Here is a 144,179-nt window from a genome sequence, read left to right on the forward strand (position 1 = left end):
CCACCAGGTAGTTTAATTTCTGTATGTTATGAGGTGGATCATCCTACAGTACATCACTTCCATGGGTAAATGATGATCTTAGAATAGGATTAATCAGACCAGTTGGTCTACTTTCATTGCTCTGATGTCCAGTTTTAAGTCCTTGGGGTGTAGTTTTTGGAGAGGCTGAGTGTAGAGTTTGGAAGGGTGGTGTGTAGAGTAAATGAATTTGGATTGAGTGTTTGGAGGGGTTGGATGTTAACTGGAAGAATGTGGATGTAATGTTTGGAGGGGTTGTGTGTGGAGTAAATGAATTTGGATTGAGTGTTTGGAGGGGTTGGGTGTAAAGTTTTAATACAGAGCAAATGAATATGTTAATATAACAATATCAATTCAATTTTAGCACTTAATCTTGCATTCTGGATAAAGTTCTTTTGTATGTTAAACTAACTTAACGCATATTAAAAGTAAAGCTTATCTAGCAGTTGAAGGCTAACAATAATTTACTCGTTTAGTGAGGTTAAGGTGCTAACCCTGTTACTTTACTCTCCTGCCATGAGTTTTCTGAATTTTATTTTCCCTAAAATAAAAATAAATGCGAAGTTGGCGAAGATAAACGGACTCGGTCACAGAAAACAACTGAATCACTCACCTACTTCAGAATCAGACAAATCAATTCTTTAGAATCGATTCAACTCTCATTGCTTTGATTTAGAGAATCGACTCTTGAGCCGAAGGTGGTCAATTTAACGTTGTGCAGTATAATGGGCTTTAACTGAAGTCATTTAATTGAATACTTTAATGGATAAGGAATTATTAATGAGGGGCGAAGTGGAAAAATAATACATAATACATGAAAAATACATAATTTTCCTATAGTTTTTATCATTCTCCAGTCCAGTTAGAGGCGCTGATGAACCAACCAGGTTACTGAGCGCTAAACCTGCAGCAGATGATGATGTCGACGGGGAGCTCATGGTGTGGAGATCAAATAAATCTCATTTTACAGTAGCCGCTGGATCTGATCAATGAACTTCCACTAAAATATGGTTCTTGTGGTTGGGTTTGAGCTGTTAAACTCCATTCTGCTTTAAACACACAAAGTAAGTTAGTCTGGAACTGCTAGCTGAACTGCTGCTAACTGTTAGCATCACTAAAAATGTGTAAAAGTTTTTGGTGTAGTAGTTTTATATAGCATGTTTAGTAGATTACCAGCAGTTATTTTAGTAGTTTTATTTTTTCGTCCCAGTAGCCATGGTTTGCCAGAGTACACCTGATGTTACCTGTACCTTTTATGAGGGCCTATAGGAATGCTCTTTGTTTGATCTGTCTCCTCAGATCTGTTCCCCCAGGGTGGTCCTGCCAGGAGAACTAAGTTCCAGGTGAGGTACACCAGTTCCTTCACCATGACAAGGTCTTGGTCTTTAAAGGTGCCTACTTGACGTCTCCATTTGTTATTGGTTTAATTAATTGATAACATTTTGGAATGTTTTTGTGATCAAAAGACAGATTGTTGTTAAGTGAAGATTTTAAAAGTGTGCATTTCTATATTTTTAGTTGCTTTAAGCAAGCAGTCATGGAGCTGAACAGCAGTGATTCTGGAAGTGACCCACACAATATTCTAAAGGTTATCTGCATTAAAGAGGAAGAACCTGAAGATGATGATTACCTCTGTAAGAAAATGTGGTGTCTTGACATTTTTTATGCATTTTACAAACTGCTAAAACACTGGACAGGATTTGAAGTCATCTTGTATTTTAATTAGCCCATTATTTTATTTTTTGTTTTGTTATTCACCTCCAGACTGTGAGGAGTGCAAATCCACTTTCTTCAACAAGTGTGAGGTTCATGGTCCACCTCGCTTCATTCCTGATACTCCTGTTCCCATTGGGGTTGTCAACCGAGCAAGACTGACGCTTCCGGATAGTCTAGAGGTTCGGCAGTCCGGTATTCCTAATGCAGGCTTGGGGGTGTTTAATAAGGGGGACTCTGTTCCTCTGGGTGTGTACTTTGGACCCTATCAGGGAGAAATGGTAGACCAAGAGGAAGCCATAAACAGTGGATACTCATGGGTGGTAAGTAACTTTCTGAAGAGTATAAATACAGTTTCTTTAAAATGTTAAAATTATAGCAGGTTAAGTGCTAAACAGGTAACGTGCCTAATTAGAAGTACAGATGTAATGTAGTGTTTTCAGGACCAGTGTTGGCTGGAACCAGAAAATTTGAGTTCTTTTAGGTTCTGTCTGAGGAATCCAATCTATCAGTTTTTGTCAGTAGTCAGTGTCCTTCATTCCACCATCACTGTGTCCTGTTTTATTTTGAACACTGAGTCTGGTAATGCCCCTTGCATTACACCTGGGCAGTCAAACAACTGACTCCAAGAATGTATGTGGATGTACTATGTACATACACCAAATGACCTCACAATGGTCCACATTAATCGTATGATTGAAGTACATTGTTAGTATCTTGTAGCTTGATGCCTGGAGTGATGGCTATGTATTTTTTTTGCTGCTGGGCTGTTTAACATCCAAACTTAATACATGCTGTGCAAATATAAACACCTGCTTTTTCTTTTGTTTTTTGCCCATGTGATTATTAACAACTTTCAGTCGTGCTTTAAGGTGCTGAATATGGAGCAGGATTTTTATTTTATTGCTTCAGCTTTTAAGCTTATGTAATGTAAAGCTTGCTTGATTGAGGAATGTGTCACCCATGTTCCAGCAGCTTCTAACTGTTCTAGCAGCTTCTCGAATTATATCTGACCGTCTAGACAAAGTTCCATACCACCACCATCTACACCACCAAATTGATCATTTTTGTTGATGTCTGTATATTTTAGACCCAGGTGATTTTTGGAAAACCCAAATAAACCTAAACACTGAAAATTTATGAACGTGTTCCAATTATTTAGTCTCAAAATAGAACAGTTGTGCAAGATCTCAGTTTTGTCTCTGATGACAGTAACGTGATTCTTTATGAAATCTGAAAACAGAACCATTACTCTTAAGATTTAAAAGAAAATATTTTAAAATACAGAAGAAATGTAACTCATGTTTTGCAGATCTGCACCAGTGGACAGTGTGAGGTTTACATAGATGCCAAGAAAGAGACTCATGCTAACTGGATGAGGTGAGGAACACACCACCGACTTCTCTTTGCTCCTTGAATAGCATCTGATTTGGTTCCTCCCTATTTAATAAAAAACAACCTGCATTTTCCTTCTCGGTTCTGGATCATTTCTGATTATCTGTCTGCTCCTGACCCCTGTGCTTCATTTTCAGGTATGTGAACTGTGCTCGTAATGATGATGAGAACAATCTAGTGGCATTTCAGTACCAAGGTGAGATCCTCTACCGTTGCTGTCGACCCATCAAACCAGGACAGGAGCTCTTGGTCTGGTTTGACGAGGCATACTCTAAAGATCTCGGCATCACGTTTGACTACCTTTGGAACAAAAAGTGCTCAGCAAACGGTAAAGTCTAAACATTTTTATCCTCATTTGTTTCTTTATTTATTTAAAACTGATCATTTATTATTATTATTATTATTAAGTGGTAACAACACATTATTATCCATATTCAGTAAATTCAAGCATCCAAGAGTATTGACTGTAGAGAATGTGTGTGTGAAAAGACTGGAGTTTTTGTTCGACAAAAAGTAAATACTTAGTAAAAATACAGCTCCTTCACAAAGGCTTTAGTGCTACTGGTTTCTTTAGGTATTTCAACAACCCTTTCTTGCAGAACAAGTCTTCTCTAGGTTTTGCTACATGTGATATGCACCTATCAGGCTTTAGATTCAATGTATCATCCATACATGTGGTCTTTCCCATTTAGTGTGATCTAGCAGGAAATAAAATCTTGTTTCCTTTTTTTTTTGCTTTTATTTAGGAGGTCAGTGGGGTAGTTTTTCCTCCTCTTATGGTCAGGACTGAAATGGCAGGGTTTCTCAAACCTTTTATAGACAAAGACACTGTGCATGCTAGGCATTACACAAAGCCAGTTGTTAAGAGAGTAGCTTTCACCTTTTCTAATGTTTCCTTTCTTTTTTTTCCAGAAAGTACCCCATTAACCCAGCAAGTCTTCTCCTGCTCCCAGTGCACACTTTCCTTTACATCTGAAATTTACCTTCACAAACACATTGCGAGACGCCACCACGAGGAATATATGAGGCTGCTAACCCTAGGAGTGATCAAAAGCTCCACTAGCAGACCAATAGAAGATGAAATTCACCAGTGCCCTGAGTGTGGCAAAAGTTTTAGTCAAAGGAGTGCTCTCAAAACACACCAGCGCATTCACACAGGAAACAAGCCCTACAAGTGCACACAGTGTGGGGTTTGCTATGCCAAACCAAGTCATCTGGAACGACACCTCCGTAGCCATACAGGAGAAAAACCCTATCAGTGTTCAGAATGTGGCAAGTGCTTTACACAACAAAGTAATCTGCAACGACACCAGCGCGTTCATACAGGAGAGAAACCCTATCACTGCTCAGAATGTGGGAAGACCTTTTCACGACACAGTCACCTCCAAACTCACCAGCGCATTCACACTGGAGAAAAGCCGTACCAGTGCTCACAATGTGAGAAAAGCTTTTCTCACCAGATTACTCTTCAGCTGCATGAGCGCATTCACTCAGGAGAGAAACCCCATCAGTGTTTGTACTGTGAGAAGAGTTTTACTCACCACAGCAATCTCCAATCTCACATCCGCGTTCATACTGGAGAGAAGCCGTACCAGTGTTCACAGTGTGGAAGGTGTTTTTCACAACAAAGTAATCTCAAAATGCACCAGCGCACTCATACAGGAGGGTGGCCTACAGATGACACGTGGCTCCAAGCTACTCCTTATAACGATGCTGGTTTCTGAGCTTCCTTCAAGTCAGAGGGATCCATTCTTATCCACAGAAGGCCATTGTGGCTGTAGATTTTCATACCAGCCAGGCAGCTGTTAAGGCATTTAAAAAACAAGGTCAAATCATTACACATTTGTAGTTTGCTTGGTTGGTAATAAAAAGTAAAGCCAGATTGGCCCCTTTCAAATGAGTAGCGATGGTAGAAACAAGGCTTTTCGAAGCTCTTATTCAGATAAACCAAAACATGGACATTGCCTGGTTCTGTTTCAATACTTTCCGTTGTTGTGTAACACTTTTATAAAGAATACAATCAAAAAAGTCGACCAATCAGACCACTGATCACTCATGACCCATTTCAATCAGTGTAGTAGCATGAAACTAATGCAGTGTCACACATTTAAGATTGACCATGCATTCCAGTTTGCTTTCGGACTCAGTGTTTTCCCCCACTGACAGACCACCAAACATTCAAACGTTTTCAAACAATATGAGGTGACAAGTCCTGCTTTAAGGAAATGACTGTATTTGCCACTTTGAACTGAATCTCAAAGCTCTTTTTTGTATTTGTTGTGTTGCAAATATTTTAAAGCCTTATAAGTTACTGTATCAAGTACAAACAACACTAGTTGTAAATACCGTGTATAAAAAGCAACAGCGTTTATGGTAATGAGTTATGTTATCGTTTTAGGCTAATATTTAGTTATTAGTATAAAGTGCTTATTAACATTGAGCTTTTAGGTGTATATATTGCATATACACCAATCAGCCAAAACTTTACAACCACCTACTTAATGTGCTGTCAAAACAGTTCTGACCCACCAAGTCATCTGAAGAAGTCCTGTGGTATCTGATCTCAGGAGCTCCTTTAACAGTTTTTTCATTAGTCAGACCAGTCGACTGCTTTCTTTGCTCTGGTGTCTAGTTCCACTGGCTGCATGCACATTGTAGGTTGGTAGACAGGAGTTAGCATGGGCACCTTGACTGACTTGTGACTACACAGTCTCGTGCACAGAAGAGTTTGATGCTCATCACCAAGATTCAAACGACTTGCAATTTGGTCCGCTCTTCTGTTGGTCCATACCAAAAATCACAGCCTTCATGTTCTCTGGCATCAATGAATTTTGGCCTTCCCACAACCTTTTGGTGGTTTGTGATCTATGAGTAATTATCATGAGCCCACCATTCATTATATTCCTGACCCTCACATGCACTATTGTTACCAAATGGGCATTGACATGCACATTTTTGGGGGTTGGTCCTAAAGTTTTGACTGATCGGTGTATTAGGACTTCACCAGTTTCAGTGCTCTTAAGTATTAATCCTTTATTCTTTGGAACAGTACTAGATGTATGGAATAAGACTCTTAGAACTGACTCATTCCTCTAAAGAGACAAGTGGACCCAAATCAAGTCAGCAAAACACCCCATAACCAGCATAAGAGCCACTCAGAATCTTTACTGTATGGTTGTGGATAATATGGTAAGAAATGTCTCAGTAATGTGATCTGATCACCAGTAGGCCGAGGGTTTATGCATCATATAACTGTTCTTCTCTTGCTGTCTTGATTAAAAAATGAAGATAAAATTAACCTGCTCAGTATTTTCTACAGACCTTAGAGCATGGTAGGATGTGAACTGCATAATCATACAATGCAGGAGAAAATATTATTTTGGCTCAATTTATCCACAAAGGGCGTTTGTAGATTTTTACGAACTAAACATTAGTTTTACCTGATACTACGTATTAATCAGTTGTTTTATCCTTTTGTGGATAAAATGGTACATTTCGAAGCATGACTTCCATTCTGAATTTTCAAACTTGGATTGACAGTCATCAGAACAAAATAATTTAGTTCAAAGAACAAGCATTGAGAAAGAAATTAATATTCCACACAGTGTGGAAGAATGGAGAATCCAGAGAGTGCAAGAACTGTAAAGTAAAATAGATATAGAATCTTCGTATCTATGATTATCAGTATTTGGTTTATTTGTATTGGTGGGGGATTAAATATTCAGTTCTAGTTAAAACCTTATGTAGACTTGCAAGAGATGCCTATTTCAGTTTTTTCTGTATTTTTATTTCTAGCTGAATGAAAAAAGCGTTTTATAACTGTGTGTGCGTGCGTGCGTGCGTGTGTGTGTGCGCAAATACACAAACTGTTAATTAGGTATTGTTTAAGTCTGTGGCATGACCTCTTCGTTTCTCATTAATGATTAAGTACAGCTGGTGACTGTTTTCATAAATAGGGCTAGTTTGATTGGACCCTGTTTGACAGGCTTGGGAAGAAATTTTGTAAACGTGAGCATAAAAACAGGGCTGTTGTAAATTAGAAGCTGTTCTACAGTAACACTGTCCACAATCAAGTGAGCTTTACATCACTCATTTAATGTGGACAGTGTCACCCATGTTTCTGCAGTTTTATTTTCTTTAATAACTTTAGTAAACAGCTTTTTTGTTGGTTCCTGAATGATGTTCCTGACAGTTTTGGTTACATAATTTCTTTAAATAGTACAGTTAAACTAGTCCTATTTATATGAGCACAGGAAGGTCACCAGCTGTTTTTAAAAAAATCATAATTACAAATGTGAAATCGGGAGGATGTTAAAGGACAGAACTGTATGTATATGTTTCTTCCTTCCAGAGAATCCAGAAAGTACTGGTTACTGTTGGATCACTTTTTTTCTTTAATGAATCAAATAAAATATTAAATAATGTTTTTTGGTTACTCTGGTTTTCTTGTCTTGCATTTAAATTAGTTTTAAGATCTAAACATATTTTATGTGATTAATGAAAAATGTAAAAAAAAAAAATATCAAAGAGTGCAAATACTTTTTCATGACATTGTATCTCTTTACGGAGCGTCTCTCCTCCACTCTCCAGTCCAGTCAAATTACTGTCAGAAGCAGCAGATTAAACCATTCTGTGTTTATCTGATGGAGTTCCAATAAAAGATGATTCTTGTGATTGGATTTAATTTCATTAACTGCTTCATTTCGGTCAAGGTCATAATGGGTCCAGTTCCACCAAGAAAATTAGAACGCAGGGCAGGAATATTCTGGACAGAGTGGCAATTATTTCCAGGGCTTCAGCTAATTTCTGCTGACTTCATATTGTAGCATTAAACTTTAAGGTCCATATCTCCTACCACATATGACTTAAAGACAAAATTTTCTTTTCACAGTTACTTCTCTCATGCCCTACAAGAAGAACCTGGAGAACCATATAGCTTAGTTCCCAAGATATTTGAGGTAATTTCATAATATGTGAACTCAAATTCTGAGCGCAAACTAGTTTCTGTATTTTCACACACATCTGGTATCAAAGGAACCCTGAGAACTTTAATAATTATTTAAAAAAGGAATTTCTATACAGTGTTGTCAGATGCCAATCAAAACATGGGTGGACCAAGACTAACAAAGCACCACTGACCAATCAGATTGCAGTAAGTATTTGACAGCCAATCAACAATCAGCTGATCACCATGGATTTTGGAATGCATCTCCAACTATGAACCTCTAACCCACATCACATCAAATAGTTCGTCTCATTGGAGGGGTTTTGAAAAAGTCAGCAGCAAACTGGGTCAGAGTTCATCCATGTAAACTTTGTGCACCTTGGTAGCTGCAAAAATCTCAGTGTGCGCCCAATAAGTGGATGGCAGCAAGCTAAGCGGCACCACCAGCGCAAAAACATTTTGCCGCTTCTCATGTGAATGTGCCCTAACTTAACCAGGGTTACTGTTTTTCTGCTTTTGCTTACTGCTTGAAAAATTTTAAACTACTCCAAGAGTTTACATCCAATCATTTTAAATGTCATCTAGAACTGATAAATGGACAGTGGCCTTTTAACTTTAGTTAGTTTTACTGAAAGTAACTTGGATAACCACATCTGCCAAATACCTTCAAGTAATTAGAATCAGATATTCTACATCTAGAGGTTCTTGAACCAAGGTAAATGAATTAGAATGTAGTAATAGGTGAAGAAAGAACTTGATGTCCATGAACAGTAGTATTATATTATAGTAATATTATATTTACATACATCATTTTAATTAGCAAAAAACACCTTTATACAAATTAGTGTTTTACAAGTTGACAGTTTTTCCGATGATGTGTTAAATCTCATGTTAAAGTCTTTTTTAAGTCAGGTGTTCACACTGCACTTAGGTATTTGGCTTCTCTGCGATGTGTATCCACCGGTGTATGTGGAGATGACTGGCTTGTCTAAAACTCTTCCCGCATTCCAAGCACTGATACGGCTTCTCTCCGGTGTGAACGAGCTGGTGTCGAACTAGATGACCCTGTTGAGTAAAACTCTTGGCACACTGGGAGCACTGGTATGGTTTCTCTCCTGAGTGAATGCGCTGGTGGTGTTTTAGAGTACCCTTGTCAATGAACCTTTTCCCACACTGTGGGCACTGATATGGTTTCTCTCCGGTATGGACCTGCTGATGACGATTAAATTGATTCAGGTGAGTAAAGCTCTTCCCACATTGTGAGCAATAGTAGGGCTTTTCTCCTGTGTGAATGCGCTGGTGTTTTTTGAGATTACCCTTTTCAGTAAAACCCTTCCCACACTCTGAGCACTGATACGGCTTCTCAGTGTGAATACGCAGGTGGGATTGAAGAAGGTTTGGATGATTAAAACTCTTCCCACATTCTAAGCACTGGTGACTCTCTTTCTGCATTTGTTCATGGGAGAAGTTGCTGATGACAGTACCAGAGAGGCTTTCTTGACTACTGGACTTTATTGTGGGTGTCAGATCTTTAAACCTGATGTCTTCTGATTTTAGTTCTTGCACATATTCTTTATGGTGGCATCTTTTAATGTGTTTATGGAGATAAATTTGAGATGGATAGGAAAGTGGGCACAAGGAGCAGGTTAAGACATCTTTCAGTTCTAAAGCAGAAACAGAAAAATGAAAAATACATAAAAAAATTAAGAGATATTTGCATGATTGAAACTTTAGATAGTGTAAAGCACAATGCATACTCCTGATGAACCAGACCAAAATGCTTAACACTGAATCTCATAGGATGTAACATGGTAACTTTGACTTGTCTGACCCAAAACCCAAATCGATATAATCAGAGCAAGCCAAATGTCAAGAGTTAACCATTCAAAATTCATTACCTTTTGCAGAGCATTTTTTGTTCCAAAGGTGGTCGAAAGTGATGTCTTTAGCATACTCCTCCTCATACCACAGCAAGAGCTCCTGCTCTGGTTTGATGGGCCGACAACAACGGTAAAGTATCCCCCCTTTATACTGGAATGCTATCAAATTTTGCTCATCTTCATTACGAGCACAATTCACATACCTAATAGTGAGGAAAAAATAGGACTGTGGGTTACTAAGTAAGAGAAGATTTTTCAGTGAGCAGTACATCAAAGCACCAACATCATTCGGACATGAGTGGTGAATTCCTCACCTCATCCAGTTAGCATGAGTCTCTTGCTTGGCATCCACGTATTCTATACACTGCCCACTCTTGTAGATCTGTTTAACATAATTTAATTACACATTAGACAATTCAAGAAAATGTTTCAATTAAATATTTTAATTTAGTTTTTGGAACAATATATCAAACTAGTGGGCGACTACATGCAGACATGATTGGCTAATGTCTGCCGTGTGGGAGGGCCAGAGGAATTCTTCATTACTGCTGTTGCCTTGTCACACTGGACTTGCAGCACACTCCTATTGTGGTTGAGTGAACCACACAAAGGAAAGGTGGTACAGGAAGGTAACTTTTGGTTATGTGATGGGACTAACGGATGATTCTGGAATGATAGGGCTGTCCCAGTTACTGAATGATTGAAGGTAAAGCTCTCAAATCTGAATATGTGAGTATGGTTTAAATAGACACATGATAGACACAGCCAATGGCCTGCTTTTGAATGACCCTGGATTTAACTAAGCAGTACTACAGTATTCCCTAGTCTGAAATTACATGCACCTTATAAACTTTCATATAAATATGCCTTTACCACCCAGGCATATCCACTCTTCATGGCTTCATCTCGTTCTACCAATTCTCCCTGGTAGGGTCCAAAATGTGCCCCAACTGGTACAGTCTCCCCCTTATTAAAGACTCCAAGGCCGGCATCAGGAATACTAGACTCCCGAACCTCTAGGCCAAGAGGAAGGGTTTGTCGGGCTCTGTCAGTGATTTCAATGGGGACAGTGGTATCAGGGATGAAGAGAGCCGGTCCATGAACGTCACATTTGTTGATGTAAAAGGATTTGCACTCCTCACAATCTGGAAGTAGAAGACAATAAAATAACTTTTTTTTCAGTGCAAGAGACTTAAAATAAAAACCTGTAGTCTTGCATCTGTTGTCTTACAAAGGCAGCAGTCATCTTCAGGTTCATCCTCCTTTACAACTATTTTTAGAATGTCCTCATTCTCTTGGTCCTCAGGGCTTGATGTTTCCCCACCTAAAGTACAATGTGAAGTCGCTTAAGGGTAAAAAAATTAACAAACTGTATTGTGCTCTGATATCTTACAGGAGTAATCGTCTTCTTTTTCCTCTTTGATAGGCTTCTCTTGGATTCCCTCAATCTGTTGGCCAGCAGGGGTGATGTTTCCTCCTAAACTTGATGTTTCTCCATCTGAAGTGGTACAAGTCTCCATCTTCACATCCTTACAAAGCTAATAAAAAAACATTATTCCAGTAAAAACACAAATACCTCTGAAATACAGAGTTTGGGGGTCAGAGTTTGGAAATAAATCAACAAGAAAGCCAGTATTCTTTAAAGCACATGTAAGAACAGCATCAGTTGGAGACGTCAAAAATTCTCACACCATAAAACCCATTTTCGGAACTTTTTAGTCTGCGTGTTATTACTCACTCACTGTCTTAACCACTTATTTTATTCAATTAGGGTCACGGGGAGGGGGGGTGCTGGAGCCTATCCCAGCTTTTTAATGGGTGCAAGGCACACAGTAACAAGACAGGGCGCCAGTCCATTGCAGGGACTGACACACATACACACACACACACACCCATTCTCCTATATAATTCAGTGTCTCCAATTAACCTGACTGCACGTTTTTTTGTGGGAGGAAACCGGAGCTCCCGGAGGAAACCCACACAGACACGTTGAGAACATGCAAACTCCGCACAGAAAGGACCCAAACCGCACCGCCTGGGGATCGAACCCAGGACCTTCTTGCTGTGATGCGACAGTGCTACCCACCAAGCCACCGTGCCACCCTGAGTGTTATTATCAGTGTCCACAATCGCACTTCATCACCAACCAGTAATGAATAAAACCATATTATAATATTACACATTATCAGTATTCAGTACCTGAGTGTTCTGCTCATTTCATAATAGCACAGTTAAAGGTGAAATGCAAAAATAAAAACAAGTTAATACCAGAACTTATTAAATAAATAAATTAAAAAACTAAATAAACTATAGAAAAATAACACTGACCCCAAAAAGCACCTGTCACATAAAGCTACTGAATCTGACAACTACATAAAAATGTTAATGCAGAAATAAACTAAATAATAATTAAATAAATAAACTAAATAATAATCAAATAAATAAACTAAATAATAATCATATAAATGAACTAAATAGTAATCATGTATATAAACTAAATAATAATCATATAAATAAACTAAATAATAATCATATAAATAAACTAAATAATAATCAAATAAATAAACTAAATAATAATCATATAAATGAACTAAATAGTAATCATGTATATAAACTAAATAATAATCATATAAATAAACTAAATAATAATCATATAAATAAACTAAATAATAATCAAATAAATAAACTAAATAATAATCATATACATAAACTAAATAGTAATCATGTAAATAAACTAAATAATAATCATATAAATAAACTAAATAATAATCAAATAAAGAAACTAAATAATAATCATATAAATAAACTAAATAATAATTAAATAAATAAACTAAATAAAAATCAAATAAATAAACTAAATAATAATCATATAAATAAACTAAATAATAATCATATAAATAAACTAAATAATAATCATATAAATAAACTGAATCTAAAACACACCTACTGGAATCTTAGTGCAGTTTAATAACCAACAGAGGTGGATGAGTGATGCTAACACTTAGCAGCAGTTAACAGTTAGATCCACCTGTTCCAGTCTAACTTGCCTTGTGTACATAAACAGAATTAAAGAGTTTAAATCCAACCACAAGATTCATCTTTCATTAGAACTTCATCCATCAGATCAAACTGATGCTGTAAACACAGAGCGAGTATTTTCTCTCTTCTTCTGTTTTGTTTGTGTTCTGGACGTGGACGAACCAACATTCCGGCGCATTAGCGCCACCGACTGGGCTGGGATTGTGATTCATCTAAACCAGTGGTGTCCAAACCTTTTTCAGGCAGGGCCAGATTTGATCATGTGAAAGTGCTCGAGGGCCAACAGTCCCTGATGACATTATTTTAAACAATAAAATATGCATATAAATACGCTGTTATTTAGTCATTTTGTTTTCACACAGCGAACAACAACCGAATGTAAGCATTCAGATAAACAAATCAGAACATACAGATCAAGCTATTTGAATTACTGAACTTTAGAACTTTCAGAAAATAAAAAACGGGGCGCATTCACAAAAATAAAGCTTAACGTGGCTTTATGTACTAAAAGAGGGACACAGGAACTCTGAGTTTCTCTTAAATATTACTGGACATAAGTTCTCTCCACCACTCAAATTCTTAGCTTGTTGTTTTAGTACCACACGTCACGTTAAATTTTGTTCCCGTTAATCTTTGTTTGCACAGCCGGTGTCGCTTTTATTACGTCATGTCAGTAAGTACGTCTCATTCACTGTTTTGCCGCTTGTGAATGCGTACTTACACAGCGTTGCTGCCACTATCTGGTAAAAGGGGGAATTGTATCTTGAATTAATTTTATATTTTTTCTGTTTGTTTGTGCTGGCGGGCCACAAGTAATGCAATTTAAGACTCAAGACGCGGGCTGTATAAAATATAAAACTTTGGACATGCCTGATCTAAGGTGTATTTTAATATAGTGGTACCTTGTAACTCAACGTTTCCTAAACTCAAAATCTTTGAAACTTAACGCCCTTTGTCGAGAAATTTGTACCCTTAAACTCAACGTTTACCTTAAACTCAACGCGTGTTCAGTTTTTTTTAAATTATTCATTTAATTTCAAATTACCAATGAACAGCCTCTTTGTTCAGCGCTCGACTTGAGTGGTGCAGTAAGACGTCATCAAAGTGCGAATATGAGACGAATCTGCATTTGTGTGGAATAACCGTCAAATCCACTCTGAAAGCATCTGCATGTATCAGTGTCTAGCTGGATTTTCCTCCTGTTTCCCTTTTAAACTTGCGTTATAGCTCAAAGTTCTCAGAAACTGTGAGAATCAGATTTTCAGAGAGTCTAAACACTTATTGTTTAAAAAAAAAAAGCTTAACATGACTTAATGTATTAAAAGAACGACACAGAAACACTAAACTTCTCTTTATTATCACTGCTCATAAGTTTTCTCCACTTATAAAATTCCTCGCTTGTTGTTTTAGTACAATAAATCATGTTATGCTTTGTGCATCGCCACACTCCATAGGAAATAACAGTACAGCTGTTGTAAATGCGCCTTTACTGAACGGAATCCGGTATTCCAAGATCAAGCATCTTCATGATTAAGAAGCGTAAGAAAACAATTAAGAAGTAGAAGTAAAGAACAGGTTTTATTGTATTTTTATTGAATTTTAACTGCTTTAATTGTTTTTCAGTGTTTTTTTTATTTTATATTTGTGTTATTTTCAGTGTATATAAGTGTCAAAAACACCCTCATTATTTTACATTAGCCTAAAATTTATGCAGTTCCACGGGACCATGGAACGCATTAACAGGTTTCCCAAACATCCTTATGGGAAAAATACCTTGAAACTTAACGCCTTTTAACCTTAACGCCACTTACATTTTCAGCATTTAGCAGACGCTTTTATCCAAAGCGACTTACAGTACAGTGACAGTGTATTGTCTAAGCAATTGAGGGTTAAGGGCCTTGCTCAAGGGCCCAAGAGTGGCAGTGTTGCAGTGTTGGGGCTTGAATCAGCAACCTTTGGATTACTAGTCCAGTATCTTAACCGCTAGGCCACAACTGTCACTTCCAGGACTAATTGACGATGAGTTTCACGGTATCTCTGGATTTGGTTTAGATTCTGAGCATGTAAATGTAAATGAGCATTAATTAGCATAATTTATAGCACATTAGACAGCAGAACTCTACACTATCAACTCATAATGATCATCATCTGCTGCTACAGGCTGTAACAGAGCTCAGTAATCACAGTAAGCACCTCTTTCTGGACTAAACGTATCTATAGAGACGAAACTGCACCAACTCAAAGGAATCATTTCCACTAGTCTCTTTTAAAGTAATTTTTACTTAACCGATTTATTTCGCTTTATGTTTATAGGTTGATTCTGTAATTGGAGAAATTGAAAACAAGCATAAACATAAACCTGAAAGATATACAGTATATATACTGTATTGTAAACGCAAGCGCAGTGCAGTCCATGTTAACTTAGGCTGCATTTCCACTCAAGTCCAGCAAGAGGCGCTGATGCATTATTTAATTTCCTAAAATCCTTTGCTACCTGCAACAACAGCTAATGATGATGATAATGTAGAGGAGTTAATGATGTAAATATCAAACTGTGTTTACATTAGCACTTAAATCTGATGTATAATGTTCCAATAAAACATGGTTCTTGTGGTCGGATTTGAGCTGCTTTAATCACACAAGGTAAGTTAGACTGGAACTGCTAGCTGGACTGCTGCTAACTGTTAGCATCACTCATCCATCTGTACTCCCTCTCTCACGGTGTTCCGTACAGGCTGATCCCACAACACTTTTATTATTTGTTTATGTCAGTGTGACTTTGCAGCAGATGGACTAGTAGTCACCCGAAAAAGAGGTGACTTTTTTTGCATTTCAAGCTTTAATTGGTTTAATCCCTCATAATTTTAATGCCCTTTCTTTAATTTAAATGCTATTATCTCAAAAGTGAACAATTGGCAGATTGTTAACATGTAACAAAATATGTAGGATTGTGTAAATAAAATGCTAAAGAACCAATTTGTTGGTATTTTATCATATAAGTATTAAACGCACACAAAAATATCAGAAAATTTTCAGTCTTTTTCTTTAATGCTTGATGAGATCAGATATTTGAAAGCCACTTCTTAATGTCTTCAGGACTTCAGCTGTCTTCACAAGTTTATTACAGCTTAAGTTGTTTTATTCCTCTTCATTTACAGAAAATAAGGATGTTTGCAGGTGTGTATATTATCGCTGTTGTCCAAGTTACAGTCAATGTCCTTTTCTTCAGTTTGTTTGTGTACAGTCCGGATACATTATGAAAAACTCCATGACCTTGGATTCCATTGCTAAACTGTGTGACTGTCCTGGTTTTCTGACTGGTTCCATGAGCACACCACGCTCTTTTCTAGGGCTTGTGTTTGTTAAATTCACATTTTCTCTGATGACCAGCTGTCTGTAATCAGAATTAGAATTTGTAGCTGTTTGCTTTTTGTAACACGTCAAAATCTGCACAGTTACGGTATGTTTTTACATCATTCTGGTGCTTGGATGCCAAAAATAAATGTAAAGGTTTGTAAGATGTTTCAGTTTTTTGTTTTTTTTTAATTACCATGCTATTTTTTTCAGTTTCAGTTAGTTGCTGACATCTAGATATTCTCCAACTCCTATCTCTATTTCTGTTGGGTGTTTCTTCGGTGGACTGAGAACCAGCACTGCCCAAAAGCTTTAACTTACAGCTGTTGCATATTTTTGCCCTGGTTCAACACTGTGACCTATCTATTTGGAAAAAACTGATCGTTTATTGCTCCTCTCTTTTTTGTGCTAACCTAGAGGATCACAAAAACAACAGTGGTTTGACTCATATTTTGAAAAAAACTGACTCATAATGTGGATGGACAGCATGAGTAATGTGTTTTACATCATGCAGTTTTCTGCAGATCACAAACAGTTGCTACTGTGTTTCATAAAGTGTGGAAATTAAAAGGTATCACCAGTATCTGTTCTTGGTTATTAGCTTTGTAAGGATGTGAAGATGGAGGCCTGTGCAACAGTAAATGAAGACACATCAAACTCTCTGGAACAAAACACCAATGTAGAACAACAGAATGAAGAAATTCCGAAGACCACTGTCAAAGAGGAAGTACCTGACCTCTGTAAGACATTGGGATGTATTCTAACCTCCACACTCACGATATGATAATTCTGTCAATTTAATTAGTGATGTTTGTTTCACTAGTAACATTTTTTTCTATGTGTGGTTTGTTTTCACATTTTGGCCTAAGATAACATTATTAAATGTTAAAGGTGGAGGGACATCAAGCTGTCTGGCCAATATCAGCCCCATGGACCAACAAAATGAAGAGATTCTAAAGGTGATGGTCAAAAAGGAAGAATCTGAAGATGACAGCTTCCTTTGTAAGAAAACAGTTCAGCCTGTTCCATTAGTCTTGAAATCAAGAATGTAGAAAATGCTGATACATAATTTAAGTCTTTTTTTCCAGACTGTGAGGAGTGCAGATCCTTCTTCATCAGCGAGTGTCAGGTTCATGGTCTGCCTCTCTTTATTCCTGATAACCCTGTCCTTATGGGGGTCACAGACCGAGCCAAACAAACCATTCCCCCTGGTCTAGAGGCTCGGGAGTCCAATATTCCTGATACAGGTCTAGGAGTGTTTAATAAAGGGGAGACTGTTCCAGTTGGTGCACATTTTGGACCCTATGAGGGAGAACTGGTAGAACAAGAAGAAGCCATGAACAGTGGATACTCCTGGGTGGTGAGCAGCTTTTATTTGAATAACATAGTTTTGTCTTACAGGCTCAATCACATTATTGAAAAGTGATATTTTGATGGCGGGGTAGAACATCTGTATCTAAAGCCTGGACACAAGAGGAAGAAAGATGCATTTAAGCTTTTGAGAGCAAGTCCATTAGAAAACTGCTGAAAACCTCATGGAGTATGGTTTAGCGGTTAGGATGCTGGACTCAGACCTGCCAACATGTACACATTTTGTGTAACGGGCATGCATTTCGACCTCCTAGTATACTTGTACGATTCCATGTTCTAAAGTACGCATATCGTTTGATCTCGCATTTCGCCAGTTCCAGTCAAGTTGTCACCAGGTTGTCACTGAAGTTCATTCCGCCGCTGAGCCACAGAGATCTGCGCGTAAGCGGAGTGCTTTCGGCCAATCGGATCGCTTCATTTTCACTTGATATTGATAACAGCTATTTTTGCACATTTATTTTAATGCTTTTATTTATTTATTTATTTACAAAGAATGTCTTCAGTTTACTTTCATTTCTCAGGTGGAAGGAGTTTCCATGGGCTATACCTCTTGTACAATATTTTGTTTTCAATGCAATGTTGGGTGTGTGGTGTGATTGCAGTAACTGTCCAAAAGTAATGGTTTACAAGTATATGCTTATGGAGTAACTAAGGAAAGCAAAGCATTGGGCTACATTTCAATGTTGCTTACACACAGCCCATGTGAAGCAACAAGCACAACACCGTTGTCAAGCTGTTCTGATAATAAAACTTGCAAATTTTATGGGATTTGTACTCATAAAATTCTTTCAAGGTTGGCAGGTCTGTGGACTATAGGCAAAAAGTGTAGGCAAACAGGGTGGCACGTGGCTCGGTGGGTGACCGGGTCCCTTCTGTATAGAGTTTGTATGTTCTGTTCGTGGGAGCTCTGTTTTCTGCCCACAGTCCGAAGGCGTGCAAATGAGGTGAAATATAGATACAAAATTGACTTGAGTTCACTAGACTTGAATCTTCTGTAACCAGCAATTACCTGTCCTGTCATGAATGTAACCAAAGTGTGTAAAACATGACGTTAAAATCTTAATAAATAAATAGTAGGCAAACATAATTCTGATCCAAGCATTGGGGAGAATGGTACAGACAAGGTTTAGATGTTCTGCCTTAGATGCCACTTCTGCCTATTTGCAAACCATCTCTCCATTTATTGACCTAAACTTAGCAACATTCTGCCTGTTACAGTAATAATCTTCACGTTTTTTACAGATATATAAGAGTGGGAACTTTGAGAAATACATAGACGCCAAAAAAGAGACCCATTCTAACTGGATGAGGTGAGGAACACAAACTCATTTCAACTCATTTCAGCCAGGTGGTGTTTTGTTTAGTTCTTATTTAAATCCCTCTTATTTGACTGCCTTTCTCGTCCTTTTCTGTCATTTGTGTTACCTGATTGTATTCCTGAATCTTTTTTGATATTTTCTTTCTCACTTTGTATTTTATCCTCTCAGGTTTGTGAATTGTGCTCGTAATAATGAGGAGCAGAATCTGGTAGCATTCCAATTTCAAGGGTCTGTTTTTTACCGTTGCTGTCGACCCATTGAACCAGGACAGGAACTCTTGGTGTGGTATGAGGAGGAGTATGCCAGAGGTGTTACATTTGATTACCTGTGGAAAAAAAAGTGTTCAGCAAATGGTAATGTCCAGGCATTGTTTAAAGTTTTGCTTTCCCCATGTTTTCTACACTGTTAGGCCAGTGAGTTTTTGCCTTGAAATGACATTTTTAATTGTTTCTACTGAGTGCATGGTTCTCTGTCTTGTGTTTGTAATAATACAGATACAGACACTTTAGATTGCTCATATACAGTGGCGTTCAAAAAAATAGCAGTGATTTAAAAAAAAAAAGTAAATAAAGTGCAAAATCATTATAACTTTTATTTCCATAAATGCAAATGCACTGAAAATACTACACTTTCAATTGTAAATCAGAACATTAACAACATGTAGCCAGTTTGTGTTAATCCTTTACAGAAAGTTAAGAAAAATGAATATTAGGCTGCTCAAAAAAATAGCAGTGCCAGCATTTTTCTTTAAAAACTTGTTTAAAAAAATGTTTGAGGTTTCACTTTACTTTAAATTACTGAACTAATATTTAGTGGTATAACAATTGTTTCCGAGATCTGTGTTGCATGGATTCGACCAACTTCTGGCACCTCTGAACAGGTGTTCCAGTCCAGGATGATTAGACTACATTCCACAGTTCTTCTGCATTTTGGGGTTTTGCCTCAAAATAACATGTTTCAGATGTCAGTCCACAAGTTCTCTATGGGATTGAAGTCAGGGGATTGGGCTGGCCACTCTATTACCTCAATCTTGTTTGCCTGTAACCAAGATGTTTTGGGTCATTGTCATGTTGAAACACCCATTTCTCCTCAAGTATTCTGATATATTTAAACTGATCCATGATCCCTCGTATGTGATAACTAGGCGTAACACCATGGTATGAAAAACATCCCCATATCATCATTTTGTACCACCGTGCTTTACTGTCTTCACAGTGAACTTTGGCTTGAATTCAGTGCTCGGTAATCGTCTGACATACTGTCTACGGCCACTAGACCCAAAAAGAACAATTTTGCTTTCATCAGTCCACAAAATGTTGAGCCATTTCTCTTTGGACCAGTCAATGTGTTCTTTGGCGAATTTTACCTTATTCAGGACGTCTTTTTCTTAACAACGGGACTTTGCAAGGAGTTCTTGCTGGTAAATTGGCTTCACTTAATCATCTTCTGTACTCACTGGTAACTTCAGATGTTCCTTGATCTTTCTGGAGGTGATTATTGGCTGAGCCTTTGCCATTTTGGCTATTTTGGTGTTGTTTTCATTACTCTACTACACTTTCAAGTACATTATTTGCTCTACTAAAAACAGTGATTTATCAGGTTAATGATGTTGGACTGCTATTTTTTTAACACCACTGTACAGACACATTTGTTGGAGTCCTGCCCAGTCTTAAAAGCAGTTAGAGCAGTGACTTAATGTCCTGGGCTTTTTAAGTTCCAGTAGCTCCCAGCGAACACTGCAGATTAAATATCTGTCAGATTAAATGTAAGAAACCAAAAGCCAACATCTATCAAGGTATGGGGTGCATCAGTGTTCACGGCATAGGTGACTTGCATATGTGCGAAGGTACAGTTGACATATTCTCCTAGGAAGTCTGTAGCTATTTCAGCAAGAAGCTGCCAGGTCTCATTCTCCAAGAGTTAAAACAGTGTGGCTTAGTAGAGAGTAGAAAGTGTGTGCTTGCCTGGCCTGTCTGCAGTCCAGATCTGTCTCTTATTAAAAAATGCATGGTAATCATGAAGAGGCAAATAGGACTATGGGATTTTACTAATTGCTTATTAGAACAAAAACAAAGCCAAGCCATATTGTTTATTGGTAAATAGCATGGCTGTGCAATCAGGAAGTGCTACTGGTGGGCTATATTGTGCTAGATTAAATTGTCTGCAATCTGGACCAGTATTTTATTAAATATATGTGGTAATAAAGCATGGTAAATATTTGACTAGTATATTAACAGTTTTTCTTATTATACTGTATATTTTAGTATTAAATTAATGAATCAGGTTTTTTTCCTCCCAGAAAATACCAAGGCCTTGTTAGAAGTGTTCTCCTGCTCCTTGTGTCCACTCAGCTATACATCTCAAATTTACCTCCATAAACACATAAAGAGATGCCACAATGAGGAATATATACGGCTGCTAAACTCTGGGGAAATAAAACAAGAGAATCTGACTTCCACAAGCAGTTCAATGCATCAGAGGATTCACACTGGGGAGAAGCCTTACCACTGCTTACAATGTGGTAAGAGTTTTATTACACCAAGTACTCTCAAGATACACCAGCGAAGTCATACTGGAGAAAAGCCTTACGATTGCTCATACTGTGGAAAGAGTTTTAGTGAAAGGAGTACTCTAAATAAACACCAGCGCACTCATACAGGAGAAAAACCTTATCATTGCTCCCAGTGTGGGAAGAGCTTCATTACTCAAAATGATTTAAAATCACACCAGCGCATTCACACTGGAGAGAAACCCTATCACTGTTCACAGTGTGGGAAGAATTTTATTACTCAGAGCGATCTACAACGACATCGGCGCATTCATACAGGAGAGAAGCCGTATCAGTGCTCACAGTGTGGAAAAAAATTTACTCAACAGAGCAACCTCCAAAGACATGAGCTTATTCACACTGGAGAAAAACTGTATCAGTGTTCACACTGTGGGAAGAATTTCACACGGCAAAGTGATCTCCAATCTCACCAGCGCATTCACACGGGAGAGAAACCATACTACTGCTCACAGTGTGGAAAAAGCTTCACTCGTTTATCAACACTTAAAAAACATAAATGTTTTGTTGTCAGTCTTGAACCAGCTCTTATGGTTGAACGTTGGGAGCCAACTGTTAGTAAAGAGCCAGAGTTTCTTCAGACAGTTTAGGTAATTAGTTTCCAAAGCTTTTGGATTAGCAGTAGACAGATAAACTACATTTTAAATCAGAAAAAGTTGGGACAGTATGGAAAATGCAAACAAATGTGGGCCCTAAATTGCCCCGTCTTAACTTTGTGTTGCAGGAATGTGTTATAGGCCTGAAATGCAGGAATGGACGTATATTGTAAAGAAAAAGAAGTTGACCGGAGAAAATATTTTGGGTTAATACTGTCTGCAATAGGATAAAAGTCAGATGAAATGTAAGAAACACTGCATTTTTAAAGTTGCATTTTCCATACTGTCCCGAATTTTGTTGCAGTATGTTGCTTCCTGTGTCTGGTACTTTTTGGAAATGAGAAATAAAATATAAAGTCAGACTTTTTGATGACATCTGTAAGGGACATGTGTCCAGATGTACATTTATTCTTTGAGTAGAAATATACAGATGGAAACCTGTATGATGTATTTGAAAGTTCTATAACATTGTGTACCTTTATATGGCCTCCCAATTCTTCAATTGTGATTATGGTTTCCATTATGCTGAAAGGAAATGTGTCTAGTTTACCAGTTGTACTCCAAGTACCATCAAAAGGATTTATAAGATTGCCATAAATTAAAACCTGCTGGAACAGAGGTGACACTGTCAACACTCAAGTGTGCGTTACACACTCCTGGCTGGGTGTGCAAGAAGGAAACCTGTGCTTTTGAAGCTGAGAGTTTTTGCTTACCACATAGAGAAATGAAAAGCAGGTCATGAGGCATTACACATTTTTTAGACCATTGCAAGATAAGCTTGCCTATGTATGAACAGTGTTCCATGCTCCAGCAGCGTGTTATTAATGACTGGCTATAAGAGTAATAAAAATAATTAGTGACCTGTGCAGGCTGTATGTAATCTTGTGTCCAGTGTTTCCAGGAAGCACAAGACCCACCTTGGCATTGACCAGAATGAAGCAGTTATTTTAACACCTAATGTGAATCAGAATGATGAAAGAAACCCCACTGAGTAAAATAACCAGAACAATAAAAAATGTGTGTCTGTTTATAGAGAATAATCTTGTACATCAATAGTAACTTATTGATAACATGCCGCTTTAAAGAGAGGCCACATTTGTGTCTCTATTATTTAAGATCAACATCACAAAAGTGTTCAGTGGTGTTGTCAGGACTCTATGCAGGCCACTGAAGTTGCATTACACCAACAACTGATCAAACCAAGACTGTATGGACCTTGTTTTGTGCACTGGGTGGATGAATGGATGGATGGATGGGTGGAAGGATGGTACAGATTGTAACGTATTAACTGTAAAGTATAAATTATAAAGAGTACTACAGTGTAAAGATAAAAAAATTGGGCAGATGGATGTACAAAGAGGCTGGATGGAAAGCACTGCAGTCTCACAGCAAATAGGTCCTGCGTTAGATTCCCAGGTGGAGTGGTCCGGATCCTTTCTGTGTGCATGCTCTCCCACTGTCTGTGTGGGTTTTTTTCTGGGAGCTCTGGTTTTCTCCCACAGTGAAAGTGTGTATGTTTGCCCTGTGATGGACCCAGACTGACAACCTGTCTGGGTTTTTCTGGTGTCCTACCTTTCGCTCAGTGAACTGTACCCACCACAACCCTGAATAGGATAAAGTGGTGGTAGAACGGTCAATGTGGACAAACCTTTTAATTATTATTAGAGTCACTTATGGATTACAAATGTTTAAAATTAATTATTGAAAATTAATGCTTCCAAATTTGTGTCAACAGTTAAAGGAAAGCCCTATTTGAAATATTTTAACAATTTAAAGAAGTAGCAATTAATTTTTGCTGTTTGATATAACTCAGAACATTGCAGCACATTTGCACAGAAGCTGTAGCTGGGGTACAGGTGCTTTTAAAAGAACAATGTTTCTAGTATTTTTTGATATGTTTATGATTATATGCATTTTTCAGCTAACAAGCTTTACTATCTAAAAAATTATATTAGGTGTCCTGCTCACACATCTTGTGTCACACTTGAAGCCTCTGTGTGCTCTGGAGCTTCTGTCTGCCACGCCCCTCTCCCCGTGAGCACACTCTGTCTCCGGCCACACCTCCTCTCACCATTGGTTCCCCTGGACTAATCAGCTCCAGCTGCCCTCTATTAAAGAGGAAAGCTGGAGAATAGGTTTGGGAACGATTTGACTTTTGTTTGGCTCTGGCTGGATTCTGTTTCCTTGCTCCAGGTTAGTTTTGCCTAGTTTTGCCTAGTTTTGCCTAGTTTTGCCTAGTTTTGCCTAGTTTTGCCTAGTTATGCCATGTTTTGCCATGTTTTGCCATGATAGCCTCGTTTGCCTTGTTTCCTGTTATGCCATGTGAGCCTAGTTTTGCCATGTTTGCATACTTATGTCATGTTTACCTAGTTTGCCATGTTAGCCTAAGTTTACCATGTTAGCCTAGTTTGCCATGTTTGCCAAGTTAGCCTAGTTTATGTTTGTCTAGTTCACTAAGTTTGCCTTGTTTGCCAAGTTAGCCATGTTTGCCTAGTTTGCTATGTTTGCCTAGTTTTGCCTTAGTTAGACTGTTTAGTCATATTAGCCTTAGGTAGCTGTGTTTTAGTTTAGTTTCACCTTGTTTGTTCTGTCATGTCTTGTTAATAATAAATCTTGGTTTGGTTTATACATCTCTGCGCGTGTGTCCGCCCCCTTTGTCTTGTCCTTAGCCCCGCGTGACATAATAGTTCCCCCTACTAAAGGACACAGCGAGATGTTTTATGTTCCAGGCTTCCCTGAATTTGACTCCATGAGGTTCCCTCAGACCTTCCCTCTCAGTAGGCCAGCTCCCTATGATGGAAGTGATCCTTGGGTTGAAGGCTTCCTTCTTCAGAGCCAGCTCTACCTGCAGAACCTTCTGGACCCCCAGCCAGCTGAAACAGACAAGGTGCTGCTTATGATGTCTAGACGAACATATAATATGGACCAAAATACGAAGACACCTAAATAATACCTATTACTGCCATTAAATGACACCAATGTGTTAAACATGGCGTTAAAACTTAAATAAATAAATGATGTCTAGACTGAGGGGTGCTGCTCTTGATTGGGCTAGGCAGCTTTGGTCTGACAGGGGAGCTGAGCTGAACTCGGTAAAGGTGTTTGAGGGCCTCATGAGAGCCAAATTTTCACGCAGCAAAGCGCCCACTGCAGCTTATACCTGGCATCCGGTGCCCCCCGGGGATGTTAAACTTCCCCCAGTGCCCACTGCTGATGTGGTCCGGGTGCCAGTGCCCGCTACCAATGCTCGTGACCGCCCCATGTCCTTGTAATGACCCCAAAGGCTCCAGGGGTCTATCTGTTTGTTTGCCGGCTCCAGTTCCGGGTACTCGGGTTTGGGTCAGTCGTCTGTTTCATTGTCTCCTAGTCAGTCTGACTTTATCTGGTCAAGTATATGTCCGTCCTCTGCCAGTTCGGTTAGATTCATGGTCGCCAGTTCGAAAGCATGATGTTTCCACCCCCATGCTTCACAGTAGGTATGGTGTTCTTGGGATGCAACTCAGCATTCAACATGAGTTGAGTTTTTACCAAAAAGTTCCATTTTGGTTTCATCTGACCACATGATAGTCTCCCAATCCTCTTCTGGATCATCCATATGCTCTCTGGCACACTTCAGACGGGCCTGGACATGTACTGGCTTAAGCAGGGGGACACACCTGGCACTGCAGGATTTGAGTCCCTCTCGGCGTAGTGTGTTACTGATGGTAGCCTTTGTTACTTTGGTCCCAGCTCTCTGCAGGTCATTCATCAGGTCCCTCCGTGTAGTTCTGGGATTTTTGCTCACCGTTCTCATGATCATTTTGACCCCACGGGATGAGATCTTGCGTGGGGCCCCAGATCGAGGGGAGATTATCAATGGTCTTGTATGTCTTCCATTTTCTTACAATTGCTCCCACAGTTGATTCATTCACACCAACCTGCTTGCCTATTGTAGATTCACTCTTCCCAGCCTGGTGCAGGTCTACAATTTTCTTCCTGGTGTCCTTCGACAGCTCTTTGTTCTTGGCCATGGTTGAGTTTGGAGTCTGACTGTTTGAGGCTGTGGACAGGTGTCTTTTATACAGATAACGAGGTCAAACAGGTGCCATTAATACAGGTAACGAGTGGAGGACAGAAGAGCTTCTTAAAGAAGAAGTTACAGGTCTGTGAGAGCCAGAAATCTTGCTTGTTTGTGGGTGACCAAATACTTATTTTCCACCATAATTTACAAATAAATTCTTTAAAAATCCTCATAGTTGAAGTGTACCTATGATAAATTACAGACCTCTCATCTTTCTAAGTAGGAGAACTTGCACAATCAGTGGCTGACTAAATACTTTTTGGCCCCACTGTATAGGCACCTTGTATAGTATATTGTGTATGATTTAAGACAGCCCTACACTTTTTCATGGAGAAGTGTCATTTTTTTCCATAGAACACCTGATGCAGTGAGTTTTTGGATATTTTAACCAAATATTTACATTGTAAACAGTCCTCATTCTTAACTTTGATGTAGATTGTGTTGTTGACACACTGCTGCCCTGTTTACTCACACTGCAGCCCTGGTAAAGCTTTGTATTAAATAGTATGTATGTATATTATGCTCTCCATGCCCCCTATGGCTCTTGTTTATTTAAGTAGGATTAATGCTTTTAACTTTTTATTAATGGCAGTATGTGTTGCTTATGTTGTTGTTTGGGTTTAAAATGGCCAAGAGGTTGCCACACCCAGGATGCAACTCCTGCTGCACTGTTTACAGCTGATCAAATGGTAACTTGAATGATCTACAATATGTCGTCACCCCTAAATGTAATGCAGGTTCACCAATAAGCAGTTTCAGCTTCTTTAGCAACACTGTAAAATGTCAGGTAGAACATGATATTACTGATGAAGCTGCAGCTGTGCTTTGAAGGTTTAGCAATTTGTGTCTAACAGCAGCTGTGATAAAGTTAATCGTGTTGTGTCTTAATGATGTTTGTTTTAGTCTTGTATGTCTGTGTGCTTCACAATTTTACATTCAGCTGGCAGCCTATTATTCAAAACGCCTACCTGCTTGCCTGCCTTCAAGCCACATCCTATCACTTTACTCACTGCAGTTATTTAAAGATCAGGGAGGTTTGAGGGTGCCCAAACCAAATAAAACCAGTGTTTAGTACCCAAGCACTGGACTTGATTCCACTAGACTAGAACTGCTTGCATCAATTCATTTAAGATGAAACTTGCATAACAATAGGAGGTGGCGTTCATGCTGAACAAATTTGAAATCTCTCTAAGCAGGTTTCTCTTAATTTAATTCACTACTAGACCTTTGAGGCTTTTTAAAGCTAATAGCAGTGATTTATTCGATGCACTGGCTCAGTGTTAAATTACAAAGCTAAAGGTCAAAATTAAACACAATTTAAGGTCACCTTATCAAAACAGGACTATTAGTCCTGGGATGTAAATAGTCATAGGAAAATGAGGATGAGTAAGAGTATAAAACTTAAGTCTGGTTAAGAACTAGTCTTAGAAGGATGATAAGCTGTAATGAAGATAAATGACTGAATTTTTACTTGTTTATATTAAGGTACCCGTTGACCTACTTTAAAATGTTAGCTGTCTTATTACTTAAGATATTTGCAATATCTTTTTAAATTAACTTTTTCTAGACTTTTCTCTTTAGATTTTTCTCTGAAGTTACCAAACCTAAAAAATTGACGTATTCATTTGTGATAAATCTCAGATGTGATCATGTGCTGAAATGAATACTGGAGGAACTGTTTTTAGGAACTTTTTTAGGAATCACTTATGTAAGGTGTTAACTGCATTTCTTTTGCTTGTTTTAGTAAGTCATCAATCAATAACACATTCATCAGCAATGGAGCAACTTTTGTTCATACTCATTGTCACAGGTAAGTAAAAAAATTTATGGTTATACGCACCACTTTAGCACATTGATCTTCCTAAACTGATGGTCAATTCTGTGTGAGAAACTTTTAACTACAGAAAGTATGAGTAATGATTGTAGGATAAATAGTTACACAAATTGGCATATAAATGTTTATCAGCCTTTTTATTTTATTTTAATTACAGCTATATGGAAAATAAATCTACTTTTGTATATCATTTGCACTGACTACAATTTTCTAAAATCTTGTCTACAGGTGTTGTACAGGTTGTCCTGTCTGTCCCTCGTAAGTATTATCTTATCCAGCAGGGAAAGACATGGACAGATGCCCTGACTTACTGCAGAACCTACCACAATGATCTAGCCACCTTCGAAAGTAATGCTGACCTAGTTAAACTTCAAAGTGTAGCTCAGGAACAACAGTTCACTTCCAACGCTTGGATTGGGCTGTACGATGACATCAATAGCTGGCGCTGGTCCATGGGAAATGAGCCACTAGGGACCGAGACCATGTGGGAGCCCGGGCAGCCTGACAACGGAAATGGTGATCAAAGCTGTGTACTGACAACTTTTGCTACTTGGTATGATGCACCATGTTCACTTCCTAGAAGATTTGCATGCATTGATGGTAAGTGAAAATGTAGCATTTATTTGATGATTCAAGAACATTTGTGATAATAGTTGTAACCTGAGCATTTTTAAACAAATGCTTAAAAGGACCAAAAATTACTAAAAAGCAAATCTAATGAAATGGTAACAATGTAAACAAGCTTAACTCAAGTTTTTAGTGTGTGAAATCTACATAAAAATACTTTAGCTTTTTTATTATTAGAAATTAAAACAATTTTATAATATGTCAGAGACCCTCCAAAAACTGATATATTAAAAATAATGTATGGTATGTAAAAATGATGGAGGTCTTGTATGACCGAGGCATTTTCTAGCTTTAGCCCTTTTTGGCCAGTGAGGGTGTCATGTGTCAAGCACAGCTCACCAGAGTGCACAGAGAAACTGAGCAAATACAAACAGGGTGCCAAGAATGGAGAAAAACCATCAACTTCAAAAACTAAGTGTTTAATTTTACTTGGTTTGAGTGTGTATAATTTAGTGTTTCTGCATCTTAACCTTTTTACATTAGAAACTTTAATAAGGTGCTGTTATAGCGCCTAATGTTATCCTGTAAAAATTGTAGAGAACTTCTCATGCAGCAGGGGTGTCGTAGTGGGGTGAAAAGTGGGACTGGGTTACCAGGGCCCCAAGTCGGGGAGGGCCCTTGAGGAGTCGGGAATTTTTTTTTTTTTTCTTTTAAATATTAATATAATTTAAAGATCACAATAAATGTTGCTGACTAATGTAAATTTAATGTTTTGGGTAAATAAATCAGTTGATTGATGGATTGAATTGTGTGTCCTAGCCATGGCTGGATTACTGACCGGGCCAGTGGGGCCAGCGCCCAGGGGCCCTTGAGGTCAGGGGGCCCCGGGGGGGCCCTGGCCCAAAACATTTTGCGATGCCTATCAACATTTGATACGATATATTTTTATTTCCGAGGGCCCTCCATTTTAAGGATCCTCTGACTATTAGGGACTTTGACCCCAGGGCCTCTTGGGGCCCCTAGCCATGCTTTTGGGGGCCCTAGCCATGCTTTTGGGGGCCCTAGCCATGCTTTTGGGGGCCTTATGAAAATGGATGAGGCGTTGTGGCACTGCTCTGACTTCGACTTCTGGCTATTAGGGGGTCCTAGGAAAGAGGGGGGCATATTTTAGAGGGCCCTGGTTATGAGAGCCCCTACCAGGGGCCCTAGAGAAGAGCAGGGCATACCATTAGAGGGCCCTTGATCACAACTCTTTGCCCAGGGGTCCAGACTATCCTTAATCCGTCCTTGGTCCTAGCCTACTTATAGTGTGTGAGGACAGGTACCCTCACCCCTTGCACGAAATGGTTTAGTCCGCCTTCACCGGGCTAGGCGCATTTTAACTTGGCGTTCATTCTTCTGAAGCGGCAGTGCGCGTTGTATTCGTGCTATGGAGGCTGATGCCCAATAAATCTAAATCCGATTTTGGGGAAAAGAAAAGAGAGGCAGGAAAGAGGAAAAAAATGTGGGAAAGCAACTGCTAACGAACTTTTTTCCCAAGAAAGGTGAGCCCAAATGTGAAAGCAAATAGCCTACATTAAATGAACTCTTGTGGTTATAAAATGCTTCAATACCACCGCGATTGTCAGTGCTAAAAACTGCATAACACAAAATTAGAAATAACATGATGCCTTATCCATAATATGAGGTAAACTCTAAATAAATGTTTGTTTGCATAGCCTACCACACCATTGCAATAGTGTACTAATTCGAAAATTAATTTAATATTTATTATTGGGCCATTACATAAGGCTAATAGCCATTGAAAGTCAGTTGGCAAGAAAACTGGACTTTTAGGACCTCATCAATGATTTTGCCACCAAGAAGACCCGTCGGTGGGCACTAACTGGGGTATTAATTTCAGTGTTTAGCACTTTGTTGTCTGTTTTCTTTTTGCCCATTTTGTAATGAAAAATGACAAGTTTTGTTTATCTTTTTTTATAAATAAAGACTTTTTTATTAATGTGGAAATCTGAAGTGGCATTTTTATTTTATGTAATAAATAGGCTACTTGATAAAAAGCTGTTCTCTTCAGTTATAGCTTGTAATCATTCTGCAAATAAAACAGAATGTGAAGTCTTGTGTGATTAGGCTTTTTTAGATTAATGTGTGGTTAGATTACCAGACTGGTAGTAAGCCCTTGTTGTTGGATAGCATTGCTAACTGCTCAGCTTTGTGAACTAGTGATGGGAATTTCGGCTCCTTTTAGAGAGCCGGGTCTTTTGGCTCGGCTCACTAAAAAGAGCCGGCTCTTTCGGCTCCCAGTGGCTCCTTAGATTTTTTTGGTTGCTTAAATTAATTTATTACCAAATTACATGTAAAATGAATTACTAATGTAAAAAAAACATTATCAAATGTTTATTATTTAAATTGCTTTATTTATATACTCAACATGAAACGGAGTGCTACAACAATAAATTATAAAATACAAAAACAAAGACCCATCTCAATTAGACAAAGGTCTGATTGTGTAAATTATTTGTAAATTTGCATCTAGAGTGGGACTGCACGGTGGCTAAGTGGGTAGCACTGTCTCCTCATGGCAAGAAGGTCCTGGGTTCGATCCCCAGGTGAAGAGCCTGGGTCCTTTCTGTGTGGAGTTTGCATGTCTTTCCCGTGTCCACGTGGGTTTCCTCCGGGTGCTCCGGTTTCCTCCCACAGTCCAAAGACATGCAAGTGAGGTGACTGTTCCTGTCATGAATGTAACCAAAGTGTAAAATGTGACATTAAAATCCTAATAAACAAAATAAACAAGCATCTAGAGTGAAACCACAGAACATCAACGAAGCATCACTCAACAATGTATTAATGAAAATGTGCAAAACAAAAAGAAAAATCAGCATCCAGGTGACAGTATTTGTATTTAGTGACGATTAGCATTCAGAAAAGATCCTGTTTCTCTTTTGCTATAGAGGGACTGAGCACCTAAGCATTTCACTCACCTTTCACACCTGTGTTAATGTGACGTGACAAAGTGATTTGATTTGTGTAAAGCGCTGAGTTCTCTCTCCCTCCTGTTCGTGTGCACGCTGTCTGTGTGTCTGTAACCCTTCCCGCCCCCGCTCAGTGTAAACACACAAACGCCACCACGTATCTTCACCAATCACGTGCGGTTTTGACAGAAAAGAAAAAAAACGAATCGGCTCCCAATAAGGAGCCGGATCTTTTTTTTTTTTTTTTTTTTTAAGATTTAACTTTTGTATTTACATCTGAAGGTCTTGATCTTGTGCTTATTTTTCCACAGGCAATAAAACTGGCAATGATAGATTTGTTTCCTACACTACTTCGGTTACTTGGTTTGAAGCGCAGAGTTACTGCAGGCAGTTTCACACTGATCTGGTCACCATACGAGACTCAAACGAAGCCTCATATATAAACATATTAAGTCAAGGGTGGGGTGTTTGGATTGGCCTGTTCAGAGATACCTGGAAATGGTCAAACCAGACCAACTTTACCACTATTCCATGGGCAACTGGAGAACCTAATAACGGCATGGGACATGAAGACTGTGGTTTCATTAATAATGCTCTGGCTGGTGATGCACAATGTTCTCTTGTTCAACCTTTCTTTTGTTTTGGAGGCAAGTTCAACTCTCATTTTGTTTTTAATTTCATATTTACAAAAGATTTTATGATGTGGGTATGGTGTTCCACAGCATCATCATTCATGAGGACCTGAGTTGATGTCTGCAACAGTCTGTATATGTTCTTTACATATCCATGTGGGCATCCACAAATACTGTGTTCTTTCCATTTCCCAAAACATGCAGAATTTGGCTGCTCTTTAAATCTGGCAGAGTGAGTGTAACGGTATGATAAATTGATGTCCTGTGTCCTCCAGGATTTTAACCAGAATAAAGAACTTATGGAAAATGAATAATGGAATATTTCATGATATTGTTTTAATTTGATGCATGTGATTGTATTTCTTTGTGCAGTAATCACAGGACAGATTCAGATTATCAGGTTGAAGATTCAGTCGGATCAGAATATGAACGACCCTGCACTCCTGGCTGCAATTCTGGACAAGGTTGGTCTGATATTCAACAAGATTCCACATTACAGTTAAAGTTAAAAGTTCATGTACATTTGTAAGGGACATGCACGCTATATGTACACTATGGACAAAACTATTGGGACACCTCTTTTACACAACAATTGCTAACAGGTGCAATAAATCAAGTATATAAAGGAAATGTTATGCTTCCAACATTTCAGCAATAGGGAAGGCCCTTTCCTCTTTCAGCATGACTGTGCCCATGTGCAAGACATGAAGAAAAGCTTGGTTTGAAGTAACTCCATTAGCCTGCACAAAGCCCTGACCTCAGGCCCATTAAACAGCTTTAAAATGAACTGAAACCTAAACTAATGTTTTCTTGACCAACATTAATGTCCAGTAATACAAATGCTATTTTAACTGAATGGGCACAATTTTCCACAGACATACTTTAAAGTCCTATTAGAAGCTGTTTCAGAAAAGTTGTTGGAGCTGAAAATCACAGAGGTCACTATTTTAATAGCATTTGTTTTTTAAATGCAATGTCCAACAAGCTCACGGTCAGGTGTCCAAATACTTGTGGCCATGTAGTGTATGTGATTGAACTTTTTAAATTTTAACAACTTTATAAAACATTTGTTCCTTTTCTGTAAGTAAATAACTGGAGTACAGAGAAGTTTAATGTAAATTACCTACAAATGGAACTGTTGGGTCATTAATATACACAAAGCCTTCTAATTCTTTGTAGACAATTTTGATAGATGTACCCAAAACACTGGCAATGGTCAAAAAGAAAACCACAAACTGTCACCTTGTACAAAAATGAAATTTGTCTCATGGGTCAGGAATTGTCAGTAGGAACTACAAAAAAAGCCTCTTGCTTTTTCTGTCCATATGATTGGCAACAAAGTTCAGTTGTGCTTTAAGGTGCCAATTTTGGAGCAGAACATTCTTTTTGCCTGGCAGCCTCTAATCCTATTTATAACTATGTAAAGCTCACCTCAGTTCAGCAGCAGAAAGTTGAGTCTTTACCCAGGCATTAGTGTGAACAGCTGCTACAGTTTCTCTAGCATTTTTCCCTAATCACAACAGATGAGGTTAAATAATCTGCAGTATTTACTAATAAGTCATGTTGTTTTCTTTAGATCCAGCAGAAACTGATGGCGGGTGGAATGGCCATGAACATTACAGTGAAATTCAGAGCGCAATCTGATGTAGTATTTCACAAGCTGGGCCAAAAAAGTAATGGTACAGTTGCAAATAAGTGCAACATAACATTTTTCCCCTAAATATTTAGCTCAAGCTCTGTACTTTTATGGTGCATTAGACTGATTTAGTGTGTAGTGTGGTTACAGAGGAAAAGTAAATTATAAGTAGTGTAATAGTGACAGATTATGCAAAAATACAAAATTTGAATCGTGAGACACATTTTGCTTTTTCTGTGTTGCTGAGCAGGAGGAATCCGAGACCACTTCTTTATCTTAAACATGAATTATTAAAAAAGCATTTTTGATACTGTTGGTTTAGTTGCACGAGGTACAGCAACATGATTAGTCTTATTGTTATTCTTTAGTACAGAACTTTTACAATTTCAGACATGAGAACCTGGCTTATTTATTTATAATTTAGGTGTGTAATGTAGTATATAATACCGTCAGTGCTAATCTTTTTTCTGATGCTAAAAAATAAGAGAAAAGTGCATGCTAAACACTTTCTACAGCATTTCTATGTAGGCATTTTAACAAAGAATTCATAAGTTAGCAAAGTAGTTTGATGTCAGTTGATTAAAATAAATTATTGAATAAAGAAATAAAATGTGCAAGCACTTTCACTTTGTTTCCTTTGTTTCTCCTCTTCTGTACCTGCACAAGGCTAGTTTTCAGACTCGTATTGAATTCATTGTTTATGAACAACATTTATTTTCCTGAACACTTGCAAATGAAATTTTGTGAACCCAGCTTTAAATGAAATTTATAAAATAAAAACAGAAATTTTGTAGATTATTATTGTAAATGTTACACTTGCAGGTCTGGCAATTTCTACTGTGCATTTGTGCAGGTCATGTAGCATGAATATCAAAATATATTCTGAGTATTTTTTGAGTTTAACTCAATATATTTATGCACCACCCTTCCACTACAATAATAATACTAACTTGTTGTACTGTATCCAGATTATTATACAAATCATAATAATTATATGATTATATACAATCTAATATATAATTATAATTCTTACCTAACCTAAGATCTCAGAAGGAGAAAAACTGTAAAATATGATTTACTGTTGTGTAAAATAATAGTGAATAATATAGTAAAAATGCATATTGCACATTTGTTTAAACTTGTATTTAATAATGGGCTTACATGTAATTAAATGTTACTAATTATTGTAAATGGCAATTAAAATGTAATTAAAAGCAAGTATGCCATAAATCAGAAGCTGCTAGAATGTCTGTCTCAGTTATGCAGCAGGGCAATGATCTGAAGAACACAAGCAAGACCACCTCTAAATGGTTCAAAAAACAAAATGAGGGCTATTTAAAATAAGCAATTTGGGCTCAAAAATCCTCCAGTGTAGCTGAAAACAATTGGGACCAAAGTTCCTCCACAGCAGTATAAAGACTTAATAAAAAAGGTTAAAGCAAACATTTGATTGCAATTGTTACTGCCAAAAGTGGCACAGCCATTTATTAGGTTTAGAGGGAAATTCCATAAAGTCATTCAAAATGATCTGTCCCAAATATTTGACTTGTTTTACCAATTGCAATTTGTTATTTGAACATTCATGACCATTTTCAGGCAAAATCATCAAGACAGCCTCAGTCTCCTAACAGCCAGCTTCCATATTGGGAAGTGTGTCAACAAAATAAAAAGATATTTGCAATGCAAAGTTTACCAGATCACCTTCGATTGCCAATAAAGGACTCAAGCTTTGTTTGGCCCCTGCTAAGATTAAGATCTAGAAATGACTAGCTTATGAAACCGCTTCTTATGGCTTTACATTTTTAATAAAATTTTTATTTGGCCAGTGGCGGCTGCTGGTCTCTCAAAGAGGGGAAGCTCATTGTCGGCTCACATCATAAATTTGGCCAGTTTATTTATACATAAATTCTGCCCTCTGTTCCTCCAATCATCTTGCAGAAGCTCCACGTCCAGACCCGCCAACAGCTCCATTCACCCCCAGAGAGAGACGCTCAGTGTCCGGGGGCGAGACAAAATCGTGGCATTTATCCAATGACCGGTGAGTTTCGAAGCAATGAAAAAAACCGTTCCATGCAGTCCCGTTGAAGTGAATAGACGCTCAGCTTCTACGGGCAAATGCATTGACGCGACGGGAATGTACGAGAAGTTAACAAAATCCAGTCAGTCGATTTGTGATAAGTAGCTGATTTTGAACGAACTCGTCTTCGAGATGAACGTGTTCTAACGCATTTGTAGTCAATGAAATGTTAATAAACATATTTGACCATTTAATTTTTGACATTTTAGGGGAAGCTGAGCTTTCCTTGCAGTCTTAGAGAAATCGCCACTGTATTTGGCCCATAATTTTTTTTTTTTCAAAGGCATAAAAATGTAATCACTGATAACAAACAGGAAGGACTAATGAATCAACAGTGTTAACAGGGTAATTTGCCCTGCTTTATCCTAATTATAATATGGACTTTTCATAGAAAAGCCTAAACCCTGTATTCAGTTTGATTTTGTTCTTCTCAGGAGACCCAGGCATTATATCCCTGACAAAAAACTGGTTTTGTATATTTTTCACATTAATAGCGATCCAGTGATCAAGAAGTATTTTTATTTTTAGCTTTACTGCACTCTAAAAAAATAATATACTGGATCTACTTAAAAAAAATTATGGTAACAATTTGCATGCATTTTTCCATGTAATCTCAACTAGAATGTTTTAAGTAAATGCAACAAGCCTCGCTGTTAAACTAACTTAACTAAATTAGGTAATATCAACATGAAAATCTTTAAAACCATCACTCAAAATTAAGCTGAACCTACTTAATTTTAATTTCATTGTTTTGTTCCACAAACCCAAATAAATTAGGTTCCGCTGATATGAATATGCTGAATATTATTGTAATGTCGACACGATAGGAATCAGCTCTTTTACTGAATCATTGGACAGACACTTATTCATACACATTTACATTCATACCACAAATGCACATGCTGATCCATTTCTCAGCATATTAACAAAGTTGAATCAGTTTATCTGGACACAAGTTTGTTGTAGAGAACATCAAACTCTATGTACAACAAACTTGTGTCCAGATGAAATGACTCAACTTTGTGAATTTGTGTACCCAGATTATTGAGCATGCATCAAAGCATTTTTCAGCGTAGCCACACTGTTCCCAACGCTGGGCTGCACGGTCACGGTAGGTCTGGATACCACTGCCGCAAGTCCTTCTGGGTAAAGCTCCGCCCCTTCCCAGTATTTAAACATAATACAGTACATTCAGGCAACTCAGATATTGAAAAAGGTTAAAATTTTGAGTTTGTCTAAAATAATGTCTTTTTAAATTGCTCGAACTTAAAATTTTTAACAAATGTAACAAACGTATTTTTTTTTTTGTTGAACTGACTTGTTATATTACGTTTAATTTACTAATGTGCTGAATCATTTTTTAGAGTGTAAACATTTTGGAAAATTGTTGCAAAAAATGTGGGTTATTGTTGATACAAAAATATAATATTTTGGTTACAATTATTACATATTATTGTTAACACATCGATAACAATAATTAAAGAAAAAGACAGAAAATGAATTTGACATTTAATTTTTATTTCATATTTAGTGTAAAACAAAAATCCATATTTGTATTTTATTCTTCTGAAACAACTTGTGTGTTTTGCTTATGTATTAGAAGTATAACCCAGTGGTCATTGGGTCATTTACCGGGCTGCACAGAAAGAATAAATAATCAGAGATCGCTTGAAAAGCAGTTTGTACTGCTTCTATTTTCAAACTATTTAGGGTGTTATAGTTTCGTATCACCCCTAAATGGGAGCAGCGTCTTGTTGCAGCGAACAAAGCTCATTTTTCAATAATATGTGACTAGTATTGTTAAATCCTCCCGTCCCTGTCGGTCCATGAAATTACATCTTACAGTGGTGCTTGAAAGTTTGTGAACCCTTTAGAATTTTCTATATTTCTGCATAAATATGACCTAAAACATCAGGTTTTCACACAAGTCCTAAAAGTAGATAAAGAGAACCCAGTTAAACAAATGAGACAATATTATACTTAGTCCTTTATTTATTGTGGAAAATGATCCAATATTACATATTTGTGAATGGCAAAAGTATGTGAACCTTTGCTTTCAGTATCTGGTGTGACCCCCCTTTGCATCAATAACTGCAACTAAACGTGTCCGGTGACTGTTAATCAGTCCTGCACACCGGCTTGGAGGAATTTTAGCCCATTCCTCCATACAGAACAGCTTCAACTCTGGGATGTTGGTGGGTTTTTCCTTAAGAATTCTCTGATATAATTCAGAATTCATTATTCCATCAATGATGGCAAGCCATCCTGGCCCAGATGCAGCAAAACAGGCCCAAACCATGATACTACCACCACCATGTTTCACAGATGGGATAAGGTTCTTATGCTGGAATGCAGTGTTTTCCTTTCTCCAAACATAACGCTTTTCATTTAAACCAAAAGGTTCTATTTTGGTCTCATCCGTCCACAAAACCTTCTTCCAATAGCCTTCTGGCTTGTCCACGTGATCTCTGTAGCAAACTGAAGACGAGCAGCAATGTTCTTTTTGGAGAGCAGTGGCTTTCTCCTTGCAACCCTGCCATGCACACCATTATTGTTCAGTGTTCTCCTGATGGTGGACACATTAACATTAGACAATGTGAGAGAGGCCTTCAGTTGCTTAGAAGTTACCCTGGGGTCCTTTGTGACCTCGCCGCCTATTACACGCCTTGCTCTTTGTATATGTAATAATTAAAGATTTAAAATATGATGATGAGAATATAAAGACATTAAACATGATTAAAACAGATGAAAAAAATAAAGACAGGATTAAACATTACTAAAACAGAGATGAAATGATAATATAGAATCAAAACATGAAAGCAAGATTACTTTGTAAACTGAGCTGTAAGCCTGGTTAAAAATGTTTTAAGTCTGGATTTTAAAGTATCTAAAGTGTAATGTTCTTTGGCAGGTGGTTCCATTTAAGAGAAACATAGTACCTAAATGCTACTTCTCTGTGACTTTGCCTTAGGCTGGAATAACTGACTAGTTTCTAGGTATCTGAGATTTATATTTGGTTCATAACTTATGCATGACTAAGGTAATTTAGAGATTGCAAAAATCACCACATCCTAAAGTTTTCCATAAGAAAAACTATAGAATAATCTTGTTAAACACTACTCCGTCGGGTTGCTCTCTAAATTTTACCAAAATCATCTCAGCTACCCCAAGCTCCATCAGTTTCTGCTGGATCTAAAGAACAAAAAATACATTTTGTCACTAAAAATGCAGGATAATGATGTGTGAGTGTAAAAGTAATAGACAAACTGAATCTAGCATCAGATAATGATTACAAAACAACCTTTGTATCAAAGCTTAAGGTTCCTGCTGATGGAATGATGAGTAACTGTAAATTATAAGGGAAATGATATAAGACCAACCATGTTCAGGATTGCTGCCTTTACTGCAGGACTGTTCACATCTTGATCTGACTGAATCTTCACCTTGATGATCTGCTGCTGTCCAGTGATTACTGCACAAAGAAATATATATATATATATTAGGGCTGTCGTTAACGATTAACGCGTTAAAACTTTAAACGCGATTAAAAAAATTAATCGAGATTAAAATTTTTAATCTAACTTTTTATTTGGCTGTTTGTGCCACATACAGTGTATCACAAAAGTGAGTACACCCCTCACATTTCTGCAGATATTTAAGTATATCTTTTCATGGGACAACACTGACAAAATGACACTTTGACACAATGAAAAGTAGTCTGTGTGCAGCTTATATAACAGTGTAAATTTATTCTTCCCTCAAAATAACTCAATATACAGCCATTAATGTCTAAACCACCGGCAACAAAAGTGAGTACACCCCTAAGAGACTACACCCCTAAATGTCCAAATTGAGCACTGCTTGTCATTTTCCCTCCAAAATGTCATGTGATTTGTTAGTTACTAGGTCTCAGGTGTGCATAGGGAGCAGGTGTGTTCAATTTAGTAGTACAGCTCTCAAACTCTCTCATACTGGTCACTGAAAGTTCCAACATGGCACCTCATGGCAAAAAACTCTCTGAGGATCTTAAAAGACGAATTGTTGTGCTACATGAAGATGGCCAAGGCTACAAGAAGATTGCCAACACCCTGAAACTGAGCTGCAGCACAGTGGCCAAGATCATCCAGCATTTTAAAAGAGCAGGGTCCACTCAGAACAGACCTCGCGTTGGTCGTCCAAAGAAGCTGAGTGCACGTGCTCAGCGTCACATCCAACTGCTGTCTTTGAAAGATAGGCGCAGGAGTGCTGTCAGCATTGCTGCAGAGATTGAAAAGGTGGGGGGTCAGCCTGTCAGTGCTCAGACCATACGCCGCACACTACATCAAATTGGTCTGCATGGCTGTCACCCCAGAAGGAAGCCTCTTCTGAAGTCTCTACACAAAAAAGCCCGCAAACAGTTTGCTGAAGACATGTCAACAAAGGACATGGATTACTGGAACCATGTCCTATGGTCTGATGAGACCAAGATTAATTTATTTGGTTCAGATGGTCTCAAGCATGTGTGGCGGCAATCAGGTGAGGAGTACAAAGATAAGTGTGTCATGCCTACAGTCAAGCATGGTGGTGGGAATGCCATGGTCTGGGGCTGCATGAGTGCAGCAGGTGTTGGGGAGTTACATTTCATTGAGGGACACATGAACTCCAATATGTACTGTGAAATACTGAAGCAGAGCATGATCCCCTCCCTCCGGAAACTGGGTCGCAGGGCAGTGTTCCAGCATGATAATGACCCCAAACACACCTCTAAGACGACCACTGCTTTATTGAAGAGGCTGAGGGTAAAGGTGATGGACTGGCCAAGCATGTCTCCAGACCTAAACCCAATAGAACATCTTTGGGGCATCCTCAAGCGGAAGGTGGAGGAGCGCAAAGTCTCAAATATCCGCCAGCTCCGTGATGTCGTCATGGAGGAGTGGAAAAGCATTCCAGTGGCAACCTGTGAAGCTCTGGTAAACTCCATGCCCAGGAGAGTTAAGGCAGTTCTGGGAAATAATGGTGGCCACACAAAATATTGACACTTCAGGAACTTTCACTAAGGGGTGTACTCACTTTTGTTGCCGGTGGTTTAGACATTAATGGCTGTATATTGAGTTATTTTGAGGGAAGAATAAATTTACACTGTTATATAAGCTGCACACAGACTACTTTTCATTGTGTCAAAGTGTCATTTTGTCAGTGTTGTCCCATGAAAAGATATACTTAAATATCTGCAGAAATGTGAGGGGTGTACTCACTTTTGTGATACACTGTACATGTGTGTCTCTGTGGTAATTAACTGTATTTCAGATGAATTGGGATGTAAAGCGCATGAACTGTCCGATGAAAAACTACTTTTAGCGGTTTTCACTTTTTTTATGTGTTGATGAAAAGATCAATGAAATCACGCAAGCTTTGTAACGAGTATCTCCATTGGCTGATAGACCTGGTTATCAAAACCGCATAGCTCCGCCTCCTTCCCCTCCGGTAAGAAGTGAAACTCTGTGTGATGTTTCATCTCTACAGTTTATTCAGGTTATTCTATCACATGGCTATAAACATGATTTATATTTGTGATGTTTGTAGTTTTTTAAAAACACATTTGTATCTGAAATTTATATGGACTAAGCGTTTACATGGACTGTTTTAATTAACACTTTTTTTATAGCTACAGTCAATTACTTATAGATAATGTCTGTTAACTCGACTGTTTCAGGTATTTATAGGTGTTTAAATGGTAATTTAGAACAGTATTTCCCAGTCTTGTTTCTGCACAAACACAGTATTAAAAGGTTTTCTTAATAGATCTATGAAATAATCATGTCTGTGTTTTGATGCTTTATTGAAGCCTTATATTAGATCAAAACATTATGGTTGGTGCACCTGTTTTCAGTGTCAGGGTTATAAACAGAAAAAGATCCTCACTTTTGTCAGATAATGTGCTTTCTAAAATGAATTTAGATTTAATAATTTTATCATATCTTATGAATGTTTTATTGGTAAACACGTTATATATAACAATGTGCATAAATGTTCAAATTTTGCGATTATTAGTTTGCGATTAATTGAGATTAATTGTGATTAATTTTGTTCTTTAATCGTGATTAATCTCGATTAAAATTTTTAATCGCGTGACAGCCCTAATATATATATATATATATATATATATATATACAGTGTATCACAAAAGTGAGTACACCCCTCACATTTCTGCAAATATTTCATTATATCTTTTCATGGGACAACACTATAGACATGAAACTTGGATATAACTTAGAGTAGTCAGTGTACAGCTTGTATAGCAGTGTAGATTTACTGTCTTCTGAAAATAACTCAACACACAGCCATTAATGTCTAAATGGCTGGCAACATAAGTGAGTACACCCCACAGTGAACATGTCCAAATTGTGCCCAAATGTGTCGTTGTCCCTCCCTGGTGTCATGTGTCAAGGTCCCAGGTGTAAATGGGGAGCAGGGCTGTTAAATTTGGTGTTTTGGGTACAATTCTCTCATACTGGCCACTGGATATTCAACATGGCACCTCATGGCAAATAACTCTCTGAGGATGTGAGAAATAGAATTGTTGCTCTCCACAAAGATGGCCTAGGCTATAAGAAGATTGCTAACACCCTGAAACTGAGCTACAGCATGGTGGCCAAGGTCATACAGCGGTTTTCCAGGACAGGTTCCACTCGGAACAGGCTTCGCCAGGGTCGACCAAAGAAGTTGAGTCCACGTGTTCGACGTCATATCCAGAGGTTGGCTTTAAAAAATAGACACATGAGTGCTGCCAGCATTGCTGCAGAGGTTGAAGACGTGGGAGGTCAGCCTGTCAGTGCTCAGACCATACGCCGCACACTGCATCAACTCGGTCTGCATGGTCGTCATCCCAGAAGGAAGCTGACGCATAAGAAAGCCCGCAAACAGTTTGCTGAAGACAAGCAGTCCAAGAACATGGATTACTGGAATGCCCTGTGGTCTGACGAGACCAAGATAAACTTGTTTGGCTCAGATGGTGTCCAGCATGTGTGGCGGCGCCCTGGTGAGAAGTACCAAGACAACTGTATCTTGCCTACAGTCAAGCATGGTGGTGGTAGCATCATGGTCTTGGGCTGCATGAGTGTTGCTGGCACTGGGGAGCTGCAGTTCATTGAGGGAAACATGAATTCCAACATGTACTGTGACATTCTGAAACAGAGCATGATCCCCTCCCTTCTAAAACTGGGCCTCATGGCAGTTTTCCAACAGGATAACGACCCCAAACACAACCTCCAAGATGACAACTGCCTTGCTGAGGAAGCTGAAGGTAAAGGTGATGGACTAAACCCAATTGAGCACCTGTGGCGCATCCTCAAGTGGAAGGTGGAGGAGTTCAAGGTGTCTAACATCCACCAGCTCCGTGATGTCATCATGGAGGAGTGGAAGAGGATTCCAGTAGCAACCTGTGCAGCTCTGGTGAATTCCATGCCCAGGAGGGTTAAGGCAGTGCTGGATAATAATGGTGGTCACACAAAATATTGACACTTTGGGCACAATTTGGACATGTTCACTGTGGGGTGTACTCACTTATGTTGCTAGCCATTTAGACATTAATGGCTGTGTGTTGAGTTATTTTCAGAAGACAGTAAATCTACACTGCTATACAAGTTGTACACTGACTACTCTAAGTTATATCCAAGTTTTAGTTCTATAGTGTTGTCCCATGAAAAGATATAATAAAATATTTGCAGAAATGTGAAGGGTGTACTCACTTTTGTGATACACTGTATATATATATATATATATATATATATATACAGGGTGGGCCATTTATATGGATACACCTAAATAAAATGGGAATGGTTGGTGATATTAACTTCCTGTTTGTGGCACATTAGTATATGAAAGGGGAGAAACTTTTCAAGATGGGTGGAGACCATGGCGGCCATTTTGAAGTCGGCCATTTTGGATCCAACTTTAGTTTTTTCAATGGGAAGAGGGTCATGTGACACATCAAACTTATTGAGAATTTCACAAGAAAAACAAGGGTGTGCTTGGTTTTAACGTAACTTTATTCTTTCATGAGTTATTTACAAGCTTCTCTTTGTTTACAGCCATTGACATGTCGCAGAGGTTAACACGTGAGGAGCGGATAGAAATTGTGTTGATGTCTGGTGAACGCAGTACCCGGGTCATTGCAGCAGATTTCAATGCAAGACACCCTACGAGCCCACCCATCTCCCCTGCTACAGTTAGCAAACTGCTTGCCAAGTTTCGTGAAACTGGTTCAGTGTTGGATTTGCCAAAATGTGGACGCATGAAAACTGTCACTAATGAAGAAACATCAGTGGCTGTCCTAGCTTCATTCAGCAAGAGCCCACAGCGTAGCACTCGCCGCATGTCACTGGAGAGTGGCATCAGTCGAACATCCCTTTGGCGGATATTAGCTACCCTTACAAACTGCAGCTGCTGCAGCATCTCAACGAGGATGACCCAGATCGACTCAGTGTTTCCCTCTTTATGCACTGAAGCTGGCACGTTCCCTGAGTTTTTCCAGCAAGATGGTGCACCACCACATTATGGGTGTCAGGTCCGAGCATTCCTAGATGAACAGTTTCCTGGAAAGTGGATTGGTCGTCGTGGGCCAGTTGAATGGCCCCCAAGGTCTCCCGATCTGTCCCCCTTAGACTTTTATCTTTGGGGTCATCTGAAGGCAATTGTCTATGCTGTGAAGATACGAGATGTGCAGCACCTGAAACTACGGATACTGGAAGCCTGTGCTAGCATTTCTTCTGCGGTGTTGCTATCAGTGTGTGAAGAGTGGGAGAAGAGGGTTGCATTGACAATCCAACACAATGGGCAGCACTTTGAACACATTTTATAAGTGGTCAGAAACTTGTAAATAACTCATGAAAGAATACAGTTACGTTAAAACCAAGCACACCATTGTTTTTCTTGTGAAATTCTCAATAAGTTTGATGTGTCACATGACCCTCTTCCCATTGAAAAAACTAAAGTTGGATCCAAAATGGCCGACTTCAAAATGGCCGCCATGGTCACCACCCATCTTGAAAAGTTTCTCCCCTCCCATATACTAATGTGCCACAAACAGGAAGTTAATATCACCAACCATTCCCATTTTATTTAGGTGTATCCATATAAATGGCCCACCCTGTATATATATATATATATATATACACACACACACACACACATACACACTGTATATATATATATATATATATATTAGGGCTGTCAAACGATTAAAATTTTTAATCGCGATTAATCTCAGAATTTTATATAGTTAATCGCGATTAATCGCAAAAAAATCTGTGTAAATGTTATATAAAACAAGAATTTTTAAGTGAAATGTTACAATTAAAATGGTGAACACATTTTATGCTAAATGTACTGATGTTAAAAACTGCTGGAACAAGAGAAAACTGTAAGGGAGTTTTATTCACTCACATACTAGGCAGTAAATGTCAGATTGTAGGTTAGAATTTCTCCATCAGCAAATATTGTAGATCAGCGGTGCTTTAGGTGGGATAAAGCGTAGTTATTGTAACAGACTTTTCTGTGCTTGTATTGTGACAATGGTTTGATGGACGTTTCTACACGAAGTGAGTGTGTTTTGACCCTTTGGGTCTTCCATAGTGCATGTAATAGCATGCTCGGCTAACGCGAGGACTCTAGCTGTCAGCTATTCGGTACCGTAACAGAAGTTGTTAATAAAATGTTAAATGCTCCCGAAACTTGTGAATATAGCGTGTATTTATTTCTTTATTAAGAAAGTACATCACTACCACGCTCGGTTACATTTCAGAAACGCCGTCTTAATGAGAGATGCCGTGCACGGTCAAGCCTCAACATAAACTACGGATGACTCGCAGGGCCAAATAGGAATTTGCGTTAACGGCACTATATTTTTTAATCGCGTTAAATTGAGATCGCGTTAATGCGTTATTATCGCGTTAACTTCGACAGCCCTAATATATATATATATATATATATATATATATATATATATATATATATACACACACACAGGTGCTGGTCATAAAAGTAGAATATCATGAAAAAGTTGATTTATCTCAGTAATTCCATTCAAAAAGTGAAACTTGTATATTATATTCATTCATTACACACAGACTGATATATGTCAAATGTTTATTTCTTTTAATGTTGATGATTATAACCGACAACTAATGAAAACCCCAAATTCAGTATCTCAGAAAATTAGAATATTGTGACAAGGTACAATATTGAAGACACCTGGTGCCACACTCATCAGCTAATTAACTCAAAACACCTGCAAAGGCCTTTAAATGGTCTCTCAGTCTAATTTTGTAGGCTACACAATCATGGGGAAGACTGCTGACTTGACAGTTGTCCAAAAGACGACCATTGACACCTTGCACAAGGAGGGCAAGACACAAAAGGTCATTGCTAAAGAGGCTGGCTGTTCACAGAGCTCTGTGTCCAAGCACATTAATAGAGAGGCGAAGGGAAGGAAAAGATGTGGTAGAAAAAAGTGTACAAGCAATAGGGATAACCACACCCTGGAGAGGATTGTGAAACAAAACCCATTCAAAAATGTGGGGGAGATTCACAAAGAGTGGACTGCAACTGGAGTCAGTGCTTCAAGAACCACCACGCACAGACGTATGCAAGACATGGGTTTCAGCTGTCGCGTTCCTTGTGTCAAGCCACTCTTGAACAAGAGACAGCGTCAGAAGCATCTCGCCTGGGCTAAAGACAAAAAGGACTGGACTGCTGCTGAGTGGTCCAAAGTTATGTTCTCTGATGAAAGTAAATTTTGCATTACCTTTGGAAATCAAGGTCCCAGAGTCTGGAGGAAGAGAGAAGAGGCACAGAATCCACATTGCTTGAGGTCCAGTGAAGAGGAAGATGCGATACGCCAGATCCAACAATTCAGGAGAGCTGAAGGCCACTATCAGAGCAACCTGGGCTCTCATAACACCTGAGCAGTGCCACAGACTGATGGACTCCATGCCACGCCGCATTGCTGCAGTAATCCAGGCAAAAGGAGCCCCAACTAAGTATTGAGTGCTGTACATGCTCATACTTTTCATCTTCATACTTTTCAGTTGGCCAACATTTCTAAGAATCCTTTTTTTGTATTGGTCTAAAGTAATATTCTAATTTTCTGAGATACTGAATTTGGGGTTTTCATTAGTTGTCAGTTATAATCATCAACATTAAAAGAAACATTGGAAATATATCAGTTTGTGTGTAATGAATGAATATAATATACAAGTTTCACTTTTTGAATGGAATTACTGAAATAAATAAACTTTTTTATGATATTCTAATTTTATGACCAGCACCTGTGTGTGTGTGTATATATATATATATATATACTATATATATACAGTGCCTTGCAAAAGTATTCAGCCCCCTTAAACTTTTCAACCTTTTGCCACATTTCAGGCTTCAAACATAACGATATGAAATTGTAATTTTTTGTGAAGAATCAACAACAAGTGGGACACAATCGTGAAGTGGAACGAAATTTATTGGATATTTTAAACTTTTTTTAGAAATAAAAAACTGAAAAGTGGGGCGTGCAATATTATTCAGCCCCCTTGCGTTAATACTTTGTAGCGCCACCTTTTGCTGCGATTACAGCTGCAAGTCGCTTGGGGTATGTCTCTATCAGTTTTGCACATCGAGAGACAGACATTTTTGCCCATTCTTCCTTGCAAAACAGCTCGAGCTCAGTGAGGTTGGATGGAGAGCGTTTGTGAACAGCAGTTTTCAGCTCTTTCCACAGATTCTCGATGGGATTCAGGTCTGGACTTTGACTTGGCCATTCTAACACCTGGATACGTTTATTTGTAAACCATTCCATTGTAGATTTTGCTTTATGTTTTGGATCATTGTCTTGTTGGAAGATAAATCTCCGTCCCAGTCTCAGGTCTTTTGCAGACTGCAACAGGTTTTCTTCCAGAATGGTCCTGTATTTGGCTCCATCCATCTTCCCATCAATTTTAACCATCTTCCCTGTCCCTGCTGAAGAAAAGCAGGCCCAAACCATGATGCTGCCACCACCATGTTTGACAGTGGGGATGGTGTGTTCAGGGTGATGAGCTGTGTTGCTTTTACGCCAAACATAACGTTTTGCATTGTGGCCAAAAAGTTCGATTTTGGTTTCATCTGACCAGAGCACCTTCTTCCACATGTTTGGTGTGTCTCCCAGGTGACTTTTTATAGATATCTTTGAGAAATGGCTTTCTTCTTGCCACTCTTCCATAAAGGCCAGATTTGTGCAGTGTACGACTGATTGTGTCCTATGGACAGAGTCTCCCACCTCAGCTGTAGATCTCTGCAGTTCATTCAGAGTGATCATGGGCCTCTTGGCTGCATCTCTGATCAGTCTTCTCCTTGTTTGAGCTGAAAGTTTAGAGGGACGGCCGGGTCTTGGTAGATTTGCAGTGGTCTGATACTCCTTCCATTTCAATATGATCGCTTGCACAGTGCTCCTTGAGATGTTTAAAGCTTGGGAAATCTTTTTGTATCCAAATCCGGCTTTAAACTTCTCCACAACAGTATCTCGGACCTGCCTGGTGTGTTCCTTGGTCTTCATGATGCTCTCTGCGCTTTAAACAGAACTCTGAGACTGTCACAGAGCAGGTGCATTTATACGGAGACTTGATTACACACAGGTGGATTCTATTTATCACCATCAGTCATTTAGGTCAACATTGGATCATTCAGAGATCCTCACTGAACTTCTGGAGTGAGTTTGCTGCACTGAAAGTAAAGGGGCTGAATAATATTGCACGCCCCACTTTTTAGTTTTTTATTTCTAAAAAAAGTTTAAAATATCCAATAAATTTCGTTCCACTTCACGATTGTGTCCCACTTGTTGTTGATTCTTCACAAAAAATTACAATTTCATATCGTTATGTTTGAAGCCTGAAATGTGGCAAAAGGTTGAAAAGTTCAAGGGGGCTGAATACTTTTGCAAGGCACTGTATATATATATATATATATATATACGTATATATATATATATATATATATATATATATATATATATATACAGTGTATCACAAAAGTGAGTACACCCCTCACATTTCTGCAGATATTTAAGTATATCTTTTCATGGGACAACACTGACAAAATGACACTTTGACACAATGAAAAGTAGTCTGTGTGCAGCTTATATAACAGTGTAAATTTATTCTTCCCTCAAAATAACTCAATATACAGCCATTAATGTCTAAACCACCGGCAACAAAAGTGAGTACACCCCTAAGAGACTACACCCCTAAATGTCCAAATTGAGCACTGCTTGTCATTTTCCATCCAAAATGTCATGTGATTTGTTAGTGTTACTAGGTCTCAGGTGTGCATAGGGAGCAGGTGTGTTCAATTTAGTAGTACAGCTCTCACACTCTCTCATACTGGTCACTGAAAGTTCCAACATGGCACCTCATGGCAAAGAACTCTCTGAGGATCTTAAAAGACGAATTGTTGCGCTACATGAAGATGGCCAAGGCTACAAGAAGATTGCCAACACCCTGAAACTGAGCTGCAGCACAGTGGCCAAGATCATCCAGCGTTTTAAAAGAGCAGGGTCCACTCAGAACAGACCTCGCGTTGGTCGTCCAAAGAAGCTGAGTGCACGTGCTCAGCGTCACATCCAACTGCTGTCTTTGAAAGATAGGTGCAGGAGTGCTGTCAGCATTGCTGCAGAGATTGAAAAGGTGGGGGGTCAGCCTGTCAGTGCTCAGACCATACGCCGCACACTACATCAAATTGGTCTGCATGGCTGTCACCCCAGAAGGAAGCCTCTTCTGAAGTCTCTACACAAGAAAGCCCGCAAACAGTTTGCTGAAGACATGTCAACAAAGGACATGGATTACTGGAACCATGTCCTATGGTCTGATGAGACCAAGATTAATTTGTTTGGTTCAGATGGTCTCAAGCATGTGTGGCGGCAATCAGGTGAGGAGTACAAAGATAAGTGTGTCATGCCTACAGTCAAGCATGGTGGTGGGAATGCCATGGTCTGGGGCTGCATGAGTGCAGCAGGTGTTGGGGAGTTACATTTCATTGAGGGACACATGAACTCCAATATGTACTGTGAAATACTGAAGCAGAGCATGATCCCCTCCCTCCGGAAACTGGGTCGCAGGGCAGTGTTCCAGCATGATAATGACCCCAAACACACCTCTAAGACGACCACTGCTTTATTGAAGAGGCTGAGGGTAAAGGTGATGGACTGGCCAAGCATGTCTCCAGACCTAAACCCAATAGAACATCTTTGGGGCATCCTCAAGCGGAAGGTGGAGGAGCGCAAAGTCTCGAATATCCGCCAGCTCCGTGATGTCGTCATGGAGGAGTGGAAAAGCATTCCAGTGGCAACCTGTGAAGCTCTGGTAAACTCCATGCCCAGGAGAGTTAAGGCAGTTCTGGGAAATAATGGTGGCCACACAAAATATTGACACTTCAGGAACTTTCACTAAGGGGTGTACTCACTTTTGTTGCCGGTGGTTTAGACATTAATGGCTGTATATTGAGTTATTTTGAGGGAAGAATAAATTTACACTGTTATATAAGCTGCACACAGACTACTTTTCATTGTGTCAAAGTGTCATTTTGTCAGTGTTGTCCCATGAAAAGATATACTTAAATATCTGCAGAAATGTGAGGGGTGTACTCACTTTTGTGATACACTGTATATATACGACACTTTGACACAATGAAAAGTAGTCTGTGTGCAGCTTATATAACAGTGTAAATTTATTCTTCCCTCAAAATAACTCAATATACAGCCATTAATGTCTAAACCACCGGCAACAAAAGTGAGTACACCCCTTAGTGAAAGTTCCTGAAGTGTCAATATTTTGTGTGGCCACCATTATTTCCCAGAACTGCCTTAACTTTCCTGGGCATGGAGTTTACCAGAGCTTCACAGGTTGCCACTGGAATGCTTTTCCACTCCTCCATGACGACATCACGGAGCTGGCAGATATTCGAGACTTTGCGCTCCTCCACCTTCCGCTTGAGGATGCCCCAAAGATGTTCTATTGGGTTTAGGTCTGGAGACATGCTTGGCCAGTCCATCACCTTTACCCTCAGCCTCTTCAATAAAGCAGTGGTCGTCTTATAGGTGTGTTTGGGGTCATTATCATGCTGGAACACTGCCCTGCGACCCAGTTTCCGGAGGGAGGGGATCATGCTCTGCTTCAGTATTTCACAGTACATATTGGAGTTCATGTGTCCCTCAATGAAATGTAACTCCCCAACACCTGCTGCACTCATGCAGCCCCAGACCATGGCATTCCCACCACCATGCTTGACTGTAGGCATGACACACTTATCTTTGTACTCCTCACCTGATTGCCGCCACACATGCTTGAGACCATCTGAACCAAACAAATTAATCTTGGTCTCATCAGACCATAGGACATGGTTCCAGTAATCCATGTCCTTTGTTGACATGTCTTCAGCAAACTGTTTGCGGGCTTTTTTGTGTAGAGACTTCAGAAGAAGCTTCCTTCTGGGGTGACAGCCACGCAGACCAATTTGATGTAGTGTGCGGCGTATGGTCTGAGCACTGACAGGCTGACCCCCCACCTTTTCAATCTCTGCAGCAATGCTGACAGCACTCCTGCGCCTATCTTTCAAAGACAGCAGTTGGATGTGACGCTGAGCACGTGCACTCAGCTTCTTTGGACGACCAACGCGAGGTCTGTTCTGAGTGGACCCTGCTCTTTTAAAACGCTGGATGATCTTGGCCACTGTGCTGCAGCTCAGTTTCAGGGTGTTGGCAATCTTCTTGTAGCCTTGGCCATCTTCATGTAGTGCAACAATTCGTCTTTTAAGATCCTCAGAGAGTTCTTTGCCATGAGGTGCCATGTTGGAACTTTCAGTGACCAGTATTAGAGAGTGTGAGAGCTGTACTACTAAATTGAACACACCTGCTCCCTATGCACACCTGAGACCTAGTAACACTAACAAATCACATGACATTTTGGAGGGAAAATGACAAGCAGTGCTCAATTTGGACATTTAGGGGTGTAGTCTCTTAGGGGTGTACTCACTTTTGTTGCCGGTGGTTTAGACATTAATGGCTGTATATTGAGTTATTTTAAGGGAAGAATAAATTTACACTGTTATATAAGCTGCACACAGACTACTTTTCATTGTGTCAAAGTGTCATTTTGTCAGTGTTGTCCCATGAAAAGATATACTTAAATATCTGCAGAAATGTGAAAGGTGTACTCACTTTTGTGATACACTGTATATATATATATATATATATACAGTGTATCACGAAAGTGAGTACACCCCTCACATTTCTGCAAATATTTCATTATATCTTTTCATGGGACAACACTATAGACATGAAACTTGGATATAACTTAGAGTAGTCAGTGTACAGCTTGTATAGCAGTGTAGATTTACTGTCTTCTGAAAATAACTCAACACACAGCCATTAATGTCTAAATAGCTGGCAACATAAGTGAGTACACCCCACAGTGAACATGTCCAAATTGTGCCGAAATGTGTCGTTGTCCCTCCCTGGTGTCATGTGTCAAGGTCCCAGGTGTAAATGGGGAGCAGGGCTGTTAAATTTGGTGTTTTGGGTACAATTCTCTCATACTGGCCACTGGATATTCAACATGGCACCTCATGGCAAAGAACTCTCTGAGGATGTGAGAAATAGAATTGTTGCTCTCCACAAAGATGGCCTGGGCTATAAGAAGATTGCTAACACCCTGAAACTGAGCTACAGCATGGTGGCCAAGGTCATACAGCGGTTTTCCAGGACAGGTTCCACTCGGAACAGGCTTCGCCAGGGTCGACCAAAGAAGTTGAGTCCACGTGTTCGGCGTCATATCCAGAGGTTGGCTTTAAAAAATAGACACATGAGTGCTGCCAGCATTGCTGCAGAGGTTGAAGACGTGGGAGGTCAGCCTGTCAGTGCTCAGACCATACGCCGCACACTGCATCAACTCGGTCTGCATGGTCGTCATCCCAGAAGGAAGCTGACGCACAAGAAAGCCAGCAAACAGTTTGCTGAAGACAAGCAGTCCAAGAACATGGATTACTGGAATGCCCTGTGGTCTGACGAGACCAAGATAAACTTGTTTGGCTCAGATGGTGTCCAGCATGTGTGGCGGCGCCCTGGTGAGAAGTACCAAGACAACTGTATCTTGCCTACAGTCAAGCATGGTGGTGGTAGCATCATGGTCTTGGGCTGCATGAGTGTTGCTGGCACTGGGGAGCTGCAGTTCATTGAGGGAAACATGAATTCCAACATGTACTGTGACATTCTGAAACAGAGCATGATCCCCTCCCTTCGAAAACTGGGCCTCATGGCAGTTTTCCAACAGGATAACGACCCCAAACACAACCTCCAAGATGACAACTGCCTTGCTGAGGAAGCTGAAGGTAAAGGTGATGGACTAAACCCAATTGAGCACCTGTGGCGCATCCTCAAGTGGAAGGTGGAGGAGTTTAAGGTGTCTAACATCCACCAGCTCCGTGATGTGATCACGGAGGAGTGGAAGAGGATTCCAGTAGCAACCTGTGCAGCTCTGGTGAATTCCATGCCCAGGAGGGTTAAGGCAGTGATAATAATGGTGGTCACACAAAATATTGACACTTTAGGCACAATTTGGACATGTTCACTGTGGGGTGTACTCACTTATGTTGCCAGCTATTTAGACATTAATGGCTGTGTGTTGAGTTATTTTCAGAAGACAGTAAATCTACACTGCTATACAAGTTGTACACTGACTACTCTTAGTTATATCCAAGTTTCATGTCTATAGTGTTGTCCCATGAAAAGATATAATGAAATATTTGCAGAAATGTGAGGGGTGTACTCACTTTCGTGATACACTGTATATATACACAGTATATATATATATATACAGTGTATCACAAAAGTGAGTACACCCCTCACATTTCTGCAGATATTTAAGTATATCTTTTCATGGGACAACACTGACAAAATGACACTTTGACACAATGAAAAGTAGTCTGTGTGCAGCTTATATAACAGTGTAAATTTATTCCTCCCTCAAAATAACTCAATATACAGCCATTAATGTCTAAACCACCGGCAACAAAAGTGAGTACACCCCTTAGTGAAAGTTCCTGAAGTGTCAATATTTTGTGTGGCCACCATTATTTCCCAGAACTGCCTTAACTCTCCTGGGCATGGAGTTTACCAGAGCTTCACAGGTTGCCACTGGAATGCTTTTCCACTCCTCCATGACGACATCACGGAGCTGGCGGATATTCGAGACTTTGCGCTCCTCCACCTTCCGCTTGAGGATGCCCCAAAGATGTTCTATTGGGTTTAGGTCTGGAGACATGCTTGGCCAGTCCATCACCTTTACCCTCAGCCTCTTCAATAAAGCAGTGGTCGTCTTAGAGGTGTGTTTGGGGTCATTATCATGCTGGAACACTGCCCTGCGACCCAGTTTCCGGAGGGAGGGGATCATGCTCTGCTTCAGTATTTCACAGTACATATTGGAGTTCATGTGTCCCTCAATGAAATGTAACTCCCCAACACCTGCTGCACTCATGCAGCCCCAGACCATGGCATTCCCACCACCATGCTTGACTGTAGGCATGACACACTTATCTTTGTACTCCTCACCTGATTGCTGCCACACATGCTTGAGACCATCTGAACCAAACAAATTAATCTTGGTCTCATCAGACCATAGGACATGGTTCCAGTAATCCATGTCCTTTGTTGACATGTCTTCAGCAAACTGTTTGCGGGCTTTCTTGTGTAGAGACTTCAGAAGAGGCTTCCTTCTGGGGTGACAGCCATGCAGACCAATTTGATGTAGTGTGCAGCGTATGGTCTGAGCACTGACAGGCTGACCCCCCACCTTTTCAATCTCTGCAGCAATGCTGACAGCACTCCTGCGCCTATCTTTCAAAGACAGCAGTTGGCTGTGACGCTGAGCACGTGCACTCAGCTTCTTTGGACGACCAACGCGAGGTCTGTTCTGAGTGGACCCTGCTCTTTTAAAACGCTGGATGATCTTGGCCACTGTGCTGCAGCTCAGTTTCAGGGTGTTGGCAATCTTCTTGTAGCCTTGGCCATCTTCATGTAGCGCAACAATTCGTCTTTTAAGATCCTCAGAGAGTTCTTTGCCATGAGGTGCCATGTTGGAACTTTCAGTGACCAGTATGAGAGAGTGTGAGAGCTGTACTACTAATTTGAACACACCTGCTCCCTATGCACACCTGAGACCTAGTAACACTAACAAATCACATGACATTTTGGAGGGAAAATGACAAGCAGTGCTCAATTTGGACATTTAGGGGTGTAGTCTCTTAGGGGTGTACTCACTTTTGTTGCCGGTGGTTTAGACATTAATGGCTGTATATTAAGTTATTTTGAGGGAAGAATAAATTTACACTGTTATATAAGCTGCACACAGACTACTTTTCATTGTGTCAAAGTGTCATTTTGTCAGTGTTGTCCCATGAAAAGATATACTTAAATATCTGCAGAAATGTGAGGGGTGTACTCACTTTTGTGATACACTGTATATATATATATATATATATATATATATATATATATATATATATATATACATACAGTATATATACAGTGTATCACAAAAGTGAGTACACCCCTCACATTTCTGCAAATATTTCATTATATCTTTTCATGGGACAACACTATAGACATGAAACTTGGATATAACTTAGAGTAGTCAGTGTACAGCTTGTATAGCAGTGTAGATTTACTGTCTTCTGAAAATAACTCAACACACAGCCATTAATGTCTAAATAGCTGGGAACATAAGTGAGTACACCCCACAGTGAACATGTCCAAATTGTGCCCAAATGTGTCGTTGTCCCTCCCTGATGTCATGTGTCAAGGTCCCAGGTGTAAATGGGGAGCAGGGCTGTTAAATTTGGTGTTTTGGGTACAATTCTCTCATACTGGCCACTGGATATTCAACATGGCACCTCATGGCAAAGAACTCTCTGAGGATGTGAGAAATAGAATTGTTGCTCTCCACAAAGATGGCCTGGGCTATAAGAAGATTGCTAACACCCTGAAACTGAGCTACAGCATGGTGGCCAAGGTCATACAGCGGTTTTCCAGGACAGGTTCCACTCGGAACAGGCTTCGCCAGGGTCGACCAAAGAAGTTGAGTCCACGTGTTCGGCGTCATATCCAGAGGTTGGCTTTAAAAAATAGACACATGAGTGCTGCCAGCATCGCTGCAGAGGTTGAAGACGTGGGAGGTCAGCCTGTCAGTGCTCAGACCATACGCCGCACACTGCATCAACTCGGTCTGCATGGTCGTCATCCCAGAAGGAAGCTGACGCACAAGAAAGCCCGCAAACAGTTTGCTGAAGACAAGCAGTCCAAGAACATGGCTTACTGGAATGCCATGTGGTCTGACGAGACCAAGATAAACTTGTTTGGCTCAGATGGTGTCCAGCATGTGTGGCGGCGCCCTGGTGAGAAGTACCAAGACAACTGTATCTTGCCTACAGTCAAGCATGGTGGTGGTAGCATCATGGTCTTGGGCTGCATGAGTGTTGCTGGCACTGGGGAGCTGCAGTTCATTGAGGGAAACATGAATTCCAACATGTACTGTGACATTCTGAAACAGAGCATGATCCCCTCCCTTCGAAAACTGGGCCTCATGGCAGTTTTCCAACAGGATAACGACCCCAAACACAACCTCCAAGATGACAACTGCCTTGCTGAGGAAGCTGAAGGTAAAGGTGATGGACTAAACCCAATTGAGCACCTGTGGCGCATCCTCAAGTGGAAGGTGGAGGAGTTCAAGGTGTCTAACATCCACCAGCTCCGTGATGTCATCATGGAGGAGTGGAAGAGGATTCCAGTAGCAACCTGTGCAGCTCTGGTGAATTCCATGCCCAGGAGGGTTAAGGCAGTGATAATAATGGTGGTCACACAAAATATTGACACTTTGGGCACAATTTGGACATGTTCACTGTGGGGTGTACTCACTTATGTTGCAGCTATTTAGACATTAATGGCTGTGTGTTGAGTTATTTTCAGAAGACAGTAAATCTACACTGCTATACAAGCTGTACACTGACTACTCTAAGTTATATCCAAGTTTCATGTCTATAGTGTTGTCCCATGAAAAGATATAATGAAATATTTGCAGAAATGTGAGGGGTGTACTCACTTTTGTGATACACTGTATATATATATAATTTAAGTTTCAGTTGAATTGTTCAACTCACCACGGTAACAGAAAAAAGGCATTATGGTGGTGCACGGCCCATCAAAGACCTGGTTGTTATTTATATAACCACAATGGTCTGTGCCTCCAGCATTATCAGGTTCTCCAACCGCCCACATAAAGTTGGATTTGTTGCTGTTGTCCAACCATTTCCAGGAGTCTCTGTACAGGCCAACCGAAAGACTTCCACCGAACAGTCCCACTACTGTACTTGCTTCAGTTGAGTCTCTCACGCTTGCCAGGTCTGTGTGATACTGTCTGCAGTAACTCCGTGCTTGAGGCCATGTCAACGCAGAACTGTAGAAAACAAACCTGTTTGTGCCAGTGTTCCTATCTGTAAGAAAATAACACTGTTCGTGAATTGAAACACTAAAGTTTGTAGTGACACATAAGTAAATTGTTAATTGTGTTTAATTAAGATCATAAAGGTGTATTATATCAAAACCATATGATTTGGTTTGGCCTTAATTGTTTTTCTGTTATGTCTGGAAAACCTTATCTGTTTTTAACCTGTTGCTTGAATGCTGAATCCTGTGAAGTTGTATTTAGAAGACAAAACATGTGCCAGCATGTGTGTTGCCTGGCCTTTAAGCTACCCTGGATTGCTAAGCTACATCATTATGTCCTCTGTTTAACATCGCTAGCCTTTGAATATAGTGGCACAGTTAATGAAAATGGCACCATCATTGATGGCTGTTTCCTTAATGGTTTTGAGAAAAAGATTGTAATTGTTACAATAGTTGTTTTTTTTTGTCTTTAAAATATACAGATGTGACTGTTTTCCTTTATATATATTTCTGCTCTGTAAACTGGTGATAGAAAAGAACTGTCAGCTGTACAGAATTTAACATAAAAACAGTTAATTGTTTCTTAACAGCCCTACATTTTCAATAAGATTTCAAAAAACATTTATAGAAAAATGAACAAAATAAGTGAACAATCTAATCACTGACCATCGTAACACATGAAGGGCCTTGGGTTATCACATGGTTCATCCCACCATGACCCTTGGCTTGTTACAAGACACCCTTCAAGTGGATAATAGTTCATAGGCCAAGCAGCAGAATACCACCTTGTAAAACTTCCTAGTGGCTCATTTCCCATTGACCAGCGCCAGCTATTGATGTCATTGTACAGTCCAATCCAAGCGCTGGAACTGAACTGTTGATTTTGAGCTGCAGCTTGAATTTTGACCAGGTTATCAAAACTTTCACTGCCAGCAATGTTGATGTGTTTGGCTTTACAGTAAGCAGCGGCATCACTCCATGTTTTTCCCGGCTGGATCAGATAGTACTTAAGAGGAACTGGCAGGACAGGTAATACACCTGTGGATGAGATTTAAGTGGTATCAAGTCTGTGCAGGAATTATTTTATTTCCCTTCTTTAATTGTTACTTTCGATGTAAATTTTTATGTTTGGATACACTTATCGTTTCTCACCTGTGAAGAACAGAAGGATGGACAGATGCTGGTTCATTACTGATAAGTTTCAATTATGAATTACTAAGAATAAAAAAGAAAAATAAGATTCAATAAATCAAAGCAATATTGCATGAATAGGAAAAAACCCAAGATATAATAAATAAGTTAATAAATAAAACTTAATCTCTCACTAGTGCACTATAGCACCCACACACAGAACTGTTTTATTTGTACAGCTTATAATTGCACACATAATGACCCCCCCCCCCCCCCCTTTTATTTTTTCTCTTTTATCTCATTTTTCTTACAATTAATAATCGCGATTAAAAAAATTAATTGAGATTAAAATTTTTAATCTAAATATTTTTATTTGGCTGTTTGTGCCACATACATATGTGTCTCTGTGGTAATTAACTGTATTTCAAATGAATTAGAATGTAAAGCTCATGAACTGTCACGGAACTTTACAAACACTGCTGTTAAATGGATCATAACAGAGCGGTAGAGAGAACAGAGTGGCGACACTCCCATAGGGAACCGTTGGAAAGGGGGCGGGACATATTTTCTGTGCAGCTTCCGGGTTGTGGAGCTCTGTATAGTTCCAAACATCCCATAGAGCCCCATTCATTTCCACTACTTATCAAGCATTTTTAGCTGTTTGTTGCTTTGTTTTAAAAAAAATAATGAATTTGATGTCATTAATATACGTAATACTGTTATTATTTAGCATTTGCTCAGCACTAAATGTTACATGTTTATCTTAATTAATAGGTATAACTGAATTTAGCTTAGTCAGCTAAGCTAAATTATTGACACTAGAGTCTTTTCACCTAAAATTGATTAATTAAAAGTTGATTAATCAAGAGTCTTGTTACAGAAATGATAATAAAACATCAGAGCCATAATAAATCATTATACTTTTACTTTCATTCTTAAGTACATTTGAAGGTAAATTTAGTTTAGTACTTTAGTGGAGGTAAAGAGTATTTTTACTTTTACTACTACTTTTACTGGAGTAATATGTTACCTTGGATATCTCTACTTCAACTCAACTACATGGTTTGTGTACCTTGTCCACCACTTACATTAGACAAAATGAACTAGTGCATATTAATTATGAATTAATTCATGTATTACATGTAGGAATAAATTATTACTTACTCATGAAATAAGACATGAATTAATGCTATTTCATGTACCTGCACTATAATGTTAAAGGTATTGGTACGGTAGTGTGTTTATGAATCTGTTCATTCAGTGCAGGTAAACCTTATGAATCCAGCCACATGGCTTAGTGTTTAACCAAAATGATTATTATTATGAATCCTCAGGAAAGTGAAGGGAGATTAGTTTATGTAAAAAACAAAACATAAAAAACTGTCTAATCTCTGTACTGTATATTGTCTCTACTACTTAATGATATCGCATTATGTAATGTATGCTAATATAATGTACTGTGTGTTAACAAGAACGACCTATTAAGTCATTATAAACATCAATCTTCCACTTCATATACCAAATTGATATTAAAGCAGATGCAGTAAATGTAAACGCAGTTGAAAATACCCAGAAATTGTACAAATGTTTATTATTTACTGTTTAATATTTCACTCACTGCTGCCTGTCCCATATGAGAACATGACAGCGCCGGGTTTGTTTGGAACTATTGGAGGGTTACATGAACCACGTGACCGCGTAGCGGCGAGATCAAGGAGTGTCGCAACTCTCTCTATCTACGGCTCTGGATCATAATATATATAAAGCAGGCAGGTCCGCGATCGGGTTTTATACGGCCCGCATCTTTTGTCTTACATTATTCAAACAGAAAAAGTAATCAATTATCGTCGCTGTCCGATGAAAAAACAACTTTTAGCGTTTTTCACTTTTTTTACGTGTTGATGAAAAGATGAATGAAATCACGCAGTCTCTGTAACGAGTATCTCCATTGGCTGATAGACCTGTCCATCAAAACCGCGTAGCTCCGCCCCCTCCCTCTCCGGTAAGAAGTGAAACTCTGTGTGATGTTTCATCTCTACAGTTTATTCAGGTTATTCTATCACATGGTTATGTACATGATTTATATTTGTGATGTAGTGTTTTTTAAAAACACATTTGTATCTGATATTTATATGGACTAAGCGTTTACATGGACTGTATTAATTAACACTATTTTTTATAGCTACAGTCAATAACTTATAATGTCTGGTAACTTGACTGTTTCAGGTATTTATAGATGTTTAAATGGTAATTTAGAACAATATTTCCCAGTCTTGTTTCTGCACATTACAGTATTAAAGGTTTTCTTAATAGATCTATGAAATAATCATATCTGTGTTTGCTGCTTTATTGATGCCTATTAGAACAAAATATTTTGAAAAGCATAATTTCTGAGTTAGCCAGAAAACTTAAACAAAATGTCAAGTATTGTTTAATATGAATTTCTTTTTTTTTCTTTTGTCTTATGGTTCTGTATGCCAGGAAATGCATATTTTATTGTTTAAAATAATATCATCAGGGACTGCTGGCCCTCAGGCACTTTCACATTATCAAATCTGGCCCTCCTCGAAAAAAGTTTGGACACCAGTGGTATAAACGCTTTAACACAGTTAACGATTGGGTCTACATGATGTTATACGAGATGCACAGGGGCGTAAAGTGTCAGGGTTATGAACAGGAAAAGATCCTCACTTTTGTCAGATAATGTGCTTTCTAAAATTAATTTAGAATGAATAATTTTTATCATATTTTATGAATGTTTGTATTGGTAAACATGTTCTTGCAATAAAAATGTGCATAACTGTTCAAATTTTGCTTAATTATTAGTTTGCGATTAATTGAGATTAATCACAATTAATTTTGTTCTTTAATCGCAATTAATCTCGATTAAAATTTTTAATCACGTGACAGCCCTACTTACAATACATTACTCTCTTAATTTTTTATTCTATCCTGTACTACACTGACATGTTGTTGTGTGATGTTTGTGATTATTGTAATTGCTGCTGTAACACTGCAATTTGTCTTTGGGGATAATAAATTTAATTATTCAATCAATCAATTAATCAAAAATTATTTTAACAAACACCATTTGCCACAATTGTTGGCATTCATTATTAAAAACAAAAAAATTACTCATAATACTCCTTCCATTTATATTTTACTTTTTAAAGTTGATCACTGAGTCTAAGCCAAAAATATGAGGGTACTGCTCCTAATTATTGAATTCTGTTGTTTCAGATTCACCAAATGCTAGGTTATAAGTTTTCAACATTGTGGCAACAGTTTGGGGAAAGCAATATTCTCATCCTAGCAAGAAGGTAAGCAGAAGACAGTGCCTCTTTAATTCTATATGGGATTTGAATCTTATAATCAGTCAGCCCAAATACAGTCAATTGGCATCATTTTATGTAGAATAATATAAAATATGAATAAAACATGAATAATATCTGCTTTAGCTGAGTGACCATGATCACAAGACTCCTCCAACCACTTTAATGCTGAAATAAAGGGCCTTAAACTGGACAAGTTTGTGTTGAGCACAAGATGAACTAGACTTATTTACTATAAACAGATCAGCTTCCCAGGGTCCATTGGGTATTCTTACAAATAGCTCTTCATTCCAAGCCTTATGGGTTCTCTCTATCTGTTCTATATTAAGAGTGATAATTAGTTTGTAAATTCTTGTAACTGGGCACTTCTTAGTTCATGGGTAAGCGTGGGTGATGGAAACTCATAGCCCCGACTGCACACAAAATTTCAGATAGGTATCAATAGAAAGATTTGACTGGTAATTAAAACATGGCTGAGAGATTATTAAAAGAAGCAAAAAGCTAAAATGTGCAGGGATAAATAAGTGAGTATTGCACACAGGACCTAAACTGAATATTTGTCAAAGCCAAAATTTTTTCTATTTTGAAACCATATCTTCAGAGCAGATCTAACAATAGGGCATGATGTGTCATTTGAAATAGAAACATGCAGTTTGGCAGTTACTTTGGCTAAAAGTGAGGACAAGGTACAGATATTATCCTCTGAAGTGCACCAGTTTAACTGTGGCAACTGGTCACATAGCACTATGTTTTGGGGATTGGCTGAACAGTAATAGTACAAGAAGTTAAAAAGTGCCAGGCTTCCCTGTTTCCCCTGTTGCTGGTAAAGGATCTTATTGATTCTGAGAGTCTTTCCTCACTATACAAGTGACATTAATATGTTATCAACTGAGTGGAAGTTAAAGTTTTTGAGGTTTTTGTTAAAAAATACATTAAAAAATTGTTAGTGATGCCTAGTGATAGAGGTAAGCTTTCCCATTTCTGAAATTCATCTTCGAGGTTATCCAAAAGAGGTTTGAAATTCTTTGAATATAGTAAAAGGCAATAAAACACACGTTATGCTCCTCACACACATGTATTTCCTCTCATCTATTTTCTCTTGTGACATACAATAGTTTTTGCAGCTGTTCTTTTTCTGTGAAATTCAGGAATTGGAACACACTCTTATTAATGAATTATTTGTGTTTATTCTAATTAGTTTCTGATCAAATATGGAACCTCACATATGAAGTAAATATCTGCAGCCACCTTTAACAGAAAACACTGATTAATTATTGGTGTTAATCATAACTTTTCTAATTGGAGGTTCAGAAATAAGAACTCAAATTCACAAATCAGTTCACAAACCAATAAAAATCCCAAATAAATAAAACATCAACATTGATCAAATAACCAGAAAAAAAAGTTAATAAAGAAGAAAATATTAGTAGGTACCTGAAATCCGAAAAATGTCAATAAATTGGTGTAGGGTTCTTCATGTGTCTGTGTCTGTTACTGAATGTTATTCAACTCTTTTTGTCTTTGCAGACCGAGTGCCACTTTTGGGCAATGAAAGCAAATAAGATGGAAATGACTTCATACACAGACACACTGACAGAAAACATGCAGTTGTCATCTGGAGGAATATCCTAACATATATATAATTGCAAAGTCAATAATAATAATAATAATATAGTATTATTGCAAAATGATTGTAATAATAATTTGACTTGCTGTCAGTAGTGTACAAATACATTATGTTGCAGTAAACATGATAATCTGTCTTGCAAATTAATCAGCATACAACAAAATGTTCAAATCAAATTAGATGTCTTGATTGATTTTTAGCTTCTCTGGTTCTTTCTGGTAAATCTGATCAATGCTAGTCTATTTTGGTTCCTTTGCTTATTTGTGATGTCACCCTGGTTCTTCTGGATGCTTCTGGTTCCTCTCTGCAGGTGTCAATATGAAAATGATAAATATGCAGATCCCAGTATAGCTGAGTTTGATAGACTTGGTACAATGTCTTTTGTTACAGACACTTCTTTCATAAAGATCCTAAAGGTCACAAAGGACCTTAACCAATTACCAGAAAAATATTGTATAAGTACCTTTAGGAACACACTGGCCTGACTTAATAAGGGTGGTGGACTAATTTAAAATGTTTTAAAGATACTTTAGCAAGAGGACATCAAATTTACTGTTGAATTACTCTTGATGGCCCTAGTTTTACATGAAATCTTCCAAAATCATTTCCAAATAATTATTGTTTTTATTTGACTGTTTCTTCTTTAAACATATTTCTTGTTATTGTTGTCAAATAACTTTTCTCTGACCTCAAAACACTTTTCCAGAAGTGCTTCTCCATGTGCTCATCAGCAAACAGACTGAACAGACTTTGTACTTATGGATGGTTGCAAGATTTTTTGTGGCCACTTTAAACTGCCATGATCCTTTGAAAAATGTTTCTCAACACTGGCCCTATGCCCTTTCTTAATGGTGGTCTTGGGCCCTGAGCACAGATCTTGTGCCATAACAGTTACTCATTCTTTTTGCTTTGATCTTGTATTGAACAATGATTTTGGCTCCTTAATGAGAGAGAAGAATATATAGCTAGTTATGTAATCTGGGACACTTGTTACAATCTGATTAAACTTTTTAAAAAACGACAAAATAAAACAACATTCTAATTCAGCATCACAAAGAAATATGAGATATAATTGAGAGAGTATGAAGTTGTAAGATTTTGATATTGATACTACATGGTGTCACTCTGCCCTCACATACTGTGCACTGTTTATTAGTCCATTATAGTTATTACTTCTGGTTTTGACCTTCCTCATGTTCCTGGGTTATGTCCATGATTTGGACTGTAATTATTACTGGATATGAGTCTTGTTTTAATGCTGGTTGAAGCTCAAAAGCAAGAGAATTTAATCAGGCCCATAACCTGTTCTGACTGATTCAATGAAACTTCTCAGGACAAGTAAATTAAATTTTAACAAAAGAAAACAATAATCCTCACACACATGAAACGAGAAAATGTTTGATGCAAGTCTTGTCTTATAGTACACTTCAGAAAAGCACAAAGTGTAAAGGCAAATGATAGGCACAAATAACTAACCATCCTTGCAAACGAGGCTCAAGGGTGCTTCAAGTTCGATTAGTTGCAAATTTGTTCACTGTGTTTTTTCTTCGACAAAAGAAAGGTATACAAAACACAGCTAGCTATGTTATTTGGGACATTTCCTAGAAAGCTGTTCCATGTCAGTTGATTAAAATAAATGATTGAATAAAGAAATAAAAGAGAACTTTTGTTTCACTTCACTTCATTTAATTTGTTTTTGATAAAACTATTTGCTCTTCTGTACCTGCACAAGGCTAGCTTCCTGACTCGTGTCTTTACATGAGTTACATTTATAATGGATGGACAGATGCTGGTTCATTACTGATGTAAGTTTCAATGATGAATTACTAAGAATAAAAAAGAAAGATAAGATTCAATTAGCCAAAGCAAGATTGCATAAATGGGAAAAAACCCAAAACTTAATCTCTCACTAGTGCAAGAGGAGGACCCAGAACCTGTAGTACCCACACACAGAACTGTTTTATTTGCACAGCTTATAATTGCACACATAATGTCTGTAACTGCACCTTTTAGGTTTACCACCCCCCTTTAGTTTTTGTAGTTTTTATATCTTTTTTTAATTTCTTTTACAATACAATTACTTTCTTAATTTTTTTTATTCTATCCTGTACTACACTGATGTGTCGTTGTGTGATGTTTGTGATCATTGTAATTGCTGCTGTAACACTACAATCAATAAAGGATCAATAAAGGATCAATAAAGTTAATCAATAAATCCAAAAATATTTTTACAAAACACTATTTGACACAATCGTTGGCATTTATTATTAAAAACAAAATGTATTCATATAATTAATTCCATTTATATTTTACTTTATAAAGTTGATCATTGAGTCTAAGCCAGAAATATGAGGGTACTGCTCCTAATTATTGAAATCTGTTGTTTCAGGATCACCAAATGCTAGGCTATAAGTTTTCAACATTGTGGCAACAGTTTGGGGAAAGCAATCGTCTCATCCTAGCAAGAAGTGAAGCAAAACACAGTGCCTCTTTAATTCTATATGGAATTTGAATCTTATAACCAGTCAGCCCAAATACAGTCAATTTGCATCATTTTATGATCTAAGGAGACCGAAGAGGCTCTGAAGGACTGTTTTTCCCACACAGTTCTTCCAACAGTGTGGGAAGAACTGTGTTACTTTAATGGGGAGGACATTGACAGTCTCACTCACTGCATTACGGATTGTCAACTTCTGTGTGGAGAACACCGTTCCTACCAAGACTGTTCGGTGTTTCTCCAATAATATGCCGTGGATAAATCCTGACATAAAGGCTCTCCTAAAAAAGAAAAAGAGGGCCTTCAGATTGGGCGATAAGGATGAGCTGAAAGCTGTGCAGAGAGAACTGAGAAGGAAGATCAGGGAGGGAAAAGCTGGCTACAGGAGGAAGCTGGAAGTACTGTACAACTACAGCAGAACAATGTCAGTGGAGTTTGGAAAGGCCTTAAAACCATCTCTGGCCACAAGAAGCCCGACTCCCAGGTGGTGGGGGACCAGAAGTGGGTGAACGACCTCAATTTGTTCTTCAACAGATTTGATCACTCACCTGTCCTTCCCCCTACACAGACATCACGGCTGAATCCCCCTTCTGTGGCACCACCAACATGCTGCCCTCCCCCGTCTCTCACACTCACGCCCTTATCACAACCACCCCCCACTGGATCATCTGCTGACAACTTTAACTTCCCACTCACACACTCAAACACCCAGCCCCCATGCTCCAATCTGTCCTTCACAACAGCCCAGGTGAGGAATGAGCTGAGGAAAATCCAGATAAAGAAAGCTGCGGGTCCAAATGGCATCAGTGCCAGACTCCTCAAGTCCTGTGCAGATCAGCTGTGTGGGGTAGTCGAGCACATGTTCAACTTGAGTCTGAAGCTGGGAAGAGTACCACAGCTGTGGAAAACATCTTGTGTGGTACCTGTGCCGAAAACGCAGCACCTCAACAGCTACAGGCCGGTGGCACTGACTTCCCATTTGATGAAACCACTGGGGAGGCCGGTCCTTACCCATCTCCGCCCTCTGGTGAGCCCATCCATGGACCCTCTTCAGTTTGCCTACCAGCCTGGCTGGTATCGGGGCTCGGGGTGGATGATGCCTGTTAAAATAAGGCTTTTATGGAATATTCTCCACCAGGTGATAGATTCCTCTTGGTTTCTTTACTGAGCTTGGTTGAGCCCAGGAGAAGACAAAGGCACAAAGACACAGACACGGCTGAGCACCAAAAATCTTCTGACTTTATTTGGGGGAATAAACAAGAATAAATAGCTAAGGAAAAGGGGGTGTTGGTAGACAATAAAAGCAGGCAGCTGTTGTACAAGGTGTGAATACTTTCAGGATGTGGAAGTAACACGATGATCAAAGGGACAGTAGGAACTTCCAGGGTGCGAACACATACATATGGTTGTAATACAACTCATGGACTAAGGAAATAAATATATTCTAACAGTCCCCTCTCATATGTCTAATAAGACATATGCACAATGGATAAGGATCAGGAATATGACGATGCTATAAGTCCACAAATAAGTATCAAAAAAGAAAAAAGAAAAAAAAACCCAATAATGATTTCATTAAATAGAATCACACAAGTTGACACTATTTTTAGTTTCGGGTTCCCCTCTTGCTTCTTTCCAGAGTAGAAGGGGAGTTGAAATGCCATTGGTTACTGTTTTGGACACTTCTTGACTCGTGAAGCATGAATCCAGTGTGGTTAAGAATCCGTGAGGATGCCTGTGCGGGTGACAGCCAGGACAGTAGTCGGGGGTCCGTACGCTGCCTCGCCAACCTTCCTGAGTTTCAGAGATTTCACTAGCACTGTCTCACCAGGATCAAACGGATGAGTAGGGAGCTCTGCAGGTAATGGGAGAGACAGAGACACTTTAGATTGTATTTCAACAAGCTTATCCACAAGTTTCGCTGCATAATCAGATGTTAGCATCTCCAAATCACCAGAAGAGTGTAAGTGGTTAGTTTTGTTAGTCCTCCCCAACATAGGACACGGATACCCTATTTTGGCTTGCCAAAAATTACCTCAAATGGAGAGAGCCTTGTGGTGGCACTAGGGGACATCCTGATTTCCGCTAGTACCGCAGGTAGTAATTTAACCCAATTGTTCTTACCTGTTTCCAGCATGGCTTTGGTCAATCTGTCCTTGAGAGTTCGGTTCATCCTTTCAACAACACCTGAGGATATTATCTGGACTAGGAGAGCAGGACTGTTCTGACCAGAACTGAATGTCATCTTGTGATGCATTAGCTTGCAGAAATTTAATGTCTAAAAGATTATCAGCTAGCAATGGATGTACCATTGGTTTACTTGTCTTTTGCTCAACTAAGAAAGACAAATTTTGAGATGTGCAATACCCATTAGCTGCTGCGCGAGCGCATTGATCGGCTAAAGCATTGCCACGAGCTATGTCTGTGTCAGAGGGGCCGTGCCCTTTTACTTTTACAATAGCGAGTTTGGATGGCAGTGAGCAGGCAGAAATTAGGTCCGCCACGAGATTTGAATTTGCAATAGGCTTTCCATCGGCCGATACAAAGCCTCGATTAGACCATATTTTCCCAAAATCATGGGAAACTCCGAAAGCATACCTCGAATCAGTGTAGATGGTAACAGACTGACCAGAAAACAGATGGCATGCACGCGTAAGTGCAACAAGTTCAGCAGCTTGTGCGGATCTGTAAGGAAGAGAAGAGGCCTCAATTACAGTGTTGGTCAGCATGCAAACAGAGTAACCACACAAGAACGTGGAATCGTTTGGTTTGAAGCATGAGCCATCCACAAACACTTTATCACCTTCCCCAAGCGGTGTAGGGGACAGGTCTGCACGTATACTAGAGCTTGAATGAATTGATAACAAGCAATCATGTTCATCTTTCAAGTTAGAGGGCGCCAAGTCGCTGCTGTAAGAGGTCTTGAAGCAATCGAGCAGGAGAGTTGACAGAAGAGAGAGGTTTAATGTTGAGATTTTCAGTAGAACAAAGGATGACTTCATATCCTGATCTACGCTGTGCTGTCATGTGTTGTGTCTGTATGTTCTGAAGAATGTGAATGACCTGGTGTGGTGTGTGTAAGACGAGTGGGTGAGAAAGTACGATTTTCTGTGCATCCTGTACCATAATGGCACAAGCAGCAGTGGCGCGTAGACAGGCCGGCATGGCCTGTACTACACGATCCAAAGTCTTGGAGAGATAAGCCACAGGTCTCAGACCAGGTCCACCGTGCTCTTGCGCTAGCACAGCGGAAACGGTCGAGCCATTCTCAGAAACATACAGATGAAAGGGCAGATCATACCTTGGCAACCCGAGCGAGGGTGATTGACATAAGGCAGTCTTTAGTGCTTGAAATGCACTCACTTTTTCATTTGTCCATTTGACCTTGGCAGATAAGTCCATGTTGGAGCACCCCTCTCGAAGTAGCCGGTCATAGTAGGAAACATCGGGAATCCATTGTCGACAGTAGTTTACTAGTCCAAGAAAACTCAGCATGGCTTTGACAGTCTTTGGTTTTGGCACGTTGCTGATAACAGTCTTTCTGGCAGCAGACAGGCTTCGCTGACCCCTGGATAGGGTGAAACCTAGATACTGTACTGTCGGCTTGCAGAATTGCAACTTGGGTAGTGATAACTTGAAACCGCTAACTGCTAGATGATGTAGCAACTGCAGAGAGGCCTCCTTGCATGTGGCTTCATCCTGAGCAGCCATTAACAGGTCGTCCGCATATGTGACAAGCGTAGATCCCTCTGGTAAGATCAGGCCCTTCAAAGTATGTCTGACCACAGCTGAAAATACAGCAGGTGAATCAATGAACCCCTGTGGCAATCTCTCCCAAGTGAACTGCTGATTTTTGTAGGTAAAGGCAAAAATGGACTGGGTGTCTGGATGCACAGGGATAGAAAAGAAAGCAGAACAAATATCAACTACAGTGTACCATGGGTAGTCAGCAGGAATGGCTGTGAGAATAGTCACTACATCAGGGACTACGGGTGCAATAGGAATAATAAGCTCATTAATTTTCCTAAGATCCTGTGTGAAACGATAAGAGCCATCAGGCTTGACTACTGGATTCACTGGTGTGTTATACGGTGAAACTGTTGGCTTTATGACTCCCTGATCTAATAGAGATGAAATGACAGGTTGTATTCCCCGTTCCTTATCAGCAGACAATGGGTATTGTTTCACACTGGCTCCCTTGTCTTCAAATGAGCTTGATAAGGATTGCAAGGAATAAGGCCCACCTCGTTCTTGTGGGATGCCCACAATGAAACTGGAACTGAGGACAGGCGCTCAGGGATAGTACAGGAAAGAAAAGAGTGACAGTCAGTGATGTTGCCCACCTCATGTGAGGCTCTGTAATTATCCAGGCATGGCCGTCCAATGTGGGTTTGTAGGGGGAGGAGCTTGGGGAGGAGATTGGTTCCGCTGGTTTCTGGAACCTCTCTTCCCTTCATTCTTAAATGTGGTTTGTTTTGGACGCTTCTGTTCTTGTTCACTGTCATTGCCCTCGTCACGCTGCTTTTTGTAGCAATCACAAACCCAGTGGCCTTGCTTTCCACAGTAGCCACATTTTCCTTTTCTGGTACTGGAACGAGAATTGAAATGTTGAGCACAAGACACTGTTACAGCAGTGGAATTTGTCTTTTTTACTGGCAGAACGCCAACCGCTTCAAGTTCACGAATGCGTTTACAAAAATCATTATTATCCATATCAAAAATGCCTGTTTGCATTCACAAGATTTGTGCATCTGATTCATTTATATTATTCAAGCACGTATTGATTGCTAAACGAATGTCAGAGCTAGATTCTAGATGTAGTCCTGCTCCGCTCTCCCAGGTTGTAAAAAATCTAGAAGCGAATACGCTAAGTGTCTCGCCCTTTTCAGGTTTACAGTTTATGGCTATAGACAGGTCCGCGAATTTGCTGTTTTGAGTTTTCAAAAACCTCAAAAGTTGCTCAAAAAACCCTTTAACAAATTTTGGGTCAGCCCACGAAAAGTAAGATACATCGTATGTACGAGTAGTGGATTTGGTCTGGGGATCCCCGTCCTCTGACGGAGGCGGTTGGATTTTAACCGTCTTTGTAATTTTCTTTGGAGTATCGTTCTTGGGGTCCAGTGATGAAACCTCGTGAACTAGGTTATCCTCCGTTATGGTATTTTTCAATACTTTTAGAAGTATTGTGCGGTAATCAACGCCACATAGTTGCATGTGCGCAGTTATGGATTTTAAAGAATCCACAAACTGTAAGGGTTTCTTTGGTGAAGGAGGAAACTCAATTACAGATTTTAAATCATTAATGGAAAGTGGAACCATTTTATAACTACATTCCCCTCTAGCGTCAGTCTTTGCGTGAAACGGAGGCCGTTTAAAGTTCCAGCATCCGAGTCAGAGTCAGATTCGGACAGTGAAGGGTAAAGTTTGTCTACAGTCACAGCGGAAGATTTTACGCTTTTGGGCTTTGAACCAGTATCACAGCCAGCCTTAGACACACTCACAGAAGGAACAGGAACATACTTTCCATTATTAGAGCAAACAGAATCACTGCCTGAAGCAGTACAGGAAACCATAACAGGATTAACGTTATAGCACTTTGTTTTAAAACTGTGCTGAATCTTCCTGTTAGATTTGTTTTTATACTTAGACAGACACTTATCCCAAACTACTTTCATTTCCAACCAAAAATCCAAACCATTTTTCATAAAGTCATAATTCCAATTAGGATCACCGGCACCATCCACAATACACACAAATATATCTATTCTCAAAAGAACCAGCACTAGGATATACCGTAAAACCACGGGTTTTGGACCAATCATGCAGATTGTCCACCCACATTCCTGTATATGTGCTTAAACCTAAACTGTCTAGCCATGAAACTGGCGTGTCCCCAGGTTTGGGACATGTGTATTCGGTTTTTGAGTTTTTGGCACCCATACTGATTAATGACAATATGAAACAGACAAAATATCTAAAATAAACCAACACCAAAATGCAAGAAACCAAGAGGAGATATTCCAAATAGCCAAAAGTAAAAATAATACTTCACAATAAAATAAGATTATGGGCTTGCTTCCTGCTCAAAACAAATTAAACAAACATAAAACAGAGATAAATTGAATTAGGAATACATAAAATTCACAAACTGACTCAAAATTCTCTAAAACAACAGAGATAAATTGAATCAGGAATACATAAAATTCACAAACTGACTCAAAGTTCTCTAAAACGGAACACAGGGCAGAACATCAATCCCCTTATTCCCTAGAGTTTAGGACACAAATAATTAGAGAACAACAATTTTCCTTATTCTCAGCAGGTCCAGCCAATGCCCCAAAATTTTACAATTTTGTTAAAATACGGATCAACCTTTACAGACAAGTAAATTTATTTAAAAACTTACTCACCTGTTAAAGGATTAAGCATTCTCCACCATTTGTTAAAATAAGGCTTTTATGGAATATTCTCCACCAGTTGATAGATTCCTCTTGGTTTCTTTACTGAGCTCGGAGAAGACAAAGGCACAAAGACACAGACACGGCTGAGCACCAAAAATCTTCTGACTTTATTTGGGGGAATAAACAAGAATAAATAGCTAAGGAAAAGGGGGTGTTGGTAGACAATAAAAGCAGGCAGCTGTTGTACAAGGTGTGAATACTTTCAGGATGTGGAAGTAACACGATGATCAAAGGGACAGTAGGAACTTCCAGGGTGCGAACACATACATATGGTTGTAATACAACTCATGGACTAAGGAAATAAATATATTCTAACAATGCCATCATCAATCTGTTACACAGAGCTCTTTCTCACCTGGAGAAACCTGGGAGCACTGTGGGAATCACCTTCTTTGATTTCTCCAGTGCTTTTATCACCATACAGCCGGGGCCCCTGAAGGAGAAACTGGAACATGTTGGAGTGGACAGTCACCTGTCCAACTGGATACTGGATAACCTCACCAACCGACCACAGTATGTAAGGGCACGGGACTGTGTGTCTGATATGGTGGTAAGCAGCACAGGGGCCCCTCAGGGAACGGTCCTGGCACCGTTCCTCTTCACCCTGTACACGGCTGACTTCATGTACAGCTCACCGGACTGTCACCTCCAGAAGTTCTCTGATGACTCAGCGATTGTTGGACTTATAAATAATGACGAGGACAGCGAGTACAGAGAACTGATCCAGGACTTCGTGGACTGGTGTCTGCAGAACCACCTCCAGTTAAATGTGGGGAAGACCAAAGAACTGGTTGTGGATTTCCGCAAGTGCAGATCCACCTTGCCATCAGTGAACATCCAGGGAATGGACATTGAGAGAGTGGACTCTTATAAGTACCTGGGTGTTCATCTAAATAACAAACTGGACTGGTCAGTTAACACTACTGCAGACTCTACCTGCTTAGGTGACTGAGGTCATTTGGCATGCGGGGGGCACTCCTGAGGACTTTCTTTGACACAGTGGTGGCATCAGCTATCTTTTATGGAGTGGTATGCTGGGGCAGCAGCATCTCTACAACGGACAGGAAGAGACTAGACAAACTTATTAAGAGGGCCGGCTCTGTCCTGGGGAGCCCCTTAGACCCAGTGCAGGTGGTGGGAGACAGAAGGATGTTAGCCAAGCTGGCATCCATGCTGGAGAATGACTCCCACCCCATGCATAAGACTCTTGCAGCACTGGGTAGCTCCTTCAGTGACAGGCTGCTTCACCCCAAATGTGGGAAAGAGCGGTACCGCAGGTCCTTCCTCCCTGCTGCTGTTAGACTGTATAACCAGCACTGTTCCAGACAGATCACACACACAAAATTATTCATAACTATGTGCAACTTTTTCCCCATGTGAAATTATTACAATGTGCAATTATTTGTAATTATTTGTAAATATTTTTCAGAGTTTTTTCCTGACTTATTATTATTATACATTGTTCTTCTTATTGTCTATCTTTTTATACTGAGTGCTGTACTATCCCTTCGCTGCTGCAACGATGTGAATTTCCCCACTGTGGGACTAATAAAGGATTATCTTATCTTATCTTATTTTAAATAGAATATGAATAATATCAAATATGAATAGCTGAGTGACCATGATCACAAGGCTCCTCCAACCATTTGTAAACTTTTAAACCATTTGTAAAGTTTAGTCTTGCAATAGAGGGCCTTAAACTGGAAAAGTTTGTGTTGAGCACTAGATGAACTTATTTACTATAAAGAGATCAGCTTGCCAGGGCCCATTAGGTATTCTTACAGATAGTTCTTCATTCCAAGCTTTATGGATTCTCTTGATTAGTTTTTTATTAAGAGTAGGGCTGTCGAAGTTAACGCGATAATAACGCATTAACGCGACCTCAATTTAACGCGATTAAAAAAATTAGTGCCATTAACGCAAATTCTAGTTCATGTTGACACTTGACTGGTAGAACCAACGTTTTAATGTCGGACTTGCCACCGTTTTTCATTTGCGGTTTGTTAACATAATGTAACCGATCGTGGTAGTGATGCACTTGCATAATAAAGAAATAAATACACGCTATATTCACAAGTTGTCGGGAGCAGAACACTTTATTACACTTAATTAACTTCTTCTTCTGTACCGAATACCGGAAAGCTGAGTCGAGCACGTTAGTTCATGAACTATGGAAGCCCCAAAGGGTCAAAACACACTCACTTCGTGTAGAAACGTCCATCAAACCATCGTCACGATACAACCACAGACAAGTCTGATACAATAACTACGCCTTATCCCACCTAAAGCACCGCTGATCTACAGTGTTTGCTGATGGAGAAATTCTAACCTACAATCTGACATTTACTGCCTAGTATGTGAGTAAATAAAACTCCCTTACAGTTTTCTCTTGTCCCAGCAGTTTTTAACATCAGTACATTTAGCATAAAATGTGTTCACCATTTTAATTGTAACATTTCACTTAAAAATCCTTGTTTTCTATAACATTTACACAGATTTTTTTTAATGCGATTAATCGCGATTAACTATATGAAATTCTGAGATTAATCGTGATTAAAAATTTTAATCGTTTGACAGCCCTAATTAAGAGTGATAATTAGTTTGTAAATTCTTGAAATTGCACTTCTTAGTTCATGGGTAAGCATGGGTAATGGAAACTCATAGCCCTGACTGCACACAAAACTGCAGGTAGGTATCAATAGAAAGCAGGTAGGTATCAATGGAAAGATTTGACTGGTAATTAAAACGTGGCTAAGAGATTAATAAAAGAAGCAAAAAGCTAAAATGTGCAGGGATAAATAAGTGATTATTGCACATAGGACCTAAACTGGATATTTGTCAAAGCCAAAATGTTGTCTATTTTGAAACCATATCTTCAGAGCAGATCTAACAATAGGGCATGATGTGTCATTTGAAATAGAAACATGCAGTCTGGCAGTTACTTTGGCTAAAAGTGAGGACAAGGTACAGATATTATCCTCTGAGGTGCACCAGTTTAACTGTGGCAACTGGTCACATAGCACTATGTTTTGGGGATTGGCTGCTCAGTAATTGTACAAGAAGTTAAAAAGTGCCAGGCTTCCCTGTTTCCCCTGTTGCTGGTAAAGGATCTTATTGATTCTGAGAGTCTTTCCTCACTATACAAGTGACATTAATATGTTATCAACTGAGTGGAAGAAGGTTTTTGTTAAAAAATACATAAAAAAATAATTGTTAGTGATGCCTGTTAGTGATAGAGGTAAGCTTTCCCATTTCTGAAATTCATCTTCGAGGTTATCCAGAAGAGGTTTGAAATTCTTTGAATATGGTAAAAGGCAGTAAAACACACGTTATGCTCCTCACACACATGTATTTCCTCTCATCTATTTTCTCTTGTGACATACAATAGTTCTTGCAGCTGTTCTTTTTCTGTGACATTCAGGAATTGGAACACACTCTTATTAATGGATTATTTGTGTTTATTCTAATTTGTTTCTGATCAAATATGGAACAATCATAACTTTTGTAATTGGAGGTTCTGAAATAACTCTGAAGTTCAGATTCAAAATTCACAAATCAGTTCACAAACCAATAAAAATCCCAAATAAATAAAACATCAACATTTATCAAATAACCAGAAAAAAAGTTAATAAAGAAGAAAATATTAGTAGGTACCTGAAATCTGAAAAATGTCAATAAATTGGTGTAGGGTTCTTCATGTGTCTGTGTCTGTTACTGAATGTTATTCAGGACTTAATAAACTCCTTTTTTCTTTTCAGACCGAGTGTCACTTTTGGGCAATAAGCAAATAAGATGAAAATGTTTTCGTACACAGACAGACTGATGGAAAACATGCAGTCGTCATCTGGATGAATATCTTAACATACTGTTTATGTAATTGCCATATATATATATGCAATAATAATAATAATAATAATAATAATAATAATAATAATAATAAAAATAATAATAATAATAATAATAATAATAAAAATAATACAGTATTATTGCAGTATGATCATCTGGATGCTTCTGGTTCCTCTCTGTAGGTGTAAATATGGAAATAATAAATATGCAGATCCCAGTATCAAATCAAATCAAGGTTTATTTGTCATATACATAGTCATACACAGTACAGCTGGCAGTAAAATGCTTTTGTGACTGCTCAGCCACATTAGTTACAAAATAGACAAAATAGACAAAATTGTATGTTTATACAAAAAATAGAAATGTTTAAAAAGTGTAGTAAAATTGAAATTAAAAAATAAACTTAAAATATAATTTAAAAATATAAGCAATTTAAAGTAAACCAAGTGTGCAAAAGTGACAACAGTTGTGCAAGAACTGAACATAATACTAAATCTATATACATATACACTTTTATATAAATATAAATAAAAAATGTATACACACATATCTATATCTACATTCATCTATATCTATCTATCTATCTATCTATCTATCTATCTATCTATCTATCTATCTATCTATCTATCTATCTATCTAATATACAGTATATATGGGAAAAAGCTCCTTCTCATTCTCTCCGTTTTGGCTTTTAAGGCATGAAAACGTTTCCCAGACTGTAACAGAGAAAACAGTCCATTACTGGGATGACTGAGGTCTTTAACCATCTTCCTAGCCCTTGACCAGCACCGTTTCCTGTATATGGACTGCAGGTCAGGAAGCTCGGTCTGAATAATGCGCTCAGCTGAATGCACAACCCTCTGGAGAGCCTTCCTATCCTGCTTGGTGCTGTTTTAGAACCAGGCTTCCTGCTATGATGCTTTCAATGATGCAGGTGTAGAAGTTACGAAGCACCTTGGAGGGTAATTTAAAGTCCCTTCAGCATTTGAGGTGATATAAACGCAGACGAGCCTTCTTTGCCAACACGGTGGTGTGGCAGGACCATGACAGGTCTTGCTTCGTGATGTGGACTCCAAGGTACTTGAAACTGTCTACACTTTCCACTGCTGTTCCATTGATCAAAACAGGGTGATAGTTCCTCTCCTGCTTTATGCTGCAGTCCACTATCAGCTCCTTTGTCTTGCTGACCTTAAGGAGGAGATTGTTATCCTGGCACCAGTCCTCCAGGTGTTCAATCACCTCCAGGTAGGCCCTTATCATAGCTGAGTTTGATAGACTTAGTACAATGTCTTTTGTTACAGACACTTCTTTCATAAAGGTCCTAAAAGTCACAAGGGACCTTAACCAATTACCAGAAAAAAATTTTATAAGTCCCTATAGGAACACACTTGTCTGACGCAATAAAAACTTGTAAGATTTTGATATTGATACATGGTGTCACTCTGCCCTCACATGCTGTGCACTGTTTATTAGTCCATTATAGGTTTTGACCTTCCTCATGTTCCTGGGTTATGTCCATGATTTGGACTGTAATTATTACTGGATATGAGTCTTGTTTTAATGCTGGTTGAAGCTCAAAAGCAAGAGAATTTAATCAGGCCCATAACCTGTTCTGACTGATTCAATAAAACTTCTCAGGACAAGTAAATTACATTTTAACAAAAGAAAACAATAATCCTCACACACATGAAACAAGAAAATGTTTGATGCAAGTCTTGTCTTATAGTACACTTTAGAAAAGTGTAAAGACAAATAATCGGCACAAATAACTAACCATTCTTGCAAACGAAGTTTAATTAGTTGCAAATTTGTTCACTGTCTGTTTTTTCTTCCACGAATGAAAAGTATACAAAACACAGCTAGCTATGTTATTTGGGACATTTCCAAGAAATTCCTAAGTTGGCAAAGCTGTTCCATGTCAGTTGATTAAAATAAATTATTGAATAAAGAAATAAAAGAGAAATTTTGTTCCAATTCATTTGATTTGTTTTTGATAAAAACTATTTGCTCTTCTGTACCTGCACAAGGCTAGCTTCCTGACTCGTGTCTTTACATGAGTTACATTTATAAAAGCAGAAGTTTTGTAGATTATGATTATGATTGTGAATATATTACATTATACATTTAACAATAAGGAGGAGGTAACACTGAATGGTTTTTGACTGGTACTTGATTTTCCTGCACATAGTTTTGAAAACTCGTTTGCAGGGTATTTTTTACTGGTTTCTTTTTCTTAACATGCTAATCCCATTTGGCCTTTATTTTAGATCAAACTGTTAAGGAAGTATACATATAATTCCACCTAGGATCACCCTAACCATCTGAAAAAAAAAAACTCTAGGATGGGTTCTATTGCAATATGGTTTATGTCCCTCTGTCCAGTCCGCCAAATTATCCACCAGTGGACTAACATTTGGGCCGAACTGGTTTCTATCCATTGAGTCCCAAGACTTCTTGCTTGGTTTAAGTTTGGATATTTTATCCCCCATTACAATACCGAATGTTTACTCAGAAAACACAAACAACAAGCATGAGTTTTGGGCAGACTTATAGTGTAAAATCAAATTCTGCAACAACACAGGAACTAAAACTGATTATCATTTGAATTGGACCTTAAAGTTGAAACTGAGTACTACCAGCAACAGGCTGGACTTCAGGATAAAATGGCCAAAACACTCATCCACTGATTGGAAATTCCACTTCTGACAACAGTCTGTAAGGCATAGATAAAGGATTGCAGTGTTCTAAACACAAAGGTCAGTGTCTCGGAATATCAGGAGTCTGCCACATCAGCTTACTAAGCTCAGAGGAAAACTTTTCAAATGAAACACACACACACATTAGATGTACCATCAGAGAAGCAGATCATTTATTGGGATTAGGGCAGGTGTTTTAATAGAGAACAAAAAGCAGTAGAGAATTTTCAAAAACATCCAAGCTGATGTGTTTTAGTAAGCCTAACAATATTTCTAATCCAAGGTTGTGTGTGTGTTTGTGGACTTATAGAAATGAGATGCAAGCCAAGTCTATATAGCACCTTTTATACACTGATTATTTAAGGTGCTTTACAAATTAGAAAACACATTGTAATGATGTAATTATTAACAAATATAATAATTAAAGTTTAAAAAGATGATGATGAGTAAATAAAATTAAGACATTAAAACAATGGTTAAACAGATGAAGAGAATATAAAATAAAAACAGGATTAAACATGATTAGAACAAGATTGAGTTAAACTGAGCTGTAAGCCTGGTCCAATAGGAATGTTTTAACTCTGAGTTTAAAAGTCTTATAACATTGTCTATCACCTGGTTCAATTTAAAAGCAACATAGCTTGTAATGGCAGGACTAACTGAATAGTTTCTAGGTATCTAAGATTTCTTTTTGGCTCATAACTTATGCATGACTAAGGTAATTTAGACATTGCTAAAATCACCACATCCTGGAGTTTTTAATAAGAAAAACTATAGAATAATCTTGTTAAACACTACTCCGTCGGGTTGCTCTCTAAATTTTACTGAAATCATCTCAGCTACCCCAAGCTCCACCAGTTTCTGCTGGATCTAAAGAACAGAAAATACATTTTGTCACTAAAATGCAGGATAATGATGTATAAGTGTAAAAGTAATAGACAAACTGAATCTAGCAGCAGATAATGATTACAAAACAACCTTTGTATCAAAGCTTAAGGTTCCTGCTGATGGAATGATGAGTAACTGTAAATTATAAGGGAAATGATATAAGACCAACCATGCTCAGGATTGCTGCCTTTACTGCAGGACTGTTCACATCTTGATCTGACTGAATCTTCACCTTGATGATCTGCTGCTGTCCAGTGATTACTGCACAAAGAAATATATATATATATATATATATATATATATATATACAGGGGTTGGACAATGAAACTGAAACACCTGTCATTTTAGTGTGGGAGGTTTCATGGCTAAATTGGACCAGTCTGGTGGCCAATCTTCATTAATTGCACATTGCACCAGTAAGAGCAGAGTGTGAAGGTTCAATTAGCAGGGTAAGAGCACAGTTTTGCTCAAAATATTGCAATGCACACAACATTATGGGTGACATACCAGAGTTCAAAAGAGGACAAATTGTTGGTCCACGTCTTGCTGGCGCATCTGTGACCAAGACAGCAAGTCTTTGTGATGTATCAAGAGCCACGGTATCCAGGGTAATGTCAGCATACCACCAAGAAGGACAAACCACATCCAACAGGATTAACTGTGGACGCAAGAGGAAGCTGTCTGAAAGGGATGTTCGGGTGCTAACCCGGATTCTATCCAAAAAACATAAAACCACGGCTGCCCAAATCACGGCAGAATTAAATGTGCACCTCAACTCTCCTGTTTCCACCAGAACTGTCCGTCGGGAGCTCCACAGGGTCAATATACACGGCCGGGCTGCTATAGCCAAACCTTTGGTCACTCGTGCCAATGCCAAACGTCGGTTTCAATGGTGCAAGGAGCGCAAATCTTGGGCTGTGGACAATGTGAAACATGTATTGTTCTCTGATGAGTCCACCTTTACTGTTTTCCCCACATCCGGGAGAGTTACGGTGTGGAGAAGCCCCAAAGAAGCGTACCACCCAGACTGTTGCATGCCCAGAGTGAAGCATGGGGGTGGATCAGTGATGGTTTGGGCTGCCATATCATGGCATTCCCTTGGCCCAATACTTGTGCTAGATGGGTGCGTCACTGCCAAGGACTACCGAACCATTCTGGAGGACCATGTGCATCCAATGGTTCAAACATTGTATCCTGAAGGCGGTGCCGTGTATCAGGATGACAATGCACCAATACACACAGCAAGACTGGTGAAAGATTGGTTTGATGAACATGAAAGTGAAGTTGAACATCTCCCATGGCCTGCACAGTCACCAGATCTAAATATTATTGAGCCACTTTGGGGTGTTTTGGAGAAGCGAGTCAGGAAACGTTTTCCTCCACCAGCATCACGTAGTGACCTGGCCACTATCCTGCAAGAAGAATGGCTTAAAATCCCTCTGACCACTGTGCAGGACTTGTATATGTCATTTCCAAGACGAATTGACGCTGTATTGGCCGCAAAAGGAGGCCCTACACCATACTAATAAATTATTGTGGTCTAAAACCAGGTGTTTCAGTTTCATTGTCCAACCCCTGTATATATATATATATAATCTGTATATATAATCTGTCCAGTAAGGAAGCAGGAGCAATTGCAAATCACAGTTTCACCTACTGTGGGTGCAAACCACAGTAGTTTTGCTAGCATTGTCAGCATTCTTGCAACATCATCCAGCATAACCAGTTGGGTGGTGGGTCACTGATGATCTGTAGTTTGTACAAACTGACTACAGTTAGGTTCCTGGATGAAATACTCAGAGCCTTTGTCAGACGGGTTTCCCCTAGTGCAAAACAATGACAGTTCCTGGATGCTGAAAGCTATGATGCCATTAACTGGCTCACAAGTTCCCCATTTCAATTGAGAAATTGTAAGACATTATGTATCTGTAACTGCCTGTTAGGAGTCGGTCCGTCCCCTTGGTGGACACCAGGGGGGGCCGATCCGCGTCTCACTCAGCTGACTCCGGTGCTTGCACGGACAGAAGCCGTTTGACTCCCTCTGCGCCCACCAGGGGGAGCCAAGCGCGTGAGACTCCTCTCATTGCCACCCGAGGGCGGGTTCGTGGTAGTTCTACTAGGGGGAGCAGAACTACAAAGCCCAAGCCGCCCTCGCGCAATCAGCAGCAACGGGGAACACCTGGCTGAGCAGGTACTTAAGGGAACGCTTAGCCAGGCATCCCCGTCACACCCTCTTTTGTGCTCTCTTGCACGGTTCGTTAGGGATACTGGTAACGCGAGGCCTCATAGAGGGTTCGCGGTAGACCTACGGTCGAGGTAATCAAAGTGACTCAGGGACAGGTCAGGACCGGTGTGACTACTATGCATTTCCCTAATTAAACTTGGGAATTTGCCCTTTAAGTCTCTTCTCTTTTCCTGTGCTCGTTGTGTCGCTTTACGTTCCTCGCTGTGCTTTCTCTGCATGGTCGCTAGACAGACCAAGCTCAGTTCGTCCCGCCCATGAGCTCGGGGTTTTCCGTACTCATCGGTGGTGTTCACGAGCGTATCGCCTCTCACTCGGGTGTGGGCGTAACGCGTTAGAATTCTCTCATTAAATCCACTTTTGGTTAAGACGGGTTTATATTTTAGCCTGCTCCTTTCATAATTACCCCTTTGTTTGATATCGCCTTTAAATAGTCAGAGATAGAAAGAATTAATCTCTTTATTTACAAAAGAAGCGATCCTTTGTTTGCCCTTCATATTGCTCACCAGCGCCGTATTTGTTAGTGGCGCTGTGGCGCATCCGGTTAAGTCACCGCGGGTTAGTATAGGACGGCGTCGGTTCGAATCACACCGAGGCGCGTTTCAAATGCGCATCACGATTCGGCTTTTGGTCGTGTCTGGTGTAGCGAACCGGGCTCTTTAGCCCCCTTTCTTTTATATCTCGTACTTAGTTGGGCTCGCCACTTCAGAGTAGTGAAACTTTTGTTATCTTCTCTTTTTCAGTTGGCTTGGGCTCGCCCAGCCCCTTTCCGTTCCGCGGTTTCATTTTTTGTCTTGAAGGGGTTCTCTGAGTTCTGCTTCGGATCGACTCTGCCCCCTCAGGGCGACATACACCCCGCGATTGAGTCCACCCATCAGTAAATCGTAACAGAAGGGTGTGACCAACAATGGACTCAGCGGGTCACACAACCCTGCAGCAGGCCGTCAAGCTGCAGGAGTCGGCAATCCACCGACATGAGAACTTGATTGGCCAGCTAGCTGAACGATTCAGCACGCTAGCGGTTTCCCAGTCCTCGGTCAGCACTCCTCCGGGGGGGCATAACCCGGAACCCCCGATCGTCCCCCCCGAGCGCTTTTCGGGGGAGATCCACCGATGCAGGGGTTTCGTTCTGCAATGCTCTCTGATATTTGAGTTACAAGCCTCCCGTTTTCCCACCGAGCGGTCAAAGGTAGCTTATATGATCTCGCTGCTGTCGGACCGTGCCCTACTTTGGGCCACAGCTCTGTGGGAACAGAAGGCACCTGAGTGCGAATCGGAGAAAGAATTCTCCAAAGCACTTATGGAGACCTTTCATGTTCCTCAGGGGGGCAAGGAACCAGGGCCTCGCCTATTGGACCTGAGGCAGGGGTCCCGCTCGGCCACGGATTATATAATCGATTTTAAAACTCTAGCCGCCGAGTGTGGGTGGGATCAGGCCGCTCTAAGGGCCATTTTTCTTCGTGGTCTTAGCGAAAGACTTAAGGACGAATTGGCGACCCGCGACCTCCCATCCTCACTTAACCGACTATATGAGGTGGTAAGCTGCCTCGACCTCCGCCTCAAACAGCGTGCCCGTGAACGGGTGGAGGATAATCGGTTTACGAGCCCGAGGGACTACTGGCCCCAAGTTGCCAGGTCATCTGTGTCTCCTCCGGTGGAGGAAGAACCTATGCAAATAGGCACTTCTCGTAATTTCCATCTCGGAGCCTCGGGCCGCCGGGGAAAGCACCCACAATCGGGAAACGTGCCGGCCCGGCCCTAAAGGGGAGCTCGGGTCGAGGCCGGTTCATTTCTCCCGATCTCGGTCTTTCGCTGACAGCCATCCTGGAATGGAGAGGCGGTTCATCAGGTAAATTGGCGGTCTGGGTGGATTCGGGGGCGGCCAATAACTTCATGGACCACCAACTGGTCAGACACCTCGGCATTACTCCTCAACCCCTAACCACACCCCTCCCTATAGTGGCTATAGACGGCAATCCCCTGGGGGAAGGCTCAGTCCGATTTAGAACCCCTTCCATCACAATGCGTCTAGGGGAACATTCTGAGAATTTGTTTTTCTTTGTCACTCGCTCCCCCAAGATGCAAGTGATTCTGGGTTACCCTTGGCTTAGGCTACATAACCCGGTCATCGATTGGAACTTAAGTTCAATCTACTCATGGAGTCCAAAGTGTCAGGAGTCATGTCTTATACGGCCCCGACCACCGGGCGACCTGTTAAACAAACCATCGGCATCCCCTCCTGACCTCTCCTCCGTGCCCGCCGTGTATCATGATCTGGCGGAGGTGTTTAGCAAAGCCAAGGCTCAACAATTGCCTCCTCATCGCGCTTTCGACTGCGCGATCAACCTGCTCCCCGGTACGTCGCCTCCTAGGGGCCATCTTTTTGCACTCGCGGCCCCCGAACGGAAGGCCATGGAGGAGTACATCCAGGAGGCCTTAGCCCTGGGATTCATCCGACCGTCTAGTTCTCCAGCGGGCGCAGGGTTCTTCTTTGTGGGCAAGAAGGATGGAACCCTGCGCCCCTGCATTGACTACAGGGGTTTAAATGCTATCACGGTCAAGGACCGTTATCCTCTGCCCCTGATGCACACCGCCTTTGAGACACTGCAGAAGGCCCAGATTTTCACTAAATTGGACCTTCGCAGTGCCTACAATTTGGTTCGCGTTCGTAAGGGAGATGAGTGGAAAACCGCCTTTATCACCCCGACCGGGCACTACGAGTATAGGGTGATGCCTTTTGGCCTTACTAACGCACCAGCGGTATTCCAAAGATTCATAAATGAGGCACTTCGTGAAGCCCTGGACCGGTATGCTTTTGTCTACCTGGACGATATCCTCATTTATAGTCGCTCCCTCACGGAACATATTACCCATGTTAGAAGGATTCTCCAACTACTCTTGGAACACAACTTATTTGTGAAACTGGAGAAATCCATCTTCCATGCAACCTCCGTCTCATTCCTGGGATTTATTGTATCCCATGGTGAGCTGAGGATGGACCCCGCCAAGAACCAGGCGGTGAAAGACTGGCCAGTCCCGACTTCAGTACGCACCGTTCAGCGTTTTCTGGGATTCGCCAATTTCTTTCGGCGTTTTATCCGGAACTTTAGCTCCGTAGCCGCCCCTCTTATCGAGCTCACCAAACGCTTGATAGGTCGCTTTAAGTGGCCCCGCTTGGCCCAAGAGGCTTTTGACGCCCTTAAGGAGCTCCTGACCTCCCCTCCCATACTCCATCTTCCGGACCCAGGGCTCCCGTTCATTGTGGAGGTGGACGCGTCAGATGTGGGGGTAGGCGCGGTCCTCTCGCAACGCTCGGGGGAGGATCGGAAACTGCACCCTTGCGCCTACTACTCCCACCGCCTCACCTCAGCCGAGCGTAATTATCCCATTGGCGATAAGGAACTTCTGGCTGTCAAATTGGCTTTGGAGGAATGGCGTCACTGGCTGGAGGGCGCACCTCTTCCGTTCTTAGTATGGACGGATCACAAAAACCTGGCCTACATTCAGCAGGCCAAAAGGTTGAACTCCCGGCAGGCCCGTTGGTCTTTGTTTTTCGGGAGATTCAATTTCAACCTCTCGTACCGTCCCGGCTCTAAGAACACCAAGCCAGACGCTCTCTCCCGTCAATGGGATCCTCCCCAACCAGACTCAGAGGCCAAACCCATCATCCCAGCGGCTCTTATTGTAGCCCCTCTTATATGGGACATTGAGCGCAAGGTCCTGGCAGCTCAGCGCAGGGAACCCGATCCCGGTGGGGGCCCTGAAGGGAAGTTGTTTGTGCCGTCCAGCATGCGCCGTCAGGTTTTTTTGTGGGGTCACGCATCAAACCTCACTGGTCACCCAGGGGTTGCTCGCACCCTGGACTTTCTTAAACGTTGCTTCTGGTGGCCAGCCATGCAGAAGGAGGTCCGGGCCCTCATTTCAACCTGCGATGTGTGCTCTAAGAACAAGGAACCCAGGGCACGGCCCCAGGGGCTGCTCATGCCCCTACCCGTCCCCTCAAGGCCCTGGTCCCATATTTCGATGGACTTCGTCACGGGCCTTCCTCCCTCCAAAGGGCTGACCGCGATCCTGGTTATTGTTGACCGTTTCTCAAAGGCTTGTAAGTTTATACCTCTCTCGGGACTTCCCTCGGCCAGGCTGACCGCCCAGAACCTACTCCAACATGTTGTCAGGCCCCATGGGATCCCCATGGATATCGTTTCAGATCGAGGCCCTCAGTTTGTGAGTAGGTTCTGGCGAGCATTCTGCCAGCTAATGGGGGTCTCGGTCAGTCTGACCTCTGGGCACCATCCAGAGTCAAATGGGCAATCCGAGAGGGTCATCCAGGATCTCACTCGCTCCCTCAGATGTCTGACCTCCGGCTGCCCGCGCTCATGGCCCGACAAGCTCCCCTGGGCTGAATACGCCCACAATAACCTCCGGCACTCGGCCATAGGCATGTCGCCTTTTGAGTGCCAGTTTGGGTTCCCTCCCCCACTCTTCCCATCCCAGGAAAGAGAGGTAGGAGTCCCGGCAGCTCAGCAATTCGTTGGCCGGTGCAGGCAAGCTTGGCGCAGGGCCAAGGCCGCACTGGAATCCAGTGCGGCCACCATGAAGAGCACGGCCAACCGGAGACGTCAGGCAGCCCCCCGGTTTCGACCGGGCCAGCGAGTGCTGCTCTCCACCCGGGACTTGCCCCTTAGAGGCGAGTCTGGGAAGCTGGCCCCCCGATACGTGGGTCCATTTAAGGTCATCAGGAGAATAAATCCTGTCGCCTATCGCTTGGATCTCCCCCCAGCGATGAGGATTCATCCCACGTTCCACGTGTCCCGTCTAAAACCCTACTTATGCCGGACCATGCCGCAACCGCACCCACCGCCTCCCAGGGTGATCAACGGAGGTCCGGTCTACTCCGTCCGCCAATTGCTCGACTCGCGACGGGTCCAGGGGTCCACCCAGTACCTGGTAGACTGGGAGGGCTATGGACCCGAACATAGGTCCTGGGTTCCAGCTCGTCATATTTTAGACCCAGCATTGATACGCGAATTCCGAGAGAACAGAGCAGCAGGCATGGGAACGTCGGGAGCCGTTTCTAGACGGGGGGGTACTGTTAGGAGTCGGTCCGTCCCCTTGGTGGACACCAGGGGGGGCCGATCCGCGTCTCACTCAGCTGACTCCGGTGCTTGCACGGACAGAAGCCGTTTGACTCCCTCTGCGCCCACCAGGGGGAGCCAAGCGCGTGAGACTCCTCTCATTGCCACCCGAGGGCGGGTTCGTGGTAGTTCTACTAGGGGGAGCAGAACTACAAAGCCCAAGCCGCCCTCGCGCAATCAGCAGCAACGGGGAACACCTGGCTGAGCAGGTACTTAAGGGAACGCTTAGCCAGGCATCCCCGTCACACCCTCTTTTGTGCTCTCTTGCACGGTTCGTTAGGGATACTGGTAACGCGAGGCCTCATAGAGGGTTCGCGGTAGACCTACGGTCGAGGTAATCAAAGTGACTCAGGGACAGGTCAGGACCGGTGTGACTACTATGCATTTCCCTAATTAAACTTGGGAATTTGCCCTTTAAGTCTCTTCTCTTTTCCTGTGCTCGTTGTGTCGCTTTACGTTCCTCGCTGTGCTTTCTCTGCATGGTCGCTAGACAGACCAAGCTCAGTTCGTCCCGCCCATGAGCTCGGGGTTTTCCGTACTCATCGGTGGTGTTCACGAGCGTATCGCCTCTCACTCGGGTGTGGGCGTAACGCGTTAGAATTCTCTCATTAAATCCACTTTTGGTTAAGACGGGTTTATATTTTAGCCTGCTCCTTTCATAATTACCCCTTTGTTTGATATCGCCTTTAAATAGTCAGAGATAGAAAGAATTAATCTCTTTATTTACAAAAGAAGCGATCCTTTGTTTGCCCTTCATATTGCTCACCAGCGCCGTATTTGTTAGTGGCGCTGTGGCGCATCCGGTTAAGTCACCGCGGGTTAGTATAGGACGGCGTCGGTTCGAATCACACCGAGGCGCGTTTCAAATGCGCATCACGATTCGGCTTTTGGTCGTGTCTGGTGTAGCGAACCGGGCTCTTTAGCCCCCTTTCTTTTATATCTCGTACTTAGTTGGGCTCGCCACTTCAGAGTAGTGAAACTTTTGTTATCTTCTCTTTTTCAGTTGGCTTGGGCTCGCCCAGCCCCTTTCCGTTCCGCGGTTTCATTTTTTGTCTTGAAGGGGTTCTCTGAGTTCTGCTTCGGATCGACTCTGCCCCCTCAGGGCGACATACACCCCGCGATTGAGTCCACCCATCAGTAAATCGTAACACTGCCAAGTTGTGCTACAGACTATCCAGGATGCTCTGATCCAGGACTGGGAGGGGATCCCCCAAAAACACCATCCATTATCTCATAAGGAGCATGCCCAACTTCAGGAGTGTATATATACCGTATATATATATATATATATATATATATATATATATATATTTATATATATATATATATATATAAATGTATATATAAATGTATATGTATATATTATTATTTATTATTAAATATATTATTTAAGTTACAGTTGAATTGTTCACCACTCACCACGGTAACAGAAAAAAGGCATTATGGTGGTGCACGGTACATCAAAGACTTGATTGTTATTTATATAACCACAATGGTCTGTGCCTCCAGCATTATCAGGTTGTCCAACCGCCCACATAAAGTTGGATTTGTTGCTGTTGTCTAACCATTTCCAGGAGTCTTTGTTCAGGCCAAGCCAAATACTTCCACCAAACTTTCCCACTACTGTACTTGCTTCAGTTGAGTCTTTCACGCTTGCCAGGTCTGTGTGATACTGTCTGCAGTAACTCTGTGCTAGAGGCCATGTCAACTTAGTACTGTAGGGAACAAACTTGTTTGTGCCAGTGTTCCTATCTGTAAGAAAGAAAAGAACACTGTTAATGATTTGAAACATCAATGTTTGTGGTGACACCTGAGTATATTGTGTTGCTTGTGTTTAATCCAGATCGTTAAAGTGTATTATATCTAAACCATAAGATCTGACTTAGCCCTAATTGTTTACCTGTTATGTCTGAATAACCTTATCTGTTTTTTAACCTGTTTCTTGAATGTTAAACCCCCTGTGAAGTTGAATTTTGAAGACTTTGCCAAGACACATGGATCAACAAAACATGTGCCAGCATGTGTGTTGCCTGGCCTTTAAGCTACCCTGGATTGCTAAGGTATAGCATTATGTCCTCTGTTTAAGTCAAGTCAAGTCAACTTTATTTACAATAGACATTGTCTCAAAGCAACTTTAGAAAATCCAAGACCAACAGATACAAAAACCCCTGTTGAGCAAGCCGAGGGCGACTGTGGCAAGGAAAAACTCCCTGAAAATTACAGGAAGAAATCTTGAGAGGAACCAGACTCAGCAGGGCCCATCCTTCTTGGGTGGTCTGGTGGATACTTTAAATAAGTAGGATTTACACAAATCATACAAACACAGAATTAAATGAACTAAAAGTTATAACTGGCAATAAATAAATAAATAAATAATAATAGAGTTATTATTCAGTCTAGTCTTTAATAAAGTAGTTAGTTCTTGTCATTCTTGGTGCAATTACTCCAGACCCGTCACATCTGGCAGGAGCAGCAATATTGGCACTGCAGTCTCGACTTTAATCCTTAACCTCGGCAGGTAAACAGGTTTCCATCAGCACATCAGAACAGGTTTAACATCACTAGCCTTTACATATAGTAGCACATTTAATGAAAATGGCACCATCATTGATTCAGTTTTCTCTGGCTGTTTCCTTAATGGTTTTAAGAAAAAGATTGTAATTGTTACATTAGTCTTTTTTTGTCTTTAAAATATACATATGTGACTGTTTTCCTTTATACATATTTCTGCTCTGTAAACTGGTGATAGAAAAGAACTGTCAGCTGTACAGAATTTAACATATAAACAGTTTATTGTTTCTTGACAGCTCAAAATTTTCAGTAAGATTACTAAAAACTCTGTTTTTATAGAAAAATTAACAAAATAAGTGAACAATCTAATCACTGACCATCGTAACACATGAAGGGCCATAGGTTAGTACATGGTGCATCCCACCATGACCCTTGGCTTGTTACAAATCCCAAATAAATAAAACATCAACATTTATCAAATAACCAGAAACAAGTTAGTAAGAACAAATAATAATAATAATAATTAGTAAATCAAATAATAATAATAATAATAATAATATTAATAATATAGTATTATTGCAATATGATTGTACTAATAATTTGACTTGATGCTTCTGGTTCCTCTCTGCAGGTGTAAATATGGAAATGATAAATATGCAGATCCCAGTATAGCTGAGTCTGATAGACTTAGATAGATAACACACTTGCCTGACTTAATAAAGGTGGTGGACTAATTTAAAATGTTTTAAAGATACTTTAGCAAGAATACATCAAATTTACTGTTAAATTACTCTTGATGACCCTAGTTTCACATGAAATCTTCCAAAATCATTTCCAAATAATTTTTTCCAAGCTTAAAGTCACAGCTCATAACTTAGTGTTCTTTGTGGTTATGGCTCAAGTTGATGCCAGGGACAATTGAATGGTAGGTTGTAAAATTTCATTTCATCGTTTTATTTTTATTGACCTTATCTTGTCTAAACATGCTTCTGGTTATTGTGGACAAATAACTTAAGTTTCTCCATGTGCTCTTCAGCAGACAGACTGTACAGACTTTTGTACTTATGGATGGTTGCAAGATTTTTTGTGGCCACTTTAAACTGACGTGTGGTCCATTCTGCTGTGATCATGACTGCTACCTTATTTTTGTAGGATAAATACTTCAAGGTAACCACGGCAGCTTAGTGCTTTAAAACATCTGAAATTGGGCTTTATTGTCAAGTTCAAGCACCTTTTAGCACAAAAACAGATCCTCAATAATGGTCTTATGTCCTTTCTTAATGGTGGTCTTGGACACTGAACACAGATCCTGTGGCATAACAGTTACTCATTCTTTTTGCTTTGATCTTGTATTGAACAAGGATTTTGACTCCTTAATGAGAGAGAAGAATATATAGCTAGCTATGTAATCTGGGACACTTGTTACAATCGGATTAAACTTTTTAGAAATCGACAAAATAAAACAACATTCTAATTCAGCATCACAAAGAAATATGAGTGAGTGACATGACTGAGAGAGTATGAAGTTGTAAGTTGTAAGATTTTGATATTGATACTACATGGTGTCACTCTGTGTATAGACAAAAAATCTGCACAAATAACTAACCATCCTTGCAAACGTGGCTCAAGGGTGCTTCAAGTTCAATAAGTTGCAAATTCGTTCTTTCACGAAAGAAAGGTATACAAAACACAGCTAGCTATGTTATTTTGGACACTTGTTAAATTCTGATTAAACTCTGACACAGTTTGCCGTTTACCATTTGAAAACGTCGCCAATGATTCTCACTCTTTTACTGAACCCTGAATTATTGTATTCTCTTTTAAATTAGAACCATGTCATTGTGTGAAAAATCTGGCATGACAACTAGTAAGATATGAAATATAAATTATTAATAGCATTCCCACATTTCCTAATCCTGGAATCACTTGTTGCTTTGTAGCTCTTTAATAAGATTTAATTTGCCATTTGATTGAAACAATACATTTCTTAAGCCCACATCCTTGTTTCATCCTTTTCAATATGTATCTATCATCCAAAACTGCATGTGAACAAACCATCCATACTGTTAGTCAGCATTGTGGATTGTGTTAAAGCTTTCCACTCAGTCACAGCCCACAGAAAGCAGTTTTGCCACGTACCATGTGAAAGGGGGTAAACACTTCAGTAAATGGCAATATGCACCTAACCTTGTGTTAAACAAAGCTTATGTGAGAGCATAAAGTGCTCCTGCACTTTATAAGCTCCTTCATATCAATATATTTTAACAGCTTTCTGTTGTTTTGTGAGCAGTGTTTTTGCAGATCATCTGGCATAGCCAGCTAAATGCTATAGAAAATGTTTTTTATTAATAGGTACATACTATCATTGTAATTTTGAAAACTTATAGATAGCATCACTGACATGGGATTAAACTGCTGACATAAATAAGCAGACACTTCACATTATCAAGTAACACATAAACAACCACAGAATTGCACCTCTTGTTTTAAACCATGTTGCTGCCATTGCAATAGTGATTCCTATTATTATCATATTATTATCATTATTATATTTTTTATTTAATATGTTTTAAGCAATAACCTCTCTTTCTTATAGTGTTTAGGAAGTTTTTCTGCCACCTTGCCCTTTTAGGGCTTTTGAACCTGGTTCTACAAAGTTGCTTTCAGAAAATGTCCATAGTAAAAAGCTATGAAATAATAACTATAACATTTTGACTAAGCCACAAACTAAGCACCATTTCCCATAAAGGGGTCTAAGAAAATTTTGTTAATGCAGAAACAAAAAAATGAAAAAAACAAAAAAAACAAAGCCTAAACCTCATGTCACTGTGTCCTTGAGCTTTATTTGCAAGGCTGATGAATAATTAGCATCACTTCACTGCATGGACACATTGACCAGGTGCTGGCTGATGAATAATTAGCTTCACTTCATTGCATGGTCACCTTGAGCAGGTGTTTTCCTACAGTGTGCGTAGTTAATTAAAAAAAAAAAAAAAAAATATTCTAATTCATCATCACAAAGATATATGAGTGTGTGACATGATTGATAAGTATACAGATGTAAGTGCCTAATAATTTTGATAATGATACTACAGATGTCACTCTGCTCTCACATGCTCTGCACTGTTTATTATTCCAGTCGGTTTTTGCTCCTGGTTTTGATCCTTCCTCGTGTTCATGGTTTGGACTGTAATTATTACTGGATATGCCCTACTTTACTCAGCTAGATCAGGATTTAAAGGCCTAGAAATGGTTTTCCATCTAACAAATGCACAATGCCTTGTTTTAACCCTGGTTGAAGCTCAGCAGCGAGAGAACTGAATTAGACCCATAACCTTCTGACTGATTCAAGGAAACTTCTTCAAAAAAGCAAATTAACTATTTAACAAAGAAAAACAATAAACCTTACAAACAATTTGTTTGATGCAAATCTTGTTTTAAAGTGAATTTTAGAAAAGCACAAATGCAAAGTGTGAAGGCAAATAATCAGAGCTAATTACTAACCTTCCCTGCAAATAAGGCTCAAGGGTGCTTCAAGGTCAGTTACTTGCAAATTTGTTCTCTGTCTGACTTTTGTTTTTATTTAAAACAAAGGTATACAAAATACTGTATTGTTTTGTTCTCGTTTTTGCTTCAATTCTATTTTTTCCTACTTGACCTTGGGTCTACTCAAAGTAATAGGGGAAATCTGATTGTTTACTTCCATGCCTTGTACACTGAGTTATAAAACTTTTATAAACGTTTTAATAAAAATAAAAAAGTTGTAATAAAAATATGTAAAAATTGTACATGAACCTTGGTGAAGTGTAATTCTGAGCTAGTTTCCTCCTTGCTTACGTTCTATGAATCTCCTTTTTTGTATTTTATTATGTTTTATTATATTTTTCTTTTTATGCTGTGAAATCATAAATGCTGAAATTAGACTAGAAACAACTGCAATTATTTAAAGTGGTTTGGGGTCTTTTGTGTGATCCTGAATAACTTTTACTGAGTTGTTGTACATTTTTTTTTCTGTTTCAATATATTTCTGGTACAAAGTGGTTTGGTGGAAACTCAGACATGGGGTTTTATTTATTTGTATTTCAATCACCTTTTTTCACTTTCATATTTTTTAGATAGTGGCATAGTGCTTCTGCAGATCTCTAAAGTCTCTGACTAATTCTGATAAAGAGGTACATGATGAGTGAAGTTTAAGGTTAACTTAAACAAAAATAAAATCTGTTTAAAAATCTACAGATACCGCCATATACAGCCAGCTTTGTCTGTTTTGTTGCAGGAACATAACAGTTACAGTTTCTAAAATCTGCGTCTTAGAGCTTGACTGAGGTTTATTGATCATCACATGTACAAATAACTTGGAGTAAGGTCTGGAGTAAGATCTACAGGTAAAATGTTGAGCGTTCAGTAAGGTCAACCAACACCCGGGTGTCTGGTGGTTAAATGGAGAACTTGAGATGTCAGCAAGCCACAGTGTCCTGAACCCACATATGGAATATCGGTGAAAATCTAGGGGTGCTTTAGCAAGGCAGATTCATAAGGATGCATGAATAGAGTCATGTACATGGTTATTCTGAAATACAAATAGCTTGCTTTTGTTCCTTAACTTCAAAGATTGGTTTTCCCTGCAGGACAATACTCCATTATACACAGCCAATGACAGTCAAGGTGTGGATGAAGGACCACCAGACTTTGACCCTGTCATGACCAGCCCAACCTGAACCACATTGAAAACCTTTGGAAAGTGATAAGAGGAATCTGGATGGGCATAAGCCATAAAAAATGCCAAACTGCTTGATTTTTTTCTTTTATTGTGCCAGGATCACTGTAAAGTCAACAAACAGCAATGTGAATGACTGGTGGAAAATATGCCAAAACACAAATCAGGGTTGTTACGCCAAATATTAGTTTCTGAATTATACGTTAAAATTTTGGTATTGTGAAAATGAAGATGAAATTTCATTACTTTATGCCAGCTCTGAAAATACTGCAGCTTTTTAATTTTTATCTTCTGTAAATAAATGATCATAATGAGAATATGTTTATTGGAAATATGGAAGAAATGTTTCAGTAGTTTGAAAAATAAAATACAAAGTTCATTTTACTCAAACACAAACCTATAAACAGTAAAACCAGACGAGCTGAGAATTTTGCAGCGATCTGTTGAGATCAGAGTCTCTCCTCATGTTCTCAGGGCGCCTCCTGCTGGTAGTAATGAAATACTACAACTAATATGCAATTTCAACTGGAGGTTCATGTAAATCAGTGCTACTGAATGTGGGCCCTAGTGTAACTCCTGTTCTTATTATTTAACATTTTACCTGCATCCAATACGCGTAATCATACCTAAATACACCTTCCTTCTTATTATTGAATATATATTGTTATGTATTTTTTCTTTTGGCTTGCTTGTTAACAGTTACAGTAAGTTTACAGCAAATAAAGATGAGTTTACTTTTGTTTTAATAATTTGTTTAAGCATTAGGTTAGTTTTTTTATGTATATGTGCATATGTTATGTTCATTCTAGACATTAAAAGAGTAGTTATATTTTATTTCGTAGAACAGAGAATCTGTATTCTGCTACTACAAGGATAAAAGATAAGTCGATCTCTGTTTTATTCATTAAAGTATTAAATGATCTATTTATTCATTTGCTAATGAATACTAATAATTAATTATTATTTTAGCTAAAGTTTTTGGCCAAATACACTGTTAATAAATTAAATAAATAAGTACTGTACATGTAACTTTCATTTATTTAGTTATGTATTAATTTGTGTCTTATTGTTTCAGTGTCTTAGTGATTTTGTCTCAGTGTGAGTATTTTTTATCTCTGTCTCAATGTCTCACTGCTTTGGTGTTTCATGTGTTTATTCAATCCCTCAAAAGATACAAATTCTATTTAAAAAACTTGAAATAAAGCATACGTTCTTCATGTTTTTGTGTTGGTTTTTGGGGTTCCCCGGTTTTCTCCCTCTTCTCAAACAAAAGGTGGCTTCTTTATTGCTTCTTGGTGTAAGTAAACTTACTGTGACTTGTGTTTCTGGTGCTGGATCTGCCATGACTCTGACCAGGAAAAAGTGGTTGATGAAAATGAATGAATAACACTCTGAGTGTCTGAGAGGCTTGCAACCAGGGTCAAGGGTCATTACTCTCAACTGCATGCTCAGACATGCCATAAATGTCTGGTTGTGACTAAGAAAAACATTGCAGTTCAGTAACACAGACAGTGGGATTTAGTATTCTGCAGTTGAATATCCTACATATTTAATCTAATGTAAACCTTGCACAACCTTTCTTCAGAAGCTTCAGATTGATAGTAGAACTTGGTGGTTCTTTATTTAAATCTTACTATACAGAAAGTTGTTCTTCTCAGTATGAGGAGACCTGTTTTATGTAGTTTGTATGAACAGACAGTTTGTTTGTACAGATAATCTTGATCTTGGAACCTAAAACCTAAACAACTATGAAATGTTTAAGTGTATGTAAACTTTTGACTGTAAATGTTTTAAACTGTAAAGATTTGTATTTTCTATAGAATAAAGTGTTTTAATGCAGTGTTCCTGGTCTTTATTCTGCACATATTTCAGGCAGGTAAACCCCTCAGGCTACAAATACCCATCAATCACTACTTCCTGTGTGGAATTTCAGGTAAAAATATGCTCATGATGGTGTTTTTAAATACCCCCTCCCACTTTTAAATACCTCCTCCCACTAAAAACAGACTGCAGCAGTCTGGAATCTGATCCTGGTGTGGAGACGAGTTAAAAGCAGAGGAACTGCTACAAGTCTGGAGACGTCCTCCAAACTAACACTGTATTTATCCTGGATCAAGAAGAAAGAAAGAAAAAAGCAAGAACTACTGAAGGAGAAAACTTTCAGCCATGAAAGCTTTCAGTTGGATCAGTTCTCTGATCTTCCTGCTATATGTTTCACACTCAAAAGCTGAAAACAGGTATGAGTGTTTATTCATTATTTATTCAAATAAAAATGTTTTACCTTGTTTTTCTCATGCAGTTCATTTTAATCTTTATTTTATTTATATATTTTATATATATTTTCAAAAAGTTTCAGCCTTATTTTTTTACCTTTGCATGTAAAAGTATCATGACTTGTTTTAAAATTAGTACATTTAATAAATGAGACTGTAAGGGTGCCATCAAAGCAGCACTTTGTATGCACTAATCTATATGTTTCATAAATAAAAACACTGGAGGAATAAACTATGTTTAAAACAACTGTTGGGGGAAGATACTGTTGTGTGATGGATGATGCATCATACTAGAATCATTTAAAATTCCATACCTTTGGACATGTACTTATCTGTGCTGGTTCACTTTTAAAGAAAACAACAAAAAAGTAGGAATGATATTAACACTGTTAGCTTCCTTCTCCATAGTTTCTAGGTAAAAGCTGATTGTGAAGAAATTCTGTTTCATTTACAAGATTTTTAGCTACGTAAAATTTAGCTGTTAAAATGTTAACCAGTGTTCAGTGGATTGAAAATCTGATTACATCACTTAGTTTACTGCTGCAGCAAATTCATTTAAACATGATTAAGTACTTTCAGTTGTGTAAAAAAGTTTGTAAACCCTGTGAAATGATGTCTGCTTTAATTGCGAATAAAATTTGGGCAAAAAAACACTAAACAAACTGTATAAGCCACTACCAAAAAATTTGCACATTTCAAAAGATGTTGATCCAATCCAATTGATTCAATCTAATTATTGCAGACATGCAAACATGTAACAATAGAATGTAAATGCTTTACCGTCTCAACTTTTTTGAAATGTGTTGCAGGCCTGAAATGCAGGAATGGATGCATATTGACAAATAAAATGGAGTTGACCAGGCAAAACATGACATTTAAGGGGTTCAAACTGTCAGCAATGTAATGAAAGTGAAATAAATCTGTTTTTGTATTTGCATTTTCCATACTGTCCTAACATTTTCTGATTTAAAATTGTATACTAAACTGCTGGCCTTTACCATTCTACTATATTTTACTATACTATACAATAATGTACCATACTATACTACACTGTACTATATTGCACTACTATACTACACTGATCAGCACTATACTACATTGTTCTACATTCTTCTACACTGTACCATACAATACCACACTGCTCTGTACTATACAACACTGTACTGTACTATACTACACTGTACTGTACTATACCACACTGTACCATACAATACTACACTGCTCTGTACTATACAACACTGTACTGTACTATACTACACTGTACTGTACTATACCACACTGTACCATACAATACTACACTGCTCTGTACTATACAACACTGTACTGTACTATACTACACTGTACTGTACTATACCACACTGTACCATACAATACTACACTGCTCTGCACTATACAACACTGTACTATACTACACTGTACTGTATTATACTACACTGTACCATACAATACTACACTGCTATGCACTATACAACACTGTACTGTACTATACTACACTGTACTGTACTGTACTATACTACACTGTACCATACAATACTACACTGCTCTGCACTATACTACACTGTACTGTATTATACTACACTGTACCATACAATACTACACAACTCTGCACTATACAACACTGTACTGTACTATACTTCACTGTACTGTATTATACTACACTGTACCATACAAAACTACACTGCTATGCACTATACAACACTGTACTGTACTATACTACACTGTACTGTACTGTATTATACTACACTGTACCATACAATACTACACTGTACTGTATTATACTACACTGTACCATACAAAACTACACTGCTATGCACTATACAACACTGTACTGTACTATACTACACTGTACTGTACTGTATTATACTACACTGTACCATACAATACTACACTGTACTGTATTATACTACACTGTACCATACAATACTACACTGCTATGCACTATACAACACTGTACTGTACTATACAACACTGTACTGTACTATACTACACTGTACTGTACTGTATTATACTACACTGTACCATACAATACTACACTGTACTGTATTATACTACACTGTACCATACAATACTACACTGCTATGCACTATACAACACTGTACTGTACTATACTACACTGTACTGTACTGTATTATACTACACTGTACCATACAATACTACACTGCTCTGCACTATACTACACTGTACTGTATTATACTACACTGTACCATACAATACTACACAACTCTGCACTATACAACACTGTACTGTACTATACTTCACTGTACTGTATTATACTACACTGTACCATACAAAACTACACTGCTCTGCACTATACTACACTGTACTGTATTATACTACACTGTACCATACAATACTACACTGCTCTGCACTATACTACACAGTACTGTATTATACTACACTGTACCATACAATACTACACTGTACCATACAATACCACACTGCTCTGTACTATACAACACTGTACTGTACTATACTACACTGTACTGTACTATACCACACTGTACCATACAATACTACACTGCTCTGCTCTATACAACACTGTACTATACTACACTGTACTGTATTATACTACACTGTACCATACAATACTACACTGCTATGCATTATACAACACTGTACTGTACTATACTACACTGTACTGTATTATACTACACTGTACCATACAATACTACACTGCTCTGCACTATACTACACTGTACTGTATTATACTACACTGTACCATACAATACTACACAACTCTGCACTATACAACACTGTACTGTACTATACTTCACTGTACTGTATTATGCTACACTGTACCATACAATACTACACTGCTCTGCACTATACTACACTGTACTGTATTATACTACACTGTACCATACAATACTACACTGCTCTGCACTATACTACACTGCTATGTACTATACAACACTGTACTGTACTATACTACAATGTACTGTACTGGAATATACTACACTGTACCATACAATACTATACTACTCTGCACTATACAACACTGCTCTGCACTATACTACACTGTACTGTATTATACTACACTGTACCATACAATACTACACTGCTCTGCACTATACTACACTGCTCTGTACTATACAACACTGTACTGTACTATACTACAATGTACTGTACTGTAATATACTACACTGTACCATACAATACTACACTACTCTGCACTATACAACACTGTACTGTACTATACTACACTGTACTGTATTATACTACACTGTACCATATAATACTACACTTCTCTGCACTATACAACACTGCTCTGCACTACACTACACTGTACTATACTACACTGTACCATACAATACTACACTGCTATGCATTATACAACACGGTACTGTACTATACTACACTGTACTGTATTATACTACACTGTACCATACAATACTACACTGCTCTGCGCAATACAACACTGCACTGTATTATACTACACTGTACTGTACTATACTACACTGTACCATACAATACTACACTGCTGTGCATTATACAACACGGTACTGTACTATACTACACTGTACTGTATTATAATACACTGTACCATACAATACTACACTGCTCTGCACTATACAGCACTGTACTGTGCTACACTACACTTTACTGGGCTTTACTATTGTTAGATATTTTAAGTGTCGATATACTTATGGTGCTGAACCCTATATACTTATGGTGCTGAACTATTTGACCGTTAAGCTTAGTATACCATCTGTTCCTGCAAATAAAGCGAACTACAGAGCTCTTAAAATCTGGTTCTGTTCCTGTTTCAACACCCTTTTTATCTCACCAAACCTTAAGCCTATTCTAGAGATAGCTGTGTCTATATAAGCTCTGAGTTGTAAAACTCAGAACAAATTAAGGCATCTCAAACTCTGACCTTGTCTCTTGTCTGAGTGCTTTTCCCGTACAGGATTCACTGAGTTCTTCCTCTCCTGAGCTATGTTTATAGAAGGGACGTCTGTGTAGTGACTTTAGCCGTATCTAACAACTATACTACACTGCTCTATGCTCTTCCACACTGTACTTTCCTATGCCACATTGCTCTGCACCATATTGCACTGTGATGTACTATACTACACTGTACTGTACTAAACTACACTGTGCTGTACTATACTACACTGTCCTGTACTATACTACACTACTTTGCACTATACTATACTATACTAAACTATAGTACCTGTAGTACTTTATGTTCACAGGTGTCCATTTTGAAAGTCTCTTGTTTTGACAGTGTTGCTAAGGGTTGAAGTTTTTGGCTCAGGATGAAGTACTGCCACCAATGCCTGTAGTTTAGCTCGCTGCTTTTAGCACAGGTATTTTAAGAGCTGGGAATGTAGCTATAAATGTAGCATAACCACCTGTTAGCATCTCAGATTCACAGCATTGCACTATTTTTGTTTCCTCCCCCAACTAAAATCACGCCTGCATTCACATATCCTGTTTATAACACATCCACTTCCCTTTGTTATCCTTTCCATTATAAACTTCAAACTCTTTACATTTAACAATATAAAAAAGTTTAGATCAGATTTAGCATGTATAATACTGTAGTAAAGCATTATTATATACTTGATTCTAGCAATATTATTTCTTTTACTGAGTTATTTCTTATTTCACTCTCCTGATCACACAGGTTTTCTTTTTGTTTTCATCACGCTGTTTACCAGCTGCATTGTGATAGAAAACTTAAACAAATGTATGTTTTTTAATGTTTGTTACAGGCAAAGCAGACAAATCACACTCGGAAACCTACAAGGTATCTGTCGCTATGGTAACCGGTTGGAGTGTTGCTATGGCTGGAAGAAAAATTCTAAGGGCCAGTGTGAGGGTAAAATAAAGATTTTTCATCTCCACCTTCTTGTTTTCATTTTAAATCTAAAACCTACAGTTTATCATTGATTATTATAATAATATTATTTAATTAACAAACTCAATTTTCATAAAAGTTGGAATAGGTTGTTTAAATTGTATGTTGTATTCCGTATGCTGTAAAGGGCAATAAAAAGAAGAATATGTGATTTGTTATTGAATCTTTATTCTGGTATTTTGCAAATATAAACACATTTATGCAACACACTTGGTTGGGACAGAGGCATTTTACTCCATCACCGTTCCTATTAATAATACCTTGTAATGGTTTGGAAAAAGAGGACACAAATTGTTGCAGTTTTGCAAGTGGATTTTTTATCTATTCTTGCTTGATATGAGATTTCAGCTGCTTAACAATCTAAAGTCACTATTGTTAGATTCTCCTTTTCATGATGCACCAATCATAGATCAACATGTGTGCAGTAGCTGACTGCTTCTTTTTAACTGCACAAGGCAGGGTCATATGGAGATTCGTACCGTTTAGCTAGTAAAGGCCATAATTGCAGCAGTCATGAGGAATTCCCTCGAGATTTGAACCTACAAGTTCAAGATGTCAGCTCTAGTGTGCCATACAACACCATGCACCATATGCACATGGCAGCATGTGTCTCTCTAAAATTCCCAAAATTCACCTCTGTGTCACCGATGATCTCCTATATCAGGGGTATTCAACTAAAATGTAAAGAGGTCCAGTTAGAGAAAATTTCTTGAAGCAAAGGTCCGGAATGTTTAACTATATATATATATATATATATACAGTATATATATATAACATATATATTGATATATATTATTTATAAATAGCCTAGTAGTTGTATCTACATCTGCATGTAATCAATAACTGACTGTCAAATCAGATGTCTGTTTGTTTATTAGGATTTTAACGTCATGTTTTACACTTTGGTTACATCATGACAGGAACAGTATTTACTCATTACACAAGGTTCATCAGGTCACAAGTTTATATCGAATACAGTCATGGACAATTTAGTGTCTCCAATTCACCTCACTTGCACGTCTTTGTACTGTGGGAGGAAACCGGAGCACCTGGAGTAAACACGGGGAGAACATGCAAACTCCACACAGAGAGGACCCGGGCCGCCCCACCTTATCAAACCTTTCTCTTATCAAATTAAGAGAAAATAAAAATAAATTGTGCTCCAGTGGGAAGTAAGAACAGAAATGAGTCTCTCCATCACGGATTAAATGCTGTATTTTCGCTGTACACGTTTCTTTTTTGGAGAGCGCTATTTGTCTCCTGTCTCACTCGTCTTTTTCTTAACTTTCTCCTGCACAGTCGTCTGTATCTCTCCCTTCGTTTTTTCTACGTTCGCTATCTTTCTTTTTCTTTCCACCGTCTTTCCACATGTACCTCGCCTCTAACTCTCTCATCTGTCTGCACTGTAGAGTCGCTGTGTTTACCGGCTGGAATGCACAGACTTGATTGGCTGAGTGGTGTCACGTGATTGGTCTGTGCGTTTTCTCATCCGCTAAACCGCTACCGTAAAGACTACAAAAGCTGCGCCGGTTAAAATAGAAGCGCTCCGTCAGGTTTCAAATCATAACTTTCTGTTTTGGCTGTAGGTCCGGGTCCGTATGGGACAGCTTCTGGGTCCGGATCCGGACCGCGGTCCGCCTGTTAGTGACCTCTGTCCTATATCATGACAGATGCTGGCTTTTGCACCTTTCACTGATAACAGTCTGGAAGGTTCTTTAAGTTTTGGGCGCAGAGAAATTACTGTACATTTAAAGATTGAAACATGGACCACAGCACAGCTCAGGTCCAGAGGACATCAATAAAAAATTGATGTATTGAAAGTATGATTTTCATTTTGTGTATTAGAGTTGTATTTCTTGATGCACCCCCAGTGAAGATGGGAGACTGTAGAAACACCTACATCAACTAACCAAAAGAATGACCACAATAAAGAATCAAGTTAAGAACCTGGGCAAGTGAAAGACAGAGCAGACAAAGCTTAAGATGAGGTTTAAAGTTTAAAAGGGTTGGAGAGTGACTGACTGTTAGGTACTGTTCACAGGTAAAGCAGTTCTGGAAGAAAAAGAGAAGATAATATTGACGAAGTTTACAAATAGGATTTAAAACTGAGTTTGATCCTTTCTTTAAATGAGTGGAGTGAAGTTCAGGTGTGATGTGGTCTCAGTATCAGGTGATGGAAGCAACTGGGCTGCTGAGATCTGTACTGTTTCATGCTCATGAAGGAATCTAAAGCTAATACCAATAAGGGGAAATTTCAGGTTTCAAAAACACTAGTAACAAATTCATGGTCGAGACATTCATCATATTTTTATACATTTAAAAATAAGTGTGTTTTATTTTTCTCTAAACATTTTGGATTGGTCAGAATTAATGATTTCATTTACTGATGATTGTATTTTCAGCACAGTGTGAATTCGGATGTAAACATGGAGAATGTGTTGGCCCAAACAAATGCAAATGTTTTCCTGGATACACCGGAAGAACATGCAGCCAAGGTTTGTAACAAATATTAATTTTCTTTTAGCTGGCTAATAATCTAAGTTTTATAAAAATCTATGTCCAGATGTAATAATGTTGTTATTTAGATTAGCCAGATGGATGGATGGATGGATGGATGGATGGATGGATGGATGGATGGATGGATGGATGGATGGATGGATGGATGGATGGATAGATAGATAGATAGATAGATAGATAGATAGATAGATAGATAGATAGATAGATAGATAGATAGATAGATAGATAGATCTGTATAATCACAACAACATCAAGTATCTGTATAATCACAACTACAGTTTGTACTACTAGCTTGAATAAAAGTTAACTCACTGTGGCACTGGAAGTATCTTCTCTATATTCTGGGTGATAATAAATGTATCTAACATGATTTTTTATTGTGACTAGTTCCATGGTCTAACGTATGTCCAACAGCGAAATGTGTCCCAAATCTAGGCTAAGATTATTATACAGTACATTTATGGCTTATAATTATTATACATTTGATTTAGTTATATTTCATTAAATTAGTTCATGTTGAATATAGCTGCTACAGTGCTTTTAAAAAAATCAACCCTGTTAATGTCTTTTGTTTTTGCATGTGTGAAACTAAACAGTTTTAGGATCTCACAAAAATATAAGACGAGGAAACACAAAATAAAAAATATTTTACATTATTTAATTTATTAATTAATTTATTTATTTTTTAATTATCTATTTTTTCCCACTTTTTTCCCCCCAATTTTTTATCCCTATTCTAGTCATGTCCAATTACCCTGATTGTGTCCTCTATACTGGTTGCGCCCCCTCCAGCACGCAATCAGTACAGCCTGCATTTTTCACCTGCACGAGCTGAGTTCATACACCGAGAGACACTGCGCACACCCCCCCCTCAATGTTATTCCTCAGCCCTGTGCAGGCACCGTCAGTCAACCAGCAGGGGCCACAGTTGTACCAGTTATGAGGACCCATGCTCCGACTCTACCTCTAAGCCCCTGAACAACAGCCAAACGTTGTTCATACTGCCGCCCAACCCAGTCGGAAAGGTAGAGCTGAGTTTCGATACGATGCATCTAGAAACCCAACTCTGGTGCGCTAGCATACTTTACCGCTGTGCCACCTGAGCGGCTACATTATTTAATTATTAAGGATGTTATGCAACATTTGGATTCATCCATTTTAGAAGCATCTAAACTGCGACCCACCTTTTCATGAAGAAGTTCAGCTCCAGTTTATTTTCCATTTGGAGAGAATTGCTTACAGTCTGGTCTCCAAAGCTTTAGAAATGTCCTTTTAACCATTTTCAGACTGAGATGAATTTTAAAATGGTTGCAGTTTTTGAGTCTGTGTGTCTGGTGTAATTATACCCAATTAATAAAGCATTTGGTTCACTGATTGAGTAGCTAAGGGAGCAATTACTTTTTCCCACACAGGGCCGGTTGGTGTTTTTTGTTGCTTCTCAGGTTGTTTTTGTATTGAATTTTATCTGAATATCTGAAATGATTTAGTAGATTTTTTGTGTTAAAAGATTTAATGGTTATACTGTATTTAGGCCGCTAATATTAAGTTACCTGAAAGGAAGCTCATGTAAGTTGGTAGCTAGCTGTAACATTCAACTCATTGTCTGAGGACCCACCCTTTGAAACCCATGGATATATTAAGCTTGCTAGGTCAACACATTAATGTGACCTGATTTGCTGACAAATAGTTGTGCTATTTAGCTCTCTGCTAGTGTTTGCTGCAGGAGCTAACTGTGTCTCTGTCCCCAGATTTGAATGAATGTGGACTGAAGCCTCGTCCATGTGAACATCGGTGCATGAACACGTTTGGTAGCTACATGTGCTACTGCTTAAATGGATACATGCTAATGCCTGATGGCACTTGTGCAAGTAAGTGCTGCAATAAACTTCTAACAATTATTTATTTCTGTAGTCATTTAATTTTCAAATATATATATTGTTCCTATTTCTGCCTGCTCATTCTGAGTGCAGATGAGATCAGGTGTTTTTTAGTGCATTGTTACATTAGCATTATGATTCAGCTAAATGTTGTTTTTATTTAATTACAGACTCCAGGACCTGCTTGTTAGCTCACTGTCAGTACGGATGTGAGGAAGTTGAAGGCGAAATTCGGTGCATCTGTCCATCCACTGGATTACAGCTCAGTCCTGATGGGAAGACCTGCGTAGGTCAGTCTGACAGGGTAAAACACCACAGAATTACAAAGCCATGACTAAAAGACCAGATCTCATAGAAACACATGAAGTGACACCTCAGCTGCTCAGCTAAGCTCAGTGTTTATGGAAGGTTAACAAATAGAAATCATGGGTGTTGGGTAAAACCATTTTTTATTAAATTCAATTAAATTCTTTTGATCTTTTAATCTGAAGTTGTTCAGTGTAGGAAGTAAATAAACACTGAAGCATACAGGAAGAATTGTGTTAATATGAATTTTCTGTTGGTTAGACATTGATGAGTGTGTGAGCCAGAAGCACCAGTGTCCATACAACCGAGAGTGTGTGAATACTTTTGGAAGTTACTACTGCAAGTGTCAAACTGGTTATGATCTGAAATACATCAATGGAAAATACGACTGTGTGGGTAAGAACAATTAAAAATGATACAAATCTAAACTTACCATTACTAACTCACTATTTCATTAAAAAGTTTATTTAAAATTATAATTTGTTTATTTTATTTAAGAATGTCCAATAATTTAAACTTAATTTTAAAGTTTTATCATTTTATCTTACTTAGAAAATAATAAATTTAAAATCATTGTAATGTTTATATAAATTATTTGTATTCCATATATTGTATTTTCAATATTTTTGCTTTTAAATTTTTTTATGTTTGTTTTAGTACATTTACATACACTTTTTAAGATTTTCAACTTAAAGACATTTAACTTTAAATGTACTTACATTATTGTCATTTATTAGTTTATTATTATATCTATTTTATGTACTTTTTCATTTGTTCTGGGGTATTCTTGTATTTCTTTTTTTACCCACAGTACTTTGTTGGTGTTTATTTGATTTTGTAATCTAACACACTTAAATATTTAATAATATTTTAACAGTATTTCATTTCTTTTTGTTTTTTTCATTATTGTATTATTAATTTAATGTTTTGTGTTTTTCAGATATTAATGAGTGTGCTGACAGCACCGCTAATAAATGTGATCGACACGCAGACTGTATAAACACTGATGGATCGTACAAGTGCAAGTGCAAACAAGGTTTTCGTGGCAACGGCTTCGACTGTTCAGGTTTTTTTTATTTTCATTATCATTTTATTATCAATTTTATCCCTTTTTTACTTTACAGGTATCTGGTGGTTTAAATCTTTGAGTTTAATTTAGAATTTATTTAGCTTTAATTTAGTGGTGGTTCTCACCCATTAAACCAACATTCAAAACACATATTAAATCTGTTTTATGTAGCTTTTATTTATTTCTGTAATCTAATTGGTTCTGACTGAGTAGATTATTGTTCATGGAAAAATTTCAGATTTCATGCGAACGCAAATTTAATATTACATTTTTTTTTACATTTTTGTAAACTGAAAAACTTAAACTGACCAAAAAAACTATAAACTATAAAAATAAGCAAATGGTTTTAAATAAAAAAGTTGTTAAAGTTTTTTTAGATAAAGTTTAAATTCCATTTTGTTCTAAAAATAAAAGCTTAAAATTATTTGTGATAAATATCTGGAATTAAGTTTAAAATCTGTAACACATTTCTATAGAATGTTTTGTGCTTTCTGAAGAATGTACAAATATATTATTGTTAATCGTAAAATGAGAATATATTCTTTTTTATTCTTAATGTGGCATTATATACTTACTGCATTAGAGAAGAACAAACTACTGAATTTACTCTACTCGACCAGAATTATTTTTAAATATTTAGTCATGAGATCAGGATCAGGATTCTACAATAAACTGACAAATGAGGTGCAGTTAAAAACAAAGTTTTTGGTAATAAATATATTGTAGTCTCTGATATAAAGTGCTTCTGTATCTGAACCTGCATTAGAACATTTCTACATGAATGTGTATTGTGTGTAGTAAAGCCGTTCTATAGCAGCAGTCGCAGTTCATGGGACGGAGGAGATAAAGGAAGTGCAGATGAATTTCAGAATGGTGAGATCATTCGGTCTCAGATCAGCCTGTGTTCATTCATTCATTCATTCATTGTGTGTTGAAGTTTGGAAATTGCATTTATGGGTGGAAAACCTGCCTGCATTTCAACGTTAACCTTTAATGTCCTTGCATGATCTGATGATTTAACTCAGTGCTGGAGCTGCTTGTTTGTATACATCCCCATCCACTGAATGTGGAATGTCTCTGTCATCTGGTTTGTGTACACTTGATTGACAGTGCTCAACTTTTCAGTTCTTCTGATTGTGCCATGAACTCACATTTACTTTTTTACTTAAAGTCATTTAAATGAGAGATTCAAAGCCATTAAGCAATTGTTCTGTATCTCTCTATGCTATTATATAAATACAGCCGACCGCAGCTCAGTGGATTGATTGTAAGAGGTATATTTTATACCTGAAAACCACTGTGACTGATTTTTAATAAAAAAAGAAAAAATTGTGTCTTGATATAAGATTTTAAAACTTTTAATTGTTAGAAATACATTTTTTCAAATATTATTCATTTATATATTATTATTAAAATTATTACTTATTTATTAAGGAATATTTTGTTGGTGTCATTACATAAATAGATTAAGATTAGATTAAGATTCATTTTTGTTTTGTTAAATGACTTAATAATTAATAACTGTGTTTGCTTGTTTTAACCTAATATATCAATGTTTGCATAAACCTGTACAGACACTGCTTTATTTTAATTCACAGTTGTTTTAATTCCTGTTTTTATTAGTGACAGATACCAGATTTGCAAAATTAATAGCACACTTTAACATAAACAGGGGTGTGTTTGTAACGGAACAACATGCTAATCTCAGATCCTGGAGATGATTCATGTTAAAATACATTTGGTTTGTAACAGTGATTCCAGATTCTCCATCAAAGTTTCGGATTTTGGGAGAAAAACTGGACAACACCATCCCCGAAGCCCTAGTGACCGAATCCCCCAAACTTCACCTGCAACCCTTTGATTATGATGGAGAAGTTTACATCGGCCCAGAAGAACCACAAATACTTACAGAGGGGGAGCTAGAGGAGGAACAAGATAGAGGTGTTGGTGGAGAGGAGAAGAATGGAGTAAACAGTGAAAAGCTGAAACCCAGAGGAGATGTTTTCTGTAAGTCCTTTAATAGAAGATACAGCACTAAGTGTTTCATTTAAATGTGTGTGTTCTGTTATGTATTCAATACATTTAATTAGACTAGACACACCCAGGCTTCATCTCTGCAGCCATGTAGAATATTATCATTAATTAATAAAATCATTCCTGCAATGTGAAGAAGCTAAAAGATCTCAACAAGCTGCAACACTTTGAAGAAATTCAGGAAAAATGTGGGAATTAACGTTATTAAAGCTGCCCCTTATTACACAGCATGGACATTACAGCTGTAGAAGCTTTTACTTTAAGCTTTACATCTTCTCGCATGAGGAGACATGTCCACCAAACATCCAGAACATCCCAGCTGGGAAAAACTCCACCTCCAACTTTCCTCAAATCAGTGGGAACTAATACCAACCCCTTTATTATCCTGCCATAAAACATCTGGTGTGTAGACAGGTGCTGTCATCAGCCCCAAAAAATGTTTAATACTGTAGCGTCACCGCTAGGGGGCCGCCACGGGCTTTACCCAGAAGCCCTTGCGGCCATGCTGTCCGTGCTTACTGTGGCCTTGTAGCCCAGTGTTACGGCTGGGGTGGCTACGGTGAGGGCTGGATAGGTAGCTTTATGTTTGTCTGTTATATGAATGTATGTGTGTGTGAATGAGTGCCAAGGGCAGCTCACTCACGGTCCCGACGCTCTCCTTCCTACTCACCGGCGCCACATTGGTGTCAGAAGTGGGATAGTGGTGTTTGGGTGGTTCGGTGGGCCAATATGCCCCATCTGTGTGAGTGCGCTAGCCCAGGTGGCTGCAGGGGCAGAGTGTCCGGTCCAGCAGTGGGTGTAAGGGTGGCTCGGCAGTGTAATGGGGTGCAGTCCGGACGAGGAGCGCTGGTGAGTTGGTCACCGGGTTGGTTGACCATTAGGGAGGGGGCAATGTAGCATCACCGCTAGGGGGCCGCCACGGGCTTTACCCAGAAGCCCTTGTGGCCATGCTGTCCGTGCTTACCGTGGCCGTGTAGCCCAGTGTTAGGGCTGGGGTGGCTACGGTGAGGGCTGGATAGGCAGCTTTATGTTTGTCTGTTGTATGAATGTCTGTGTGTATGAATGAGTGTCTGTCCTAAACCACTGAGTGAACTGCCAAGGGCGGCTCACTTGCGGCCCCTACTCGCCGGCGCCACAATACTACAAAACCTAGAACACAAATCAACAATCAGAGAAAGAAAATCAAACATCTGCCTCATTAAAAATATTCAGCTTTATTCCACTGTAATAATCTATCTATCAACTCATACAGACACTGACCAAGTTCTTCAGTTTCTCTTCACATCAAACATCACAATGCAGAAGAAATCTGTTCAAGCATCCAGTAAGCGGCAGTTATGCAGTTAATCTTGTTAATGGCCTGAATGACTAGACTGAACTAGCCACAGTAACTCAATTAAGCTTAACAACCATGATGAGTAATAAAGCTTCTCATCCACTTGAGGTAGATGGTCCCAATCTGAGGCTACAGTGGGCACAGGTCCACCAGGTTGGGAAAACATTGCCTGCTCTGATGAAATTTGAAGAAGTTCCAATATGCTTTGCTTTTGTGTACCTAATATTTGCTAATATATGCTAATAAATGACATGTTGATGTTTTTTGGACAGTTCCTGGTGAGGTCTATGGGCGAGTGTCAGAACTGAAGGAGATAAATGCGGCTCCTCTGTATGAACGTAAGTCCTGATTTGAGTTTCTCATTGGATTTTCTAGATGTGTGTTTACATGTGTGTGTTTATTTTTGGAGCAGGATTTCTGACTGATTGTGGTTTTGATTCGGGGGAGTGTGAATGGGTTCAGGAGAAGGATGATGACCTGGACTGGAGTGTACACTACCATCAAAAAGGTACCAACTCTCAATATTTAAACATGTCTAACATGATGTTTTTACTGGAATGAACCAAATAAATGAGTATGATACAGTCATAAACCAATCACATTCAACGTGCAAATCACTGTCCGCTAATGACACCCCGTATACTGTTATCTATGCTAACACTATGCTAATGGCTAGCTGCTTGCCTCTTTAGGGCAGCACAGTGGCTAAGTGGGTAGCACTGTTGCCTCACAGCAAGAAGGTTCCTGGGTTCGATCCCCAGGTGGGGCAGTCCGGGTCCTTTCTGTGTGGAGTTTGCATGTTCTCCCTGTGTCTGCGTGGGTTTACTCCGGGTGCTCCGGTTTCCTCCCACAGTCCAAAAACATGCAAGTGAGGTGAATTTGGAGATACAAAATTGTCCAAAACTGTGTTTGATTTAACCTTGTGAACAGATGAACCTTGTGTAAGTGTAAAACATGATGTTAACATCCTAATAAACAAACAAACTTTCCTCTTTACTATTTGTCGACATTATTTACAGAAAGTTACGACAAGTTTCTTTACTGTTGATGTTATAATGGCACCTTCAGTGCACGCTAACATAAGCGTACTGTGTGTGTCTGTGTTTATGCTAACAGTAATGTGTGTATATTTATAGGAAAGCAGTACTACATGGCTCTGAGTGGAATTGTGGGTAACTGGAGGGAAAAGGCCCGACTGAAGCTCCTCCTTACAGATCGAGTTCGCCAGGGTTCCTTCTGTCTGAAATTCAGCTACCAAATCACAGAACAGCAAACAGGAAGTCTGCGCATCATCATGGAAAATGCTAACAGCGATTATGTTTTGTGGGAAACGAGATTCAGTGCCGACGAGTGGCAGAGCGACAACATCGACGTGGTCTGGACGGGCCAAGCCCCAGATTCGGTATGATGAAAAATGATTGTATTGTCTCATCAAAAGAATTCCATGTCATTGTATGTCCTTTTTTATTTTTCCATCAACCACTTTGTCCTGGTCAGGGTTGTCAAGGTTGTGGCAGGTCAGGCTCCACAGGGAAACACTAGCCACAATACAGGAACATCCTGGACAGGGTGCCAATCCAAACGCAGGGCTTCTGCCACCTTCAGACATAGCCAATCGTGTACACGCCCTGCCAGCCGATAGCACTGCTGAGATTCGAACCCGGGACTCAGTGATGGTGGGCTAGTGTTATTATTGACACCAGGGTGCTCACTGCTTTCCAAAATAAATTCACAAAATTGAAAGTAATTAAACAATTACTTTTCAGAAAGATTAAAAAATACTTTACTGAGTCTTTACTCAGAATCCTTAATGATAAATAATTAACGATTATTTTCTGTACTTGATTTATTTATTCTTTTCAGTTTAAATGAAACTTTTGATTTTTGTTGCAGATTGTTTTTGAGGGAACACGTGGAAATTCTGGAAGCGGTGAAATTGGACTGGATAACGTGGTTCTGATTTCAGGAAGCTGCCATGATGATGAAGAAACTATTTTTTAGTTTTAAATGATTTTCATGCAAAAACAAAAAGTTAAACTGAAAACAACGATAAAGAAGAAACTTAAATCTCAAGTCTTATTTGTACCAGGTAAGAATATACAACCACAACCAGAAAGCTAAAGATCCTAATGAGGAAAAAAGTGTTTTAACGTTTTGGGTTTTGTAGAGTAAATTGTATCCGGTAAAATTTTGAATTTTTTAAAATGTTTTTGTGTTAAAATTTGATAAAATATTTTGGATTGAAACAAAGTGTACTGTTAATAAAACAATAAAGAAGCTGTTTGGTAAAGAAAACATAGTGAGCATTTAATTCAATGTTATTGTGCATATTAAACCTGTATGATTATTAAATGCTGTTACTTTTATGAAATTCTTTAGTAAATGTTTTATTACAGCTTTTATTTCTTTTACTTTCACAAACACACACACACAATGCTTTTATATTCTTTGAAAAGTGGATTTTTTAAATAAACAGACTTTCATTTCTAACACTGTTTTATTGATTTTTGCTGCATTATTTTAATGTTCTTTTTAACCATTAAATGATACAATAAAAAAAACATTTGAATTGTACAATTAAATTGTGTTAATAAATTTATGTTCAAATAATAAACTACATTTATGTTTTAATACATTTTTTCAGTGTTTAAAATGTAACAGGAAAAGAGAGAAAAGGGGTTTCATGTTTTAACAGTGAAAAGTTTATTTAATTAATTATAGATGTTTTTTGAATGTGTTTATTTAGAATAAAATGTTTCCTGTAATGAACTGATTCTTTTAAATGAAATTCTGCTACATTATAAATGTATGAAACTTGTAAGGATGGAACCGTTTAGCTGATCAGGTGCTTCTTCCCCAGAAACTGAACTTTCCGATCGAAAGCTGTGGAGCGAATGGGAGTGTTCACTTCATAAAAAGGATTCATCGCAAACTGAAAAAAAAAAAACACAGAAAATTACACTTTAATATCGTATAACATTTATACTGATATTTATGAACATTCTGAATAAATCAAGTGCTCACTTTGATGTATAAATCGTAAACATCATTAAAGAAGTTTTTGATGCCATCTTCTTGCCGAACGTCGTGGAGCATGATGAATCTTACATGTAACGAAGCATTAAAGAAATAATCAAGAATAAAACTACCTGCAAAATCATTCCCTTTTTGATGGTTGTCTTGCTGATGCCTGACCAATGACCTGTTGTTAGTTTTATTTACGTCAAAAGCAGGTGACACTGATTTACAATCGCTTATGCTTCCTAACTAGACAGATCCTTAAAGTTGAACTTACTTGGTGTTATACTGTAATGATTGAGTGTTCATTTTTTTAACAGTTTATATCTGTCTTTCTTTAAAACTTTTCTTCTTCTTTTAACACTTTAGTGCAATAATTTATAAATAAAATTCACATTTGGTTTTTTTATTATTAATTTCTTTTTATGCTGTTCATTTTATTAAAACAGAAAAATCTTTTTTGCATTATTTAATTTGTGGGATAATTTTTGACTATATATTTTGGTTATTTCGGTCTGTGTGTGAATTAAAATTTTAAAAGATAATTATAAACAAACATCCTTAATAATGTAAATAAAGGATATGAGCAGCGGTGACGAAGGCAGAGACAAACCACTCATTAAATTTATCTACAGTTTTCAGGTACATGTTGTTGGAGAGCCACATGTTCTCATCCACCAGGTCCAGAGCAGCATGTGCTATAAACTGGTTCAGGTGTCGATGATCATCCTATAAAATATAAAAATAATGCAATTTATTATAAAACCTCATCATTTCATCCAGTACAAATCTCCACATTTAAACACATTTACCTATAAATATAAATAAAAGAAAAAATAAAGGAAAATATTCAAACCACAAATAAATCATTACTGATCTGTTGTAAGGCTGCTGTTTTTATAATTACAGCACCTACAGTAAGTAATAAGCAGTGTTTGAACTCTTTCCTTTTGGCAAAAGATCTTCAGTTTCCCAAGGTAACGAGGGTCTCTCTGAATGACTCACAATTTCAAAATCCTCAGTAAAATTTTAATAGAATTGAATTCAGGTTAGTCTATACAGAATCTTCAAATTCTTTAGCAATCTTGAATTGTCTTTTTATGTTTAAGTTTCATGGTTAATTATATTAATAATATATTATATTATATTCTCCTCTCATGTGTCCCAATACTTTTGATTCATTCATGTTTCTTTCAATAGAAATATGTAACGCTCCAGTAATGTTTGTAAAGAAGCAGCTTTATATTACAATGCTTCCTCCACCGTGGGTCTGGTGATCTTGGAATACACACTTTTTTCACTATGTTCTTTTGTTCCTGTGCTTCAGTCTCTGGTACTGATAAGAGAATTGCTTATTTGTTTAGTCTGTTAAAGAAAACCGCTGATTTAGAATAAAAAGTGTTTTAAAGTTTTGGGTTTTGGAGTGTAAATTGTGTTTGAGGACAATTTGAAATTTATTTTTAATATTTTTAATGTTTTTGTGTTGAAATTGGATAAAATATTTTGAATTGAAACAAAGTGTCTTGTTAATAAAACAATAAAGAAGCTGTTTGGTTAAGAAAATAAAAACATAGTGAGCATTTAATTCAATGTTTTTGTGCATATTAAACCTGTATGATTATTACTTGATGTTACTTTTATGAAATTCTTTTTTTCACATCGTCCTTTTGTTTCTGTGCTTCAGTCTCTGGTACTGAAATGAGAATTGTTTATCTGTTAAATCTGTTAAAGAAAACTGCTGATTTAGATTATTTATTTACACGTTTGCTGTTCGATCACCAATGTTAGTTAATGACAAACTAAATAAATTAATAAATTATTGTTTGTAAACAGCAAATCTTTAATCATGGACAGATCAGATAAGATTCTGACCTATCAGCACTATGCTTCAATATTGTTTTTATTTGAACATGTAGAAATCCAATTCATTTATTCGGATTTTAACGTCATGTTCTACACTTTGGTTACATTCATGACAGAAACGGTAGGTACTCGTAACACAAGATTCATCAGTTCACAAGTTTTTTTTAATTAATTTAGTATCTTCAATTCACCTCACTTGCATGTCTTTGTACTGTGGGAGGAAACCGGAGCACCCGGAGGAAACCCACATAGACACGGGGAGAACATGCAAACTCCAAACAGAAAGGTCCCAGACCTTATTCCACCTGGGATCGAACCCAGGACCTTCTTGCTGTGAGGCGACAGTGCTACCCACTGAGCCACCGTGTAGAAATGGAACTATTTGATTATGATTTTACTGAATTAAAATATTTATGAAGAAAATTTGATACTTTTGATTCGGTTTTCCCAGGAGGCAGAAATTCCATCTCATACACCGGATTATCATGATGTCCCACCATCACAAAATAAAAACTCCCCGACATGTCGTCTCCTGGAAAAAAAAGAAATTAGAGTAAATATTCAGTTCTATTAATAATCATCTTAATGCTAATCATGTTTTCTTTGTTATTGTGATGTAAAATATTAATGTTATTAAGAAAGTAAAGAGAACCTGATTCAGTCAGAGCTCTAAAAACTCGTCATTTATCTGAGAATAATAAAAATAATCAGGAATAAAAAAGCGCTTCTCTCTCTCAGGCACTCAGACTTCCTGTTTACGTTCCCCTGCGTTATCATTCACTGACCCGGATATACATACTGAGATGTCGGAACAAAAGAGTTGCACTTTTTCGTTTATTATTTATTTGAATTATGTTTCTTTTAAGTCATAAAAGCAATTAAAACGGAATCATTGTTTTAATTAAATAATAAGACATAGTTTGAGTTTTCCTTTCACACCAAATTTGTGCTCTTTTCACTTCATTTAATGTTTGAGTATTTTATGCGTTGCTGCTATATTTATGTTTTAATTATTACATGTGTATTTATTATTATTATTATTATTGTTGTGAGAAAAATTGTAGCCGTTAGAAACAGTAGTAACCCGGAAGTAGAAGCAGAAGTTTAACTGGACGCTTGTGTTTTTATTGGTTGTTATGGAGTTTGAAGGTGTTTTTAGTGAATTCATTAGTTTATTAATATTCGGATGCAGCTGAGTTGATGCAGCAATACAGACAAAGTATATTTAATTGGATAATTGAAGGTAAATTGGTGTAATAGTTAATAATTAAACATTAAAGATGAGTGAGGATGAAGAACGCAGTTTGACTAGAGAGGAGATGCGGATCAGACTTTACCATTCATTCAAGAGAAAGGGGGTGTTGGACCATCTCAAGGTCTTATTTTTTATTTACTAATTTATTTAAACACATGCTAGATTCATCCAACACGATATTTAGTAATACTATTAAAGCTGTTTGATTGTGTAGAAGCTTTATAATCTTTTATTCCAACTAATAATGTAACTCAGAATTACAAACCCCGCTGAGCAAAAATAATATCAACCACAATCGAAAATATTACCATGTGTTTCTCAGCCTCTGTTTAGTGTTTATAGACAATAATCTACATTAATACTTACTTACTCTTAACATGCCACTGTAACTCATTAGGCCACCATATCGATATTGCCAAGAGCAAACATCTAGTAGCGGGGGCGGCACGGTGGCTTGGTGGGTAGCACTATCGCCTCACAGCATTAGATAGCTAGAAGGTCTTGGGTTCGATCCCCAGGTCCGGGATGTTCTCCCCTTGTGTGCATGGGTTTCCTATGGAAGCTCCCACAGTCCAAAGACGTTCATGTGAGGTGAATTGGAGATACTAAATTGTCCATGACTGTGTTTGACATTAAACTTGTGAACTGATGAATCTTGTAAAATCTTAATAAATAAATAAACATCTAGGAGCAACTTCAATGGCTGAACAGCTGCAACAAGCCTTAGATCATTACAGAGTGGTGTACAGCACATCACACTGGACTTTGGTGCAGCAAAAATGCATTTTCATGAGTGATAGTGGTTCATCTGGCAGGTACCTTGCTACCTTGAGCCCAACTATGCCACATCTGTTTGTGATCAGGAGCTAATCTGTCCTGATGTTTAGGTTCTCTTGTCAATCATGCAATGCCAACTAGTCTCCGCGGTTGTGTAGGGTCATGTGAAAGTGGGTGGGAAGCTCAGTCTTTTAGAATGTTGATCTGCCTGATGACATTTCATAAGCTGCATAGAATTGGCAGGGGCTGCATGTGTCTTTGAGTAAGCACATGTTTGCCTTAACCTTGCAGGTTGGTGGATAAGTTTGATGTTTACAAATCATGAAGTATATTTCAGACACATTTAAATGCAAAATGTGGGTGTGTCCCAAATTAACTGAAGACCAACATACACCATCTTTTGTTTAACTGCCTACCTGTTTATGATCTTTCATTTTGTTTGTTTTAGACGCAGCTCAGAAACCGGCTGATCGTGGAGCTCCAGCAAGATTCAGTTCCTCGTCCATTATCAGATCAGTCAGATTCTCTCTGCATGCTTGCATCTAACAGTCTGGTCGTCCACCATTTACAGAACAGTAACTACCAGTACACGCTGTCTGTATTTTATCCTGAATGCGGACTCAGCAAAGAAAAGGTGCAACATTTCACAACAGAAATCATTTAATAGATTCATTATTTTTACTTATTCAGATTGTTGGCGGTCTAAAATACCAGCCCACCGCTGTGGAGTTTTTAAGCTCACAATTCAAATCTTAATGGTTCTATCGATTTAGCAGAGGATTTACAGCCACAGTTTGGCATGTCAATCAGCCAGCAGAGGTCGTAATTGCATCAGTTGAGAGGAATCCCCTCCGGCACCCTCCCTTTGGACAACAAGCCAATCGTTGTTCGTGTAGGCGCCCAGCCTGTTGGGTAGATGAAAGTTTTCTTTATTGCTGCTGTGATATGTGATCTCTGGGAATAATTAAGTCGCTGAGTGGTGGAGGATTCACATAGAGCATAGCATGAATCTATGTACGTGGTACGGCTCAGTGTGGGAATCCACCACAAAAGCGCTAGGGGTGCAAGAAACAACCATGTAAACAGGAGTTACAAATGACTAAATCAGGAAAAAATTAGAACTGTAATTTTTATTCAGCAAGAGAGAATCTGTTATTGGTATTAGATTAATTTCTACTAAGTTTATAGTAACTGTAAATTCAAATCTGATTTTTTTGTAGGTGTTGTCAGTGAAAGACATTCTGCAGCTTCTGAAAATAAGTCCACAGTCAGCAGTCTACAAAAATCTGGTCATTATCATTTCAATTTTAATAAAATGATTGTGTGGTTAAATCCCAGGTTTTTAATAAAAGCTGTTTTTTTACTTGTAGGTTTCAGATATTCAGAATGGACAGAACGGTAATGTGAACTTCTATTTATTTATTTTTTAAATAGTAATATAGGTATTATTTATGTATTTAATAGAAAAAAGGATTTTATATACATTTAAACATCTATCTTTTACATGCTGCTGGGGGATCCCCAATTTTTTGCAGTTGAGGATGGTATATTGCTGCTCATGCCTTCTCCGACCCGCACGCAGCCCTTAGCTGAACCCTTTTCCACCCATGCACTCTGCACAGGCGCCTCTATCCACCAATCAGGGTCCTTACACAGCGTTTGAAGACCCCCTCTGGTCATCCCTCCCTGCAGTCACTGCCAATTATGCCCGCTGAGTTTCGAACCGAGGGGTTTAGAATCTCGGCGCTGATGTGCTAGTGAAATATCCCGCTGCGCCACCTGGGCGCCAAAATTACATTTTTAAAACATGCATCTGTAATAAAAGGTTAAATTATTACATTTATATTTTCTGCATTTAGCAGACGCTTCTATCCAGAGCGACTTACAGAAGTGCTTCCATAGTAAACATTTCATTTCTCAAGTTTTAGTAAACAACAGTCGAAGAACACAAATCTGCTGAAACCTGTTAGAACCAAAGTGTTTTTTTGTGTGTTTTTTTTTTGTTTTTTTGGAAATTGAAGAAAAATGTTAGTAAATAAGTACAAGTCAGCTTAAGTGCTTAGTAAAAAGTGGGTTTTTAATCGTTTTTTAAAGACAGCAAGAGACTCAGATGTTCTGACAGACAGAGGAAGTTCGTTCCACCACTTGGGTGCTAGAACAGAAGAGCCTTGATGCTTGTCTTCCTTTAGTCCTGGGTGGAGGCTCAAGTCGAGCGAGACTGGTGGCTCGGAGGTTGCGTTGTACAGAGCGGGGTTTGATTAGACCACGACGGTAGCTTGGGGCTGGTCCATTTTTGGCTTCAACTGAATGCGTGCAGCTACAGGAAGCCAGTGAAGAGAACGCAGCAGTGGGGTGATGTGGCAGTGTTTGGGCTGGTTAAAAACTGGACAGGCAGCTGCATTTTTAATGAGCTGCAAGGGTTTAATAGTGGACATGGGAGCTCCTGCCAGGAGGGAGTTGCAGTAGTCCAACCGTGAGATTACAAGTGATTGAACCAGAATCTGGGTAGCTTCCCTGGAGAGAAATGGTCGAATCTTCCTGATGTTGTACAGGAGGAACCGGCACGATCTTGTTATGTTGGCTATATAAGGAGAGAATGTCAGCTGGTTATCAAGAACAACATCAAGACTTCTTACCTTATCAGAGGGTCTGATCTGGGAGTCATCCAGAGAAATGACTAGGTCCTGGGTTGGAGACTGATCTCTGGGAATGAGCAACATCTCTGTCTTGCTGGGATTAAGTTTTAGATGATGAGCTGACATCCATTGTGAGATATCTCGCAGACATGCTGAGATGCGAGCTGATACTTTTGTGTCTGAAGGAGGAAATGACAGAATGAGCTGAATGTCATCTGCATAGGAGTGGTAGGAGAAGCCATGGGAGGCTATGACCTTACCCAGAGTGCGAGTGTAGATGGAGAAAAGAAGTGGGCCAAGTACAGAGCCCTGAGGAACACCGGTTGAGAGAGTGCATGGAGGAGATATGGATCCTCTCCATGACACTTGGTAAGAGCGCCCTTCGAGGTAGGAGGCCATCCATTGCCATGCTAAACCTGTTACTCCAAGGTTGGAGAGTGTGGACAAGAGAATGCTGTGATTCACTGTGTCGAAGGCTGCAGAGAGGTCAAGAAGAATGAGGACAGATGACAGTTTGGCTGCTTTGGCTGCATGAAGCTTCTCAGTAACAGCTACGAGAGCTGTTTCCGTAGAATGCGCTGCCTTGAAGCCAGACTGGTACTGATCGTGGAGGTCATTCTGAGTAAGAAAGGCAGATAGTTGGTTATAGACAGCACGTTCAAGAATTTTGGATAGAAAAGAGAGGAGTGAGACAGGTCTGTAGTTGTTAATGTCTGTAGTGTCTAGTGTAGGTTTCTTAAGAAGGGGAATGACCTGAGCCTTCTTAAAAGCAGTAGGGGCAACACCTGATGTCAGGGAGTTGTTGATGATGGGTGTGATGAAGGGGATTAGGTCCTGTGAGATGTCTTTAAGGATGGTGGATGGTATAGGGTCGAGTGTGCATGTAGTGGGATTGCTGGATGAGAGGAGCTGTGTAACCTCATCCATGGTGAGTGGGGTGAAGCTGGTGAGTGTGTTGGTGGGTTGAGGGTCAGTTGAAAGTGGGTCAGTCGGAGAGAAGGATTGATTGCTTTTGTCAATCTTGTCCTGAAAGAATGTTGCAAAGTCAGTAGCAGTGAGAGAGGCAGAAGGGGGAGGAGGAGGAGGAGGGTTCAGAAGTGACGAAAAGATAGCATGAAGCTTACGTGGGTCAGCAGCAGATTGTTCAAGCTTGGCTTTGTAAAAAGATGTTTTATTATAACAGTGATATTTTCTTTCATAATGTTTACATTTATATGTAATAATTTTTATAATTACTTTTTATTCATTTTATATTGATATGCAATCAAATATCAGTGTTGGTGCTATTGAAGTTTTTAATGAAAATATTAATAATAACATTTAATTGATTTTTTTAAACTGAAAATAAATATTAAATGATTTAATATTAAAATAAATATTATTTTTATTTATTATAATAACATAATTTTAAGAAATCATTTAAAAAATAACAAACATAGTTCAATGTATTTAATATTACATGTGTAATTAGTTTTTAAATGAATATTTATTATGAAGGTAGAATTTCTCTCTGATAGTAATTGATGGAGTGATTGATGGATGGATGGATGGATTAATTAATTGATTCATGGCTAGTTGATGGATTGGTTGATCTGTGTAATATTTGTGCTGTAGGGTTGTTGGTGAAGGTGCTGTTGGAGTTATTGGATCATCACGTAAATTCAGAAGTTCATGATGCTGAAACCCAAACATCGAACACTTTGGATTATTCACAGTCACTGGGTAAGAATAAATGTAGTTACAAATTATTTACCCAGATCAGAACCAGAAATCAGATCATATTTTATATCTGCACTTCATTCTCAAACCCTCACTCATGACCAGCTTTGATTTATAAAGAGATTGTACATCTGGAAATGTAAATGTTGTTTTTTTGTAAATGCTGCCCGTTTCCTTCCAAAAGACTTTAATCTATATTACAATCACTAAACACTGTCCCAAAACGTGTTGGTGTGTTGAAGTGAGGAAGATGCAGATGATTGATGAAGAGTACGAGGTTCTGAGGCAGAGAGGAAGCCGGTGGGCATCAGTAGAAGCTAAACTAGCCGAGTACAGAAAGGAGATGGAGGAACAAACACAGACTGAGTTTAAATCAAAGGTACTGAAAGATGATCTGACTAATTAATCATTTTGTATTTTAATTTTTTTAATGGTTGATCTGAAGTTCAGTTTCAACATTTGAAATGTTTTATAGAGTCATTTTTAATGTCTTTTAAATAAAATTAGCTGTTTTAAAATGCTGAAAGTTCTGAAACCTTTTCTGTTTCTAATGATATAACGACGCTCCATTGTTCTTTATTTGCGTTCAGATTCAACATTTTCAGGAGGTGGAGATAGCTCGAGTACGGATGGAGGAGAAGGAAAAATGTCGGCAGGAGGTTCAGGAGATCAGGCGCCAACTGGAGAGAAACTATGAGATGAAATCAGAAGCACTGATGACCCGAGAAAAGAACGCTATTGAGAGATTACAGAAACAGCAGGAGGTAATATGACTAGCAGGTAGCCTATACTATGATATAAATTGCTTTTGCACCTATGTCAATAGTACAGAATGTGAGAGTCAGTATTAAACTAAATATTTGTCCAATTTATCTTTTGTACGTCGTGCTGGATCCTTCATCTAAACTCCAAATCCAATCTAATGGTCAGCTAGGCCTCTGTATCAGTTGTTAGCAACCCAGCATCAGCCCCTCATTAGAATTTTGGTTCGGTTGCTGTAGTCACATGTTTAAAATAAAGCCACCAGGATGTTGTCAGTAATGTTTAAAGTTGAGTAAGGAAAGAGTTACATAAATAAACAAAAGCACCTCTCTGTAGATTCAGTAGCCTGGGCTGAAAAAAAGTAATATATTCATGCAATACAAAGGTGAAGATGAAATAAATAAAAACAAGTCTCACAACTGCTCGGTAGTGACATTGATTGTATGATGTCAGTGATCCTTTTTGTTTACTGGTGGATGTGTGTCCAGATAGAGGAGAAGGGGATCTACGCTCAGCGTCAGGTTCTACTGAAGGAGATTGAGTCTGTACGAAACAGAGAAGCTGAACTCTCACTCAGAAATGAAAGTTTTCAGAAGTGAGTACTTCATCATCATAATCATAGTTTGATCTGGCTAGCAATTAGAGCTGGCATATGTAGCATGTGAATCATCACAGCAGCTGCACTCAAAAGATAGATACCAAAGGGTCTGAATACTTTTCACTCCACTTTAGAGATTTAATAATGAGGCACGGTTACTGGATGGCATGTTTGTGGTTGATGTATGAAATTCATGTACAATAAAGGACATTCCGTTATTCATCTTCCGAAACTTCTTTGTGAAGTCAGGTTTCTACACTGCCCACAAGGTGGTGACATTCCATCACTGAATAAGTACCATGTGCCAGTCATGTCCAACATCAAAATGTTATTCTATTTACGTTGCTGAAAAATCTGCATTCCATGAAAAGCTGTGATGACAGAAAATGTTCTTCTGAAATCATCGCAGCATAACTGTTCCTCATTAATCCCTCTAACCCGTTTCCTTTTTGGTCATGTTTGAGCAGGTCCTGTAAGCTCCATGAGGAGAAGATGAAGAACATGGAGGAACTGATGAGGAAACGAGAACTGGACATTCGCAAAATGGAAGAAACCTATGACCAGAAACTTAACAATGAGATCAAAAAGTGAGAAATTATTCTGATTAGTTTACTCATCAAGGGCTGCCAGATTTCAGAACCTGTGATGACAGGAGGTGTTTTGGATTTTTCTTTTATCTTTTCAAGCAGATTTGTAAATTTGAACTTAAGAAATACTGGTAGAAGTTAATACCAGAAGCTTGTTAAGCTACCGGCTGATTAAGTTGACATACACATATGACCATACATTAGGTGTGATGTCTGTATATTTTCAACTCAGTAATATTTTTTTAGAAAACCCACAACAAACTATTTTTGGGTCACATAACTATGTTTTAATCATTAAGGCACAGAAACTGAACAGTTGCAGAAATGTATGGACACTGTTTTTCCATGTATTATTCTCAGATATCAGTTGGAACTTAAGGAGGATTACAGTAGGAGATCCGAAACCCTCGTCCAAAATGAGAACAGAAATAAAGGTGGGTTCCACACACTGAATCTTCTGTAGAACATTCTGATACTATGTGCTGTGTCAGATTTGGTGTCTGATGTGTTTGGTGTGTTTGATGAATTTGATGTATCTAATGTTTCTGATGTATCTGATGTGTTTGATGAATTTGACATATCTGATGTGTTTGTGTTTGATGTGTTTGATATGTGTGATGTATCTGATATGTTTAATATATTTGGTGTATTTGATATGAACAGAAGAGACAATGAGGATTCAACAAGAAGCTGCAATTATTCATGTAAAAACAGAAGAACACGAAAGACTTGTTAAAGAAATCAAACTACTGCAGGTAAACACACAAACTCACACACACACATTCACACAGACTCACTGTGATAAACTGACTGATAACGAAAGTGAAAGTGAATTAAAAGTTTTTTAATTTATGCTCATAACTGGTCAGAATTATTTTCCTGTGAAGTCTCTGAAGGTCAGATGAAGATCAATGTAAGAAGTTCAATATGAGATATGTTTGGCTGTTGCAGGAGGAGTTGGCATCGGCAAGAGTGAAATTAGGAAGGTTGGAAAAACAGAATGCAGTGCTGAATGAGAAACTAGGGGGCGTCAGCGATTACTCCACTCTGCTGAATGAACGAAGGGAGCTGCAGGCTGAAGTTGTTCTACTGAAGAAGAAGCTGGTGGAAAGTGAGAAGCAAAAACAACAACTACACCAAGGTCAGAGAGCAGGACCTACTCAGTAACTACACAGTACACTATAGCCATGATAATACTAATATTATTAGTAACATTACAGTCAAAACCACTGCTATTAGTACGAGTTCTCTGATACAAGTACTAGACCTATTATTATAACTAATAATAATACTGATGTTCCACAGAGCTGAAAACTCCATCACCAGAGCTGCTGACTCTTCAAGTCGAGCTGGAACGTCTGGAAACAGCTTGGCGTCAGGATCAGGAGGATTTTCACAACCGAAAGCAGATCTTCCACACTCAGCTGGAACAGGAGGTACTTAAAAAATAATTTAGACCCGGAATGAGCTGGAAACATCTACACATTGTTTGTTTCCAGGTGCTTTGATGTTTGTGTAGAATTTGTGCAGAAGAACCTAAATGAAGATGCTAAAATGTAACATTGATCCTCTCAGATACCCAGAACTGTTAGATCTTGCTTTAAATGATCAGATTGGATATCTTCTTTAAGATCTGATGAGGAATCCTTTAGAGAATATGTTTGTAGATCTGTTGGAAGACACCAGATCTACTCCAAACGAGCATCATTAATAAATCTGTTAGATGGTTAGATAGAATTCTGTTTACTCATGATTCAGTAAAAACCCAACAAACTTGTTGAGAGAATTTGTTGGATCTGTCAGATGAAAGGCTTAAAGACCATCTATAAGATTGGTGAGAAGTTCTACATTTGGTGTAAACCTTTCCAGTAATGTTTGAGGAAAAAATTTTTAGGACATTGATGTATTAATTCAGTGTTTATCTGATTGACGTTGATGCAGGCGGAACGATGTGCTCAGTTGAAGGTTCAGCTTCAGGAATGTGAAGAAAGGACCAAGTGGATGTCTGCACACACTGAGGAGATCAAGCAGCAGCTACGACACACACAGCAAGGTCTGACATAAACTCTGCTAAGTCTGTTCTTCACTCTTTCTGAAACAGAGCTAAAAAAAAGCTTACAGCATGTCCAAATCCTGGACCAATTCCAGAGGTCTGAGCACTCTCAATAGTCAGGCCCAGGTGCCACCAGTCAGTCTTAGGACTCTTTAATTCTTGGTCATGCCAAGCTAACCCCAAGGTCAAGCAACCAGTCCCAAGTCCCACCACTTGCTTCTCGAACTCCACCACATTTCACCACATATTACAGCATTAGCTCCAAGTCCTGCAACCAAATCCATGTTCCACCAGTCGACAACCGAATCCAGCCACCAGTATCAGATCCACCACCGGTTCAGGGTTCACCAGTCAGCCCTAGACCTGGAAAACAATCCCATTGTTCATCAGCTGACTCCAGGGACTAGCAACCAGGCCAAGAGTCCAGATCCATTCACCCCACCACATGTTTCTCCAGGTTTCACCAGGCACTCTCCAGATCAAGATCCACCATCTTTTTAGTTCCACCAGTATAACACAGAAGCTTTCTGCAAATCCATTGTGTAGCAACTGTGCTAGCAATACTTATAGTGTCTCTCTATGCTAGAATGCAAAATATGAACTTTTTTGATCGTAGACATACTTTTTTTCTATTTTTGTCTTCTTCTTTTTTTCTATGTAGCTCTAGAAAATGAGGTCTTGCGCAACCCTAAACCCTCGGTTGTGGATCATTCCAGTTTTGATAATGTGGTTTCTTCAGACATTCATGTCAACGATTACCATGACGAGTTCATTGACCCAGGAGCAACTAGGGGGTGGCGTCGCACACGGAACGATGGTGCAGAAACGGTGACAGAAGCACTAACCAGGATTCAGGAGCTGGAAAAAGAAGCGGAGGCATTAGAGGAGGCGTACAAAAGCTATAGAAGGAAGGTGGGCGTGTCTCAGATTCCGATTAGGGGCAGTTCCTCAACCTCTTCAGCCTCTGCGATTTATGTTAGACCGAACAACAAGGTGACCTTTGGTCTAGATGAACCGACAGTTCAGTCTTCTGTCTATGCAGAAACGGACCTAAACAAAGTTCCAACAGGTTGCGTGACCCCACCCACTGTGACATCACCTCCAATCAGACGGCTTTCCTCTACCCCACTCTCTGCCTTCAAAATCAAGACTAGACCATACGCAGATCAAGGTGAGTGCATAAGATCTAGTCAGCAGTACATTAGGAGTCCAAGCAGCAATTGTTACTGTACACGCAAGTATTGTGTGTGTGTGTGTATAGATGGATCAGCAGTAACATTCTCAGGTTCTCAGAGAGATGAAGTTTCTCCAATTCCTGCTGTTTATTCAGCAGAAGATGTAAAGAGCACCCCACCCAGCAGCCCTGAGCTGAGGAGCATCGTACAGGATAACCACAGGTACCTACTTACACATACACATACATTTATAAAACGGATAGTTCCGGTCCTAAAATCTGATTGGCTGAGCCGCGTTCAAAGCCGTTGTAAAATCCCCGATAAACTCACACCTAGGACCACCTCACATCATTCCATATTAATACGCCACTGAAAAGAAAAAGTTAATGTTATTTTCGCCCTCATGTTGCCTAGCAACACTGTTAATCGAACTACATGGCGTTGCGGAAGAATGCTTTATTGTAAGTTTATACACAATAAATACATTTATGAATTAAACATTGTTGTATTTATTGTATTTTATGTTGACCGCCGTTTTATAAAAGCAATAAGCCACTCGAGACCGTGCGTTACTGCTATGATTTTAGCACGGGGAAAGAAGTTTTAGGCACTCCGCTTCGCGTCGTGCCAAAAACGTCATTCCCGTGCTAAAATCACAGTAACGCACGGCCTCTCGTGGCTTATTGCTTTAATATATACTGGTGCTGGTCATAAAATTAGAATAACATGAAAAAGTTGAATTATTTCAGTAATTCCATTCAAAAAGTGAAACTTGTATATTATATTCATTCATTACACACAGACTGATATATTTCAAATGTTTATTTCTTTTAATGTTGATGATTATAACTGACTAATGAAGCATATTTATATATTGTTTTTATAACAACTACTGTGTCACAAACTAAACAAACCCCTGTATAACCTTCAGTTCCTCTCAGGAATCTTCACCCCAACCTGAAAAAATCTGCATTCAGGACCTGACCCAGCCTCAAACTGGTACTAACACTAATACTGTAAAAATTATGGAAATCTGACCCTCATTATTATTTTTTACTTCATATTTGATTTGTTGCAGATGTGCAGTACAGTTTGGATGAGGAACATGAGGAGGAAACACTCACTCAGCACAGACTAGAAGGTGAAATTAACATTTAACATTAATTATTTACAATGGGCAGAACAAGATTTTGTTTTTTTATTGTATATTTTTACACTGAATTATTTTAACATAAACATACTTTCATTTATTCAAAGAACAAAATTATCCTTTTTTTTGCTGATCTCTTAAAAAACTCCTGGGTAGATTCACCACCTTTCCAGATATATTTTACCACCTTTTTTTCAGCACTGTTTGCATAGTTTTCCTATAGAGGCTATAAGGTGTCTGGCTTTGGTGATGATGATTATTAGATTATTGGCTCTGGTTAATCAGCTGAATTAGTCACCAATAAGATTGGGTGAAGCAGTTGATTGAGTAACTGAGGGGGCAAATACTATATTCACAGCATTAATGTTCATGTTGTTCCAGCAGAAAGAAGGGATGGGCTTGAAGATGATGAAGAAGAAGGCAAAGGCGGAGATAAAAGATGGGAGGAAGAAAGGAGGATGGAGGAAGAGAGGAGAATGGAGAAAGAGAGGAGGAAGGAGGAAGAAAGGAGAATGGAGGAAGAGAGGATGATTGAGGAAGAGAGGAGATGGGAGGAAGAGAGGATGATGGAGGAAGAGAGGAGGATGGAGGATGAGAAGAGATGGAGAGAGAGAGTGGAAGCTCAGGAGAGAGAGAAGAAAGACCTGGAGGAACTTCACCAGGAACTGGTCAGTGTTTATATTAAAGGGGCGTGTTCTGCCTCGCTTCACCGGAACATTTATCAGCCAATCAGAACAGACTTCATTTACATCTACCATCCTTAAAGGAATGATAAACAACCAAAAAAATCACTTTCTCTCAATGTCTCTGTATTTTCAGCTCCAGCAGGAGGTTCTGTATGAAAGAGCAAGAGTTGATGAGGAGGACAACAGAGATGAAAGGATGGAGAAGAAATTATTGAAGGAAAAGGAAAAGATTGGAGAGAAGATGGTGGAAATGGAGGAGAATGATCCTCAGAATGATCCACTACATAAGTACATGATGATGGTGATGCAGAATAGCGAGCAACACCAACACCAGGTACTCAAAACACTCCTGGTCTAGATTATTGAAATGTCATGGTTACTAATGACAACCGTCATGATGGACCTGTGATCGTTTCAAATTACGAAAGAATGAAGAGGGTCCTCATGGGTAAAGGCTTGGTGTGGTCAGACTGTGAATTTAGTAAGAAATGGTCCATCATTGTAGTTTTAAGGTTGTTGTAGCTTAACAATGAGAGTCGGCCTTAAAGACATATACAGTGGTGTTCAAAAAAATAGCAGTCCAACATCATTAACCTGATAAATCACTGTTTTTAGTAGAAGTGATATTTCTACATAGCAAAAAATGTACTTGAAAGTGTAGTAGAGTAATGAAAACAACACAAACCCAACAATTAGAACATGCATGCTGCTCATTCTGAGTAATCGAAGCATTGATTGAAAGGGGCTTGTTCAAAATAATATAAGTGAGGATTTCAATTTGTGAAGTCATTCATTCGGCAGAAGAACGGGTGTCAATTTTGGCCCTTATTTAATTTAGAAGGGTGGCAAATGTTGCACATGTTGGTCATAGCGCATTTCCTTCTGAAATACTAGGTAAAATGGCTTGTTCCAGACTTTGTTCTGTTAAACAGCGTACTTTGATTAAAAAGTTCATTTTAAAGGGAAAAACATACAGAGAAGTGCAGCGAATTATAGGCTGCTCAGCTAAAATGATCTCAAATGCCTTGAAGTGAAAACCAAAACCTGAAAGACCCGGAAGAAAGCGTGGAACTACTATTTGATTGGATCGAAGAAAAGCCAAAATGGCAAAGGCTCAGCCAATGATCACCTCCAGAAAGATCAAGGAACATCTGAAGTTACCAGTGAGCACAGAAGATGATTAAGTGAAGCCAATTTACCAGCAAGAACTCCTTGCAAAGTCCCGTTGTTAAGAAAAAGACGTCCTGAATAAGGTAAAATTTGCCAAAGAACACATTGACTGGTCCAAAGAGAAATGGCTCAACATTTTGTGGACTGGTGAAAGCAAAATTGTTCTTTTTGGGTCAAGTGGCCGTAGACAGTATGTCAGACGACCCTCAAGCACTGAATTAAAGCCAAAGTTCACTGTGAAGGTAGTAAAGCATGGTGGTACAAAATGATGATATGGGGATGTTTTTCATACCATGGTGTTACGCCTATTTATCACATACGAGGGATCATGGATCAGTTTAAATATATCAGAATACTTGAGGAGATCATGTTGCCCTATGCTGAAGAAGAAATGTCCTTAAAATGGGTGTTTCAACATGACAATGACCCAAAACATCTTGGTTACAGACAAACAAGATTGAGGTAATAGAGTGGCCAGCCCAATCCCCTGACCTCAATCCCATAGAGAACTGGTGGACTGACATTTGAAGCGCGTTGGGCAAAACCCAAAAATGCAGAAGAACTGGAATGTCGTCTAATCATCCTGGACTGGAACACCTGTTCAGAGGTGCCAGAGGTTGGTCGAATCCATGCAACACAGATCTCAGAAACAATTATTATACCACTAAATATTATTTCAGTAATTTAAAGTAAAGTGAAACCTCAAACATTTTTTTAATGTCAAACAAAGAAAAATGCTGGCACTGCTATTTTTTTGAACAGCCGAATATTCATTTTGCTTAACTTTCTGTAAAGGATGAACACAAACTGGCTACATGTTGTTAATGTTCTGATTTAGAATTGAAAGTGTAGTATTTTCAGTGCATTTGCATTTATTTATGGAAATAAAAGTTATTATAATGATTTTGTGCTTTATTCACTTTTTTAGAATCACTGTGTTTCAGAACTCAAAAAAAGAAGAGTCAGAGATACTAGAGAGTCCTGAACAGATAGTGTTGTCTGATCACCAAAATGACAGGTAAGGACTCTCACGCTCTCTCTTTCTCCCTCTCTCTTTCTCTCTCTTACTCCCATTAACTCAATTCAAAGGTAGCATTATTGGCATGACAAATATAGACATTCACAGCTCCGTTACAGATACAGATTTTAAAAAGTTATTATAATAAATAAAGAAATCGAACAGAAACAAATGCACATACCTTACACACTTGTACTCACTCTGTTAGTGGAATCCTAGAGCCGTAACTCTCCTGAGTGATTGGTGGCATGATTCCTGTAGGAACCTCAAGATGCTGCTCAACCTTGAAGTTCTGCAGAGCTGCTGAAATTAAACTTGCTCTGTTCAGTCAGTGAGCTACAGGGAATTACCAGTTACATTTTGTGAACTGGTTAAGTGCATAACCAAGGAGGCAAATACTTTCAAACTGGTCTGTGGTTGGTTGGATGTTAGAATGTTATCAGAAAGGAATTAATTTAAAATGAATGACATTTATACAGCAGTTTAAGTACATAATTGATGTTTTATGTGAAATTTCAATCCTGATGTTTTCATTGTAAATGTATTTATTAATAGATGTTTGTTTTTTTTGTCTTTTAGTGTCGCTGCTCTTTCTAATCAGGAGGCTGATGATGATTTCTGGTGAATTATGATGACAATCAGTTATAGTGCGCTTGATTTATACAGGACAGATGTTTACATACACCTCCACTCCACAGCTATTTAAATGTTCTCTGCAACTGTTCTGTTTCTGTGACTGAATGATTGGAACTTTTTTGCATTCGAAAAAAATCACACATTAGTTGATTGTGGATTTTCCCAATATAGGGCAAAGTCAAAAGCTCCTAAAACACAGGTGTCACTGACCACAGCCGAGGCACTTTTACATCACCAGAAGCTGCTGCATATGAACAAAGCTCCTGCCTCAAAATTTACATCACCAAGCTTGTATGAGGCTGTGTACATGAACAAAAATGCAACAGGACTGTCTTTCTTCCAAGTCAGCATCCAAACTCATTCTGCCATGAAGCTTGCTTGACTGTAGACAGTGACATCTGTGTTTCGGCAGTTTCTAACTCATTTTCAATCTCTTTTTTTGATTATATCTGAAGAGACCAATGTTCCGTGTGTTTTTAATGGAAATAAATTTTGTCGGTCATGATCAGTAATGGGGAATCAGGAGGCCAAAGTTAAGTGACATCATACAACTTTCTACAGCACCTACAAGCATTCGTCAAGTGCTGTCTGTATATTCTGACTAAAAAGTTTATGTTGCAGTTATGAAGGCACATATGAAGAAGAGCTGCTGAAATGAATAAAATTACGAGCATCTTTCAGACGGCAGCGTCTTTACCACTGAGAGGAGTGAAAGCACCAAAATGTTATGAATGATTAACTTAGAAAACAATGAATTTAGTGAATGATTCATTATTCACAATATTTTATTTTAAATATTTTAGTTTTATTTATTAGCTGCAGTCAGCTAAATTGAATTTGTACTTTTTATGTATTTTTTTTTTTTTTTACATTTTTAAATGTTGAAATAAAATTTTTGTCTTTTCAGTCTGATTGTTTATGAACTTTATAATAATTGTAAATGTAACTTGTAAAATGGACTTTTATTTCTATGAATTAATAGCAAAGGAACAGTTCTTTTTTATATTCTAATAAATCTGCATGTTAACATCAGTCAGTATTTTCATATTATATTTACAAATTATAAACAAGACTGACAATAAAAAAAATGTTTAAACATAATTAAAATCCATGTTTCATATTTAAAATGACGAATAAATTCAAAATATTTTTATTATTTCACTGTATTTCATTATTTTTAAAGGTCAGTGAGAGTTACTTTGTAAACACAATCACAGAGGCCTTTTTATTTTTAAAATTTATTTTTTTACAGAAAAACAAGATATTAATAAAAGTGGTAAAATATTTAAACTAAATCCAATTAAAATGTATTCTCATGTACAGTAAAATGACTATAACTTTTGATTGATCCTGATATTTTCACTTTTAATAAACAATTTTATTTTCACTTTGTAGAATCAACACAATTTTTTTTAAATCTTGGAACTGATAAAATTGCAGAGGATGCCATTGTTAAACTTAAATTCCAATAAAAGGAAAACGTGACGAAATCCTTCAATATTTATTAAAAATACTGTTAGCTTAAAAAATATTTAATAGAACACCATAAGCACCACACTTAAAGTACTAAATATAAAGAAAATAAAGACAAAAACTGGAACAAGGCAAAATGCTGCCTACTGAACATACAGATGAAAATAGTTTCTAGCTTTAGAAAAAAGGAGAAATAAACAATCAAGTTTTTTAAAAGTGGCCTGTAATTCACAAAGTGTAACTTTTAGATAAAAAAACAATAAAGACAATTTTATTTATATATGTGAAAACACACTCAATAATAATAAAGTACTTACAATCGAAATCTGCAAATTATTGAAAATCACTTCAGTAATTTTAGTCCAGCAAAGAAGTTCATTAAAGAAACAGCTTGAATATCCTGTAGAAACATTTCTAAAAAAATACTGTAGTACATTTACAGAGAAGCTAGATTCTCTCATCATCACCATCAGCACTATCCAAAAAACACAGTGGTTTTGAGTTTAATTGATTTATTTTAAAGAAAATATACGTTTAAAAGTGCTTTTATTGAAAACATTTTGTTCTGTAAATTAAACACTAAGTAGAAAACTTCACATTTATATTTAAAAATACTGGTTATGTGTTATGCTATAAAAATATTAAAATCACTAAAAAATAAAATGTATTTTAAAAATAAGCGGAAAAGGTATTTTTTTTATTACACATTATTGCATTTATACCTGCAAACATTTAAAAAACATAATTAAACAAAGTTCTTTTAAAAATTGACCCACAGGGTTTATATTCTATACAAATTTTCATTTGTAAATTTAAAACTTTTTTATTATTACAATGAGATAGGAAGTATGATTTTTTTTATAATGCAGACAAATTCATTTTAAATTTTAAAAACCAGAAATGATTCAAATCAAACAGTTTTGTTAATATAAAATTTTAAGCTTTTAATAAAAAAAAAATGATCTGAACAAATTTCTAACTTCAAACTATTTTTAGACTGAATTAGAAAAGTAAACCTTGAGTCTTACTGGAGACGTAAAGGCTTAAAATCTCAAATATATCCTCCATTCATCCTGCTACATAAGGGGGAAAGTAACTTAAATCTACTAAATGTTTTACTGAAAAATAAGGTATGTTTAAGTGTAGATTAAAAATTCACAAGAAAGTTTATTTATTCACAAAACATCAGCAAAGTTTAACATCACCTACTAAAAAAGTCTGTAAACCTAAATATTCCCACTATCAACTTCAAACCAAAACACTTCACTACGATTTTAACTTTACCAGCAAAACTGGACAAAAATGACTAAACTAAATAAAAAGTAAGAAACCTTAACAAGGGTAGATGATGCAAAAGAAAAAACAAGAACGTTAGTGATGTTAGCTTAGCAGAAGGAATGTTAATTAGCATTGTGATGTTAGCTGTTTTTTTTTTTTTTGCTCGTTTTTGTTTTGATTTTGGGTGGTTTTATCATTATGAGTAAGAAGTTAGATGTTCTTTGGATGGTGATTGGAGCTCCTGAAGTTCTCTTTCCTCTTTGGTTTTGATGTGGTGGTAGGCGAGCAGGTGACTGGCGTCCTTTAAATACGCCCAATTCGCTGACAGGATCATGAGGTAGTGGATCTGAGACACAAACAAGCCGCCATTAAAAAAAAAAAAGAACTAAAAAAAACTACCAGCGCTACTTACTACTGATCAAGAAAGAAAAACTCCTGTGATGCTAACATAGGTAAACAATTAGCATAATGCTACACACTTACCAAAATTAGAATTAATGAATGAAATTAAACTCGGTGCAACTGATTTAATCTTTTATTAAATAAAATAAATAAACAATAAAGTATTCCAATTTCTTCTAACTGAAATTCTTTTAAATTTAAGGTTTAAATTGTTGTTATTTGTTAATTCATTTAATGTTACAAATGAATTTATTTGAAATTATATGAAATCATAACCTGAATTTTTATTTACTTTTTTTGCTGTAGTAGTTATATTTTTTTACAGATCGTACAGATTATTTTAATTCAACCAAATTTATTATTGATTTTGGATTATAACTGGTATTATCAGCAGCAGATTTGAAAGAAAAGTGATGTTAGTGCTGTAAAGCAACAATGTTAATAAAGGAAATATAATAGAAGATTAATTTGCTTATGGTCATTAACCAATAAAGTTAATTAATAATCATAATAATAAAAACACAACCAACGTATTTTAATAAAGTATGTTTATTTTAAAATGAAAAAAACTAGTAATGAATAAGAAATGAACATGTGGCATGAAACAATAAAAATGAGGCATGCAGTGACATAATAATTGTTGTATATTTTAAATAATGTATCAATAATAATAGTAATAATATACATGGTTTGAATACAATTAAATTTTTTATAAAGAAAAACAGAAAAGATCTCAAACTTGAGATTCAACATCCAAAAATATTATTTTTAAGAAATTTTCAGTTCAAACTTTCTTCTCAGAAATAATTCAATAAATTAAATTAAAATAAATTTTGTTACACTTTTAACTGTTCAATTTGACCAATTTTGCCAGTGGGTTTGGATTCTAAATTTGGCACCTTTGTAGTGATGCTAACATGTCTTAGAATTTTTTATTTGGTTTAGGTAAATTTTACCCAAAATATGGAATAATTAAAAGATTCACTTTTAATGGTAATTGAACATAAAATCTTTCAAATTAAAGGTAAATTTACTTTAAATAATTTGTTGTTGATTAGCATGATGCTTACTGATTAGCCATTAGCTTCGTCATGCTAAACAGGGCAAGTACAGAAACTACAGAAGTAAAGTCATCTCTGATTGTCTCGACTGATTAAATTAATTCAATAATGATGCACAAGGACATCTGTTGAGAGAACTAGATGTTTTTCATTTCAAGTACATTTAAGTGGACAGATTATTACCATGATAGCATTTAGCTAGCTGTTTTGAGGGGGGTATTTTGAGTGCAGCTAGTTTGCATGTGTCTAATTGCTGATCTTCAGCTTGTGAGTTTAAAACACATCATTAAAAGCTGGGACATTTGATTGTAAATGAGCTTGTTTTGGTTTGAATGATTTTCAAGGTCACTTTTAAAACTTTGTACAAAAATCTTTTCTGCTCTTAACCTTGAGAAGAGCAAAATTATAGGTGGTAGCCATCATGTAGATGAACTGGAGGAGGAAAAAAAAGAAAAAAAAAAATGAAGGATAATGAAGGATGAGGGGAAACATCAGCATAAAAACCTTCAGTGTTTCATCTCAGTAACATAGTGTAGCACAGCTAACAAAGCTTAATCAAGCTACAGTCCAGTCTGAAAATCTTTTATCTGAGTGAAATGGTGAAATCTGTTTTTGACTGTAGGTGAACTTTAATGAGAGCGGATAATAAAACAAAAACTATTTCCTACAATTACTTGTATAAGTCTTACCATAGCAATGACGGTAGCACCGGCTCCAGCACATGCAACAATATACAGGTGGTAGGAAAGATAGAACTAAAAAACACAAAAACAACAACAATAATCCACTCAGCATGAGCTGAAAGCCCTTGCTCTTTGTTTACTTACCAAATTCAACATGTACTAATTTTTTTATGCATTTTTAATGCATTTTCTCCCCATTTTTCTCCCGATTTAGCTCAATTTTTGTCTTTCGCTGCATTCTACACAGGCGTCTCTTCTGCCAATCAGGGTCCTTACGCGACGTATGAAAAACCACCCACCCACACTTAGTCCGGTTCCAACCCTGCAGATACGGTGGCCAATTAGTATCTGCTGCAGGCACTGCCAATTATGCCCGCTAGATGGAGCCCAGCCGACCGGTGGCAACATCAAGTTTTGAACCGAGGAGTTCAGGAACTCAGTTCTGGTGTGCTATCGGAATATCCTGCTGCGCCACCTGGGCGCCTTTCAAAATGTACTTTTAAATGTGTCAAAACCTTTTGGCATGCCAGCCTATATATTTCTTTTTTTTTTACCATGTTAAATTTCAGTAAATAAAGAGCAATGGTGCAAGTGCAGACATTTCATTATTCATTTTCACTTTATTAACTATTTTGAAACTGTATCCACATCGTGTGGTGAGGAACCTGTGAGGTTCTTAGTCCTGGACTTGCTTGGATCCACAGTATCATGGACTCCACCAAGTACCAGGATTTTAATGATGAATATCTTGATGTTGTTTAAAATGCTGTTATAATCAACTAAGTACTAAACAATGGGGTGCTAACATGGTGACACATGGTTTGTAATTTTTTAAATAAATAGACTTTAAATAAAAGTTTGATTTTCTCTTAAATGTTTTTCTGTGTGAATTTGAACAGAAAAAAAAAACGTTTGAAACACATACACTGTCGGAATCTTTTTTTAATAACCATTTATTTTAAAGAGGGCCAATAATTCTAGAGCTGATGGGATAAAGTGGGGCTGTAATGAGTCATGTTGAGAAATGTGACATTTTTTATTTAGAAACAAACCTGTAAATGTAAATAAAATAATTAACAGCTGTATTACCTCACTCGAATTACACATGTTGAGAAGATCAGTTCCACAAGCAACACCAGGTGAAGCATTCCATGGAATAATTCCTGCACAGTCAAACATTTTTAATATTACTTTAATTATACAAAAACAGCTGTAAAAAATTCGAAGTGATTTTAAAATAAAGACAGATTGATTTCATTGATTTTATATATAATTATTAGGGATGTAACAATACACTCTACCCATGATGGGAAACCCAAAACCTGGCAACTCTGTGTAGTGACGTCAACCAGGCAAGGTGGATAGTGTCAGTTTAAAGTGAATATCGATTCATTTTACATCTTGAATCAATTTCACTCGTGGCAGTCGTGTGGTGCATCGTTACATCCCTAATAATTATCTCAAGAAGAATCAACAGAAATGAATTTAATCAGATTAATTTAGAGCTGAATATTTATTTTCCTGAATATAGGAGCACTGGCTCATCTACTGATCCTTAATCTCATGATTGTTTTATCCTGTTACCTTTGCATCCTCTACCTGGAGGAACAACTTACCGTAAAGGCTAGAGTAGCTCATTTACCGTAAATACATAAAAACATTACTGCTCAATCAAAAATATTCTGAACATGATGTTCAGAACACAAACAAACTATCCAAAATGTTCCCAAAATAAGGTTTTTCAGACCAAACAAGAGAAATGAACAATCTGAAGATTGCAGACAGATTCAGATACTTTTTATTAAAAAAGGGAAAGTTTGACGTTGTTTACATACCATACTGGCGCATGTCCACACAGACAGAGGAGTTGCTGGGATGGTTCGGGTTTATGGAGGAGCACGTGGACCAAATGTTAAAAAACAGGAACACAGGAATCGAAGAAAAACCAAAAACACCCAGCCAAGCTACACCAAGAACATAGGTCAGGAACACAAACTGAAAATCCAAGAGAGTTAAAATTCATATTAGTATCAATAACAGGAAGCTAGTTATATGTCCAAACAAACATGAAACTTAATACATGTACAATAATATTTATTCTAAGATTAGTACTAATCATACTGATTATTACAGTGCTAAATAAATAACCCAGTATTAATAAAACTAATAATATTATTAATAAAAGAATACCATGGCACTAATGCACCGGCCGCAGATGGTGGTTTTAAACTCTCCATGTAGTTCCTTCACTGCGCTGGTGGTATAAAATCCCTCTGCCAGCAGGATGATGCCATACAGGAAGAAAAACGAAGCGATGCCATAAATCACGTACTGCAGCAGGTAGATTCTAAAAACACACACAGAGATAAACCTAAAAACAAATCACACTCAATGGTCAAAAGTATGCAGACACAACACTCTTCACTCATGGACCCTGAACTCAAGGAAGACAAGCATCAAGGCATCAAGGGAAGCTCATTCCAATTGGTGGAATGAGCTTCCCTTGTCTGTCCGAACATCTGAGTCTCTCGCTGTGTTTAAAAGACGATTAAAAACCTTCATCACCTCTTTACTAAACACTTAAGCTGACATGAACTTAATAATTTCTTGCATTAAAAGAAAACAAATTGTTCTAACAGGGGTTCAGCAGATTTGTGTTATTGGACTGTTGTCTACTTAAACTAGAGTCAGGTAATGTTCACTGTGGAAGCAGTTCTGTAAGTCGCTTTGGATAACAGCATCTGCTATATGCCAAAAATATAAATGTAATGGAATGAAATAAAATGCAGTTTAATTCATGTTCACTGATTTATCCTTCTAGAAGTTTTCAAACATTAAACCATGTAAAGCTCTTTTCTTTTACATAAAAGGTTTTGATCACATTATGCCATTGGGACAGGAGCTCAGCCATGAAGCTTACAGAACAAGATGCTGAGTGCTGAAGCACAGAGCATAACCTAAAAGTCATATGTCCCTGTTACAGCACTACTACTGAGTTATATCTAAACTCTAAAGTAATATCAGCTCAATAACTGTTTATCAGGTTATGAATCAAGTTCCCATATGCATAAAGCACAAGTCTGGGATCAGCATTAGTGATGTAAAGCACACCATCAATTGACAACTGGTTGTTGATTATACTTACATTTCAGTTAGCATAGCAGGTTCACTAGCATTTCTGTAGAAGTTGTTCTCAATGATCGAGAGCGTACCAGTCAGTGCTACGTGTCCACATCCGCAGAACAGTGCTACTCCCGAAAAACACAGAATGGTGGCTAACAGAGAGGCGTAGGGTACCCCTCCCAAACATTTAATACAGCAGTCCAGGCACCCTGCAAAAAATACCTGATTAATTACCTCAATTGTCAATTATTTAATTGTAAATAAGTAGATGACCAAACCGTAGCTACAAGCTAATGGAAAACAATATTAAACTTTGTAAATGGAAGTTAAACTTAGAATGTTTTATTACATGCTAATATGGTGCCACAAAATGTTCATTCATGCAGTAATATGATTGCTAAATAGTCTGCTTATCATTCAGACATTGTGAGTTTTCACCAGGCAGCTCAGTCACGGCTCGGTCAAGGCTGTTCATAAAGGCAATGCTCAGCGAAATAAATCAGCAAATCATAACATACCGCTTAGTTCAGCACACAGTGCGCTCAACAGCTCATGCTAGTTTCCAGGGGTTCACCAGTATAGCATTACAATAAAAAGTGTGCAGGATTTCAGTACATATTCTAAAACAAAAGCTAGCTAGCAAATATTAGATATTAAAATAGTTTTAATGTGATCTGTTAAACCTTTACCATTCATGCCAACATGCTAAATTTCCTGCTGGCACAAAAGCTAATCACTTAAGGCTGCTACCTTCTACACACGTGTAGTAAGAATATCTGAGCTGAGAATAACTAAATTTGTGTTGAAAAATGTATTGTTTAGTAATTTATGTTACATGCAATTAAGTTAATTACATAAAGTTACATAAAATTTTAATTAGTAAAAATATTTAAATAATTGACTTGGTAGCTGCTGTGATCTAATATAATGTACATCTACGTAGCTAAAACCTTTGTATATAATTACATTTTATTATATAAATTCATAATTGTACGTAATTAACAATGTAAATAAACTAAAACACGACATGTTTCTGTTTCTACACGTGCTAATCTGCTAATCACTCAATAACATTTTCCTGTGTTACATCAAATTATTCACTTTTTCACCTGTTCCACCTGTCTCCATATTCCATCCATTTATTCATTTATTTATCCAGTTAATTATTTATCCATCCATCCATCCATTCATTCATTGGGTTATTCATCTATATATATGCGTATTATATCCATCTGACTTTCCTTATGGGATTAATAAAGTGATCTATCTATCTATCTATCTATCTATCTATCTATCTATCTATCTATCTATCTATCTATCTATCTATCTATCTATCCATCCATCCATCCATCCATCCATCCATCCATCCATCCATCCATCCATCCATCCATCCATCCATCCATCCATTCGTCCAGTTGTTCACCCATCCATTCATCCATAGATTAATCTGATCCTCAACTTATTCATCCTTCAGTCTATCCATTTATTTATCCAAGTCATTAATAAATAACATTTTTATATTCGATGTTTGGCTAATTGTTTATACGGATTGATAAACATGCTAGTTGTGATTAACATGTGTAATTAGGTAAGTTTAAACAATAATCCATCAGTAATGTGTTATTATATTGAAATAAAAAGTCGTGCAGACTAAACTACACTATGGTATTAATACTGAGTACAACGCTAATGTTGAGTATCAGAACTAATTAACACCAGCAGCTTTAGTTTCACTTCTACCTCTTTTCTCTGATTTTTCCTCCTGCAGAGGCTCCATTGTTGATAAAAAATTCTCCACCAAAAAATCTGTTATTCCTCTGTGATCCTCTCTGTAGCTCTGATACTTTCTATCTGCTGCTAGATGTTCCTCCACTTCTGTCCCAGTTCTCTTTGTACACAGGAAGAATCAGACTGTGAATAATAATCACCCCCCTATTGACTATTCTCAGTGAGTGGGGGTTGGGGGGTTCCCAGACTCTTACAATAGAGGAATTTGGGCACCATACGGTCATCATTGCATTCACACCAGCACCGTCCCAACCACCAATATATAGTATAATAATCTGTCTGATAATTCCAGTCAGATGGTATCGGATATTCATCTATTTTTCCAGGTTATTATTGATGAGATGTAGAGTTTTGAGCTGACTTAGATCTGACTGGGAATCATTCAGTAAAATCCAATCAGTAAAACACAAACATCAGCCAGCGCAGAACACCAAGGAGAACATCAGAATGTTCCACACAATTCCAGTTCCAGTCAGTATTAAATAGCTGTGATTTAATTTCTCTCCTCATTAAAAACTTGATACTTGAACCTGAATATAATAAACCTGATCTAAAGTCTGATGCTATGTGTTTGCATCATTCTTTATGATTTACGAAAGTACTGAAAATAGTCCAAATTATTTAATGTTAACATACACTTGTAAGGAACTTGCGACGACACTTTAGGGATTTCCATAATTTCTGAAACTCTTCATTTTCTGTGATTAAGTTATTTGTCAGAAATATACATACAGCAACTTAAAATCTTTATTTCGTGAGGTAGAAACTTTGCATTTTCTGAGAGAGAGACAAAAAATTACCTTGACACTACCACCATCATGGTTCATGGTTGCTAACATGTTTTACTATCATTAACAGTTCAATCAAAAACAGTTTGGAAATCATTCAGGGGGCCTTTTTCTGGTCAGATGAGCACTGATGTGTCTCTTGGTTAAAATTGTATGCGTGAACATCGAAGTCTGATTGTATCAAATTGTATCATATTTTTTATTGTACCTATTTTTTAAATAGCAAAACAGGTAAAAATTTTACACGTTTAAAAGATTCATTACTAGAATCTAAAAACGTATTTTCTAAAAACTGAATTAGAGAAAAGGTTTCAGTTTTCAACTGAATAATATCAACTTTAATTACTTGAAAAAGGCACCATAAAAACTGTGAAGAAATATGAGTAGATGGAATAAGAACGTCCAGACAGAACAAAAACACTTTAGTAAAATATTTTCTCATTATTTTGTGCAGAGGAAATGAAATTTAATTAAATCTAATAATCACTAAACTCATACTGATGATCTGGAAGAGGAATGCTCTATAGAATATTTCTACTGTCTGAGAAGCCAGCTGGAGGTTATCGGTCTGATTTACGTCTTCTGGCTCCTGCAGGGAAAAATGATCTTTAAAGTACAGATTTAAATCTGACTAACAGATGACGGCGCTTCAGCACAAATGACCTCCATCCCAAATGGATGAGCAAGAACCTTATGCTTAAAAGTTTTATTCTTAAAAGACCTTTAAACAAGTCCAATCACAACAATTTTCACATCCAAACTACTCTTGCGTACTCTAGCAGAGTATTTACTGTTTAAATTAAAATAACTTTTGATTTGTGGGTGGTGGGTTAATGTGTTTTGTCACTATGTCACAAGTCACAAGTCGCTTTGGATAAAAAAAGGCTGTTATTTCTTTCTTTTCTCATAAGTTGCTATATTTGTTATTGTGATGTGAATGACTTCTGAATGTAATATTAGCTTCCAAGTTAAAGAACTAAAACTACCACAGTTTGTATGTGGGGCAAAATGATGAAGTTCATCCATGTGGTTAAATTTTTTTACCACAGAGAATTGAAAAAAATTGATATATTGTAGATAATATCTTTCTGTTGGAATGGAAATATGTTCAGTAAAATAAAGCTAACCATCAGTGCTGAATCAGCAGCACTATAATAACATGTTGGCTAAACTGACTCTGGTTCGCTCATTTGTGGCAAAACAAAGTGAATATGAAATATCCAGAACTTCAAATTCATCCCACAGGGAAACAAGTGACCACAGCTCAGAAAAACAAAAACAACAAAACTCCAGATCTGTTTATGTGGATCTCAACGTTCAGCATTCACACTGCTTTTGTATAGAAATGTTAGACGGACTGTGAGAAACGAAGTACTGATGAATAATGTTGCTTTTTTTGTTCTTTTCTCCTGTAGATCTGCAGCAGACCGGACCCAGCTGAATATTCATGAAGAACAGCTGCTCTATTCACTCATTCACCACAGACGTCAACTAAATAAAGAAAAAGCTGAACTGAAATAGGTTGTAGAAGATTAAGTTCTGGGATTTTCACTGTTAAGTTGGTTTGCACTGACACTCATATTTAAATCTGATTAAACTGTAGAATCGCTAGATTTTTCTATTTATATATATTTTTTAAAAAATCACT

General features: G+C 38.4%; 7 protein-coding genes across 21 annotated transcripts in view; 4 read left to right on the forward strand and 3 right to left on the reverse strand.

Annotated features, from left to right (window-relative positions):
• The first annotated feature begins 975 nt into the window (after nucleotides 1-975).
• Nucleotides 976-5,441, forward strand: LOC134324287 (histone-lysine N-methyltransferase PRDM9-like). The gene is made up of 7 exons (XM_063006044.1): nucleotides 976-1,082; nucleotides 1,318-1,361; nucleotides 1,537-1,652; nucleotides 1,783-2,054; nucleotides 3,044-3,111; nucleotides 3,264-3,454; nucleotides 4,039-5,441. The coding sequence occupies exons 3-7, from the start codon at nucleotides 1,556-1,558 to the stop codon at nucleotides 4,848-4,850; spliced, it is 1,440 nt and encodes a 479-aa protein (XP_062862114.1). The 5' UTR covers nucleotides 976-1,082; nucleotides 1,318-1,361; nucleotides 1,537-1,555; the 3' UTR covers nucleotides 4,851-5,441.
• Nucleotides 5,442-8,847: 3,406 nt separating this feature from the next.
• Nucleotides 8,848-13,139, reverse strand: LOC134324286 (histone-lysine N-methyltransferase PRDM9-like). Of its 4 annotated transcripts, none has more exons than XM_063006041.1 (7): nucleotides 12,899-13,139; nucleotides 11,345-11,489; nucleotides 11,183-11,275; nucleotides 10,825-11,096; nucleotides 10,266-10,333; nucleotides 9,970-10,154; nucleotides 8,848-9,735 (listed from the first exon to the last, which is right to left on the reverse strand). In XM_063006041.1, exons 2-7 carry the CDS (start codon nucleotides 11,469-11,471, stop codon nucleotides 8,999-9,001), a joined length of 1,482 nt encoding a protein of 493 aa, XP_062862111.1. In that variant the 5' UTR covers nucleotides 11,472-11,489; nucleotides 12,899-13,139; the 3' UTR covers nucleotides 8,848-8,998. The 4 variants fall into 4 exon arrangements, with proteins under 4 accessions (XP_062862111.1, XP_062862110.1, XP_062862113.1 ...); XM_063006040.1 differs by having other exon boundaries at nucleotides 12,895-13,139; XM_063006043.1 differs by lacking the exon at nucleotides 10,825-11,096 and having other exon boundaries at nucleotides 11,157-11,275; nucleotides 12,899-13,137.
• A 2,419-nt stretch (nucleotides 13,140-15,558) lies between these two features.
• Nucleotides 15,559-63,617, forward strand: LOC134324282 (histone-lysine N-methyltransferase PRDM9-like). 6 transcript variants are annotated; one of them, XM_063006033.1, is made up of 12 exons: nucleotides 15,559-15,633; nucleotides 16,946-17,084; nucleotides 17,236-17,346; nucleotides 17,433-17,704; nucleotides 18,958-19,025; nucleotides 19,203-19,387; nucleotides 28,001-28,066; nucleotides 28,319-28,690; nucleotides 31,941-32,276; nucleotides 32,634-32,725; nucleotides 61,842-61,921; nucleotides 63,461-63,617. In XM_063006033.1, the coding sequence occupies exons 2-12, from the start codon at nucleotides 16,964-16,966 to the stop codon at nucleotides 63,483-63,485; spliced, it is 1,728 nt and encodes a 575-aa protein (XP_062862103.1). In that variant the 5' UTR covers nucleotides 15,559-15,633; nucleotides 16,946-16,963; the 3' UTR covers nucleotides 63,486-63,617. The 6 variants fall into 6 exon arrangements, with proteins under 6 accessions (XP_062862103.1, XP_062862100.1, XP_062862105.1 ...); XM_063006030.1 differs by lacking the exons at nucleotides 61,842-61,921; nucleotides 63,461-63,617 and adding an exon at nucleotides 33,838-34,362; XM_063006031.1 differs by lacking the exons at nucleotides 15,559-15,633; nucleotides 61,842-61,921; nucleotides 63,461-63,617 and adding exons at nucleotides 15,767-15,805; nucleotides 33,838-34,362.
• A 33,099-nt stretch (nucleotides 63,618-96,716) lies between these two features.
• On the forward strand, nucleotides 96,717-113,190 carry egfl6 (EGF-like-domain, multiple 6). Its single transcript, XM_063006037.1, has 13 exons — nucleotides 96,717-96,790; nucleotides 101,548-101,654; nucleotides 104,096-104,188; nucleotides 105,959-106,078; nucleotides 106,258-106,377; nucleotides 106,655-106,789; nucleotides 107,334-107,459; nucleotides 108,261-108,335; nucleotides 109,215-109,469; nucleotides 111,105-111,170; nucleotides 111,245-111,340; nucleotides 111,969-112,234; nucleotides 112,726-113,190. The coding sequence occupies exons 1-13, from the start codon at nucleotides 96,720-96,722 to the stop codon at nucleotides 112,831-112,833; spliced, it is 1,638 nt and encodes a 545-aa protein (XP_062862107.1). The 5' UTR covers nucleotides 96,717-96,719; the 3' UTR covers nucleotides 112,834-113,190.
• Nucleotides 113,191-113,310: 120 nt separating this feature from the next.
• Nucleotides 113,311-116,479, reverse strand: trappc2 (trafficking protein particle complex subunit 2). The gene is made up of 5 exons (XM_063006050.1): nucleotides 116,366-116,479; nucleotides 116,145-116,245; nucleotides 114,433-114,579; nucleotides 113,857-113,940; nucleotides 113,311-113,764 (listed from the first exon to the last, which is right to left on the reverse strand). Exons 2-5 carry the CDS (start codon nucleotides 116,235-116,237, stop codon nucleotides 113,666-113,668), a joined length of 423 nt encoding a protein of 140 aa, XP_062862120.1. The 5' UTR covers nucleotides 116,238-116,245; nucleotides 116,366-116,479; the 3' UTR covers nucleotides 113,311-113,665.
• A 431-nt stretch (nucleotides 116,480-116,910) lies between these two features.
• ofd1 (OFD1 centriole and centriolar satellite protein) lies at nucleotides 116,911-132,851 on the forward strand. Of its 5 annotated transcripts, XR_010014130.1 has the most exons (23): nucleotides 116,911-117,089; nucleotides 118,194-118,379; nucleotides 118,966-119,034; nucleotides 119,116-119,143; nucleotides 121,996-122,103; nucleotides 122,343-122,479; nucleotides 122,691-122,864; nucleotides 123,351-123,457; nucleotides 123,928-124,047; nucleotides 124,408-124,481; nucleotides 124,711-124,802; nucleotides 124,999-125,188; nucleotides 125,353-125,483; nucleotides 125,989-126,100; nucleotides 126,762-127,271; nucleotides 127,362-127,497; nucleotides 128,207-128,274; nucleotides 128,354-128,416; nucleotides 128,807-129,093; nucleotides 129,245-129,445; nucleotides 131,226-131,299; nucleotides 131,879-132,467; nucleotides 132,557-132,851. XR_010014130.1 is itself a non-coding variant. In XM_063005574.1 (22 exons), the coding sequence occupies exons 1-21, from the start codon at nucleotides 116,994-116,996 to the stop codon at nucleotides 131,264-131,266; spliced, it is 2,946 nt and encodes a 981-aa protein (XP_062861644.1). In that variant the 5' UTR covers nucleotides 116,911-116,993; the 3' UTR covers nucleotides 131,267-131,299; nucleotides 131,879-132,851. The 5 variants fall into 5 exon arrangements, 4 of the variants coding, with proteins under 4 accessions (XP_062861644.1, XP_062861642.1, XP_062861643.1 ...); XM_063005574.1 differs by having other exon boundaries at nucleotides 131,210-131,299; nucleotides 131,879-132,851; XM_063005572.1 differs by having other exon boundaries at nucleotides 131,879-132,851.
• A 1,522-nt stretch (nucleotides 132,852-134,373) lies between these two features.
• The window catches only part of gpm6bb (glycoprotein M6Bb), a 19,161-nt gene continuing 9,355 nt past the window's right edge, over nucleotides 134,374-144,179 (reverse strand). Inside the window, exons 1-7 of one of the 3 annotated variants that reach the window (XM_063005369.1) lie at nucleotides 141,696-141,833; nucleotides 139,978-140,164; nucleotides 139,023-139,179; nucleotides 138,668-138,827; nucleotides 137,922-137,995; nucleotides 136,839-136,904; nucleotides 134,374-135,032 (exon numbers count right to left, since the gene is read on the reverse strand). In XM_063005369.1, coding sequence (XP_062861439.1) covers nucleotides 134,883-135,032; nucleotides 136,839-136,904; nucleotides 137,922-137,995; nucleotides 138,668-138,827; nucleotides 139,023-139,179; nucleotides 139,978-140,164; nucleotides 141,696-141,732 — 831 coding nt within the window. In that variant the 5' untranslated portion in view covers nucleotides 141,733-141,833 and the 3' untranslated portion in view covers nucleotides 134,374-134,882. Of the gene's footprint in view, nucleotides 135,033-135,737; nucleotides 136,582-136,838; nucleotides 136,905-137,921; nucleotides 137,996-138,667; nucleotides 138,828-139,022; nucleotides 139,180-139,977; nucleotides 140,165-141,695; nucleotides 141,834-144,179 lie in introns of those variants that run through there. The other 2 variants (XM_063005371.1, XM_063005370.1) reach the window with 2 other exon arrangements.

The sequence above is a fragment of the Trichomycterus rosablanca genome, chromosome 12 (assembly GCF_030014385.1).
Source record: "Trichomycterus rosablanca isolate fTriRos1 chromosome 12, fTriRos1.hap1, whole genome shotgun sequence".
Taxonomy (NCBI): Eukaryota; Metazoa; Chordata; class Actinopteri; order Siluriformes; family Trichomycteridae; genus Trichomycterus; species Trichomycterus rosablanca.

What these genes read in the sequence shown, in the direction of transcription:
- trappc2 (XM_063006050.1), bottom strand. Translation starts at nt 116,237, where the DNA reads ATGTCGGGGAGTTTTTATTTTGTGATGGTGGGACATCATGATAATCCG. An exon ending in CTGGGAAAACCGAATCAAAA is followed by an intron (nt 114,580 to 116,144) that starts GTATCAAATTTT and finishes TATATTTTATAG; the next exon opens with GATGATCATCGACACCTGAA. An exon ending in CCTTCGTCACCGCTGCTCAT is followed by an intron (nt 113,941 to 114,432) that starts ATCCTTTATTTA and finishes GCTTCGTTACAT; the next exon opens with GTAAGATTCATCATGCTCCA.
- egfl6 (XM_063006037.1), top strand. Translation starts at nt 96,720, where the DNA reads ATGAAAGCTTTCAGTTGGATCAGTTCTCTGATCTTCCTGCTATATGTT. An exon ending in TGCAGATGAATTTCAGAATG is followed by an intron (nt 108,336 to 109,214) that starts GTGAGATCATTC and finishes GGTTTGTAACAG; the next exon opens with TGATTCCAGATTCTCCATCA. An exon ending in ACCCAGAGGAGATGTTTTCT is followed by an intron (nt 109,470 to 111,104) that starts GTAAGTCCTTTA and finishes TTTTTTGGACAG; the next exon opens with TTCCTGGTGAGGTCTATGGG.
- ofd1 (XM_063005572.1), top strand. Translation starts at nt 116,994, where the DNA reads ATGAGTGAGGATGAAGAACGCAGTTTGACTAGAGAGGAGATGCGGATC. An exon ending in AAATGAGAACAGAAATAAAG is followed by an intron (nt 124,482 to 124,710) that starts GTGGGTTCCACA and finishes TGATATGAACAG; the next exon opens with AAGAGACAATGAGGATTCAA. An exon ending in TAGACCATACGCAGATCAAG is followed by an intron (nt 127,272 to 127,361) that starts GTGAGTGCATAA and finishes GTGTGTGTATAG; the next exon opens with ATGGATCAGCAGTAACATTC.
- LOC134324282 (XM_063006030.1), top strand. Translation starts at nt 16,964, where the DNA reads ATGGAGGCCTGTGCAACAGTAAATGAAGACACATCAAACTCTCTGGAA. An exon ending in AGAGGAAGTACCTGACCTCT is followed by an intron (nt 17,085 to 17,235) that starts GTAAGACATTGG and finishes TAAATGTTAAAG; the next exon opens with GTGGAGGGACATCAAGCTGT. An exon ending in TGAAGATGACAGCTTCCTTT is followed by an intron (nt 17,347 to 17,432) that starts GTAAGAAAACAG and finishes CTTTTTTTCCAG; the next exon opens with ACTGTGAGGAGTGCAGATCC.
- LOC134324286 (XM_063006041.1), bottom strand. Translation starts at nt 11,471, where the DNA reads ATGGAGACTTGTACCACTTCAGATGGAGAAACATCAAGTTTAGGAGGA. An exon ending in TGAAGATGACTGCTGCCTTT is followed by an intron (nt 11,097 to 11,182) that starts GTAAGACAACAG and finishes TTCTACTTCCAG; the next exon opens with ATTGTGAGGAGTGCAAATCC. An exon ending in CAAAAAATGCTCTGCAAAAG is followed by an intron (nt 9,736 to 9,969) that starts GTAATGAATTTT and finishes TTTCTGCTTTAG; the next exon opens with AACTGAAAGATGTCTTAACC.
- LOC134324287 (XM_063006044.1), top strand. Translation starts at nt 1,556, where the DNA reads ATGGAGCTGAACAGCAGTGATTCTGGAAGTGACCCACACAATATTCTA. An exon ending in TGAAGATGATGATTACCTCT is followed by an intron (nt 1,653 to 1,782) that starts GTAAGAAAATGT and finishes ATTCACCTCCAG; the next exon opens with ACTGTGAGGAGTGCAAATCC. An exon ending in ACTCATGCTAACTGGATGAG is followed by an intron (nt 3,112 to 3,263) that starts GTGAGGAACACA and finishes CTTCATTTTCAG; the next exon opens with GTATGTGAACTGTGCTCGTA.